This window comes from Aulonocara sp. 'chitande type north' Nkhata Bay, linkage group LG1, assembly GCF_057382095.1.
Source record: "Aulonocara sp. 'chitande type north' Nkhata Bay isolate Kocher_YH1m ecotype deep benthic linkage group LG1, A_spYH_male_GT1.1, whole genome shotgun sequence".
NCBI lineage: Eukaryota > Metazoa > Chordata > Actinopteri > Cichliformes > Cichlidae > Aulonocara > Aulonocara sp. 'chitande type north' Nkhata Bay.
In genome coordinates, this window is record NC_141344.1 from 21228932 (window position 1) to 21350827 (window position 121896).

General features: G+C 40.0%; 2 protein-coding genes and 2 long non-coding RNA genes across 5 annotated transcripts; 2 read left to right on the forward strand and 2 right to left on the reverse strand.

The window, feature by feature from the left end:
* Positions 1–19463: 19463 nt before the first annotated feature.
* On the reverse strand, positions 19464–20017 carry LOC147339041 (uncharacterized). The gene is made up of 3 exons (XR_015130225.1): positions 19814–20017; positions 19594–19739; positions 19464–19511 (listed from the first exon to the last, which is right to left on the reverse strand). It is a non-coding gene; the product is annotated as an uncharacterized LOC147339041 (long non-coding RNA).
* Positions 20018–57044: 37027 nt separating this feature from the next.
* On the reverse strand, positions 57045–83582 carry LOC147339042 (uncharacterized). 2 transcript variants are annotated; one of them, XR_015130227.1, is made up of 3 exons: positions 83449–83582; positions 57904–57993; positions 57045–57816 (listed from the first exon to the last, which is right to left on the reverse strand). It is a non-coding gene; the product is annotated as an uncharacterized LOC147339042 (long non-coding RNA). The 2 variants fall into 2 exon arrangements; XR_015130226.1 differs by lacking the exon at positions 83449–83582 and adding an exon at positions 62352–62444.
* LOC147339043 (uncharacterized) lies at positions 72707–74681 on the forward strand. Its single transcript, XM_086287963.1, has one exon. It carries the CDS (start codon positions 72811–72813, stop codon positions 73504–73506), a length of 696 nt encoding a protein of 231 aa, XP_086144089.1. The 5' UTR covers positions 72707–72810; the 3' UTR covers positions 73507–74681.
* A 6591-nt stretch (positions 83583–90173) lies between the features above and the next one.
* Positions 90174–115347, forward strand: lmo1 (LIM domain only 1). The gene is made up of 4 exons (XM_086287975.1): positions 90174–91010; positions 104553–104766; positions 113202–113327; positions 114829–115347. Exons 1-4 carry the CDS (start codon positions 90989–90991, stop codon positions 114932–114934), a joined length of 468 nt encoding a protein of 155 aa, XP_086144101.1. The 5' UTR covers positions 90174–90988; the 3' UTR covers positions 114935–115347.
* Positions 115348–121896: the final 6549 nt, after the last annotated feature.

The window sequence follows — 121896 nt, forward strand, 5'->3', positions numbered from 1 at the left end:
AAGTCGCCAGAAGAAGAGCACCTCAATCTAATACGATGCTGATCCTTCAGCACTGCAAAGTTGTTTACCTAATTACGGACTACTGCTTCAGAATTGCTGAAGGACGTCAGCTAAAATGTTAATATCGGCAGAATTTAATCGGAAACTCAAACAAAAGCAGTCTGAGACATCCAAAATCCCCTCATTCTTCATTTCTCGTCTCTTTGTGCCGTCTTCACGCACTAAAACACAGCACGGCGTTCCCTTTCTCTCAACCTCCATGATGCCCTGCTGAAAGTTTCATAGTCGCTGTCTTGGCGTCTGTTTCGCTTTCACTCGTAAAGAGATTTACTTATGAGCTGTTGACTGCTGGTCTCTCTTTATTTCTCCGCTTGCATTAAGGGGGCATACGCAGCCCAATCCAGCTCATCTCCCTCTCTGCCTGTCAGTAAGCCAGACGGCCAGCGTCCCTGGACTGCATGTGGAGGGAGGGGAGGGGAGAGGCGAGGCGACGCAGGCCCAAGGCGTGCCACTACACACCAAGAGGGGGAACAAGGCAGACATGACAGCCTGATGACACTCGCGTTTGTGTATCATATCATTTTTACCAATCATCTGAATTTCATTTATGTGAGACTTTGTACTCCAACGCAAAGTGTCACGCCTGTTGGCCTAGATAGGTTGAGAGTGAAGTTGGCTGGGTAAAAAGTGAGCTGATGAAACCCTCCTGTCCACGTCCCGCTGACAACCCTGGCACGCCAAATGAAAGTGGAAAGGCAGCCTTATTACAGTACGTTTCACACGGCAAATGGAGAAACAAATGTGACTTGATATCCCAGGATGCCCTTTGTTGTTGTTATTACTGCTGTTGCTATTGTCAATAACGGTGATGATAACGCGTGCGCTTTGTTTCTGTGCTCCCTTTTGTTGTCTTTTTGCTCTTCTGTTGTTCTACCCACACTGCGTTTGTTGGCAGAAGAAGTGCCGCATTAGAGAAGACACATTCTTTTTTTTTTTACACTGAAGGCTGCACTTTGTTATTGTGATCCTCTCTTTTGAATTTAAAATGTAACATGAAAACTCAAGAAGATCACAAGTTCATCTGTCTTCAGCAATGTGGTAAACAAGGAAGCTGTGGGCTGAGTGTTAATCTTGACCTACAGAGGAGAGATTGACTGTCTTTAGATTTGAAACTTGCAGCACAAACTAGCAAATAGTCTGGCCATCTCGTGCACTTCAGTTCTATCAAACAGGAGACAGTGGAAGCCTGAATAACTAGACTTTGCAGCATTTATGATGTTTCTAATCTCACAACCTCTTTCATGAGGTTTTGTGGAATATTTACCATCAGCCTGTCTGCATCAATCGCGTCAATAAGTAAACTCCATTCTGCAGCTCGCTCTGATTAAAGTTCGTCTCTGTATGCGTCCTTCAGCTCTTAAAAGATGTTTGGAGCCTTTGCATTTAAAATTTCTGCGGTTCGCTTTTAGTCTGGCACTCAAGCTGGTGAAAGTGCGATTCCCCTGAACTGTACAGAAATGTTATTGAAATAGCTTAAATGTTGCACAGCGTATGTTTAATGAATATATTTAAGTGCTGACACAAATCCACCTTATACTGTTGTGTCGATGCACTTAAGAAAAGCACAGATTAGCAATTAGGCCCTCTTCCACTCTTTGTTGGCATGGCTGTCGGTTTTCCATGGAGGCAAGAACACTCTGAGACAAACATTTAAAAGCTTTCCGTGTAGAAACAGTGGGAGAACTCTGTCTGAAAAAAAAAGCCTAAAAACAGAAATGAATAAATAAATACAATAAAATGTGGGCACTGTTCTCATTTTGCAGCTTGGATGCAGCCTTGTCAAACGGCACTTAAAAGCAAGGGAGCTGGTCTTGGGGGAGGTTGAGATGTTTATTCTAATGGATGCCATAATGAATGCTTACAGAGTCAGGCCTTGGCTTCGATAGGGGGCTCTGTGCCAGCATGGTTTTAAAGGAGAGCAGTCGCTGCAGCAGCCCTGGGCACTTGGCACGCCGAGTTCTCCACAATCTCCCGGCACACACAGAAATGGCAGCAAGGACCTGGAGATAACCACCCGTGAAATCTCTCATCACATGCCTTTGATTACTTGTCCACTATTTACTGTTTTTAAACCTTGAACTTCAAACGCTCAAGCAGTTCTCAAAGGCCAATGTTTATTGAAACATCGGACTACAAATTGTCCCAGTGTCGCCTGTACCAAGACTCTTTGGAGGCCGACACAAAAAAAAATGAAATCCTGCTTTGACATCAGCTATCTACTTCTCACCCTGTTTTCGCCGAATGATTTTGAACATTTAAACAAGTTTTGAAAACAAGACAGGCTTTGCTGCGCAGGAATTAAAAGTGTCCTTCATAAACATGTGTCTATTATTATTGTTATTATTGAGATTGCATAGAGCCTATTGTGCGCAAAATTTGTGTGTGCGTGTGTGCTTGAGAGCGCGCCTGCTGGGGGTGAAGACTGAAGCGCTTTATTAAAATGATGAGAGCAAGTTCAATTTGAATCATGCAGTGCCTGTCAGTGGCTTCTCGAATTGCAGGGCTGATGAAATTGCTCTTGCGGTTATTTAAAAGCAGTTGTAATCCATCTGAAAATACTGTGATATAATCCATTTAATTTCTTATTCCTTGCAGCAATAACATTGAGTAACAAAAATCTATCAAAGCAATGTAGCCTGCTGATTTAGTAATTATCTTTATTTTACATTACTGCAATTCAGCCTGGATTAATTGGAGTCTTATCTGAACAGAGCGGCAGGTCACTTACCTCAATACACCACAATGTGTTTTTATCTTAATCATCAACCCCCACAAACTCAATTGTGACCCACTGTGCCAAGAAATTATTCTTTTCTGATGCATTTAAATCTGCAGCATATAGGGACACGCATACTGAAACAAAGTCATAATAAAGAGTTTTAACTTTACAAACACACACACTTATATATATATATGTAAGTGCACAGCTCACTGCTGTAATAACACAAAAACAAAATAATGTCTGACCACATGAAAAAATCATAAACCAAATTGAAGGAAGCGTCGGGTGTATCATGCAATGTTATGTCCCGATTCCTACTCGAGAACTCACAGAATACTCCAGTATTGATCAGCTATTGGGTCAGCTGAGTTAATGTATGAGTGATGCTCAGTGTATTCCCTAATGGCTAAGCTGCCTGTAGGCTGTGCACTGGTAATAAGACCTCAGACGGCCACATAACTCAGCCTGTCTCGAAGACCACTCTCTTTTTTCTCCACCTTGGCTATCTGACATCTGATATTAGGCACTCTGGAAGGAGGAAGTAGGGGAACGAAGGGGAGAAAAAGCCTTACAAGGCCTATAAAGCTACATGTCTCTGAGGGAGACACAATTAGAGCCTTAGTCACCATAAAGGCATCCAACCAGTTTGAATCGTTATTATTTCCTCATTGCCATGCTTGTGCACACTACATGTAGATTATAAGATAAAAGGCATATTTTTGTTTTGGGTGTTTTTATCTTGTAGCTCATCTCACTCCAACTACTTTCCAGAGTGTACTGCAGAGTTTAGATCAGGCAGATGTGGTTTCCAGGCAGCTATTAGTATCTGTGCTTGTTATCATGGTGGGAAAACCAAGTTACTGCGACTTGAAACTTGTTTCATTACATATTTGTTTCATGTTTGTGTTTTTAGTTTTATAAAAAAACTTTTTAATTTAACATTAAACTGACCTACATTTATACAGCACTTTTCTTATCTTAGTGACCCTCAAAGGGATTTTACACTACAGGCCGCATTCAGCTATCCACACAGTGTTTCTGTTCTGTGCGCTTTTTAGCACTTTATCTAACACAAACACACTCACGCACTAGTGGATGCATTGGGGGCAATTTGGGGTTCTGAATCTTGCCCAAGGACACTTTGGCATGCAGACCATTGAAGCCAGGGAACAAACCACCAACCATTCGTCTGACCGGGCAATGCCTTATGAACCTTACGAGCTCTAGAGCCTCCCTTGGTTTTCCTTTTTCATCTGTTTCTTTCGCACTCAATCTCTTATTTGTTTCTCTGTGTAAAAGACTACATAATAATGCTATTTAAAATCTACTGTGTGGTGAAGGTAAAATCTGGAAGGACAGCCATAATGTATTATTTTAGGGTTTAACTTTCAGGGCTTCACTCTTAACAGGAAGCTCTGATGTCTCCCACCAGCACTTGACAGCACCAACTCACAGGAATTTGCTTGTAGCTGTATCACCACTGAATTACAATGTATAAGACTGCACATCCAAACACTTATGCTACAGTTAATGTCAAATAACTACCATTTATGATAAAGGGCTGCAAAGAACAAAGATGTGGCCTGTCAGTGTGTGCTTTGGTGATATCAGCTGTAGTTTGTTTGCTCCCTGCTGTTGGATAAAACACATAAAAGACCCACTAAGATTAATTGATCCCTTCACATTTGGATTCAGTTCAAAGAACCAGAGAAATTGGTTGTTTAGACAGTGACGTGGCGTCCACTGACTCAGCCACTCACTCATGGTCAAAATACACACAATACTTGTGTATCTAAAAAATAAATAAATAATAACCCGTATTGGTACATCGGAATTAGCAGAATTAATCACCAGAGACCTAACGATTACAAGGTCATCCATCTAAAACACACTTATTTTCAGGACCTTGCAGAAACAACTCTTAAAACATCACTTCAAATCACTTTTACTGTGCTAAGAGCTAGGGCTGAACGATTATGGAAAATAATCTAATTGCGATTTTTTGCCCCAATATTGCGATTGCGATGCGATATGCGATTATTTTTTAAGGTCTTTGTCTTCTGTATTATTAAACAAAGACAAGCAATACATCATATAGTATGGCCAATACTATATTACATTAATTTTAAACTGTTCTTTCCTGGAAGACAGACCTCTGTTATGATGACATGAGGTGATGCATGAATTGATGACTGACATTTTTATTTAACTTCTTCAATCACAACAGTATATTTGAACATACACAATAGTTTATTTTTAGCTTACAAACATCTGAGCATAAAGTGCTGACAAGGAACCCTGGTGTAAACATTAAAATGAAAGTCAGTACAATGTGCAGATTGCAGAAATATACATAAACAAAATCAGTGGCTTTACCACACTCAGTTTTTCGACATCTGTGAACTACTAGACAGTCATTCAATTAAAAAATAATATTAAATAAATAAAACTAATAAATAAAAAATACACACATCTTACTGATCTCTGCAGTCAGTAACATTACACATAAAGTGCAAACATAATAGCAATTGTATAAACACACACACAAACACGCCTTTAAAATTTAAAGGCGTGAAATTGGACGGTCTAGTTCTGATTAGCGTCACCGCTGTCTCGGTGGAGTTTAATAAACTCGGCCGTCTGCTTCTTGCTATCTAAAATATAACCAGACACTGGTGTAAATTCTCGACTGTCTCATACTTCTGTTTAATAAGTTTTCTGTTTGACGTTTAGTCAGCTGTGTGAAAACCAAGGAGGAACCCACCCGGGGGATTAATAAAGTTTTATTTTATCTAATCTAATAACTTTAATCTCAGCCAAACCGATTTACTCACGAACAAACAAAACACTGAAAAAAGCCCAACAATCACATTTTTAGGTTGTCTAAGTGACTTATATATTACGTTTAACCCGAGCAGCGAAACTCCGCGGTGATCTGAAAATGATGTGCCGGGAGTTGTGCCGTTCTCGGCCGCATCAGTAATCCTCGAGCTCCCGGCTAGCTGTTGAGCTGGTGGGTAGCAGACGCCTCTGAAAACGTCGAAGCACTTTTGCAAATATGGGATATCTTGATAAACCGAGCAGATATTTGATGTTTACACAACTACTTTCTCGCCTGAAAATATGTTAAAAGTTTATTTTGTGACCCAGAAAGATTAGTATAAGTAATTTTAAAACTTAGTAGCGGCCGCCATTGCTGGAAACTGGAGTTTGGCTGGGCCGCGCTATGAATTCTGGGATATGGTAGTAATTTGGACAGCCTTATAATCGCAGTATAATCGCAGCCTTTGCGGTTAGAAAATTGCACTTGATCATGTCGCGATATTATCGCAAATGCGATATATCGTTCAGCCCTACTAAGAGCAGCGCTGTCTACCTAGAAAACGATTTTCCCATTCCAAGAAATAAATACATCACAGGTTGAAGGTAAAAAAGAATCATTATTTTTGATTTGAATTTACCTTGCCGGTAGGTACGAGTGTATTGATGCCATAGCAGAACATGCACAACAGGCCAAAATAGAAACATGTAAACCCTTGACTGTGGTGGGACTTCTTGATGGCATTTTCATGTATTTTGATCATACCCTCTGCACTCCCAGAAAGCCTCTCACATGTTCTGCGGCATAAGTGCTCATGTCTAATACCCTCAGAGGACGTTTTGGCCTGTCTCTATGAGTCTAATTTACGGATATCTGCATGAATTGGGAAGGCCTGGGGCCAACCATCTCATGTCTTTTTAAGGGAGGGGGTGGGTTGTTGCGTTAGCGGGCTCTTTCGGGACGGGAGCAGCATTTCAGATAAGATCGGCGGTGGGAAGTGGTGAGCTGGGCCGTTTGTTCTCGTTGGCCATCTCTCATGTTGCACCACTGATTGGGAGGAAAGCTAAAATTGCTTTCACCGGGGCTCACTCCAGCAGTAGGCAATGATAACTAACAATGCCCCCGGGACCTAGTTAAAGCTGCATCACACGCGCTGGAAAACCACTTTAATGTGGCAGCATTAGGAAGCTGTCAGTTGGGTTGGTGGAGAAAACAGATCCCAATTCATCGTGGATTTTCAAAACATTTGTTATCCTCACTTCAAAAAATGCATATAATCAAGCAGGCGTGGTTTTTTTTAATTTCATCTTACACAGCGTGCCATGAAGCAGAAAAAAAAGGGTTTAAAGATCATAAAAGTGAGGAGAACAGCTCCTCTGTCAAATCCTCTGCTGCCTTGCTCGGTCATGGGGATTGTCAAACTCTTGTCAAACAGAAATGCAGCAGGTCGGGAGTCTCTCTTGTTTTACCAGGGTTATGATTCAGGTGCGGTTCAGAGCATGAATTTTGTAGTCCTACATTATTGACCCATCTATGCAATTTCTCTAAGTGCTCCTTAAAATTGGTGCTTCTTTCAGCTGCGGCTAGCTACACTAAGGCTTTCTTTGTCGACTGTAAAAGAGAAAACGAACCCTGATTTGATTGAGCTGTTTCTCCAACATCACTTTCATTAAGAGGATATACTACATATTTCCATTAAGCCATTAAAAGAGATTAATCTAACCTGCCTCACGTCATGAAAATAGTTTTTTAATGAACATTTTTGGGTTTTTTTAAATTTTTGTGATCGGAGTTAAAAAAAATAATAATCAGGATTTGCATTAATAAAATAAATCCCCGGTTAATTGAGGCATCCTAATAGTCAACCAGGAAAATGAGCATCCTCGCTGGTATGTACGGTTGAATAAGAAAACTGGGGAAATGTGCTTAAACCAATCATATTCTGAAATGATGTTGACCCACAGCAGCCACGCAGTCTCTTAATGAGTAATTGTGTTTCCTGTAGGCCACGTCATCCAGGCATGAAACTAACAATCGCACACCTCATCAACTCAAGTGTAATTACTGTACAATAAAACGTGCTGTAGGTGTTTGTTTACTTCATTATCTTCTTCACCAAAGCAGTTTGTGAACCCGCCACCATGTGTGCGTAGAAAAATCTACTGTTTGCGCAAATGTACTTTACACTGTGCACTTTAGTTGTTCAGCAAGGTCTCCATAGCTTGACCAATCAACCAATCAGCATTTGAGACGCACATTTGTTTAATTTGAATAACTTGAAACACGTAGCAAAAACTGTCAAAGGTTGCACCGAGCATGTTTACTCAATAATTTGTGTAAAATGGAATATAGAGCTCCCTCACAAGTTTCACACAGAGATCGTGTCATGAGAGAAATTAGCACCACATAAATGATATTAATGTTTCTGCTGTTGTTGCTCCTAAAGGTTTTAGAAATTCTCCAGTAGATTTGAACGGATTGATACTTGATAAAAGCTTTTTTAAATAATCTTTGATCATTTTTTTGGCCATGTGATCGAATTATTTGGACATTATTTTGCAAGGAAAAACAAAATGTAATTTACATTTGTGATAGCTTGATCAAAGATAGTTTTAACAGCTTACACGAAATAGACGACGAGTGTGAGATTGTGTCGTCTGACCTGATTCTTTTTTTAAATGAAATAAATAAAATAATGATCAAATTCAAACACATTGCTAATTAGTGAGCTACAGTTGATTCACTAATGGACACTCTATTTGTGTTTAATGGCAATGTTATTTTTGCATTAAAAAAAGCCCCTTTTAGATAACTGTCAGCCCTGAGTGCCACGTTTTGGTTGGTAGTTTATTGGTACTTAACAGAAAAGTTGTATTGAATATGCAGTGAAGCTCACATTCATTGGCAGGTGGCACATTTAGCTTCTCCCACAAAAATAATCTTTTAATCTCAAAAGTTGTAGTGATGATTTGCAGGTATTTTTCAAAGAAGTTATGAATCTAGAGTCACCTTAAAACTCATCGCTGTCTTTTAACATTGGGCTTAATTAAAACAAAATCCATCCAAAAGCATTTGAAGTATTTAGAGAGCAGATGAGATGCTTCACTGGTATTTATGATGCTTATTAGAGTCTTTTTCAAAAGCTGCATGTCCAAAACATAAAAGAGCTTCACGGATGCACATGCGCCACATCGGCATAACACTGAACACTCAACAAAAGACACCCTATCTTTGCTTAATGCTTTCTCTTCCATTTGGCAAGGCTCTCTGAGTGTCCAAGAAGTGTTCTTATCCATTTAATATATGCTCACGGTGTATCCTGTCAAATATAGATTTGAATCAATAGTACTCTGGAGTGGCTCGTTAAACTTAAATCAGCTTGGAAGTGGTGCATGCCTGCCTCACAGCTGCTGTCATTAACCACTGCCTTGCAGATTATTGGAGAAACGTCCTTGTGTGAGGCGATTCACCAGTTTACCTGAGGACTGTTAGTTCAAACTTCAATGTATGATGAAACAGCGCTGAGACACGCATCCCATATCCCCACCCTTTAGGTCTTAAAAGACATTTATTGGACCCGCTGTCTGTAAAATCTGCACACATTTGTCATTCAAGCAAATTTCCTACATAGAATCAGGGTTTTTTTTTTTTTTAATGCATCACCTGACAGCCGTGGATATGAAACCGCAGAGGGAACTGGATTGGACAGTAAACTGTGTTCACCTGCCAGCTCTCTTGTACGAAATCTGTGTAATGTTGGATTGCACATGTGTGTTAACAGCGGGGGTAATAGTGCAGCGAAAACCAGTAGAGTTGACACTTTTCTTACTCTGCATCATGTGAGGAATTAATGCATAGTTTAAAACGTAACCTACATTTATTCTTTTAAATCAAATTGCCTGTTACTACATTTGCAGTAGTAACATCTCCTACATTTGGATAAAAAAGAATAGACCTCAAAGATCAGGTTTATGGTAGACTCCATGACAGTGGGCATAACTAGCAAATGATCACAGTAATGATTGTTACTGTGATCATTACTCGCCTGTGGATCAGAATCAAACACAGGTATGTGGTCAGGCTCGCCCTAGAGGAGGACATAATAGTGATGTAAGGCCATCGCTGTCATGAAATATATGAAATAATATTTTATTCAATATTTTTATTAATCTGAAATCAGTTTATATTTTATGCTGTTACAATATACAACAATAACGATACAGCTATGAAATAATCAAACTATACAGACTACACAGCCGTGATGCATTCAGGGTTTTCTCATAACAAACTAGAGGACAGTTCAACTTGAGCTCATCTGAAGTGCCGCTAAATAATGTTTAATAGTCTTTCCTCTCAGTGATTAAGCTCTATATTTACATTCATCCAATTTACATTCAGCTATTAAACATTTCTCTTTCACCGTTTAGCTTACCTTACACCTGCCACACCATCTGCACCATCTAACTGACAAAAGGGAGGGTTATAGCTGCGAAGTCACATTTGAAGAAACCTATCAGCAGTTCAATGGGAGAGTAAAATATCCAATATTTGCAAGTTGCTACATTTAGATTTCACAGTAGCAGCAAAAACATATTTTAATCATTGAAGGAATTATTAAGGTTGACCATTTGTTCAAATATTTAAAAATCACTACACCAGTCACTGTTGAAGATTGATGTAGTGATGACTTTGAAGATCCCTGGCTAGCCCTGAGGCCCAGTTTAACCTCAGGAGATAATGACAGCCCTAAGTGGACTCCCGAATGAACACAGATTTGGATCCACAGCTCTCCAAGACAGTTTCAACCACAACTGAACCTCAGTTTGTTTTAGATGTTTGATCTTTACTCACATAACCGTTAGTAACATGCCCCCAATCTGTTATTAACTGGCTAAAACACACAGCACAAAACCAGCAATGTGGCTATTAAAACTGAGTTTTGTCCTGGTGTTTCTTTTCCTGTTTGTTCCTCTCTGTTTTCCAACTCCATGAATATGTAACAAATGTAAAAAAAAGTCATCTACTCTCCTGTAAAGAGTTTAGGCCTTCGCACAGCCACGCCTTGCAGGAAAGGGTTAACTGCAGCAGCAACAATAATGAGAGCGCAGTGAGACGTGTGAAGTAATTAGTCAGTCTGCTCTCCAATATTTACCCAGTTAATTATTTGTGAGTATTACTCTTGTCTTCCCTTCAGATGGCTGCCTGTGTTGTTTTTTCCACACCATTTGTCACTGTCCACCTCTTGTGGGTTCTCATCCCCGCTTCCTGTCGTTTTCCTCTTTCTTTTTTTTCCTCCGTCCCTTCATGTGCTGTGGCAGGAGAGTGGCATTTCGGTGAACCCTTGCCAGCGGAGGTGTTAGACTGCTGTCCCTAGTTGTGTGAGGTCAGCTATGATTATTTATTCATCTGTCTGTTTGTTTAACGTTAGTAGCATGATGTGAAAATGGTTGCTAACTTTCCAGAGTGGTGCACACCATAAAAAGGTCAGGGTGAGGATAGATGGGTTCAAAAGCGATTGTGAGTAAAGAGCCTTTGAGTCACGTCAGGGAGGAGAGGATTTTTCAAGTTTAAAGGTCAAACTTGGCTACAGCAAATTCTGTATATGCTTGGAGATGCATAATTGAGCTTGAAACGTCCTCTTAAAGTAGTTACCACAGGCTTGTGGCGAGTGGGTGCTTGCGCTACACCTTTAAATTTGTAGCTGTCCACCAGCTGTTATAAGCAACCTTAATGGAAACAGTACAGAGCTGACAGAAATCTATTACGACTGTCGTTGTTAAATGAATGTTTCACATGTGGAGGAAATATGTCTGTGGCTGATGCAGGCGGGGGAGGGGTCAAAGGAGAGGGGGAGCAGGGTGGGCTTTGGTTGGTTGAAAGAGAGACAAAACAGTAATTATTTCATTACGTTACGGCATTACAGAAATAATATTAGAGTTGTGCAGCACGCTTATCTGTGGAACAAATGAGCTTTCCCCTAGGAGAGCAGACTGCAACACTGAGCCTAAGGTAGGGTTGCATCGCTGTCCTTCTTCCTCTCCCTCTCGTACACATCTTCTTTCCCCTTTCTCAACAACCTTTTTAATATTCTCATTCACAGCACATGCAATTATTTTAAAAATAAATTTAGCACAGATAAAAAAAAAAATAAAAAAAAATCGAGCCTCATGGGTGACGCAAATGACTTCCTTGTTTTTATTAGAAGACAAGGTGTTTATTAGGAGCCTTGTTGGCTTATTGCAGGAGGTTTCTGAGTTTGAGTAATTGTCCAATTAGGTGTAATTTCAGTATTGGTGCTAACCCAGGCGATTGTGCTGTAAGAGGAAGACTACCACCGGGACACACATTAATGAATCCCACAGAGACCTGTCTACCTTTAAGAAAGAGAGACTGTGTCTGCTTCTGTTTCGCCTTCCCAAATCTTTTTAACGAGGCATTATAACTGGGATTTACAATTGAGACAAGGCACTGCTTCTCCCTCCCCCACTTCATTGTTCGTTATTCTTCACCGTCTGTGCACTGGGTTACAAAAATAATTTATCATTCATGTTATTTCAGTTCTCTGAGCAATTGCCTCTTATTCAAACAGAAAGGTTACCTTAATTGTTATGTAGCTCAGCTATTTATGCCCTGGCATAAAAATGCATGTTTGCTGCTTCATGGAAAGGTCACTCATTACAACCCAAATAACTTTTTTTCTGTCGGTGTTTGCCAGCTACTTTACAACGGGAGATAGAGGAAGGTTTTAGAGAAGACTCCAGAGGCTTCCAGATGTTGTCCCCCCCCCCCCCCCCCCTCCAACATGATGTGATGAACTTATTCTTTCTTTGTCTGTTGTGGGGGGGGGGGGGGGGGGGGTTAGAGCAAATAACTCTCTTCACTTTAGTTTCCAGTTTCAAACAACAGCTCTACCTTTTGGAAAGCACGCTTTTTCTTTTTTGCTGGGAGTTAAATGAGAAGGCGGTTAGCATTCTCAACCAACGCTATTAAGTATGAAGCTACAGCTAGGGCACAGAAATAACTACACTATAGACTGTGTATAAAAGATGCACGTAGCCCTCGGTGAATGGACTTGCATTTTTTATTCATTTATTTTTAAGGTAGAAATGTTTCTATTTGGCTGAAAGTTTGGAGTGCTAGTCAGCTTGATTAAAAAACAAAATAAAAACATTTTACTACCAGGCTCTCAAAATATAATTGTGCTTTAAAGTTTGACATTTTATTTTAATTTGTGGCGTAAGCCCCAAGTGGCCATTTGAGGAATTGCAGCTTAATCTTTTTTTCTTTTTTTTTCTGTCTGTTCAAAGGTTGAAAAAAGTACCTACTTCTATAGAAATGAATGGACTAGAGATAATTATACATGATTATTTTGCAACATACAGTAATTGGATCCGATACATTGTGGCGTAAAAGCAGAAACATGGAAATACCCAACGTCGGCAAAATACTTGAGTAAATGTACTCAGTTACTTTCCTGCTCCTACCCATGATCTCATCTAATGATGCTGGAGATTGTAAGATTAACAGTACTGTTTTTTAGATGTTGCTTCCTTTCACACTAGTGATTGTTTCCCCCTAATATTAACTAGAGATGGCACGATACCACTTTTTTATGTCCGATACCGATATCATAAATTTGGATATCTGCCGATACCGATATGAATCCGATATAGTGTTTTTTAATCAACAAAACTGTTTTTTAAATATCTTGCTGCATTTTGTATAAGTTCATACTCAAGTTTAAAACAACAACTACACTAAAGCTATTCTGTTATACCTGTATCCAAAAAAAATATTTCATAGTTCAGCAATACTGATCAAACTTAAACCTACACCATCCTCCCTATTCTGGTATTTTAAAGAGTACTTAGCATATATATTAAGCAACCTAACTAATAGGGTTCCAACTCCCAGCAACAACAAAAATAAATAAATAAAAAATAGGGAACCACCCCTCACGCTCCACCTCATGATGCTTAATCGACGTAATCAACCTTAATTTGATGCAGTGTGGGAAAAAAAATGCACAGAAATCAATTATTTTTCAAGAAATATTAAATAGATTCAACATCTTTCTTCAACAAAATTGCAGACTGCACAGATGGTACCTTCACAAAGGAAAAAGTACTATAGCTTACTAGGGTATATATATATATATATATATATATATATATATATTAGACTTAATAGTTACTATATACAGTAATGGACTTCTATTCATTTTGCATCAAATTAAAACTTTGGGTGTCAGATAATTATTTATTAAAAGCTAGACATTTTAAATGAGAATAAGAAAGAAAAGTATGTCTTTGTGCCCCCTTTTCCCTGTTAATGCCCTATCGGCCCCCCTGGCTAAACTTTGCTAGATCCGCCCCTGCACAGTTACCAGCCGTCAGCTAGAAAAAGATCCTCGAGTAGAAAGTAATATTAAATAAATTCTAACAACAGCTTATCAAGCTTAAACGTGCTGCTGTTGTTCAGCCGCTGGTTTCCTCTTTCTGGTGCAAAGTGGGCCAAAAGCAAACAAGAGAGACGTACTCCCGACAGAAAAGCCGATCAGCTGATCGTTAAGCAGTTTCATGATTGAAGTAGCAGCAAGAAGAGGCAGTTGCTCCATATATCGTTTGTTAAGCTTAACGCAGGAATGCTTTACAAACATTCAGAGATGGACTTACACACTTGCTTTACTTCTCTCGGGATAACTTTGTCGGAGATGAAATGCCAGGTTGCTAGCGAAGCTCCAAATGCTATCCAGACCACCCACAGGTCCCGCATGCCACAGCCGCTCTATCACGTGATGCATACTGCTCCGACATGCTAACGTTCTGAGGCGAGTTACGGCGTGTTGCAAGTTTTGTGAGGTGCTTTCGTGATATTTAATGGATCGGATTACATTTTTTATTTTTCTCCGATATCCGATCCAGTAATTTAGGTCAGTATCGGACCGATACCGATACGTAATGTCGGATCGGTCCATCTCTAATATTAACCTAAGCTTGCCTTAAAAAGCCAAACTACTACAAGAAAATTGCAGTTTTTTATTAACATTTGGAAATATTTGTAGATAAAATAATCTTCCCTACAAGATGAATTATATAGTGTGGTGTCCTCTGTATTTTTTTTTAATTATATATATATATATATATATATATATATATATATATATATATATATATATATATATATATATATATATACATATACATTTGGTTAATTTACCACTTAGCATAAAAACAGCATGTCCTTGGCAATGAATGCTGCTTTTCGTGAGGATGTGATAAACATGTATCTGAATGGACAAATGCACAGAAATAAGACTGAAAAGGATGAAAAAGGGAAGACAGTGTTAGTTTGAGAACTGGGAGAATCTGTAATGGACACAAAGAGACTGAAATATTAATAAGGGTGAGGGCTGTGATGTTTAAACTTCTGGACAACATCCTCCTGCATTTGTTTGCCGGCTTTCTTTTTGTGGGCAAATAGCTGTTGGGTTGGTCTAAAAAATTCAGCGCTCTGTATAATGCACAAAGGGCTGGCACACAAGCAAAATAAATAGGTGACTCTATCATCAAGGGCTTGGCCTTCACATATGTCCACACTTGCTTTTTTTGTTTTTTACCACTCTGCTGTCACATCTGTACGAGCCAAATGTTCCAGCAGGGTTTGAGATGAAAAAAGAACTACACACTACGACAGTCTTCATTAGCTCAGAGATCAGTGCAACAGACATGGCCTCACACCACCTGACCCACAGGCTTATAGTGCACACAGGCGCAGAGTGGACATCATGCAAGCCCACTTGCTTCCAGCCAGCGGGGAGATAAATCACTAAGCTGCTCATATGGATGCCAGCAGCATCAGGAGAAATGTGTCTGAAGCTCACATCTAGTTTGGGTTCATGTCAAGGTTGCATTACACCCACCCGCCCACCACCGACACCAACACCACCCTCTCTTTTTCTCTCTGCTTCATCCCTTCTCACATTAGAGCCTCTCACAGTCTCACCACAACTACTGACACCACCACCAACACATCACATCCTAGCAGCAGCTACCCTCTGCTCATCTTCACGCTAAACCTTGTCCTTCTTTCAGGCTTACGTCTCAACACTCCCTCAGAAATAAGCCATTTCAAAAAGATTCATGAGCAGCTGGAGCCGCCATGCTGTATAAGTGCAGCCATCACAGGCTTCTTCGCTGATACAGCCTGACGTCTCAAAAGGCTCCGGGATTCAAAACAAAATCAGGTTTCCTGATCCAGCGACAAACTGAGCTATTGGGAAGGCGCTTTTGCTAAGACTCTTTGTGACATGATGATTGGGAGACAGGCTCAAATTCCCTATGAATATGTATGCAACTGTTTATGCCTCTGGGAGGAAGAAAAAAAAATCAAGCACGTACTTGACTGGTAAATATTTGTAAAAAATCTTGAAATGCTTTTGGCAAGATAGGCTATATATCTGTTTTGTTAGGGGTAGATTATTTCTTTCCAGTGTGTGGGCTTGGACTGTCAGTTCATACTATCTTAAAAAGGATTATCTGATGCACCTAGGTCTGATTTCAATTTGAATAGGTGTGAATTTATTTTGCAGTGCTCAATATCACATACAAATAAGTCCCCCATAATCCAATTCCACCCTCATCCCCCCCCCCCCCAAACACCATAAAAAAAAGGATGAAATAAGAATCTCATTATACTGTCCTGCTTTATGTTGGCTTGTTCCCTCACAAACAATCTTCTGAATTCAATATCAGCGTGTTTGCTCGCAGCTCTTGAATGGACACCAATGTACGTGAACGACAGGTGATATTTTTCTAATTTCATAAGATTCAGGTACAGAAATTCATCTCCGAGCATTAATTCATTTTGAAATACCTGCACCCCATGCCTTATTTACTGCCCCTGTGAAACTGAATTCATAGTGATTGAATGTGGTGCTATGAAATTAGATTGCATTGTGTGTGTCTCTGGCTAATAATTCCAGATGGGATAGCGCCTCACTCTGCTTGACATGATGCACCCAGAAAGAAATATGGAAGCAGAGAGGGAAAGTTGAGGTTGCTTAGGTTCGTTCGGCCTTGGAAGCACAATGAATCAAGCTTTGCTAAACCTTGGGAGTGGTGAGGACCAGTGTAATTTGCTGTGAGAAGTGTTCTCAGAGGAGGTATGTGTGGTGCTCGTGGCCCCAGGAAGAGGCCTGGCCTCTTTCGTGAGTACGGTGTGATGTGGTGGTAAGATGAGGTGTCCTGTTTAAGAGCTTGATTAATGATGTGGCATGAGATGGCCTCTAAGCATCAGATACTGTTTGGCTTTTCTGAAGCACACTTGTGTTTAGGCAGGGGGAGAGCTCCCAGGGTGCTCCACTTCATCTTTGCCCAAACCTCAAATTACCAACAGTGCTGTCAACACAGCTCATCTTTACTCGAGGCGTAATGGCGAAGATCACAATCAATTTTCACAAGTCCATCGGAGCAGGCTCCTTCATTATGTTTAAAAACCATTCACACTGATTGATCCACGATGAGTGCATGGTATTGATAAATAATTAAAAAGCTCTCAGTTTAATTTGGGGGTAAGTAGCGGACGGAGAGCGTAGGATGGGGGTCGGGCTGGGGTTGTGTTAGGCACTGGACTCTCAGTTGGTGTAATGAAGCCTGTTCCCCTGCTGTGGCACGCCCAGCCGCAGCTCCCCGTCTACCTCCCCACTTTGTCACAGTAGGCGCACAACCAGATGGATTTGTCTGCCATATTCACAGCAATCAATGCAATTTGGCTTGAAAGAAAATCAATAAGATGTGTCCACTTATGCTCAGAGTGTTCGGAGAAGATCCTTAGTTGGGACAAAGCAGAAAAACCAACATTTGAGATTTCCAATGTTCTTTGAAATGTCCTTTTGATGATGGGGACACTCTGGATTTTCTTTTATTAGTATTTTTATTAAAGGCATACATCTCACAGTAACACAACTACAAGAAGAGACCGCTACCACTGTTATGCAAATTCACCAGACCTACCTTTAAGTACATTTCACACTGATTAAAACTGATTTGCTCACTTTTTGAACTATGTTTAAAGTCCATAAAACCAAACATGTTAAACTTTTTGTTTTTCAGGAAACCTTCCTAAAGCCCCCAACCAATACCACACCCCGACTTAAATCTATTGCTGTATGCTTAAGTGCAATCACAGACAGATTACTTTATAAAGTTATGATGAACCACAGTCAATTTTTGTTTTCCCACTTAAAAAATGTGTCATTAAGCAGACAAATTGAAAAAAGATCAGTTTAAAATTCACTTAAATTCAATTTTATTTATATAGTGCCAGATCGCCACAACAGTTGCCCAAAGGCTCTTTACACTGTAAGGTAAAGACCCTACAGTAATAGAGAGAACAGCCCAACAATGAAGTGACCCTCTCTCAGTAAGCACTTGGCGACAGTGGGAAGGAAAAACTCCCTTTTAACTGGAAGAAACCTCCAGCAGAACCAGGCTCAGGGAAGGGCGGCTGTCTGCTGCGACCGGCTGGTGGCGAGGAGAAGATGATTATGATGATAATGTATAAACACATGGTGATTAAAGAAAGCAGAGACGGTGTCTGTCTCCCAAATCCTAACTGGAAGCTGGTTCTGCAGAAGAGTGACCTGATCGAGGCTCTGCCTCCCGTTCTACTTTTAAATATCCAGGAACCACAAGTAAGCCTGCAGTCTGAAAGCAAAGTGCTCTACCGGGTTAATATGGTGCTATGGGGACTTTAGGATAAGATGGGGCCTGATTATTCCAATTGATCCTTCTAAGTTAACTTTAATAACCACTTCTTCCAAACCATCAACGGGCCTGTTAGATCTCATTCCTTCAAGACTGCTCAAAGAAGTCCTAACATTAATTCATACTTCAATCTTAAACATGATCAGTCTATCTCTGTTAATGGGCTATGTGCCACAGGTCTTTAAAGGTGGCAGTAATTCAACCATTACTTAAAAGCCATCACTTGATCCAGCTGTCTTAGCTAATTATAGGCCAACCTCCAACCTTCATCTCAGAAACTTCATCTTTTATCTCAGAAACTCTTGAAAGAGTAGTTACAAACAAAATAAATCTCTGTAGAAACTTTTTCAGCCTTTTCCTGTAACGGATTAGCAATGGGTCTTGCTGTCATCATTTACTGGTAAATATTACCTAAGACTGGTCTCCTGCTTTAACTCAAACTCATTGTCAATGTGGCTGATGACCTGCCTGACATGTTAATTGTTAACTTGTCAGGTCTACACTGTTATAAAACTCCTTTAAATGTTCATGTGGACTTCACATAGATGTTTGAGTCCTTGCTGCCTTCTTTACAGTACTTTACAGTAGTGCGGCACATGCATTTATGGCATGGCCTCACTTTGCCATGTAACATTTTACACTGTTTGTTCAGTTTACTGTTTTCTGAAAGCGTGATCTCTAGTCAGACAGTCCTTATGGCACAAAAAGGTTGGTGAAAGAGGAGATGCAAACGTAAATGTTTCCTGGCTCAAAATATGGCTTTGTTCCTCAGCTTTGAGGGCTTGTCCACTAACGCGCTGGAGATTTCTAAGCATGTCTACTTTTAGCAGTTATTTATCAGCAGGGTCTCTCTGTGGTCAGTTTTTGCACATGGATGAAGAATAATCAGGATCATATCAACTTTGTGTCAAAATTAAGCACCGAGAAAAACTGGAAGAGAGATGGAGATTTAAGATCTCCAACTTTTTGTCATGGGCCGTGGTGCGCGGGCACGAAAGGATCCAGGCGCAGACTCCGAGCTAACAGAAAGACACTTTATTGAAACAACGAAAGGCGATCCGGGGAAATTAGAGAGCAAAACAGAAACTAAAAACCCGGGGAAACAATGACACGAGGAAGCCGGGATCGGGACGGCGGGGGGCTGCAATAGAAAGGGGAGATGATTACTAGGGAGCCAGGAAGCGGGGAAAACATATCAGGACTGAGTTAGAGTAGGGGCTTACGATAGAACGGGACCGTGGGAGCTCGGGAGGGAAGTGTGGCAGTCCGTGGGGGCAGGAAGTCCGTGGGAATGGCGAGTGGGCCAGGTGAGCACCGCGAGATCCAGTTGAGCCGGAGGACAGGCAGGTAGCAGACGCCGAGTAGAAACCTGGACAGAAGTAGGCAGGTTAAACAAAGTTCCAAGCAGAAAAGAATGCACACTTTTCGTGGAAGTCTGGTTACCACTGTGGGGATGACTAACGGACTGGCGTGGAGCATCCGTCAGCGCCGGATTAAGTGGATCTCCGTGTAATCACCGTGATGGAGAGCAGGTGTGCTGGTGATGGCCCAGCCCGGGGGTGTGGCTACCCGAGCATCACGCATTCCACAGACACAGGACCACGGACCATGACACTTTTCCCCCCATAGAGATGACAGATGACTCCTCTGCACCTGTAATGACGAGTTTTGACATGTTAGTATATATCCGTAAAAAGCCCAGATCCTATTCTAATGGTTTAACGAACCCGAGAAAAGGATTTCAGCTTCTCCAAGGGTATCCCTGGTAGGCTGATAACCCTCACTAACGTCTGTTGCACACCCAGCAACTATGTTCTGGAAGCAGGCCGAAATATGACAGAAACCTCTAAACAAGGGTTATTCCTAGTAGGCCTTCAAAGGGGGAAGGAGTTAAACACGTGGTCTGCTTAGATATTAATCAGAAAAAAATGTCATCTACAATAATTTAAAAATAAATCTGGCTTCAACCAATGCACAGTACCCTACTACTGGGAGGGTTAAAATGAAAGAAAAGCCAATGTGGTGTTTGTGTGCTTGAGCATTTAAGAGGTGTCAGCTTCAATACATCCCGGCACTGATACTTAAAAACTTAAAAGACCATTACTGGACAGCTGAACACAATTCTTCCCAAAAAATAGTTGATGAAGGTGTTAAAGAGCACTTTCTAACACCTGACTCAGAAATAGATGTTCAATTAGATTGAGATTTGGCGACTGCAAAGATTATTTTCATGTGATTTATATCATTTTCATGCTCATGAAACTGTTCAGTGACCCCTCTTTCTATATGGATAGAAGCATCGTCGTCCAAGAAGAAACCACACACAAAAAAGTATAAAAATGATCATTCAGATTAACTTTGCATTGATTTTCAGTGATAAGTGGACCTAACTTGTGTCAGACAAATGTCTCCTGAAGGATAACAGACCAAGTGGATTCCCTTAATATCTGGGTGAAGTTTTGTTGCCCGTTTGTTATCCAATTTTAAAAAGCTTCCAGAAACTTGATGAAACGCGTACAAATTGTGTTAATTTTGATGGTATTGTGTCGATTGATATTTGTTAAGCATTTCTGGAGATGAGCGAGTGTGAAATCTTGGAAAGGAGAAAATGTTGCACTCTGGGGTTCTTCGGCTCATGGGGAGGGTTTTTAATGCTCAACCCAACAAATCCTCCATGCCCCCCCTTACTGCTATTGCCACCTGGCTAAACCAGTTAACACTGCAGGCTTGAGGTCATGGCTCAGTGACCCTGGTGCAGGCAGCTCCTAGAGGTGTGACATGAGGCCTCTTGTGGTGTCTGTCCCCCAGCCTCGTTAAATATCACTACAGGCCAGTCATGGACTCACACCTCAGCTGAAGAGTTTGATGACTGTAAATTCAGAAACAAAGCAAGGTCAACTCCAGATGGCAACACAATAACAGGGCTATACAGTCAAACTGGATAACTAAACGTGTTGTTAGCCTGCGTGTGCTGATGCACACGAGGTCTTACAGTTGCCATTCTGACAACTGAAAACACATGAAAAAAAAGATTATGCTGTGTCACACTTTTTAGTGCTGATATCTGTCTAATTGATGACTTTGTGCCACATCAATCCATTATGCATAATTTAACATGGATCAAGTCCCCCATTAACATAATCACCCATTGGATATTCTGCATAGTGTGACACACAGTAGTGAAGAGCAGAACACCAGCCTGAGAAGGAGTGACAGGGGAGATGCACCCCGCATGAGTTGGCAAACACAGCCTCACTTTCCTTCACTTTCACCCATTCTGAAACACACACACACACACACACACACACACACACACACACGCAGTACAGCCTGGGATGGGGCTGATGTTAAGATGTCAGATCCTTATTCGCTTTAAGCGAATAGTGGGAGTCCAGTCTGAGCATTCTGTGTTTATGCGGAGCTACATTTGAATAAACAGCCACACACACACACACACACACGCACACACACACACACACACACACACACACACACACACTGAACAGCTTGGAGAGTGAGGGGTGTAGAGCTGCCTGCTTAGACGTTGCCGTTTGCAATCACTAAGCAGCTTTAGTGTCTCCTACCACAGTCCTGATTTAAAATTCATAAATGCTAATCCTTCATAATTTACAGTTTAAAAAGCAGCCCTGCTCACAGGCCCTGTGGCCACAGCTCTGTCAGAGTAATTATACCAAGGAGCTGGGAATGGACTACTAGCAGAGACTTTCAACAGTCAAGGAAATCCCCCTCACTGGCACCAGACCCAATTACTCCAAATACCTAAACAGATTAGCAAGTCATTTTCCAGTTCAATCTGGACATAGGTGCCAAATCAGTGTTATACTTTAGTCAGGTGGGTAAATAGCATTAAAGTTGGGACATGCCTGTTTCTTATTACTGGGGACCATATGCCGAATAATTTTATTAGCCATTTCATTAAATTTGGCCTCAGCGATTGTCTTTTACAAGGTTACCAGCCTGCCTCTCTTCCTCTGGTGTCAGAGGGTGATTTGCTGCCCCCTTACTGCTCGCCGACATCGCAGCGTGCACTTGTATAAACTGTATATGTGAGTGTGTTTGTGTGCGAGCGTCACCGATGAATGGACGCCTCTATTTGGTGAGGTGCCAATTTCTAAACCAAATTCTTTGTCCTTGCAAGGACAAAATGCATTAGTTTAGATGTAGATTATCTGTGATTCTTTCATCCAAGGTCACTAATAGAAAGCCATTATCAAATTGGTCTGATTTCAGCGTAATGGTCCACAATGACACCACAAAACCATTAAAGGTCCTATGAAAGGGCCCTGCTTTACATGTAGAAGCTCTCAGTGCAAAATGGCTTACCATCCTTTTAAATGCATAATTTAGTAGCTATCTCAAATATTGATTCATCTCTCATCCTGGTATACTGTACAACGGTGAAAGAAGTACAGACATATATAAAACAAAGGGGTGTTTAGCCATTTGTGGCTACAGTGTTCAACAACCCAGCAGATTACATTTACTCCTACAACGAGGAGAGATACACAAAGCAGGATTTAATTTTACATGACATCAGCTGCCTAGATATTGAGTTGTGGGATAGATGCATTTTATTAGCTGTTATTATTATCTTATTCCTTACACAGTCAGCTTGTATAAGTGCATATTTTGATGGCAACTTATTTTCTCCGCTAATAAATTCAATGTTTTTTCTACGAAATGTCATAAAATGCAGACAAATGCCTTTTATCCTTTCTCAGAGCCTGAGGTGATGCATTCAAATTTGTCCAGTAAAAAAACCTGAAGATAATTTAATTACTGTCAACTCTGACCACAAAAGACATTAAACTGTCACATCTGAGAAGATGAAAAAGATTTTTTTTTTTTTTTACATTGACTGATCCTCAAAATTGTTGCTGGTTAATTTTCAGTTCATAAACCCATCGGGTAATTGATTAATAGCTGCGATACACAAAAACTGACATATAATGTGCTCACTATTTCATTTTCAGCTCTTAATTTCCGACTGCAATTTTTTCGTGACAATTTCTTCTTTAAACCTGTCAGATATTTCTTTGTCCTTTTATGATGGCCGTAACTGCAGATGGTGCCTGGGCACTATATCACAGTGACTCTCATCTCTAAGTCAAAGAAATCAGGATTCTATTACAGCAGATTAGGACAAGCAGACTGGACATCATGTCACAAAACCCAAGCTTTAAAATGTCTCTGTTTTTTTTCCATGTAACCGTCAGCCATCAACACTGACTCACCCAGCGCACATATGTCTCTTCCTTTTCTTTAGCACTCTATAACTCTAGATACAGGGCCACGAAAAACTTCTCAGTTGTTGTTTTTGCATTTTTGAAATACAAAAAAACTCAAATATTAATATTAGACCAATATAACCTGAGTAAATACAAAATGCAGATTTTAAATTATTTTATTGATCATGGGGGGGGAAAAGTAATCCAAACCTTTTGGTTTTCTCCATTTTTGGATAATGGCTCTCACTGTGGTTCACTGGGGTCCCAAAGTCTTTCCAGATGCATAGGTCTCAGCTGTTTCTTTAAATCATGTCATGATGTTTTGCCTTGTGAGATCTTTTAGCCTATTCCTTTTTCACTTTGTCAGACAGCTTCTGTGTAAGTGATTTCTTGATTCAACAGGTCTGGCAGGAATCAGGCTCCGGATTTCAAAAAGAGAAATGTGGTTATTCACAGTTAATTCATCAGTTAGGTCTGGAGAGCTTTTTTTCACCCTTAATAAATGAAATCATAATTTAAAAACAACATCTTGCATTTACTTGGGTTATCTTTGTCTTTTAGTGGTATAAAATTAGTTTGGTGATCTGAAACAAGTGTGACTAATATGCAAAAAATAAGCAAGGAATGTCTTTGCATCAGGTAGGGGGTGAAGTTTTTGTATGGTGATGGCATCATGCTTGAGATTACAGTATTACACTTTGGTTTACATGCTCTTCACAAGGCTTATGGACATACGCTAAAAGCATTTTTAAAATGCAACAATAACTTTATTAATCTCTTCTGGTGGATTAGGAGGAGCGATGTTTGAATGAGAGATGATGATATGAAGTAGCAGTGAAATAACAGGGTTTGTATTTCATCTTCATTGTTGATTATTTAAATTTGAAAATTATTTCAGAGATAGACAACAGAGCTAATATATGAAGAAGCTGCTCTTTCACCCTTTTCTTGCTTCGCAGCAAATTGCATATTACTGTTATAATGATTAGTTATTTGCTTTTGAGCACAGTGGATTTACTGCATCAATGATCAATGGGGTGTTTAGATATCACTTTACTCAGGCTGGCTCACCATGGTAACAGACGCTACATGTTTAACCTGCTTTCAGGCGGGTTAATTTTAGAGTGGTAGATTAAACTTGTTGGAAACAAGGGAGTCACCCTCTCAACAGATGGACGAATTCATGCAATGAGAATTTTAAGCCGCTGCACTAAAAATATTTGAAAAAATAAAATAAACCTGCAAAGACTTGCCAGGGAAGTTTTCATACACACATCCACAGCTCTTCTTGTATGCTTGTGCAAATGTGTAGTCGTAGCATTGCAGAAGAAATCCCTCCACTCTACACCACATACAGCCTAACTGTATGCTACCTGTGCAGCGCCAGAAAATAAAGTTAGTGATATACTTGCATTTATACCACACTTTCTACAGGGAGTGCAGAATTATTAGGCAAGTTGTATTTTTGAGGAATAATTTTATTATTGGACAACAACCATGTTCTCAATGAACCCAAAAAACTCATTAATATCAAAGCTGAATGTTTTTGGAAGTAGTTTTTAATTTGTTTTTAGTTTTAGCTATTTTAGGGGGATATCTGTGTGTGCAGGTGACTATTACTGTGCATAATTATTAGGCAACTTAACAAGAAACAAATATATACCCATTTCAATTATTTATTTTTACCAGTGAAACCAATATAACATCTCCACATTCACAAATATACATTTCTGACATTCAAAAACAAAACAAAAACAAATCAGCGACCAATATAGCCACCTTTCTTTGCAAGGACACTCAAAAGCCTGCCATCCATGGATTCTGTCAGTGTTTTGATCTGTTCACCATCAACATTGCGTGCAGCAGCAACCACAGCCTCCCAGACACTGTTCAGAGAGGTGTACTGTTTTCCCTCCTTGTAAATCTCACATTTGATGATGGACCACAGGTTCTCAATGGGGTTCGGATCAGGTGAACAAGGAGGCCATGTCATTAGTTTTTCTTCTTTTATACCCTTTCTTGCCAGCCACGCTGTGGAGTACTTGGACGCGTGTGATGGAGCATTGTCCTGCATGAAAATCATGTTTTTCTTGAAGGATGCAGACTTCTTCCTGTACCACTGCTTGAAGAAGGTGTCTTCCAGAAACTGGCAGTAGGACTGGGAGTTGAGCTTGACTCCATCCTCAACCCGAAAAGGCCCCACAAGCTCATCTTTGATGATACCAGCCCAAACCAGTACTCCACCTCCACCTTGCTGGCGTCTGAGTCGGACTGGAGCTCTCTGCCCTTTACCAATCCAGCCACGGGCCCATCCATCTGGCCCATCAAGACTCACTCTCATTTCATCAGTCCATAAAACCTTAGAAAAACCAGTCTTGAGACATTTCTTGGCCCAGTCTTGACGTTTCAGCTTGTGTGTCTTGTTCAGTGGTGGTCGTCTTTCAGCCTTTCTTACCTTGGCCATGTCTCTGAGTATTGCACACCTTGTGCTTTTGGGCACTCCAGTGATGTTGCAGCTCTGAAATATGGCCAAACTGGTGGCAAGTGGCATCTTGGCAGCTGCACGCTTGACTTTTCTCAGTTCATGGGCAGTTATTTTGCGCCTTGGTTTTTCCACACGCTTCTTGCGACCCTGTTGACTATTTTGAATGAAACGCTTGATTGTTTGATGATCACGCTTCAGAAGCTTTGCAATTTTGAGACTGCTGCATCCCTCTGCAAGATATCTCACTATTTTTGACTTTTCTGAGCCCGTCAAGTCCTTCTTTTGACCCATTTTGCCAAAGGAAAGGACGTTGCCTAATAATTATGCACACCTGATATAGGGTGTTGATGTCATTAGACCACACCCCTTCTCATTACAGAGATGCACATCACCTAATATACTTAATTGGTAGTAGGCTTTCGAGCCTATACAGCTTGCAGTAAGACAACATGCATGAAGAGAATGATGTGGACAAAATACTCATTTGCCTAATAATTCTGCACTCCCTGTAGTCTTACTGACCACTCAAAGCACTTTAAACTACAAGCTACATTTTAACCATACATTCATGCAGTCCTTTATTCTATGCACTAGCAGGCACTTTATCTGCTTTACATCCACAGCCTGTTTAGAATCACCAATTCACCTATCATCCATGACTTGGACTGTGGGAGGGAGCTGGAGTACCAGGAGGAAACCCACGCAAGCACAGGGAGAACATGCAAACTGCACACAAAAAGGTCAACCGGCAACATATCCTTCATAAAAAGGTGGAGTACCCACTATGATTTCATCCTCTGGGTTTTACCTCTTTCGAAGCCTCAGTTGTGAAACTAGAGAAACTGAGAACACCGCATGCTCGCGTGTTAGTGACTTTTGAATGACTCAAAGTAGCAGAACCGGAAGCATACTTTGTATTACAATCTATTTATTCTAAATTAGATCACATTCTACACAGTCCAATGCAGTCCTGTGAAAAACACCATTACTGCTTCCACAGAAATTAAGAGGATAACCAATAGCAGGCTGTCTGGAGCATTGAGATGTGTGTTAAATAATGCCAAAAATCTTCCATGAAGCGCACATCCCAACAACCCAAGAGCTACATCTCAGACTCTACAGGCCTCAGTTAGCGTGCTAAGTGATAAAGTTCATGACAGTACAATTAGAACAAGTACAGGTTGTTTGGACTTGCCAGGAAAAAGACTCTTCTCTCTAAAAAGAACATGATCGCACAGCTGTCAAAGGTTTACAAACTTGTAACCATAAGACTTCTGGAGTAGTGTCCTTTGGATAGATGAGGTCGATATAGAAATATCTGGCCACAAACACACCACACTAGCTGTTACGCACGGTGGTGATGGAGTGACGATTTTGGACCCTTTTTGGGCACTTGCATATATTGAGTCAACCGTGATCTCCTTTTTATAACAAAGTATTCCAGAGGTTATTATTCTATTTATTTATTATTCTAGAGCCTATTTTATTTCAGGCAGACCCTTGAATTTATGCATTTACAGTTACAACTCTTATTATACTTATTTTATAAAATAATAAAACAATTTCCAGTTATCAGCCTTTGAGAAAGAAACCTCCAAATTGAAGCCTTTTTGATCATGTAATAAAATTTCTATAACTTTATTGCATATTCTAGGTTTATATTTCAATTCAATAATGTTATTTCTGTACCGATGTCAGGTTATGTCAACAGTACCATCCCGTCTCACTTTATATATGGCTTTTCTCCTCTGCTGATGTGGCTCATGATTGGATAAGAAAGCTACTATTAATCCAGTTAATCAGTGCTCAAAAAAGCAATGTTAGAATGACAACACAGCTGCACATGCTACGGTATATCTCCTCCAAACCACATCATAGCTTCTAATGTGTCAGGTTTGTGGCGCAGCAATTTCACAACCAAATAGCTCGCAGGAGAGATAAGAGTTTCATTACTGCACGAACAAATCAAAGGAAACAAGCAGCCTCATTCATAAAACAGATTTCAATATTTCACCTGTTTTAATTTAGGTGTTCAACAAAGCAACAGAGAGATGGAAGACGGAGTAAGAAATAATGGAGAAGGTGGGTATAAGTACACAAAGACAGCAGCACTCCAAAGGATATTGCTTTTAGTTATTCTAGTTGTGTGCTAAAGCCTGCACTCTGTTTTGTGCAATTTTGAAAAATAAAATCTAATCAAAACAACAATGCAAGAATAAAAGAGCTGCCCTAAGGCTCAGTCTTACACTTCAGCCGAAAACAATATATTTCTAAGTAATTTTAGCTTTGAAGCCAACCACAGTGGCCTAAGCTAAATTCATATCTAAAGTTAACTCTTCGCACTTTTCAAGGCCACAGAAGAACGAAGAGAATAATGGAGCATTGCTTGTTTTTGTCAGGTTTTATGAGCTTATTCCTCTGTGTGCCAACTCACCAGGTGCTATTAAATTATTTCTGCTTAATTTAACAGCATGACAAAAATCAGCGTTGGAATATTTGTGCGGGGTGGACGTGAAAAAAAGAAACACCTGTAGTTTGGGGGGAATATAAACAGTTCCAGATAACATTTTAGGCTCATAATGTAATGTTTTGTTTAACGCTTTGTCAACAAGAGGCACCGATTCAACTGCATGCTTATTTTAAAATTTGTAGTGTTGTTGAGCCAAAGTGCACAATATTGCACAGGCGTGTTATTACTGTCAAACCCTTGCGCTGTATAATGGCCGTCCACAACAACAGCTGCCGTGTGTTTCAGTTACCTATTAAGCCATGGCCTCGAACACACATAATCATCTGATGTAACAAGGCCAAAACAACTAAATTTTATTTTCGAAGTGTGCCTGCTCTTTTTCCGCTCATCATTCAGCCTTGTATGGGACACAAAAGACACAAAGCGCCAAGAACTGCCAAGAGAGTCTGCACTGACAGGGTTTAATAGATGAAAATAAGGGACCGAGGAAAACTGCCTCCGGTATTATCGCAAAAAAAAGATCATTGTTTCATGTCAAGGGCCGCACAGAGTGGCTCACTACAAGAAGGCCCGGTTTCAGATGTTAAGTAAAGCAGATGCTCTACTCCAAGACGGTAGCTCGAGTGCGTGCGTGTATATATGCTCACTGGCTCCTTTTCGCAGAACTGTCTTAATTCTTTGTCGCAGGGATGCAACAAGGTGCCGGAAACATTCCTTTGAGATTCTGATCCATATTGACATGATAGCATCACACAGATGCTGCAGATTTGTCAGCTGCACGTCAATGGTGTAAACCTACCATTCCACCACACCCTCAAGGTGCTGTAATGGACTCATACCTGGTGATGATGGAGGGAATTTGAGTACAGTGAACTCACTCCCATGTTGAAGAAGCCAGTGTGATTTGATCTGAGCTTTGTGACAACGGTCGTTATATTGCTGGAAGCTGCCATCAGAAGATGTGTACAGCGTGGACATAAAAGTATGGACATGGTCAGCAACGATATTGACAAAGGTGTTGCTTAAATAATCCCCAGTTTACATCAAGGAGATATCACTCACACCATTACACCGCTACCATCTCAAGGAAGGAAGCATCCATGCTTTCATGCTGTTTATGCCAAGTTCTGACCCTACCATCCAAACATCACAGCAGAAATAAAGACTCATTTGAGCAGGCAACACTTTTCCGATCTTCTATTGTCCACATTTGGTCTGTATGAATTGTAGCCCCAGTTTCCTGTTCATTGACAACTGGAGTGGCACCCAGCAAGGTCTTCTGCTGCTGCAGCCCAACTACTTTAAGGTTGGATGTGTTGTGCATTAACAGATACTCTTCTGCGTACCTTGCGTGTAACAAGAAGTTATTTCAGTAACTGTCTGCTTCCTGCCATCTTGAAGCAGTCTGGTCATTTTTGTTCTGACCTCTGGTATTGTTATGCACACAGTGTGCTGGCACATCTATTATCCCCCTATTATCTTTTTGTCATCCTCATTAACCTCTCTCTCCTCCGATTTATTCCCAGCACTGATTGGCTGCAGAAGGGTTACTGGCATGTGCATGAAAAGAAGAGAAGTTGGAGCATGGAGGTTGATGGTTCGTGACTTGGTCCCTCTCTGATCCTTCCTCATCTCCATCAGCATCGGCATTATCCCTCTGTTACTTTTTCAGACCATTATCTGTAAACTCTAGAGATAATTGTGTAGGAAAATCTCAGTAGATCAGCAGTTTGTGAAACACTCAGATCAGCCTGTCTGGCAGCAACAATCATGTTTCACTCAAAGCCACTTAAAACACCTTTCTTCCTCATTCTGATGCTCAGTTTGAACTTCAGGAGGTCGTCTTGACCATGTGTAAATCCATGTGATTGGCTAATTAGATATCTGCATTAAGCAACAGTTAAACAGGTCTATCTAACACACTGGCACACGAATACTATTACAATTAAGTTACTAATGCTATTTTCTAATATTACTAAAGTTACTAATGTTACAGCTAAAGCATGATTTAACATACGGAATATAACATATTTGCCAATCAAAGTGCCATAACTGATATTTATGACAACATGTAAACACGGTGGCACTGTGCAGAGGCTTCCATGTAGTGATGAACCTAATATTTCAACCAGGAGGTAAACAGGACCAAGAGCTAAAAACCACAAAAAAATTATTCAGTTTGCTGAGAAATTAAAAATTATAAGGTGATCCGTCAGTGTACTGTATAAAGAGACGACAGTCTTGGTTTAATTAAAAAAAAAAAAAGATTAAGGGAAGGGGGAGCTTTGGCTGTCCAAACCCGACTCTTTAATTTAGTACAAACTGTACATGAAAAAAACACATTTGTAAACAGAGGTGTGTGAAAAGCAATTCACACTCCTGCTCTTTTTTTTTTTTTAGGTCTCTGGAGCACACTAATTGAACTAATGCTAACAGACATGAATGGTATATAACAATACACCGATTTGGTGTTTAGTGTTTGCTCTGAATATGCATTTACTGCTCTTTCATTTGTGGAAAATGGCATTTTGCGTCCTAAAGCATCAGATGACCAAGTTTAATCACTACATAAAAATCACCACACTGATCAGTCCTGTTGGTAGCGTCCTGAGGTAAAGTCTGTTGGCTGGCACGGCCTTTGTTTGCAAGGTTTGGATGTATGCATTTTGCTCACTGTACTGGCCAGTATGTTTATTTCTGATTCCATCCCTGGTTTGACGTTTTCTCGTTAGAATTTTCTATTTGAGATGACACCTGGAATTAGTTTACGGTGCATTACAGTGCAATGGCGCCATCAAAAGAGCACAAATACTACTAATGTGGCTTACGTCGACGTTCAGTGCAAAAGACAGTGCAGATGGAGCTCCGCTTTCTGCAGGGCTTTTCTTTGATCTAGTTAGTCTCTGAGCCATTAATAGACCCATCACTATGGAAAAAGAGGGAAATTATTACACATTTCAATAAAAGTAATTGGTCCTTATGCAGACAAAAACAGCCACACATTTGCTGTCACTATGTATACGAACGTGAATGTAATTACCTCACTCGTGCAGTCTCTCTCCCCCTCTCTCTCCTGCACTCTCGGATGATTACATTTTCTGCCTGTGTTATCTGCAGGGAAAGTGTGCCGCCGTGCTGATTAACAAATAGCTGTGATGAACCTCACAATGTCCAGTTAAGTCCAGTTTGATATGCTGTGTTTGTGCAGAGAGCTGAGGTGTTCTGGAAACAGAAAAACTAGTAATCAAGGGATATATTTTTTACAGCAAGAGGTCCAGGTTTTGCTATTATATTTTACGTTTTATGCCACGTTTCCTTTGCAGTATAGTTTAATGCTGAACATCCAACCTCACATCATTTCAACATTAGGATCAACCAGCACGGCTGCATGTGTAGCAGGCTGTCCAGAGCTGCACAGTGTGACTCTTATAACATAATTAGTCCATCTCTCTAGGAGGGTTTTGGAAGCTTTACCTATATGCCAAAGTAAAGTGCAGTCACTTTGATGATAAAAGGGATAAAAAGGCAGCGATAAGGTGGAATGTTGAGCAGAGTGAGGCTGGTGTGAGCCAGCCAGCGGAGGTCTAATTGGATGAAGGAACCCTGTTGCATGAGGCGTTCTTCCCCGAGAGTGCAAAGACATTATGAAAACCTCCCACACTGCTTTCAGCTGATTCAATTAATTTATTTTTCTGTTAAACTGATGGAAATATTGCCTCTTTTCCAATAAATGTCTGACAGCTTTAGCGCTGTGACATGGCTTGAAGTCCTTAGCTCTAAGGGATTAATTGTGAATGCGTTTTCCTTCCGTCACCAGTCCTGCCCTCAACCTGATCCCAAAAGGGCGTCCGGAAATCAGGCCAGTCTCCATGGCAGGCCAGTTCAGGCTCACCACATGGTCAAGATCTCATTCAGCGTTATAATTCCCTTCTTCCATGTTTGGTGCTGTGGCTTTTGTTTTGACTGGGCTGAGAGTGATCCTTAACTGATCGCCATGCCTCAGTGCGGCTGAGGAAAAACATTGGTTCAAACAATAGGCAGAGGATCAGAGAGGTGGGAGAGTGAATAATGTGTCAGGTGCTCTGAATGAATTAAAGTGCAGTGCAGGGCTGTGGAAATACCTCTGTGTGAGGCCCTAATCAGCTGCAAACAAGGGAGTGAGAGAAGAGGGGAAAAAAAGCTTTCATTCCTGTAACTAATCATTTGCGGTTTCCCAATGCAGTCAGCCAACGCCAAAGGCAGAGACTAATAAACTGGGAGGCTGTGTAGATTTATAAATGATTAATTAAGGGGCCTCTCATGGGAACTACAGCAGCTATAAGCAAAAATATTAATTAGTTGAGATGAGACTTAAACTAACAGGAAAACATTCCAGCCATGTTGGAAAGCGTAGGGTGGGGGCAGCTTGTTTGACTCTGGGCTGACAAAAAGGGCCCCTACTGCTGCGCCACTGTGAGGTGAGGGAGGGGGGCTGTTTTGAATTTGGCTGGAGGATAATGAAGAGTTACATAGAGTGTCAGACAGAGACACACAGGTCCTTAGTATTGAGTTGTAAGGAGAGATGACTGAGTGACTGAGAGGGTTAGGATTGGGTCTGAAATGAGTTCTCAACTGCCTCAAGTACCCCTACCCCTCACACACACACACACACACACACACACACACACACACACACACACACACACACACACACACACACACACACACACACACACACACACACATTACCATCTCTGGTTGCCTCTCTTCATGCCTGCCCTTCAGGGAGGTCTCTAAAGCCTCTCTTCTCTACTTCTTTTCATGAATGTCAAGATGCTGAGTTTAAAGTCTGGTAGATTAAATGGGACACGTTTAGTTTATTCTGCGTCTAATGGCCTAGGTAACTTAGTAATTTCATGCAAAGGATCTCAATGTCACAGTGCTTGCCAGCTTCCAGAAAAGAGTCCTGTTATTTCCTGTCCCTGGGAATGCATCCACTGGTTCACCATTTTCCATTACTGCACCATCATCCAGGTAATGGAGAGATAGTGAAGTTAGCAACAGGACTTCATGGCTATTCATAGTTTTCACGTGATGTTACATCATTATAGGAGCATCCCCTGGAGGGCAAAACAAATGCACTCTTCCACTGTTTAGCAAAAATGGCAAAAACAGTTGTTTAATCGGATTCATTAATGACTCGACTCTCAGTGTTCTTACAGCTGCTAGCAAACTGTAGCGAATGGCACAGCATGCAATTGCACTTTTGGGAGGCACAGTGATGGAGTGGTTAGAACTGTAAGCAAAGCAGGAAGAAGTTTCCTGGTTTGAGTCTCCTGGTTGGATGGGACCTCTGTGTGTGGGCTGCATGTCCTCATGGTGCCCCTCTGTGATTATGGTTGATTTATACTTCTGCTGTGAATCTTTGTGGAGCCTACGATGTAACCTATGCAAGCGGCCGACCCTGTTGCCACCCATCTTGTTTTTTGTTTGGTGAATTATTTGTTAATTACCTTGTCATGTATGGTGTTATTTTTGTGCCACTATTCTGAGTGCACGTAAAAAAAATTTGAGCGCACATAAAAAAATTTTGCAGGTGCAAGTGTTGTATTTTGAGGAGAAATTTATTTTGAGCGAAGAAAAGCTGAATTTGAGTGAACAAAATTCATTTCTGCGTGCAAAAAATGTATTTCAGTGTTTGCTATTATCCACATACACACACAATAGCAGCCCCTGTCGCTCAGTTTTTGCATTTGCGCTTCCTCGCAACGTGTTCCTCGCGCTCTCAACATTTCTGCCCGTGCGCGCTCAACTCTTTCTCTACACCGTTATATTTGTGACACAAAACCAGCCAATCACAGACTTGGATGCAAAAAAATCTGATTGACTGGTCTGGACTCCAGTCAGCTAGAAATGATGAAATGCAATATCCCAGAATCCATTTCGTCTAAAACTCAAACGAGGCAGTGGCAGAGGAACACAGAGTGGCGGAGTTTAAAATATTACTCTTTCTGGGTCACAAAATAAACTTTTAAGATATTTTCATGCGAGAATGTTGCTGTGTAAACTTCAAATACCTGCTCGATTCATCAAGACATCACATATTTGCATAACTGCTCTAACGTTTTCGGAGATGCCTGTTACCCACCAGCATAGCTGGACTGGCCATTGGGCATCCCGGACATTTGCCCAGTGGGCCGATGATGATTTTTCATTTTTATGTTTGTTTGTTTTTGTAATGGTATAAACAATGAAAGGTGGTGGATTAGCCAATTGGTCATGATCAACTCTGGGCTGGACCAATTACAATACATCCGTATTGAGAGGAAAAGGAACGCGATTCGTTCTGGACTTCAGGGAGAATGAAAAAAAAGACACAAAGCTGGAGTTATTCTGTCTTTACGTTGCACAGCTGCCTCTTCTCCCCTCATTCTCTCTCCCTCCCTCTCCTGTTGCTACGTCAATCATGAAACTGATCAATGATCAGCTGATCGTCTCTCTTGTTTGTTTATCTCCCACTTTGCGCCAGAAACAGGAAACCAGCGGATGTTGCGCTAAACAACAACAGCAGCACGTTCAAGCTTGATCAGCTGTTGTTAGAATTTATTTAAAATTAATTTCTAGTATCAGCTGATGTTTGCTGGAGCCACAGCTGTATAAGCTGCTGCTCATGATACCTCTCAAGTTTTTCTACTTCTTTCTCTCATGTCTAATAGTCTCATGATTTTTATTCATTATGTTGAAGCAAGTGATGACTGATGAGTATTATTCCTTATATTGCTGCCATGATTATTTTAACCCTTTAAAGCCAAATGTATATTTGATACATGTGTTTTACATAATCAGTAGGATTGTTTTTTCGCCCCCGCAGGAATGAAACAAACTGCACAGGACATTTTTAAGCAATAAATTACAAAAAATGCAGGATGTAGCAAATATGATACAAATTGGATATATACGAATTAATATTAACATTTTTTTCGGACCATAAGGCACACCGGGGCGCACCATCGATGAACGGGTGTGTTTTCATGCATAAGGTGCACCGGATTATAAGGCGTATTAAGCAGAACAAAACAGTCAGATAAATCAAACTTTACTCAACTCATTCTTCTTGCTTCCTCCACTTCAGTACCATTGATTTATTAATGTTAAATTCTCTCGCAGCTGCTCTATTCCCATGTTGTTGCAGTATATTAATCACTAACCTCGTATTGTGGGTGGATTATCTCAGTCGTTCTCCTGACTGAAGTTTGGTCCATTCACAGCATCCTGGCATGCGATTGCATTTGTCCCTGACCATTGGGAACCCTCACGTTAACTTTTATTATTGAATCCAAACTGATTCCAAAATGGAAGCTGGTTCCACAGAAGAGGGGCCTTCAAGCTGAAGGCTCTGCCTCCCATTTAAATACTCTAGGAACCACAAGTAAGCCCAAGTCTGAGAGCAAAGAGCTCTAATGCGGTGATACGGTACTATAAAGTCATTAAGATAAGATGGGGCTTGATTATTCAAGACCCTGTATCTGAGGAGCAGGATTTTTAATTTGAATCTGGATTTAACAAAGAGCCAGTGAAGAGAAGCCGATACAGGAGAAATATGCTCTCTCTGTCACTGTAAGTACTCTTTCTGCACCAGTTTGGATCAACTGAAGGCTTTTCAGGGAGTTTTTGGGACATCATGATGATAGTAGTAGAAGTAGTCCAGACTAGAAGTAATAAATGCATGAACTAGTTTTTCAGCATCAATCTGAGACAGGATGTTTCTAATTTTGGAGATATTGTGCAAATTGAAGAAAGCAGTCCAACAAATTAGTTTAATATGTGCATTGAAGTACATATTCTGGTCAAAAACGGCTCCAAGATTCCTCACAGCGTTACTGGAGGCTGAGGTAATGCCATCCAGAGTAGGAATCTGGTTAGAAACCGCATGACTAAGATTATTAGAGCCGAGTACAATAACGGCAGTTTTATCTACATTTAGAAGCAGAAAGTTTGAGGTCATCCAGGTCTTTATGTCTTTAAGACATTCCTGCAGTTTAACTAAGTGGTGTGTGTTATCAGGCTTCAGGGATAGATAAAGTTGGGTGCCATCTGCATAGCAGTGAAAATGTATGCTATGCCTTCTAATGATACTGCCTAAACAAAGCATGTATAATGTAAACAGAACTGGTCCTTGCACTGACCCCCGTGGAACTCCATAATTAACCTTAGTGTGTGAAGAAGACTCTGCATTTATATGAACAAATTGGAGTCTATTAGTTAGATATGATTCAAACCACTGCAGTGCAGCACCTTTAGTACCTACAGCATCCTCTAATCACTGTAATAAAATGTTATGGTCAACAGTATCAAACGCTGCACTGAGGTCTAGCAGGACAAGCACATAAGAAGACCTTCACTAAAACTGTTTCTGTACTGTGATGACCCTGAAACATAACTGAAAATTTAAATAAAACATGCAGATGATCAGTTAGCTGTTTTACAACTACTGTTTCAAGAATGTTTGAGATAAAATGAAAGTTATAGGCCTATACTATATATTAACTATCTAGTTACAGTATATTAACTAAATTAACTATATCACCTACGACGGCTGGGCCAAGTGAGGCAACGGTTTAAATGAGATGATTATGAGTAATTTTTTCTCTAATGGCTAAAATTTTATTTGTAAAGAAATTCATTAGGAAAGTCATTACTAATAAAGGTTAAAGAAATTGCTGGCTCAACAGAGCTCTGGCATTTTATCAGCCTGGCTACAGGGTTGTTCTTATTTCCTTCAATCAGTGATGAATAGTAAGATGCTCAAGCTTTACGGAAGGCTTTTTTTATAGAGCAGCAAACTGGCTTTCCAGGATAAATGATGATCTCCTACATTAGTGAGATGCCATTTCCACTCCAGCTTACGAGTTATCTGCTTTAAAGTACCTGTTTGAGAATTATACCAGGGAGTCAAGATGTGAGGCTTTCTTTTTCAGAGGGGCTACAGTGTCTAGAGTTGTACGCAGTGGAGTAAAAATATTAACAAAATAATCAACATTTGTGGTTTTTGCGTTCTGGGCTACCAACTTTAATGACCCCTTGACACCATACACATTTTTACAATGCAAAACAAATATTAACAAAGATCCACAGGCTTAGTTTTTAGATCGTCAAGTTCCATCTCATCTAAAGTTGTTGAAGCAAGTAGACTTCTCACATGTAATTATTCAGACAGTCACTAAAGGTCACTTAACTTAGAAATGCAACAGGTAGGTCATTAAAAAAATACTTGCACAGATGGTAACTGGTAATTTTCAGTGACAGGAAAAACAAAACAAACTCTGTAAGCTGCTACTCCACACACAATTCCAGTGTCAACCAAGATGCTAAAGTTTCATAGCAATCAAGCACTGGCTTCCATACTGCCTTTCTACTCAGATAAGCACTCAAAGCACTTTCAATAATGACACATATATGGATACAGAGCTTTTATCTATCCCACGTTTTCTAACATTTACACACACACACTGGATGCTGATACTGAACTTGGAGTTTAGTATCTTGCCCAAGGTTACTTCAGCTTGCAAACTGGAGGAGTCAGGGATCAATCCACCGGCCTTCAAATTGGTAGACGACCCGCTCAAATCCCTGAGGCAAAATCGCCCATGAGTCAATGAAAACTCCAAATGGTTAAATCTGAATTGATCCAGTTTCTCTGTTATTTATCAAGTCAGTCACCAAATGCAACAAACTCATTGACAATAACCACATCCAAACAGTTGGGCAAAATCGTTTATTATTGAATAAATTGAGCGATTACAAGTAGAAAAACACCCACACAAATTTTCAGGGATTTGACAAACCCGACATTATTTTCTGTCAGAAAACCAATATCTCAAAATTTGAAATCACATATAAAGTCTCTGACAAGTGCCCCCTCAAGTCTCCACTCTGCAAAACAACGTGGCCTGCCTCTGCATATTTACACTGACTGTGTACCACAAGACAAACCGATGAAAAATACGAGCAGCTTCCGATGGTAATCATGCTTCCACAAGTAACACTTTTTTTCTCCCCTTCTTCAAAAACTGCAAAGAAAAAAAAATGAGGCAGTAAAATGTAGGGCAACACAGCACTGGGCAGGCAGCATGAAACACAATTACAGAAGTATGAATTCATTTGTAAAGGTTGTGCATCCCTTTTGAAGGTCTTGGTGATGAGAGCAAAAACCAATGAAAGCACAAACCTCCTGTGCCAACTCAAATATTATCACAGTTAGTAAAAATTGGATCAGACCTGTGGGATAAAGAGTCCAAGCAATACTTTTTTGAAACCTGAAATAATCAGAACCTATAGAGAGAGCGCGGTAGACTTTGCATCTGGATGAGATTAAAATCACCTCACTATACCACAGATGACACAAACATAAGCCATTCTCGGAAAAGCTGAGGGGGAAATTGGCCCTGCAGTGAATATATGAAACATCCCAATATGTCAATCTTGACTTCAGTTTTATGTGCAGGTTAAAAAGAACTGGCCTTGACTGTTTTCATGTTTTCAGCACAAAATCAGATGAAAAGAGTCTGAGATGAAAAATTAGGGCCAAGTAGACACTTGAAGAGAGAGTCAGACATTCCTTTAAGCCATCATAATTGACTCACTGGAGGGCCAGGCTCTGGTGGCGGTGAGGTGCTTCAGAAGTCAATGTTCCCAGAATCTAGAGTCAAGGGTGAATACATGTTTTTAGATTTCATAAATAAATATTTCATTCAACTGTCAATGGTATGGATGTGGTGGAAGAGAACCCTTTCATGTCACTCTGGTTTTTGGATGGGTCGGTGGTATGTGTGAGGGAAAATTGAGGCTACTAAAGGCTACCAGCAGGAGTCCGCCAGAAAAGACTCCAATTTGAATGATAGGCAAAGAGTTGAACTGTGTGCTTTTTTTTTATCCCTCCTGATTCGACTGCAGAGGGTGTCCAGCAAAATTGGAGCGGTGTTTGACAACAATTAGTGGCACTGCTGTGAGCTGTGACAGGCAAGCGTATATACAACTCAAAGCAGACTCTGGCCCTCAACTTCACAGAGGATCAGACCTCCACATACAACAGGCCCATCACAACTCCAGACAGTAGCGACACTGAAAGGCAGTATTTATTTTATGAGTCAAAAACACACACACTCAGATCCAATAAGAAACATGAAAATGGTAAACTTCTATTATATCAGCTGAAATATCCTGCTAAAAAAACAACAGTCAGACCATAATGGCAAAATACGGCAGGACAACAATGCTAATCTTTGCTCATTACTGTTACACATTAGCAATTTGACAAGTTCCAAATATAAAAGCACTACAGTCTGACTTTGGCTAACTTTCTATAGGAAAACCAGGAATTTCCACAAAATCCACATATTTTTCAGGCTACCGCTACATCAGGGATGTAAAACATAAGTACTAAAGGTCAGAATCGGCCTGGCAAAATCTCCAATCCGACCCACTCGAGGACTTTTGAAAATGTGAAGGAAAGCATAAATTTGGGGCTTTTAAGTATACTTCCAAAGGTTTTACAACAAAGCCATTCATACTACATTCATATTACTGTGGACACAGGAACTAAAACTAAAATTGTTGTTGTAACAGGGCAGCCCTTAGCGGCTGGAAACACAGTGAGACAGACCAAGGCAAGTATAGTGGAACAAAGTATTTATTTGCTATATGGCTCTCCTTACAACAATTAACTTGTCGAGCTTCTTCACAGCACAAAAAATCCACCTCTAATGACAACTGGCAGCCTTAAATATGTTCAGCTGTCACAGACTTAACCATTATTCCACTCTCAGGTAAATTCTTAAATCCCAACCTTCCACCACAGTATACAATATATCAATAAGAATAAATAAATACATAAATACATTTTCACATTTACATATTAATAAATATTTCACACTTTAATGTTACACCAAACCCAATATTATAAAAACCCAGAAACCCAAGCACAAAAAGATTCACCACACTCTCTTTACCAATGGTCTCTCCCGGAACCTTTAAATGGTGTCTGGACCCCCGGGAAACATTTGCCCAAACACCTTGAAGAGGACACAGGCAAGAAAGGTGAGTAATCATTAACTTAAAAACACTTATTTTCAACACTTTTATCCCTAGATTTCACACACACATTTGCATTAGTTTTCCTTATTGGTAAACCTTAACAATCTCAATCATGATTCTTCTCTCCTGACAGACAACCACCACATTCCTTGACGAGGAGCAGCTGTGCAGGATCTGAAATAAGGCTACCAACTGATTTTAAAATTCCCAATAAATAGACAATAAATATTTAAACTGCTTGTGTGCAAATCCATGCTTAAAGTGCAATGCTACATAAAGTGCTTGATAAGGTGCTTTTAATAAAGTGAAAGGTGTGCTCTAAAGTGCTATACAGACAATACAATATAAATAAATGCAGTAAGGGAGTCCTCTTCCTTACAGTTGTAAAAAAAACATCAAACAACTAATTTTGAAGGAGGAAAAAGGCCCATTCCCAATTTGCTGCAAGCACAATGATGCCAAACTCAAGCTTAGTAGCAACACTTGCTAATTTAACAAACTGTCATTGCTCCATCATGGTGCTAAATCTCTCTGACTAGTCAGATTGCACATAGTTAACAGAGGTGTCAGATAACTATTGTTAAACTATTAACCACCAACTACCAACTATTAACTACCAACTCTTCCCTCTCGTGATATTACCGGTAAGACCAGAGTGGGCTTGCTAGCTAAGCTAATGACTGAGGAGATCCTAGTGGCTTTAGCTTTTGAGCTACCTGTACACAATAGTTAGCATTCAGTACACATGCTTCTTTTGATTTAAACAGCTTTATCTATTCCAGTGTCCCCTGCACTCACACAGACATGTTTTTCTTTCTCTCAGCAGATTCATTATATGACTTGTTGCTGTCAAGGGTTAGTGAAAAGGTGAGTGTTCACCATAAGCATTTTAAGGATGTTCAGAAATTACACTTGTCATGGCTGTTGTGTTTCAGTGAAAACCCTAAAATATACCTGAGGAAGCCTTCATTGTTGTATAGCAGGTTGCAAGTCTAACTTAAAAATTACATTGCTTTAAATCATCATCAGCTTTCATCTTCTGTGTCACAATGTGAAACTATAGATCCTTTATAGATACATATGAACAGCACTCCAGTAAATGTGTCAGTTAATTATTACATTATTATTATCATCTCTGCATATTACTGTTTCTCATTACATATTACATTCTCATTTGTTGTTGTTGTTTTTGTTGGGCAGTAGTTATTTGTCTCTTCTGATCTGTATTTAGTTTTGCCGTTACACAATATAATCTAAAATTAATTTTAATTATTAAATATGGAATAATTTTAAGCTACCACTTAACCTAACCTCTTTGGACATACACACAACTCTGACACAGGAAAAACATGCAGACTTCCACCACAAACATACTCTTTGCAAATTTTTCAGCTTCTATTGGTGATCTATCTATCTATCTATCTATCTATCTACGTATCTTAATGTAAATTACATGTTTAGTCACTAATTACTGTTGTATTTTATTCAACAATTCAACAGATGCCTCTTTATGATTAACACCTAGCAACAGATGATAAAGAGGAGCCGAACACTGAGCAGGTGGTTGGCAGTCATCTTCCCTGATATCATGTGAAACTGTTCTCATCTGTGAAGAGAACGGGATGCCCAAGGAGGACCAGCCAGTTCCAGTATTCTCTGGGGAATTTCATACAATTTGCATGGTGCTGGACTGTGAGCAAAAGTTCCACTAAAGGACTGGCTGTTTTTGTCCCATTCCTCCTTGCACAAAGACATTGGTCCTTAGGCTCAGTTTGTGCCTTTCCGTCCTGTCCTGCTTTCTTCATGTACTAGCCCATCCCTTGGTATCTCTACCACAAGCTTGAGACTGTGCTTGGAGACACAGAAAACCTTCTTGCAACTGCACCTATGGACATCTCCACAGTGGAATGATTGTAGAGCAAACATTTTTTTTAAATGACCCTTTTTTTTTGTATTTTCTCTGATCTACACAAGATAAAAAGTATGCACACATGGTGTCAGGCTGTTTTGTTGCAGTGACACTGGTATATTCCACAAAGTGGACGCAATAATGACGAAGGAGGGCTATTTCCAAATTCTTCAACTTCTTCAACAGCTATATTTTTGAAATTTGGAAAACTTGGTGTTTCAAAATGTCAATGATCCCTAATTTTGAAATGGATAAAGGCTAACATTTAGCATCTGAAAGACCTTCCCAAAGCCCTACACACAAAACCAACCAATATACATGAGCTCTACCAATCTACCAAGAGTGGTCAGGTATTCTACCAGAATTATGTCATACATTATGTATGCATCCACAGCCAGACAGCATTAAAAGGTAGAAAATATATAAGAATCAGAAAAAGAGTGTCATTTAAAACCCTTATATATAAGAAAATATGAACACAAAGTGTACAGCAGTGCAAGAGAGGGATGTTTTCTCCCTAACCTTATTTGTTCATGTCCACCATTCCCCTTGGTCTCAGCTGACTCCTGGTTTTATTTGAGGAGATAACACTTCCATTATTATAAGGGGGTGAAGTTTATGTAGGTCAGGGTGAATGAGTGGGCTGAAAACATGTTAGCACAGCAGGAAGCCAAAGTTGTCTTTTTATTAAGCGTGACCATTTTCAACAAAGTTATGAAACCCTAACTTTTCCTGAAATACACTTTGTTGTTTTTGTCTCTAAACACAGCCGGGTCTTAAGTTCTGAATGGCAAAACAATTTCTTGTGCTCGTTGGGTCAATCTAGACTCATTTTTACATTTAATTCTGGTTATTTTTTTCTTGAGCTACAGAAGCAGCTCTTGTATTGGTTACTGTATGTTTCATGTGTGGACCACAGTTTATAATTGTTGTTCAGAGCACTTAAGTGGGTGCTGATTAATGGTCAATGGGCAATAATTTCCTGCTAAAATGTCATTCCCCTGGGAAGCCTTGCCACAATATTTTGGATAGTTGCAGAAGGGATTTGCTGATTAACTGATTTACAAGTGCACCTATAAATATCACTGTATACTGTAGCATTAAGAGTTCCCTTAAAAGGAGCACAGAGGCTAGGAGGCTTATCCCTGGCCACAAAGTGCACATTAATATGCAAAAGCAGTTACTGTTTGAATTAATGTATCACAAAGCTTTAGAGTACCAAAAGGCAATTCAATCAAAAATGTCACATAATGGCCTGAATTCATTTCTCTTATTTGTACAGGTTGAAAGGGTTAGTGCAACCTCCTGTATTAAAAAAAAAACAGCACATACACACACAAAAACATGCTGATTTTGTTTCTGCAGAGTAAATATTTGTGTCTTGAATAAATTGCAGGTAGACGCAATGACTTCAGGAGCTAAAAACAAATTTAGGCAATAATTGAAATGTAGCATAAAATTGCCCCTGCAAATAACCATGAGCCATTACGCGAACACATTCTCTCCCTTTCACTAAGAAACCAACCTGGAGACACACAAAAACAGCACACAGGCTTGAACATACACACACACACGCACGCACATGGGAGAGCTCTTTGAGGGTTTCACAATAGCACATTTATCCGCAAAATTAAAAATAGTGATTGATCCGTGGAATATTAACGGTCAACAACGTTTTTCATTAAGTTGTGAAGGGGAGCGAGGGGAGGCATTCTGGTAGGAGAACGAGAGCAGGAGGAAAAAAGCAAAAGCTTTATTTAATACTGATCCTGTACAGTAAAAAGGCCCGAAGAGAAATGTAAATACTAGACTCCAATAACGCGACAGCACACTAATCATATTTACAAACTATATTAAATCTGCCCATTGTGTTTGCTTTGCTGAGGACTGGCTACCATGTAATTGTCATTGTAACCAGTGTTGGCTTGTGGGAAAATTTAACTGAAGTGATATAAGGTGACTGGTAGGATTATTATTACTTTATTATGACCCAGTATATGTTTATTAAAACAATTTGTCATGCAGAACAGGAGTGGGGAATGGAAACATTAAATCTTGCTCCACTCTGGCCACAGAAATGAGTTACAATAAAATTAATGGTGAGGAGGCCTGCGCTGACACCAGAGTGGTACGTAATAACCCGCTGCTTCGTTTCATTTGCCGATCATTTCCTGTTGGGCCCTCACCATTAAACATACATGCTGGGGATTATTGAAATAGCCCTGCGACAGCCATTGTAGTGTAGTGTGAGTGTGCCTATGTCATCGTGGCTGTGTGTGCGCTTGCATGCGTGTTTTGGCTGGCTATGCTTTTATGTGGCTGGTCATTTGATCTCAAAAACACAGGCGTCATGGCAATATGCCACGCCGTGCTTGTATTTCTGGTTGTGCCATTATGAGAGCAGAGATATTAGCACAGAGAGACAGCACGGGCCGGGATCTGAAGTCTTAGAGTGAGGCGTCATTTCGCTGAGTGCCTGGGAGGGGCAAGATTAGTCTGTCAGTTGTGTCTAAAATGACTTTGAGGCTGTAGCTACAGGGATGCAGCAGATGTTTAGCTAAGGAGTTAAGTGCATTTACACTGAACACTGACCCTCTGTCCCCTTGTGGTCCAGTGTTTGTGAGGACTGCCATAGTAAGATGTAGACTGATTTTATGACTCTAAAGCCTTTTTTCATCTCTTACTGCTGTGGGAGCAAACTTAAATGAAATATAGCAGCTCTGCCTTGGCAAGCCAACTTTAACAAGTGCAAGAAAAAAACCCACTGGTTTAAATTTAAAATGCTGTAAACAAACATACTACGTTTTAGTAAAATAAAATAAAAAAGAGAGAAAAGAGAAAAAAAGGCTGATCTCAAAAGAGGTGCTACACCAACTTCAATCACTGGAATGAAGAATTGATCTACAGCGATGTGAAAAAGCATTTGTATCTATCTAAAGAAACACAAAAACAGACGAGAAACAAAGTAAGTTACATCTATCTGAGCAGTCTTGAGACCGTTACAATGCAATTTCTAAGCCGACTCCAGCCAATCACAGTGAGAGCCACAAACTGAGAAAATTTGGAACCTTAGTGAACCTTCCCAGGAGTGACCAGCCTACTAAAGTTACCCCAAGACCACATTAACGACTCATCCAGGAGGTCACAAAAGACCCCAGAACAACATCTAAAGAACTGCAGGCCTCACTTCCTTCATTTAAGGTCAGAGTTCATGATTCAACAATATAAAAGATACTAGGCAAAAATGGCATCAATGGGGGTGTTACAAGGAGAAAACCATTGCTGACAAAAAAGAACACAAAGTTGTGTCTCACTTTTGCCAAAAAAACATTTTTGGGAAATATTCTGTGGACTGATGAGACGAAAGTTGAACTTTCTGGAAGGTTTGAGTCCCGTTACATCTGGTATAAAACAGCACTTCATGAAAAAGACATCATACTAACAGTCAAACATGGTGGTGGTAGTGTGATGATCTGGGGCTGTTTTGCTGCTTCAGGACTGACAGAACATGATTGGACTGTGAATTCTGCTCTCCAGCAACCATCAGCTGGTGCCCTGAAGCTCAGGCACACTCAGGTTATACAGCAGAACAATTAAGCAAAACACACAAACAAGTCCACATCTGAACAACAACAACAAAAAACAAAAAAGAATGTTTTGGAGTAGACTAGTCAAAGTCTGGACGTAAATCTGATGGAGATGCTTTTGGTATGACCTTAAAAAACTCTCTATCTTAAATTAAAACAATTATCTAAAGAAGAGACGGGCAAAATTCCTACCCAGCGATGTGAAAGACTCATTGCTTGTTATTGCAAATCCTTGAAAGCAGTTCTTGCTGCCAAAGGTGGCACAACCAGTTATTAGGTTTAGGCGGCAATTACCTTTTCACATTGGACCAGGGAGGTTTGGATAGCCTTTTTCCTTTGATAAATGGAATCATCATTTTAAAAAAGGCCTTTTGTATTTACTCGGGTTATATTTGTCTAATATTAACATTTGCTTTATAAACTGAAACATGTGAGACAAATATTCAAAAAACAAAGAAATCGGGAAGAAGTCAATTTTTTTTTATTGCACTGTAAATCAAAGAGCATGTGATAATCTGTTATTTAGGGCCTGAGCCAGGATTCAAACCCAGGACCTTCTTGCCATTAGACAGCAGTGATAATCACTGCACCACTTTGCTGCTCCTATAGACAAGTGCCTTTACATCTTACTGTATCATGCAAGGATTCAAATGCTATTAGAAAATAACCGGATCTGCTTGCAAAAACCACATCACTACACTGAGCACTCTCACAGTCCCATACCATATAATAACTGTACACAGTATGACTGTGATAATATTTATATGCTGCTGTTTTATGCTCTAGAAATGAGCATTGTTTCGTTCTAATAAGGCAAAACATGCATCTGTGCTCTTGTAAGTTAGTCATTAGCTTGTTTCCTTTGTGCGCCGTAGCTTGGAAGAATAACGTCTATCGGCAGCAGAAGCGTTCTTTTTAGCACAAACGCTGACTCTTTAAAATACAAAGAATTTGATCATTTTCCCAGTAAACACTACACACTTCTAAAAACTGGCTTACTGATTTGACAAACAGCGACAAATTAAACAAATAAATGTAAGGCAGAGGTAGAAAGTAAACAGAAACTGTAAAAGAATCAAAAGAAAAAAAACAAACTTTGACACTCTCATTGCCTTGCAAACATTTGGAGTTTACCTTAAAAATAACAGCAGCTGTCATTAGCTGTCCTGTGAGGTGGCATAAAGCAGCGCCTTAAACAAACAACAACCGTAGCACATATGTTTGTTCTACGTATCAGTCGAGGTGTTTTTATTTGTACTGTACAGCAGAGCGCTGAACAATCTGATTGCCACAACTGTGGCCTGAACCTGAATAGTAGTATATTTTTAGTCAGGCACATCCACAGTACTTTAAATATCTTACCTAACTGCCCGAAGGACACACATGCACAGCGTGCTTGTGATATTAACTGAGTGTATCTCTGTGTGTGTTCAGCCTTCTTTTAGGTCCTTTAGTAATGTTGCTATTACAGTGTTTATTGTTAGAGTAGCAAGGCCCGCTTTGTGCTCCTTCTTCCTCCCTGCGTCTGGAATTTTACAGTTATATGAAGAAAGGAACTGGTCACAGTAATAACATAATATGCACCCAATGCCATTCAAAACAGCCTAATCAAATCCTGGGTCTGTGAATCTCAGAGTATTGTGTTTTTGAATTTACTGAAAAGCAGTTATGCCAACAAAGCCTTGTTTCTAATAAATGCTTCCTTATTATGCAGGATACAAAAATAAACCAAGGCTACCCTCTAATTCCTCAATAATTAAAAAATAAGCCTGCGCTTGCTATTGCATCATTTGTTCAGCAGTGGGTTCTAGGATCTCCAACAGCTCGCATAGAAGAAAGAAAATGTGACATTTAGAGTAGGTGTAATGTTTTTTTTCACTCTTTCTTAGTTCTTTAACAAACAAAAATCATTTATGATGTCTAGATTTATCCTGACTTTTATCTACACACTAAATGTACCCAAACACGGAGTGTAGTGAGAAACTTTCAGAAACATAAAGTTGTATTTTTATGTTAGTTATGCTTATTGTCATGATATGGGATGTGCAGTAGCTAACTCAAAGATAATATGACATGTGGGACAATCTTTAAATGCAATCTCATGACAAACATCATATACTGTTATAATTAAAAGAAAATCTGCAGCTCCTCCTGTCTGTCCAGAGATTTACTGAAAACTCATTCTATTTTCTATTGTTTTTAATCGTTCATCCTTTTATTCTTACTATTGTAACAGTGATGTTTTTGAACAGTAAGTAATCAACAATTTGCTTCTATCCTATTGTAGATATGACCCACGTAAGCATTCCTGAAACAGCAAACTATATATGAGCTTTTCCACTGGATTGGTGAAAGACTGGATCAGCTGCCCAGCTGTGATTATGTTGCTAGCTGTATGTGACATTTACCTGAACATCAGCCAGCAGCAGAATAGGTAAACAGCCTAAAAAAAAAAAAAGAGTCTCATCACAAAGAGCTTTCAGGAAAATGTAGATAATGTGGAATCCTTCACCAAAGTTTATGAAGCAAATATCCTCAGAGCACAGACTCGCACTGTAAAATTATCGTTTTTTTCATGTTTGCATAGAAAAAGATATCAATTAATTCCATGGTTTGAAACAATCACAACGCAAAAACAAACAAAAAGTGCACATTAGGCGGTATGTGGGTGGAGACGGCACAAACACGCTTGACTGTGGACTGGGAGGCTGGAGTTCAGGTTTCCTTTGGGACCACTGGGAACACAAACTACTCATGGTTTGGTCAAATATTTGAAACCCTGAAAACAAAAGACTGTTTATACATTATAGCAAACATGTTCAACAAAGTGTGATCTCCTCAAGTAACCTGAACACCAAACCTACTGCAGTGTGACTTAGCAGTGCTATAACTATGGCAACAAATCACAGCCGAAACCAGTTTTTATATGGACTGCATTACTTAAACGAATTGTGCAATTAGTAAGTGGATAATCTGACTTTTTTTTTTACTCTGGCAATGACAATTTTTGACAAAATTACTGTCAAAAAAGTGGCGGTAATCAAAGGGACAATTACTTTTTAAGTGAGGTCGCAGTGCTCATTCCTCGTGTCCTAACATCAGTTCACTGCACCCCCTCACACTGTACAAAGCCTCTTATGACCACATTAATGCAACTAATTACCATGTCAATCACAAGTAATGCTTATTAATTGCCCCTCAGAAAGGGGCTATATCAAACAGTGAGAAGTGCCTTTAAAAGCCCACTGAAAGGCTGACTGTAGGGTAGGTTGTGAGAGAGAAAGAAAAAGAGAGCGAGAGAGAGCCATGTTTCAGCCCTACTGCTGGCATTAGTCAATCTGCTGTCCAGATGTCTTCCACAGGTGACAGCTGCAATAGCCTAACAAGCAAATTAATCACGGAGCTTTTGTGGTGCTTCATTTTAGGGAAACTCATTTCGTTTCATAAAAGGCTTCATCTCGTGTGAAAAATGACAAATTGCGGCCATGGAGTGATGTGGAGGACCAAGCAGCCGACTCTCATTTCTGTACCATGCCTGCAAGGTGCTGTAGAATAGAAAAGCAGAGAGGTAAAGCAAGGGGAGGACTGGGCCAGAACCAGCAGCACAGTAATGAAGCCCAGCTCTGCCCCCGTGGGCTCAAGTTCTGACAAGCCTCACAGGTGGCTCAGTCAGATTAAAACCTGCCTTGATTATAAGTGCTAGGCTTTGAATGAGGGGGATACGCTCTGCTGTATGTCACTTATTGTCCCCAAACTGCAACATGGAGGACGTTTTGAAAAGGCGGCCCTAACGAGTGTTTGGTGGTAGGGAGTTTTCTTTGATTTAAACCGAGATGGCTTGTTAGAAGTGGCTACAAACGTGAATTTTAGAATACGTTTTACTGCAGAGCAGGCAGCCCAGCTTGCACGTTGGGGTATTTTTTCATGCTAAGTGACAAAATCCTTCTGCCAGTAGGAATATTATTGTGCCCGTTTTCCTATGGGCACAAGAGGAGCAAAGAGAGGATGATATTGCAGGCAGAATTTGGAGTCCGCAAACTGTAGAATAAGCTTGAGTGGGCACAGATTTCGACATAAGAGAACGCTTTTTTCTTTCCTTTTCTTCAGCGTTAATACCTAAATCTTGCTAAGTCAAACCTTAACATTAATGGTGTCAGATCAGAAAATGGTTTTGGAAGGCATTGACAAATGATGGCCTTCTGCTGATAGGGGTGACCATTCAGAAAGCACTTTTATGTGTTTTGCTGGAAGGCAATTACAAACTATGTATTTTGGACTTGTTGAGTGTGAGCAGGTATTGAATCGAACCCATTTAGCTGCACAAACAGAGTGACCCCGGGACAAACTGAAAATGTGCTTCACATTTTGGATGAAAAATCGAGCACAGTGTCTATATATTTAGTGGAGCAGCTGAACTGTGGAAATATTTTTATGACAGAACATTAAGAAGAATGTCACATCACAACTTAAAGGTATTTCAAACAAAAGTATGGAAAATTGAAAACTCACAATGGCTACACAGAACCAACAAATTAAACTTTTGGGATTTAAAAGCTTCAGAAAGCCATTAATACAAAAAGGAGATAAATCCTTGAAAGCCGTCCAACAAAAACTGTAATTATCATTGTCAGTAGAAAAGAAAAGAGCACAGGGAGGCAAGAGGATTACATTCCTTCAGTACAGACGACTGTTCTGTGTTTATTTCTCTTCATTTGTTGAAAGAAATTCTGGGGTGCCAGATGTCAGCAACACTTTATAATTTAGCATAATTATCATGTTCTTTCTATTCTACCAGCACATATTGTATTCCACTTTCTATTCTTCAAATTCTCACTTCAACTCACTCTGATTGCATAGAAATTCATAGTCCCCCTCTTGAATGTTTGACCATGGCACACATAGGGAATCTTTCGCTTAATGGATTAACAAAAGAAGATTCCTTGACAATACCAAAAATGTCTTCCAGTATACCTGAAAAGTTTTCACTTCGTTTATCTTCGCTGAAGTCTTCAACAAACTTTCTCAGACAGTTTATACCTCACTATTCAGAAGCTGTTCAAAACATTTCTAGAGGATTCATCATTGTGCACGGTTATGTACTGTATGTAAAGGGCAACTCCGCTTTCAGCTTTCACTTAAAAGATCCACTCTGACTTTTGGTCCTTAAGCTGTTACAAAGTGTGTCAGCAAATGCGATACTTACTTACCTTTCATATTTCAATGAATTGTGCGCTTCTGAATAAAGTGAAGAAAACACTACAACATTTAACAATCCAACTTGTGTAGGAGGAAAGTTTAGAAAACAACTCTTCAGTAAGAAGTAATACTAATTTTCTGAAGGCATGACTTTTAGTGCACTCAAATTACTGCCATTCATTTTCAAGGTAACTACTGCATGGTGCATTTTATGTGCATTTAAAACCAACTCGCCAACCGCAAATACCATCATAAAGGTAATATGTACTGTAGTGGGAAAAAGGCGACTCTAAAGGAATTCAACGAGGCGATAGGCAGCTAGTGAGTGTTGGCTGATTCTTGCCTCAGAGACTCTGCATTTCATGGGGAACCCAGACCCTGACGCCCAGATGCACTCCCTGCCCAGAGGCTGAGATAGGGCCAACCTCTGACTCCTCAATGTGGTCCCACTGCAGATATGCTCTTATCAGGACGGGCTGTAGCATACATCTTCCAACAACCAAACACAGATATAGAATAGAAGTCCTTGATAGGTGAAATTCTCAGCAAAGGTGACTGATGTGTATGATCCACTGAAGTGGAGTCCCGATCAGAGCGCTGTGAACTAGCAAAAAAAGAAAAGAAAAGAAAAAGAAAAAAAAATACTAGCAGGCAGCTATTTGGGATTAAGTGACTGATTGACATTTATGTGACTTAGTGCTATTGCTTGCTGCCCATATTAATTCATTCTTTGCATGAAGTAGCTTTAAAGGACAATTTTTAAATGAGATGAACGATGCAGCTCTCGCTTTTTAATTTAAGGTTACAATCAGCGGTCATCTAGTTTAGTGTGTGACGGTACAGAGACTTTAGCCACAACCCCTCTTTATGATCAGAATGTCTTTATTCCACTTTAAAAGGAATATAGTGCGTTATTAGCGACAGCGATTACTGCTATTAGCGAAGACTTTCGACAGAACCAAACTAACTACAGAGGTTTTGCAGACACATGACCACTAAACATGTGACTAGGGTTGCCAACTGCCCCGATTTGGTGGGGACATCCTGTATAATGAGCAAAATTGGTTGCCACTTTCCAGAGGTGGGACCAAGTCATTGTTTTGCAAGTCTCAAGTAAGTCTCAAGTCTTTATCCTCAAGTCTCAAGTCAAGTCTCAAGTAATGTCAGGCAAGTCAGAGTCGAGTCTCAAGTCACTGGTGTAAAAGTCCGAGTCAAGTCACAAGTCTGAAACTTTGAATTTCAAGTCCCTTCGAGTCTTTAAAAAAAAAAACAACGAAAAAATAATGTTGCAGTTATGCTAAATGTAAATATTAGACCATGTAATTTTAAAATCTGTGTTTTTCTCAACACATGACAAAATAGTGAACTTAGAAAATATACACAAATTGTGAAATTGCACCTCTTTAAAATGCAGCTCAATTAAACCTAGCTCCAAGAATAATTTTCACCGACAGTTCTGAGATAAGCTGCATGTTATTCTTGGATGCGGTTGTAGGACCGGCTTTAAAATCGCATGACAAAAATATCATACACATTAAAAAAAAACTGTATCACCAACGTAGCCTGGACAACATTTGCTAGTTAGATGAAGTCAGCTATCTCATCGTAGCATATTTATATGCATATTAATAATCATACGGTTCTTGGAGTGAGTGCATACACTCATGAAGTTTAGTAACTTCCGGTCACTGCAACAAGCCCAGGTACAGTTTACCGACGGATGGGTGCAGGACCTTGAAATGCACCGTGTAGAACGAAAGACCATCGTACGTATCATAAGTTTACCAGTCTCACAAATCGTCGTCATAAATACACATTCATTAACCGTTTATTAATATAACCTTTGAGCTCAACGGTAATTAATTAGTAGTGGAAATAATTTCTGGTACCCATCACAGAAATGTAGCAGTGACAATAATATTGGATGCTGTAATCGTACTGGACAATTAGTGATACAAAACAACTGTTTTATCCTGTGAATAAAAGTATATGTTTTTGTCAGTGTACCATAATAACAGAAGCGAAACGCAATATTGTGTCAGGTCAATTCACTATTTATGCACAACAAACAAAGGAGCATAGCGCCACAATTTCTGTTCAGCACCAGACTTGCTTGTAACCTATATCACCAATTATGTTATGAAAATGACGTATTAACTACTAAAAAACACTGACCTTCGTGTAAATGCTTGGAGCAGACTAACCTGTGAGCTGGAGTGTTCTGGGACGTTATATTTGATCTTTGAATGGCTGCAATCCAGGCCATCCGTCGCGTCTTTGTTACTTCGGAAACATGGCTCGAACAATTTCTCTTCAACGACGTAATCCGATAACAACCGATCTCTTTACCCGTCGGCTTCCCGTGGCTGTCATGCGACCGGCTATTGCAGTTAATAATACAACGGCTTCTTGTGTTTCTTTTTATCGCTGTATAACTGATTTTAATTGAAAGCCTGCGTGCGCTAGTACCGCTTGCCACGAGTTCCCAGAATCCTTTGCGGTTCTACCCGTGAATGACGTCACATTTTCAATCTCCATATAATATGCATGTTAAATTTTATATTTGGGGTAAAATATCAAGTCTTTTCAAGTAAACCGGTTCAAGTCCAATTCAAGTCCCAAGTCATTGGTGTAAAAGTCCAAGTCAAGTCACAAGTCTTACAACATTTTTTCAAGTCAAGTCTAAAGTCATAAAATTAATGACTCGAGTCTGACTCGAGTCCAAGTCATGTGACTCGAGTCCACACCTCTGCCACTTTCTGACCAATAGACGGCAGTCTTACAATTATGAAATCTGATTTGACTGCAGCCGTTAGTCACACACACCAAATGTGAGGAGTAATATGTGATTCGTAAAAATAAGCTGCTGTGGTCTGCATAGCATAATCAGAAGACAAACAGGTATGGATAAACCTGCTAAAAAGAAAAGGCTGTGCAACTACAAAAAAACAATGGGAAGAAAAACATAGCTGGGTTAAATCTGTCAGCAATGATTGAACTAAGGCTGGGAGTTTTCGATGGCCATGGAGGTGAGATGCAGCACAGAACTGATCAAAAATGAACTAAAGACCTCGATCAACTCTCACCATTCGTGTAAAGACTTCTGTTTGGCTGTGCAAAAATGACAAAGGGCTGCTTGAATCAGTTAGGAGAGGCAAAACATTTTCTTGGAAAAAGTAAGCTGGGTAATTGAAGCCTCTATTTACCGTATTTTATTTGAATTTCTTTTGCCTTTTTTCAAAGGAAATGCCTATGGGATTTCTGTTATGATTTACTGTATTTTTCTTTTATTGATTAAATTGGATGTCAGCATTTTACTGCATTTTTTAAATAATAATAAAAACATACAGTACATATTTACACTATGCCCAGCTGTGCATTGTGCTTCTGGCATGCCAGAGTGTCCCTTATTTGATAGTTAAAAAGTTGGCAACCCGACATGTGACCTTAATGTTTCTGCCACCATTTTAGCCCTGTGATAGTCATGGTGCCAATGTAAAGTTAAGTGAATAACACTCCAGCTACTCATAGTGTGGGAAAAATGTGTCTTCTCTGATTGGTTAGCAAGTGGTTGCTGTATGTGGTAAATGGTTGATGGCCATCACTAGGAAATCAATTAGTAAAGTCAGAATCACACAAGTCCACAGACAGCTCTGTGATCCCCTGGCAACCCCCGGTTGTTCGGGAAAAACGTGTATTCCCCAACCGGTTGGCAACAACCTGCTTTGGTTAGTAGCAGAATGCTAGCGGAACATGCCAACCTGTTTACAAAGATGCGCCAGCTAAAGCTGCACATTGCAAGCGGTTGTACTGCTTCCAATATAGTAGAGAACTCTTTAGCATTGTGTGCATGAAATAATATCAGGAAGTCCTATAAGCTATGTTCTTTTTTGTTTGTGATAACCTAAGCTAATCAGTTAGCACAAAAGCTCCATTCTGATTGCTTTGTGTTCTCATTTAGAGTAGAACAGCTCTACACCAGACCGTTTACCATATTTATAGTTCAAACATGAGCGTGGTCTATATCCTGTTGTGTAACCCTCGACAATCCTTTTCCAAATGATCAAAATTTATTTTCCAACTGGAGCAAAAAGCTTCACTTTCTTGTAGTTGTATTGTAACATCATGAAAGAAGGATGACTGTGCATTATCTTACAAATTGAGTTCACTTAAAGAAAAGATTATCTGTTTTCTTTTTAATTAGTCAATTTAATTTTAGCTTCTTTAGTAGCTCTATGAGAGATGCTTTTATGTTTGGGAATGGTTTGGAGTGTGTGCATGTGTGTATGAGTGAGGGGGTGGCGTGAAAGGAAAAGGACTACTGTCGACTTGAAGATATGGAAATATAAAGAAACACACTCACGCACACGCACGGACACTCAACACCCCCCTCCCCTGAGGCCCTATAAGCTAATTAGCTCCTAAAGAATTTATTTATCACAGATAAACTGTCAAACAATCTCACTGGCACATCCCCAGTGGAAATAAGAACTACTCATTAGTTTGTTCAATTAAGCTTTCTTTTCCCACTTCAGCACGCCCTTCCCACATCACCACCGCGATGAGAATACACTTTTTGGTACTGCAAAAGTTTTCTTGAGTAGATTTCTTATGTATACACCACAGCAGAAGGTTGAAGCCTTTAGCAACTCTGTCAGTTTGTGTGTGACCCAAATTATGGCGTAATCATAATAAATCTGAGGGAGAGCCTATTTATTTTCAATTCTAGGGTTTAAAAAAAAGACTCAGAGAATCAACCATGTGCTGGTACTGTTGAATAAACTCATGAGGTGAACTCGTATCACGTTGCAAAGTTTTCCACACGAAGGCCTATTCGGGATTATTTTAAGCTGTATGAACTGAATTCATAGTGTTGTTTCTGCTGCATTTCGTTTATGCTGCATAACAACAAGGTAGGACCAAGTGGATCCAACTTGTGTGGTGTAACAACTTGGTGTCAACAGCCAATTATTCAGTGTGTGCTGAAATAGTACTTTTGTGCTTCCATCTGTTTGGCATTTGCAAAAACATGCTCTTTTTTCAGGTTGGATGGATTGTGTTTGATCTGGATACTGACATATGCAGCTTATACTTGAATTTAATGTTTAATATTATATTCAGTATGCTCCACTGTAGTTTTAATAGAGGAAAAAGTATTTTTATTTCTCTGTTGGCAATATTTAATCTTGGGTAAGTTAAAGTTTTTGTTTTATAAAATTTTTTGTATTATAATGAGGAAAAATGTGTCAAATTTATGAATGACTCTGCCTTTTTTTCAGACTTATATATTTAATAGTGCTGTCAGCGTTGATCTTGTTACAACGGTGTTAACGCCATAACTGCATTAATCCGGCAAATGTCCGTTAGCTAGTTAACGCGGATTGCCCCGTGCTAGGGGCTGCAGGGCACTAACGCATTAGCTAACTGTGCTAACACGTTGACACCGTGCAGCCCTCGCACGGGGCGATCCGCGTTAACTCGCTAACAGAGATTTGCCGCGTTAATGCAGTTATGGCATTAACGCTGTTTTAATGAGATTAACACTGACAGCACTATTCTTTAAATTAATACAAAATAATTTTTATCTGAGTGTTACTGATATTGAAATGCCACATAATACATTTGTTGACATAACATTGAAGTGAGTTTGCTCGTTAAGGCCCGACCCTCATTACAGGTAAAAGGGTAGGGATATTTTCACTGTTTCTGTTGTTATTCTCTTGCAACGAGACACTTTGAAGCACAACGGCCATCAACATTGCATGGAGGCAAACCTCTCTGGCCTGCTGATGAATTCACTGAACTTAGAGAGGGGTTTTACCTTCCTCAGGCCTGAGTATCTATCCCCTCAAGACAATATTGCACAGACACCACGAAGGCAATATTTGGCCCATTCCATCACTCTAATTCACTCCCTCCACATCCATATTTCATTCAGCCTCGGCTTTAATGAAAGTCATGGCAACTTCACCACCACTGGAGTCTCCCTGCACACACATTGAACAAAAAAAAGAAAAGAAAAAATCATAAATAAGGACACTGGCCTTCATACAAAACAATATAAGAGTGACTGGGGCCCGAAAGTTGGGTGGAGAAAGACGAAGATGAAGTGGGGAGGGGGATTCAGCTGCATTGTAGTTGCCTAGAAGAATCTGGCTATCTCCCATCCCCAGCCCTACTTTTCCTCCATCTGACAACCCCTCCTTCTACCACGTAGACAAGTGCCTGTTTATCCCAGTGCCCTTCAGAAGACATTAACACAGGTCTCATGTGCAGCCCTGTTATCTTCCACTGGCCTGAATATGCTTAGATTTTAAGTAGGGTTTGCTGTGTTGACTTGGGCATCTATATCCCAAGGAAGTGAAGATGACATCCTCACTAAAAGGCTGCGGGGATACTGGGCTGGGTGGCACAGCAGTTACATGCATATGCATTGCATTTACATAGCCCCGTCCAGCTGGATACGGCGCTGCATTACCTAGAAGAGCAAAGGAGAATGTTTTAGGTTGCTAATGCTATGAAAAGTAAAATTCAGCATTTTTTTTAAAATCCTCCTGCAACTTACTGCATTTACAAAATAGGTACTTTAAAAATACAGGTGCCTTTATCCATTGTTTGTCTCCATTTTTTCCTCAAATATCACTGTGGTTTACCACTAAAGAAAGAAAAAAAAACAGTCCAGTTAATTTCTGCTAATATGGCCACTTATCATCTTATGTTATGGTAATCCTATTTTGTAAGTAGGTCCAAACATGCAATACACAAGCACGGTATTGATCTTATTGTCTAGCTTTAACCAACAAAGTAAACGCCATGACAGCAAAATGTCAAACATCTACAAAACTGGCGTGTCTGAAATATTTATTTGCCAGTCTTTAGTTAGCAACAAGTTACACACATAAAGGCTTTATTTATTACAGTACATATTACAGTACCATACTATAGGAACTGATCATATTAAATTGTGAATGGCAGTAAATTACTTGCACAGGATGTCCATTTCATGCAGTCTAACCACTTGTTTCATGCATACAGTTGGCATCAGTTGCTCATTGGCTCTGCAACATCATAACTGCAGTGGCCAGATATATGAAAACTGTAAATTCATTACACTAAAACACACACAATAAGATGAACAAAGCTGTTCTTTATCTATTTTGATAGACTGATTGATTGTTTTTTTTCTTTTGGAAGAATACTATTTCTTATGTGGCAGTAGAACACATCCTTTACCTGCATTTGTTGAAATACATGTATCAACAAGGTTTCAAGTCAATGGTCTAAAAACAAATACAGATGAGTCTATTATGCTATTACAGCCACTCAGAGCAGTATGATGCAGAGGGAGATAAAGAACAGGCTGAGCCCATCAGAGGACATTAAATAGGACCAGCTCTCAATCTCTCAGTCTCTCCTCCCTGTGCTTTCACAGGGAACCAGCAGTGCAGAGGAGGTGGGGCTGCTATAGTGCGGCAGGCCAGAATCACACAAGTCCTGCAGAATTACACAAATAAATTGATACCAAACTCATATGCTGCTGTGTACATAATTCAGCTGAGCTCAAATCAAACATAAACAAATTCTGGGCAAAGATAAATCATTTTTGGGAAATTAAAACAAAACAATTACCCCATGAACAAAATGTGACATTTAAATTGTTATGCATCTCATAACATCTACGGGACCTTTTTCATTTCAAGCATCAGCTTTGAGTTTTTCTTTCAATAAAAACCAGAGGTAAAGATGTGTCAGTATAAAAGCAACTCCAACACAGTTTATTTAGTCTTTATCATAATGAGTATATCCATGCAGAGAAAGCGGAGATGCTGTTAGCTGCAGGTGAAGACTGACATGTAATGACAAAGTGTTTTGATTTGAATTGTGTATGTAAAGAGGATAGTCGCAAATGAAACGAGGGAGGGAAAACGCACACTGCAAATATCCCCCGGAGCAGCGCCTTTAAAGAAGCGGGCTAAGCATTAGGTATTCAGTTAGCAGATAAAGGCGTTCTTTCCACTCATAATCAAAATATACAGTAATGCATCATTTTCTACCAGATAGCTAGAAAAGAATTAGCTCAAATTATTTTAAGTTTTTGTTAATTACTTTTGGAGCCTGAAGCAGCTCATGCCTCTGAATTGCCAGAAAGTTTAGAATCACTCGGTCAAATTAGCTGACTTATAATTCAAGCACTTATCACCCAACTCTAAAGTAGTGCTTTATGAAGCATCCCGGTTTTTATCTGTATGTACACCTCCAATGTGATCACATGGCTAAATGATATTTCTGCTAACACTCATCCCTTAAATTAAAAAATGCAGTGGGCGTGCATTTCTGTGGGCATAATCTAATACTCTTGATCTCAATGGGGCATTTATGGAGAATTTTATAACTCTAATTATCTGAGCCCATTACAGTATATCAACTTTTAGTGGTCCATTGTATTCCCAGTATGCGCCAACTGGACAGATGCCTCTGTGGCATAGCACATTTATCTCAACTTAGAGTAAAAATACACCAGTTCAGATAATGTTCCTGCGGAGCAAACTCTCCTTTTTTTGACTCAGTCATTTAACAGGTGGGTCAGAGCAGCATGAGGATGGCCTTACTGTCAAAAAGTGACACCCAGGTTTTAGCCTCCATCTGTGACTCAAGGGTCACATTTGCATACAAAAACAAAGTTCAGCAGATTAATAACTCTAATAATATTAGCATAGTAATAGAAACTCCACATATAAGCAGGCATTTGATTGACAGGATTTGATTAAATTAAAACAACTTAGATAAAGGACACACTAAAGAATATGCAAATATGTAATGCAAAAGTTTGCCGTTTGTATCTGGAAGCCCCACAGGGTCTTGGCTCGGTCACTCTCAACCACCCTTGACAGTATATGCCATTTCGACTTGGAGACTTCTGGGGCATACTCAGCACACATTCCTTTATACTAAGGCAGCCACTTGGTTATGGTGTTCCATGTATGCTGTGTCGGTTAGCATCTTGCACCCTGCTGTTATGTCCTTGATTTGTCCAGCCGTTGGTGGGATTTCTCAGTATCAGCCACTTCTTCTGTCTGCTGGTGGTACATGCCATGCAGGAGCCTGTCCTTCCATGATGGTTTCTCTTCTCCCTCCTTTTCTTTCTTGAGCTTCTGCTGCTTGAGGCATTCGCTAAACACACGATTGGTTGTGACCATGTTCCTGATGTACTCTTTGATCTTAGTTGTTTCTTGATAGTGGTTCTGACACTCAGTGGTCTTCAGCCTCCTTCCGTCTGCTTACCGTACAGTCTCAGGGTGCTGGATTTGGGGTAAAAGCCTCCATGCATGGTAAGGAGTTTTCTTGTTTTGATGTCACCTTACATCAAGAAAGTCCTGGGTTCAAATTCACTTCCTCTCACAGTTAGATTAATTGGTGATTTTAAATTGGCTTTAGGCTTTCTTGCATTAGCTCTGCAACAGACTGGCAACAAGTCCAGAGTGTACTACGCTTCTCATCCCATTACAAATGGGATAGGCAACTGGGATAGGCTCAACAGTTAGCGTGGTTTAGGTAATGTAAATTTAATATAAATATGATGATATAAATTTGAGTCTGTTTCTGCTGGAGGTTTTGTCCTATTAAAGGGGAGTTTTTTCATTCCCACCATTGCAGTGTTTGCTCAGAGAGGGTCGTGTGATTGTTGGGGTTTTCTTCAGTACTGTAGGGTCTTCACATCATAGTGTGAAGCACCTTGACGCCACTGTTGTTGTGAATTGGTGATATGTAAATAAACCTGAATTGAATTTAGGATTAAGATAAACTATTGCTATAAAGCCTCTGCACACACTGCAGCTTTCTTGCACAGTGTTATCAGCCACAGATTACCCATTTGTTCAGTAGTTAAATATATCTCCTAAAGGAGAGACATATGATTTTAAATGCATTTTTAAACATCCTCATAGCTGCTTGTAACTACATTGCAGTCCAGTGCAATTTATTGCTGCTTATGGATGCTAAATAAGACAGACCTGCCTTGCATATTAAAGCTGTGGGATAGGATAGGAACAGATTTCTTCCTAATGTTTTGTAAAAATTCTTTGCCTCTGAAACATGGGCCCCCATGCCATAACAGCCGTTAGCTCAGCCCCTGACAAAGCTGTTAATGTTCTGCAAAGAATGTGCAAATTGCAGAAACGAGTCCAAGTGTGGGCAGAAAACACTTCTGGTACTTAGAACCAGTGATGGAACAAATTTGGTCAAATTGGTAAAGTGCCCAAAGGGAGGAGGGAGATGTTCCACGGAAAACCAATTCCAAGCTTGGGTGAGCTCAGGATTGTTTGGAAACTCTCCAATCTGGGGGCCTGCATTGAATTGCATGTCAGGCAGAGACTGTTAAATAAGATTAGAATAAGGACCAAGAGAGCAGCACAGGTACCCACAGGATGGCTGTGTAATGTTGAATCACAGGCACTCTTTAACAGCCATACATCAGCTGCAGCAGCGTTGGAAAAACGTTACATGAGGTGACACGTAAACTCAGTGGACAGTTGCAGGAAACACAAGAGGTTTTTTTTTAGTACATTATGAGCTCTGTTTGGAACAAGTCCTACTTCCTGCTTTGATTTATTCCTCGTAGCACCAATTAGGCTATGCCCACTCCTGGAGGAGCTGAATGCCGGCGATGGATATGTCATGGGATGGTATGATCAAAGCAGAAAGAGGAACACAGAGAGAAAGAAATGTCATTCATTTTCACATTTATTAGGCTTTCATGAGTCTTGTATTTCAGCTTGTAAAAGCAGCCACTTCTGCAAAAATGCAGCTTAAATCATAAAAGACCAGAATGAAGACCTTAGAATGAAATGAACAGAAACATTATCATCTTTTGATGAGCACTACAGCGAGCTAAAGTGACAGAGAGGTCTTGAAGCTTACAAACACAGAGCGATCCCTCTCTCCCTTCTCTTTGGTGCAGTTCATCAAGTGCAGTAAATCATTACGTGAGAAACATTTAAAAGGAGCTGTACTTACTGCTAGTGTCTCCGTTTTACACTGAATGGTTCTGGACATAGTAATCACTGGAATAATGGCAGAGAGGGGTGGAGTTGCTTTGTTCACATCCTGTAATTTAAACTGAATAAAAAGCAATGGGGTGATATCGTAGGATGAAATTGGACACATTTATTTTGATGTTTCAATAGCCACTCAACAACTAACACATATAACAGCTATAAAACACTTATGGTAAAAATGAATTTACCAGTGCTCCAACTCACAGGAGGAAACACGGTACTTGTAAGTACTCGTCCATCTCATTATTGAGGCTAATTACTGTACAGACAGCTGGACACTTATAAGCAAGGTTTTGCACGGTTTGGTAGGAGTACATGTGTATTCTTTGAACAAAATTCCAATAGAAGAAACTATACTTTATTAATTAAAGCATTCAGAAGCCAAATATTTTCAAGTTGGTGCTCTTTTTTTTTGTTGTTGTTCTTTTATGGCAACAAAAAAAATTAAAAAAGCACTTTAAATAATCACATAAGTTCCCAATGCTGTTTCCTCATGTTGCATTGCACTTTGGGTCACTTTACTTTCAATTACAGCTGAGCTACTGAAATAAATTTTCACCTAAAATTGTGTTGACATGTGGGTTTTTAGCCCATCTGGGGGCAGCACAGAGAAACGGTAAACACCAGAAAGCTATATAACATCTACCTTTGAAGCTGATCTAGAGAGCCTACCAACAAACAATTGCTAATTTATACATGCAGCTATTACACAGCAACATTAGGATGTGTTCCTAACCGCTAGGCGAATGGAGGTCCAACATTCACTTTGTTTTGCCTCCTGAGCAAAATATTTGGGTCTTAAGCTGGTAAACACTCCAGTGTGTTCACCAGCTGGGAACTTTGTCAGCCTGGTGCTTAGTGCTGAGCAGATAGCATACAGCAGGCTTTTAGAGCTTTTATCTAAAAATACTTGCTTGTGAAAGTTAATGTTGACGAGGGCTGTGAGAGTGAACCAAAACTGCAAAGATACGGGTCAGAAAATCAAAACAATACGCCGAAAGATGCTAAAGTGTGCCACAGATAGCTGCCGTAGAGTCGGGTGATAATTCCCTGTGCGTTCATCCCCACGAGTGACCCCCTTCACCCTCAATAATATTTATGCATAAATATTGATTAGCGCAGCTTTAAGTTCACAATTCAAAACCATCCTATCTGCTGTTAGGAGCTAAACTAATAAAATATTTACGATGCAAAACCCATCTATAATCAAAGCTACTGCTAAAGTGTTCCTGGAAGTATGTGAAGTGGAAGTCACAGATTAGTCTTTTCCTACATATTTAAACAGGAACAGGCCAAGGCTAGAAATCAAGCACACTATTTCACAAACAATGTAATTAGAATAAGTATTATATGAAGAAATACCATTTTTGTTCAGGTGAAGGGAGTTTCTTACTAAATTCAAGGGTGTGGAATTAACAGGCCACCTTCCTTCCAATCATTCTCAACTTAGTGCTGTTTGACTGAGACAGATGGGGAAGGTAAATCAAGGCAGCTGAGTGAAGAGGACTGCTGACAGCACATTAGAGCCTCTCTCAATGAACTGTCACAAGTGCACAGTGAAAGTAAAGTTTGATCATACGTGGCTGCTGTCCTGTCAGACATCCTTAAAAGCAAATGGGGCCTAAGTGCTGCGGAGCTCTGAATGAGCTTGAGATGACAGTTGTAGCTGGTGCAAAGAGAGGGCATCGGCACTCCATCCTCCATCCTGCAAAAGGACAATGAGGTGAGAGGGACTGTGGCTGCATCTCACACTCTGCACCCTCACCGTTGCGGTAAAACCATCTGACAAAGTGTCAGTCTTCCACATCATCATCATCGCATCATTAAGGAGTGGAGCTAAAGTTTTATGCTGCTTGTGCAGAAAGGTTATGAATATGTGCCTACACTCTGAAGCATACTTACCAAAATGGAGAGCTAGATTAAAACTCAATTTTTACCATAATAACTGAGAATGCCAGCCATTGCTGTTAGAGGACAAACAAATCTCTAAACAAATATATTTTATTAAGAGGTTACGACAGTTTCAGTGGCTATAAATAATTCCCTGTTTAGATTAAAATAACAGAAGTGACTTATAATGTGGAACTTCAGATTTAAATTTGTCTTCAGTGCACTGGTCAACATTATAGCATTGTTCCACTGTTTCTCTTTGTGTTGTGGTTTGTTTTGTTTTACTCTGTTGCCATTGGATCTCCTTTCAGCTCATTGAGACATCATATTGATATTGACATGATACTATATTGAACTTTACAAATATACGCTAATGACTTACAGTATGCATGAATTTTGTTAATGGCCAGTCTTAAAAAGTCTTTCATTGCTTCCAAGGAGACATCATTTCTTTTCATTTCTTTTTAAAGTAGTCTTGAGCAACAGTTCTCCAAGCTTTCTAAAGGTCTTCCAAAAGCTTCCTCTAGACATTTGCTGCTGTTTCACTCATTTTCCGTCCAGTCGTTGTACCCTTGTTCTCTTTGTCTATTTTGTCTATTTGTTTGCTAAGTCATGAATCATTCAAGCATAAAAAAGGAACCCAAGAAGTGCCTAACTCCAGGGTTGATAAACTGTATCTTTAGGTACTTTTTTACTAGCAGCCTGTCACAAAAACACATTATTTTCTTTGTTGAATCTACAAAACATCTCCAAGATAACACAGTTTGACAGGCATAAAATAGTACTTTTGCACCAGCAAGGTGATTTCCAGAGATCTATTAGCTGAAAACTTGCCATATATAGGAATAGTGTGCAGTTTGTCCTTAAAGTTCAGTCATTTTCTTAGATTATTTAACAAAAAAAGAATTCTGTACCCGTAGATATACACTGATCAGTGTCTAATTGTATTTTTTCAACGAATGCAACAGATGCGTTCGTATAAACTTACTGAAGAATGATTCATGGAGAATGCTGACATGGAATGATTCCATTCCATGTCAACTGACATCAGGGTTCAAAAACACAAGGATGTGCATAAACATACTTATTTTTTTCCTGATATTGTTGCAGTTACTTATTTTCAGCAGATTAGATATGTGACCCACACATCTCCCGACAGCTGACAATGATGACAACTAAGCTATGATTATGCCATGTGAGTTAATGTTAGGCTCAAGTGTCCTAAAAATGACATTTTACCTCAGATGAACATTGTCACAACATGTCTGTAAGCGTCCAAGTCCAACAATGTTAGATTCACTTTAAAGAAAGTTTCACAAACATTGAAAAACAGGAGCTAGCAGAGGCTAACAGCAGCTAACAGAGGCTAACAGTAGCTAACAGAGGCTAACAGCAGCTAATAGCGACAAAACCAGCAAAGTTCAGGATATCCTCAACCACTGACCACCAGTGTTGGGAAGGTTACTTTTAAAATGTATTCCATTACAGAATACAGAATACATGCCCCAAAATGTATTCTGTAACGTATTCCGTTACGTTACTCAATGACAGTAACGTATTCTGAATACTTTGGATTACTTAATATATTATCATGCTTTTTACAACAACGTGAATGTACTACTGCTGTGTGATTTATTACTGTTACTGAAAGGTCCGCGACTCCGAACTGTAGTAAAGGGACCTCTGACTAATACAGCGGGGTCCCTGTCGGCTCGTAGCCGAAAACTAGCTTTACTTTGTTGTGTGGGTCAACTTTTCTTGCGAGAGACAGAGAGAGGCGTTGAAAGGCTGCTCCAACAGAACTTATTGTTTTCGGAGGAAAACACGAACACGGTCTACAGTCCAGTCTTAATAGCTTACTTACATCTGGGCTCAGGCACTCTTCTTGGCTGCAGTGGTTATTATTATATTTACATGCTTCCAGCTCCCGTTTTTCCTCGATGACAACTCGTACCTTTCCACTCCCCCTTTTCTCCCTCCTCGCGCTCACAGACCCATAACGTGTATGGCAGTCCATTCTCCCTGCAACACGGACTACACTGCCCATGATGCTACATTCTTTAGAGCTATGCTTGTAACATTCTGCCTGTTAGCTTAGCACAACAACAACAACAACGAAAAGGCGCTCTCTCACCCAGGAAACACACAGTCGCAGAGAAAGAGAGAGAGCGTCGCCCTGTAACCATGGCAACCATAACGCTGCCGCCTGGAACAACAGAACATAGCTGTCAAACAAAACCCAAACAGTCCTGACCCGCGACAAAATGAAACAGGAAAGTACCGCAGTGTAATCCATTTATTTCAACAAAGTAACTGTATTCTGAATACCACCTTTTTAAACGGTAACTGTAACGGAATACAGTTACTCATATTTTGTATTTTAAATACGTAACGGCGGTACATGTATTCCGTTACTCCCCAACACTGCTGACCACAGTATCAATGTCATGGTTTTTGGGTTTTTTTTGCCAACAACTGACAATGATCCCAAACAAACTGCCACCTCAATAAAAGCATTACCTGGATGGTAAAACACACAATGAACGCTATCAGTCATGGGTTTTCTTCCCCAGGGCCTGGAGCTCAACATTACTGAAGCAGTGTGGGATCATCTTGACAGAGAACAGAACAAAAGGCAGCCAACATCTAAAGAAGAGCTTTGAATGTCCTTCAAGGAGCCTGGTGAACCATTCCTGAATACTACTTAAAGAAATTACATGAAAGTTTCCCTAACAGTGTTCAGGCTGTGTTAGAATAAAGGAGATCATACTAAATATTGTCCTTTAAGGTTGTTAGAATTGTAAAAACGTTATTTTTGCTTTATATACTATATTTCTATGTACATTTCAATAAATTGCTGCTCCTATTTCCCCCCCTTTTTTTTTTTTAGCAATAAAAGAACAAAATGAGGACAGCAGTATATAATGATCCACTACAATAAAACAAAGACTTTTTTGCAAGTTATATGAGACACAGGTAAGGAATTTAGACTTTTAAAAAAAGCAGTAAAAATTGAGTAATCTGTTACAGAAACTGAATAGAAATAAATAATTATTCACACATTACTCTGAGCAATTTCCTCAACATAACTATTTACATTTCTTCTTCTAACCTGATTTATAACAACACAACAAGAGCTACGGACTTGTCTTGCACGCGGAGACTTAAAGTAAATTGGATTTCTTTCCTCCATCGCAGAGCTCCCTACCTAATGTAAAACTTGCAGTTCCACTTTAGAGGATGTGAAAGAGTGGGACATCTCAAAAATAGGTCTACTTTCAAAACTCAAACATCATATTTATGTTTAATTTGCCTTCAAGTTATAAATAACTATTTTGCACATAAGGTATTGAGATACTTTTGCTGAATGCAGGAATATGAGCACCTTTGGGTGTCAAAGTAAAGCTATTTCAAACGCAACTGCCCTTCAGTTGTGCACCAGACGGAAAAAGTCGAGCTTAATTAATGTCTCTCATAGCTTCTTATTAGACTCAACTTAGAAAACTTGGAAAACTTGTAAAAACTATAACTTTTGTTTTATATGTTATAGTTCAATGTTTTGTTTTAATATTATCCCATGAGGTGAAAGCTTTTTAGGCAAATCTTTATTGCAGCTTTAAAAAACTTAATCAATCATAACCAATCTTTAATGTGTGTAATTGGAAAGCAGGCCACCTTAAATTAAAAAGAAAGAAAACACAATATGGCTGTTACCGTGGGAATTAGTAGAAAGCACTGACATATATTTAATGAATAACTTACAGGCCTTTAGACCAACAGTGGGTAGAGCCTTGTTTACCTGGGCCCAAATCTGCACTCCTACACCGTATGCTACTTCACTCTTCCATTAGTGTGTGTGTTGAGGCCTGTGCCCACTGTTTAGCCTGGCGCAGAGGTACTTCTAGCTGTAGGAATATGGTCTCCCACATATTTTAAAACCCACTTTCAGTTGCTTCCCAGTGGGCCAGCAAACCTTATCTCTGATGCAAAAGAACACTTTCATAAGTGCCCTGCTGGAGAGGGAAAACACACAAACAAAGAGATATTCAGACATAGATTGGACTTTGTTGTTCTCAGCCAATTTGTTTGGTAGGTGGTATGTGGGCAAATGGGCTGTTTTTTGTTGGGGGGTTTTCAACCCAAATGTACTGTTTACACACTTAAAAAATTTACAGGATGAGTGAGTAGATGTACATGTACATTCGATGCAGTATCATCATTATGCTATTAAAAATGTAAACATTTCCAGAGGCCTTTTTAGGGTCCCAGTGTGAGACCATTTCTTCTACACTGGTGCTTTCAGTGTTGACCATTTAACACTCAAGTCATAGCTGTCCTCAAGGGAGTTTTCCCTTAACAAACATGATAAGCTAGCTCAAAAACGTGGAACAAAGGACAATAGCAAAAAAACAACAACAAAAAAAAAAAACGCCCAAAAGATGGTCCGTCTCATTCTAGCTGAATGCTTTTAACGTGCCTGTTCCTTAGACAGACATAAACTCTGCATCTAAAAGTGGGTCTGAACCAGGAGAAACAGCCATTAGGGGCAATTCAGCTGCATGAAAGTAGTGTCTGACAGGTCCACTCTTTGTGACAGATGCCATTAAAACCTGTAAAATGCGATACTGGCACTTTAAGGTTATATCATTTTACCCTTCAACTCTGGCAGCCCATCTGCTCAAAAATAAGAGCACGCCACTTTGTTTTAGGTCAGGCAACATCAGTTTCTTCACTACACCAAGTGCATTTCTTTTAAAGTCAAATGGTAGGGAATGTTGCAAAAAGTCTGTAAATGAATAATATTTGTTTTACCTACAGTTTGATGTCAATATCCTCTCATGACAAAATGAAAGCAATATGACCCTGATTTAAGCGCTATACTTTATTAAGCTTTGAATCAAAGCTCCATTTTTTGAGCCGCTACATATACAAACAAGAAGCTACAGAGAGAAAAAATACTCAAATGTTCATTGTCGCCAAGGTTCAGATGACAATTATGACAGCCCAGGTTTAATCATAGAATCGGGTAGTTCATTTTCTCAATGTCAACATGAAACCTTGTCAAAAAATGAATTCTGTCTTTCTCTCGGGAGATAAGCAGGCTCCAGTGCACCGGGCTCATTCAGAGGAAAAAAACTCGCAGGTCACAAGGCAGCGACTTGCATGTTTTCTTATTTTTTTTTCACCCTCTCTCTCTATCCTCCCCCTCTCCTTTTTTTCTGAAAACCACCCAAGAAGAGATTAATCATGAAGGGAAAACTCAACTTCACCCTCTAGCTGCAGGTCACAGTTCTTATTTCGTGTGGAATTGGCTTTCGGAAAGCAGAAGGCCTGCCCGGGGGCCGGGACCTGATATGAGAGGAATTTGAGAATGAAGCAGAGGGGATTGATTAGCCCACTTCATATCCCACACTCCGTAAGCACAGTCCAGCTGCAATCTAACACACCGCTGAGCTGAATAGACAAGAGAAATTGGATTCCTTCCTAATATTTAACCTTCAAGTCAGCTCTAACAGCTGTTGATGGGTTGCTCTCCCAGGTAGTTACAAGAGGACTTTTTACATGTTACATAGAGAGGGAATAGCAAAGTGGGAATGTGATGACTTTTCTGTAGGTTATTCAATTACACTGGTGCAAAGAGCAGCTAGGCCATTGAAGCACATCATCTGCATGCCACTGCACTGAGGGATTTAATTTTACACCTCTACTTGTCTGAACAGCCTGTGTGAATATGTGTGGGCACACACACCACTCACATACACACACACACCACTCACACGCAGCACTCACATACATGTGCACAAGCAGGTGTATGAACATAAAGAGCAATTAATGCCACAAAAGTTGAGGGTGCAGCTAATGGATGGATCATATACTGACATAATGACGTTGGCTGTCAAAGTAGACCTATTTCAAACTCAGAGCAAAAGGCCCTCTGCTGCTGCTGTGTTTTTTTTATTTTATTTCCTTTCACCAGCAGATGTTAGAACAAAAAGCAATGGCTTCAATTCCTTACACTTAAACTTCGCGTAACATACCATTTAGATGTCTGTCTTTCCTCATCTGTACACAAACCCAGATCAATGTATAAAAATATAAAGCACGCACGGATAAATGGCGCATCTCAGTAACTCTTAAGACACCCGTGATTGCAGTGGCTTCATTTACAGGCCAGTTTGATCGTATCCACCCATCATCTCTCGTGCCAGTCTCGGGGAAGTGTTGATAAGAGAGCAGGATGTCATCAGGCTCTTTTTCTCAAGTCATTAAGCCATACAGTTTATTCCAAGCAAAGTGTTGCCCATTTGAATGAGCACATTAGTGAATGTCTTATGATAATTAAGTGCTTGAGTTGCAGAATTGCAGAATCGGATTCATTAGTAGAGTCACACATTTTTTATTAGCACCTCATTCTGTTCCCGGGCTGCTGCAATGCCTGTTGACATGCAGCCTACCCCCCTTTCCAAACAATGAAGAGAAATTCAAGCACTGAACTTCCATGATTAGAGGGATTGTAAAACTCATGGACTTGAAAGTAAATTTAGCTGATTTTTATATTCCCCATAAGAATTTAGGTCAATTTGCTAAAGCATACTTCAGGCGCAGGAAAGCAATCCAATAAAGCAGTCTGGTACAAATCTATAGATAAATGATGCTTCACATTCAATTACAGTGAGGATTTTATCTTTACTTTTCAATGATTTTGTCAATTAGTCAACACAGTGTTTCTTAATTCATCAAGGACTCTGGCCTAGTATTAGTCAGTGTGTGAGCATTTATTAGATTAGCAAAAGCAAGGGGAGAGAAGAGAAACAAATTGGGAGACATTCTTTTTTTTTTCCTTGCTAAAATAAATCCACTGGTAAAAAGAGCAGTCCACATTCTCATAAAGATGCTTGTCTGTTATTAGATAATGATCTTCCTGGACTGGTTTCATATCAGCAAACATAAAAAGAAGATAAACAATTCCTTATTCTATGAATTCTGACACACTGACTATTGTGCAAATAACACCCCAGCAGACCAAACCAATCCACCGGGGAACCCATGCATGGACCATGAAACTATACTCTCAACACAGATTAATTGGGGGAAAAATAACTAATTCTGACATTCCCCGAAGAGGTTCTTTCATCTTATAAATACTTGCTGCAAACTTGAGTATTTTTGCTTAAGTAACACAACACTGTAGATGATAGGATTCGTTTGGCTCAGCCTCAGGGGCCCGCCATGACAAAGAACACTTGTTTAGCAACTGCATAACCAGGTCCCAACACGGGCCTGTGACTGTGCCCAACTTCACCTAGAAACCGGCTCCATTTGCATTCTGCCTCTCCAGACACCGGGCGACACAATCTGAGGGGATACAACATCCCAGAGATACCAATGGAAGCTCACACATAAATTAGTCTTTGTTCCCCCATCTCTCCTCCTTTGCTTCTCCCGCTACTGCTCCTCCCCTCTCCTCCTATTTGTCCCATGGCTTCTTCACATCACAGTTCATGCAAAGGAGAAAGTGAAATCCAACTTTAGAGTTTTTCCACCTAATTACAATCTGTATTTACTTTCCCGGGGCTGCTGGGCGACCCAGCATATCTGCTTTTTTCGAAGTCTTGAACCCAATGTTTAATTCAGTGTTGAATGTGTCCTTTGGAATAATGAAACAGCACTGCAAATTAAAGTTCACACTAAATTCAAACCCAGAAAAACTGAATCATGTGCTCATATTGAAAACATGTATCATTTGTCTACAAAGTAAATTAGCCATGTTTTGGAATCACACATCTAATGGAACATGTTCCTTTTTAATCAGTGCAGCTGTTTAGACGTTTAGCATGGATTTGCATGTGCTTTTACAGCTAATTCATTTGGTCCAAACCAAAAACCAGTAGTGTGAAACCTCTCACTGACCACATGTATGGACCAAATACTTGATCCAGCCAAATCGGGTGGTCTTGGTTTGGATCAAACTAAACTATAAATAAAGGCCTTTATTCATTGAGCGCATTGCAAAAAAACAACGTGATATTTAGAATTTTTCAGATCCAAACTTGTCATGTAATATATTTACACACCCAGCTCGTTTAGTTTTTGTGGAAAGTTTGTCCTCAAAAAATGCACTGTGAAAAAAGATGAAGTCAACATCAAGCAATAATGAGCTGGTTCTGATGTTTCTAAACAAGAAAACTGAGATTCTGGGTTTGTCCAATTCTCACGAGAAAGCAGCAGCAGAGAGAACTTAACAGTTTGGGCCATTTGTTTCACTTCCTGTTTGCCATTTGTTTGGAAGTTGTGTTTTGATCGTGTCCTGTGGATTTTTGAAATTTGGCCATCAATTTCTGGAGCAAAGACTACTCACATTGTTGGAACTTTTGGTACAACCCTGTCTGGATTACGACTTTGATACAGGATATTGGACTGGACTAACGGAGTTAACGAGGTAATTGCAGGCTAGCCAACGCGTTACCAGGCTAACAGCTGACTGAGGAATCAGCTGACCGAACCTGCTACCAGGGTAACCAGATAAAATGGGGCCGAAGAGGACACCGACAGCTGAGGAAGTCGAGGACATTAAAAAGTCCCTTGACTTCATAATGGAGGAAATTTCTACTATCAGGTTGCAGCAGAAAAATATCATTGAAATTGTGGAGGAGGTAAAGCTCCTCCGCATCCAAAATGCCGAAAAAGATAAAAAGATTGCATACCTGGAAAGTAAGGTCGCTGACCTGGAACAATACTCCAGGATAAACGACGTCATCATCACTGGGCTCCATATTAAACCCCGGTCATACGCTCAGGCGGTGACCGCTGACAGCAACGAGGAACCTGGAGAGCTTGACATTAGCTCCACGGAACAACAGGTGGCTGCTTTCCTGCGGTCCAAAGGGATTGCCCTGGACTGTAACTCTGTCGAAGCATGCCACCCTCTTCCCAGGAGGAACGGCAACATACCGGCTATTATATTAAGGTTTGTAAATCGAAAGCACAAGATTACGCTGCTGAAACAAGGAAGAAAATTAAAAGGATCTAATGTCTTTATCAATGAACATCTAACCAAACACAACGCTGAAATAGCCAAAAAAGCGCGACACCTTAAGAAGCTGGGAAAAATCCAAGGCACTTGGACGACGAACTGCAAAATATTCATTAAACTAAACGGATCACCAGAGGAAGCCAAAGTTCTGACCATTAAAAATATGGCGGATCTCGAAAAATATCAGTGAGCAACACGATCTGGACGGCAAACAAGGTAACAGACAACCACACACTCACTTATGACACACACTGGAAGGAAGAACTCAGATACATCTGGAAGAATCAGCTGCATCAGTCAGACAGTTGCAGAATATGATCAATTGGAACTGAAAACATTTAACTATATGGATCACAATACACACGACTTGGAATATGAAATAGATCCAGACAACAACTTTTTCTCATCTAACAATAACAATTGCTGCTACTATACAAATAAAGACTACAATCAGAGGATTAAAACTGAGAATAAATTATCAATTATCCACTTTAACTGTAGAAGTCTCTATGCTAATTTTAGTCATATCAAAGAATATCTTAACCAGTTTTCACATCCATTTAGTGTCATTGCCTTATCAGAAACTTGGATCAATATGGAAAAAGGAACAGACTTTGAACTGGAGGGTTATGAATTCACATTTATAACTAGGCGAAACAAAGGAGGAGGAGGAGTGGCCTTGTATGTGGACAAATCCTTGAAATTTAATGTGGTGGAAAAGATGACGATGGTGATTGATAATGTACTAGAATGTATTACAGTTGAAATTTGTAAAGAAAAAAGTAAAAATGTAATCATTAGCTGTATATACAGAGCTCCAGGTAGTAGTATTGAGACATTTAAAGACTGGATAGAAGAAACATTTATTGAAATAGCTCGCAAAAAAGTTTTCATTTGTGGAGACTTCAATATTGATTTGCTAAACCCAAATAAACATAAAACCACTGAGGAATTTATAAACACAATGCACTGTATGAATCTATTCCCTAAAATTACTAGACCTACCAGGATTACATCACATTGTGCAACTCTCATAGACAACATTTTTGCAAATGACATTGAAAATAAGACTGTAAGTGGACTCCTGATTAACGACATAAGTGACCATCTTCCAATTTTTACAATCTATGATAGGAATTACAAGATCAATAAAATGGACAGTAAAAAAGAGTACAGACGAGTAAGAACAGAAGAAAGAATGAATGCATTTAAAAAAGATTTATTGAAGGAAAACTGGGGTGAAGTATATCAGGAACAGGACGTTAATAGTGCTTATAATAAATTCCTTAGAATATTTACATTACTGTACAATACCAACTGTCCAATAAAGCAATATAGTAGGAAACAGAAATATATGGACTGTCCATGGATAAAAAAAGGTCTGCAAAATGCATGTATAAAGAAAAATGCTCTATACAGAGAGTTCTTAAGAACGAGAACTAAAGATGCTGAAATCAGATACAAAAGATATAAAAATAGGTTAACTAATATACTTAGATTTAGTAAAAAGGAATACTATAAGAAGCAATTAGATATAAATAGAAATAATAATAAAAGATTATGGGAAATCCTGAACAGTGTTATAAAATGTGGGACTGGACAAAAGAACTATCCCAAGTATTTCATTTGTAATGACCATGAAGAATACAATATGGATGTTGTGGCAAATAGTCTCAATGAATTCTTTGTAACTGCTGGACCAAATTTAGCAAGAACAATCACTCATCCTGGGAAAGCACAGGAAAAACCCGATACACTGATTGACAGAAATCCATATTCTATGTTTCTCACAGCCGTTGATGAAAATGAAGTTCTTGAAATTGTCAAAAAATGTAAAAATCACAAATCTTTGGATTGTAATGATATTGATATGATAGTGGTTAAAAGAGTCATTGAGGCTATTATAAAACCATTTACATACATCTGTAATTTATCATTTCAAACTGGTCGATTTCCAGACAGAATGAAAATAGCAAAAGTTATACCTCTATACAAATCTGGAAACGAACACCATTTCACAAACTACAGGCCTGTCTCTTTACTACCTCAATTCTCAAAAGTTCTTGAAAAACTGTTTAAAAACAGACTGGAAAAATTTATAGATAAACATAAACTACTCACTGAGAGTCAGTACGGATTCAGATCAAGCAGATCAACATCATCGGCACTATTAGATTCAATAGAATACATCACAAATTCCATAGACAAAAAGCAATATGTGGCTGGGTTATTCATAGACTTGACAAAGGCATTTGACACTATAGATCATGATATATTAATAAGAAAACTGGAACGTTATGGTGTCAGAGGGGTAGTTTTAGATTGGGTCTGGAGTTATTTAAGTGACAGAAAGCAGTTTGTGAAAATAAATGGTGGTTGCTCCTTATGTATGGACATTGCTTGTGGTGTACCCCAAGGGTCAGTTTTGGGTCCAAAATTCTTCAACTTGTACATTAACGACATCTGTAAAGTGTCCAAAGTATTAAAAATGGTTCTCTTTGCTGACGATACAAACATTTTTTGCTCTGGTGATGATCTGCAGAATTTATTGGAGGATATGACTAATGAAATAAGTAAAGTAAAGTTCTGGCTTGATAAAAACAAATTATCATTAAATTTGAATAAATCTAAACTTATGTTATTTGGAAATAGTAGTTTAAATACTAATGCAAAGATTCAAATAAATGGTGTTGATATTGAAAGAGTCAGTGAAAATAAATTTCTGGGGGTAATAATAGATGAAAAACTTAACTGGAGAGCTCACGTAAGATATATTCATTCCAAAGTATCACGAAGCATTGCAGTACTAAACAAGGCAAAACAGGTATTCGACAGAACATCACTTCATATTCTCTACTGTTCACTGGTTTCACCATACTTAAGCTATTGTGCAGAGGTCTGGGGCAATAACTATAAAACCACATTACATTCACTTTTTACTCTTCAAAAGAAAGCAATTCGAATCATCCACAATGCAGGTTATAGGGAACATACAAACTCACTATTTTTGCAGTCTGAAATATTGAAAATTGACGATATAGTGAAATTCCAAACAGCACAAATTCTATTCAAAGCAAAAAATAAAGAACTGCCAGGTAATATTCAGAGTATGTTTTTTTTGAAAGAAGGAAGTTATAATTTAAGGGGTTTTTGTAACTTCAAAACAATGAAGGTACGTACTACAAGAAAAGGCTTTTGTGTTTCTGTTCAAGGAGTGAAACTATGGAACAAACTGAATATGGAATTAAAGCAATGTCCAAACATAAAACTGTTCAAAAAGAGTTATAAAAATATGATCTTCTCGATCTATAAAGAAAAGGAAAATATTTAAATTAAGTGAATGTCTCTATTTAAAAACAAACAAACAAAAAATTCATGATGTGATATTATAGTATATAGTATATCAGAAATCTGTTCACTATTTTTATTACAAATTATATCAGTAAGGAAGCTGACTAAATATTCACTGATAATTTATGGGACAGGGGTGGGATTAAATAAGTGTATACTTCTTCCCACTCCCTTTCAACATGTAAATTAATCAGAATGTTTTTTTGTATGTAATTTGTATAGTATATTTTTTTTCTCTCATTTCTTTTCTAAATGTACTTGTATATTGTTCACATGTTGAAATAAATTACCAATCAATCAATCAATCAATCAAAGAGTAGAAGCTGGATTGCGACCACTTTTGTACATATTTCAGGATGTCAGTGGGGCAATTTGAACTCTTGCTGGCAGAGTTGGGACCACATCTGAGGAGGCAGAGAAATAATTTCAGAGAGCTGATTGACCAGGAGCAGTATGTATCTGAGGTAAAATAGTATTATTGTGCTCTTTGTATATTCAGTACCTGTGCGTGTTTTGAGCTTCAGCGCACCTGTTGCAGAACGCAGTGGTCTGATTGGTCAGATCTGTTTATTCCGATGCAACAGCTTCAGTAAGAATAAGTGAGTCTGAAAAATATTTTTAATGCAGGAAGTATTTGCACAGATTTTTAAATAGCTGGTGTTTAAAAGAATTGTGTGCTAGTTGAGGCAGGTTTGGACTTTCAGACTAACCACGCAAGGTGCACAGGCCATCAGAACCACAAAAAATGAAAACATAGAGGAGATGCAGTTTTAATGAAAATAACAGACATTACAGGTGTTTTCTCCTATGATGAGAGTAAGGGGATGAGAGGATAGGAGAGCAATATTACCTGAAGATAGAAAAGCTGCAGTAAAAATGACAAAGTTGAGACAGACTGTCATTTAAACAGTTACAAGGACCACCTGCCGAAGTGACAACACTCTGTTGTCAGATGCAAAAGCTGTGCTTTTGTTTTAGCACCTAGTGAGCTCTTAACGGCAAAAAGCCTACAGAGCAGAGAAGCACTTCCTCCAAATCGGTCCATTTGACTCAAGAAAAGGAAGACAGAAGACCACTGTGGTGTGGACTCTTTCAAACCCCCACCCCCACCCAATCCTTGACTATCCAGACAGCCCCACTCTTAGTTGGCACATCATTTGCTTTTGCTGCAAATGTGATCATTAATTGACCCTTCCCAGTGAAACTTCATATACCCATGACACTTTTTTTTCATAGTCTAATTAAATATAATTTTGAAGCTCTCTAAATCCAACTTCATCCAAATGCACAATCTAATTTTTCATTTGCTTTTGTACATGATATAAGACATCAAGTCAATAATTTATTAAATTACTTTTCCCATTCATTTTCTTCTATCTATAATTGATCTCTCCAGCTGAAATTCTGTTGTTCCTCTTACTCAGCCAGTCTACAGAGAGTCTGCGTGACATCACTGTGAACAGGGCTTGTACCTCACCGTGCCCTCACTGGAAAACACACTCACACAACCAAAATCACGCGCACACACACACAGCTGTTTCAAATAGCCTTACAATGAGCATATAATGCCTGTATGTTCACCGCCAATTCATTGATTCTTTCTCTCAAACCAAGAACATTATTTAAGAATGCACAAATGCATTAACCAGTCCTCCGTAGAGGAGCAGTAGGCTCGATGCTCAGTAGCATCGTACTCTACTAGATCAAATAATTTCTTATTTCTAAACCGTCCGGGAAGCTTTTATGCAGAGACCCTGGCACCACTGTCACAACTCAATGCCACAAACAAATAAATTGGACAATAATATGAATAATTTGTCTATTTGCAAGTAATTACTGGTAACCAAAGATCACAGTTTGCTCGTAGCTGACCTTACCTAGGTATTATTTTGAATGATGATCCGGTTATGTGTCGGTTACACCACAGTGAGAGTTTTGCCGGGAGTTGTTGAATACTAATGATGAACTTCTAACAACAGGGCACCAGACCCTTTCTGGATCTGCTTACAGAGCTCTTTTCTCCATATTCACATTAAAATGCTACTAGTTGGCTTAGCCAGGTGCTTCACCACTGCAAGAACTTCAAAGATGTTTACTTTTATGTTACAGCGGGGCCCTGCCAGGAGAAGTTTCTCTGTGTACTTTTCTAGAGTGGCTTACAAATACTGCACACCATGCTGCCTTTGAGCTTTTTTTCTGGGCGCAAAGAGCCTTCTTCTACCTAAATGACCTTCAAATTGTTTCGGCCTTGGTCTCCAGAGCGATCCCTGCAGTGCAGTGCATCTCACCAGGTAAGAGCGAGAGTTCAAAATCATGCATCATCATCATGCAGGGAATGGGAAGTGAACTAACTTTTGCCTCACTAAATAACAGAAGTCCAGGTGCAACCTTGACTTTAATGCATCTTTAAGGTTTATGGCCAACAGCTGACTTAGTGTGCTTTTACTTGGGGGTTTTTTGGCCTCGTATGCAGGAGCAGGTGTGTTTGGTGCCTCTTGGGTAATATCCTACGTCACATGCATCACATAGTAACCATTTCAGTCTGCAACATTCATAGTTTAGACAAGGTTCGATGAAGGATCTGAGCTGCAACAGCAACAAATCAATGTCTCTGTGAAAGACCACGGGACAGCCATGTGGTGTGCTGCCTGTGATAGTGAGCTAAATGATGCAGCATGTGTACTGGCACATTAAAATTTGTTGTATTTCCACTAAAAGAGAAAAATCACATGTAAAATGGTTTTCAGTGACCTTTTTGACTGCTTTTTTTCGACCTAAACTGTTGATGAGTCGAACAGAGAACAAGGATCAGGAGAAGAGACAAACAGCATAAGGTCTATAATTAAATGTTCACATTTAAAAAGCTATTTATTTTGTTTAATTTTAAAATTACAGTGCATCAACGAAACTATTTCCATTCCTTAATTATAATTTCCTTCTTGAGTGGGATTTAAAATCTTCAAATCTTTGAAAATGTGTTGACTTATTATTTCTTCATAAGAAATAACAAATTCATTTATAAAATAAAAGATCAAATTTAAAGGGCCTTTGACCTGGATAGCCGGCTCATTATCGCATGTCAAAGAAAAGCTGAACACTTTTGACAACCATGTACAGCAGAAGAAGATCAGAGGAAGAAATGGGTTGTTTCAATTTTCTCAAAATGCCTTTCTGCGATTGAAATGAACTGAAGGGACATCAAACATTCTCAGCTGCGTAGCTCTCAGAGGGAAGACAGACAAAATTATTTGATGCCATCTGAGGCTCACCAGTGCTAAGGATCACAATACAGCTAGCTGACACGCTGGTGATTATTCATGGCACTCACGCTTATTATTGTGGAGAGATTGAACAATGGTTTTCTGTTGCGGGAAGTGAACAGTTAGAAGTTCTACCCTCTGTCCTAAGCTTTTCTCTCCGCAGTGAAGCAACACAGCGAGGAGGGATGCAGAAATCTTTCTTGGGCGTAATCACAGTTCAAATAAATATTTACCGTGCAGTCCGAACGTCATGCAAAATCCTTGTGATGCTTTTTTGAAGGTAGGCGTGATTGTTTTATTTCATAGCAAAGACAGATTTTAGAGTCTCACTCATAACCACAGTGATGGCAAACACTAGTTATTAAGGCCCCATCTCGAAGCCTCAAACTGATCACTGCTATCTTGGTGTTTTCAAACCAGACATGACGAGCAAGGGGTGGAACTGACCGAACACCATGAAACAGTGCATGCTTATACTGCGGCCATTATTATCGCTGTTTGTGACTCCAACTGGGACCACAATTTCCAAAATGAACATCCTTTGTATTAAATAACACTGAAAACTAGTAATTAAGAGCATAAAAACATAAAATTAACTGAAGTGTACAATCTGATTTCTTTTTGCAACCAAACGAGCTGCCCCCTGTTGGTTACTAGAATAAAACGCAGGTTAACGCGTAACATACCAACGATTTGTCACGGCCCGAGGCGTCTCAAAGTAACATTAAAGGTACCCTTTCAGGTCCCTATGAGATGCTCCGGATTCTCAATTGAATCCAATAGAACGCCGCTCACGGTGGTAACACACACTTAGAGCAGAGGCTCCAGCGGTCCATTCGAGCCCTAACCCTAACCTTAACCATAACCCTGTCAAACAATGTTTTCCAAAGTGAATCATGATCAGAGCGTAAAACACATTTACATGTATAGATTCATTCCAAACGGCTTTCATGCTCCCAAACATGTAACATACCGACGATTTGTCACATAGTGTTGGTATGTTACGTGTCGGGATGAGTTGTTAAGGCACGTTCACATTGGTTTTGTCTTTCAGAGAAAGAATTGGCTTTTAATGACAGTTTGGGCTCTTTGCTTTATCTGTAGGCTACACATATAAAGAGGAATGAAAATTAACTAAAGAAAAACCATTTGGGGTCTATATATATATAGATATATAATATATAGATAGTTATTGATCCAACATATTCAAAGCAATGTAAAGAGATTTTTATTTTGAATATTAATGCTTTAAAAGTTTCAAAGAGGTTAGCTGAGTGTCTGGCATCGACACAAATTATATTGCTTTTCTCTTTGAAGAGCACCAGTAAGACTTTTCGCTGAATTTCCGCTTACTCTACAGCAACCAGACGCGTGTAGCTCGTGTTTTACCATCTCCCACATCCATCATTAAGTCAAGAATCATATCAATACTCGCCCATTTCCCCATTTGGGGTGAGCTGAGTAGATCAATTCATTTAAAAGGAACCACAGCCAGACATCCGTTTTAGAGATTAGTGCATATATTGGCTAGTCAACTGATGGAAGGTTGAAGGTTCATTAAGTCAATGGAATCCTTAATCAATAAGCAAACTTTAAGTCCAGGCTTTTATGGAAGACTTTCAGCTGCACATGTAGTTACACTGGTAAAGCACTAAGCTATCGTTATCATGATGTTAATATTCTTGTATTTTACTCCCCAACTTTTGTGTATTTTGTCCTTGGTAAACAGCTAGCCTCGTAAAAGGTTCAAGCTATTTGTAACAGGATACTTCAGTGAAGTATTTGGAAAAGTATGAAATGCAGCCTTAGAGGAAAGATTTTTACAAATATGTTTCATAACCTTGGTACTGAGATGTGGTTTTGGGATAATCATAACAGCGATTTATTGTTCCATTCTCAAAGTCAAAAAACTGGTAATCTTGGATAGTCAAACACACATGATAACCATCAAACTCATGCTGTCAGTACAGTCCAAGTGACAATGGGTAAAAAGTCAGCAGTATCCTCAATCACTGGGTTTATGTAAATCTTTCAACTCAAGTTTGTGTCGATGGTCCGATGTATCCCTCTCCAGCTAAATCATGGGGCATGCTCAGGCTGTGATTCTTAAGAGTCACTCGTGTCCACCTGAATTATTGTTTGTCTGTAATGCGGGGGAAGAACTGGAATGCAATGAGAAGTGGTTGTGCCCTCTGATTGATTGTTAAGTGTTGTCCAAGAGCCCATTGCCAGACTCCACTTAACGGCCTGCACAGCAGAAAGCAATCAGTGGCTGTTACTAAGGGTCTCGTGGGGATGGGCCCAGTCATGATTGATCTTCAGTGGATCTCTGAAGATGTCTAAGAGGACAGGGTTTCAACACAGTTGTGTTCAGGTCAGAGTGAATGCCCTCAAACTTGAGTGTGTGGCATCATGTCAAGTGAAAACTTTGGTTAGATCAACACAAATAACCTGAAACTCTTTTCTTTCATGGATTTAACTTTCCTTGTGAGGAGAAAATAAGACATATTGATATGTGTCATTGCAAGCGTACTGTCACTTAATTGGCAAGACAAATTTGGGCATTTGCATATATTATTCATGCAGTATGTTAACTTCAAATTGCTGCATGAGAAAGTGTACTCTGTCAAATAGTAAATCCCCGCAGATATACTACATGTCCCCAGGCCCTATTGTATCTGAGGACGCACGCATAAACACACACAGCAACCTTTAGTACCAGGCAGCAGAGCTGTCGGCTCTCCAGTGGTGTGTCAATGTGTTCAGTGACCACAACGCCTGGTGTTAGTCTCATTACAGACGGATCAAAGGGACATGAGCTTCATAGCAGCGGGGACTCTCTTCAGCCCCCCCGAGAAGCAATTCCTCCTCTAATCTCAAAGGTCACATTTAGTCATTCAAATATAAAACAGCGTCACATCATTCACACCCAAGCGACCCGCTAGTCTTCTCCAGAGCAGAGGTTCAAAGGAAAAAACACAAAGCCTATTCCATATAGAATTTAAATCTTAGTGCATGCAGGCAGTTTGTAAAAATGCAGTTCATCTCTTTGTAACAATTAGCTTCTTAATTTCCCATATGGTATATTTTATATAGATATAGTAGTGATTAGAAATATAAATTGTGATTCCAGTTATAGCAATTCATAGATGAAGTGCTGTCCCTGGATGGGGGACCTGAACTGAACTTGATGATAACTTTGTATTCTGTGAAATTACAGCCTAATAGTAATGACCTAACCTGGGCTAACTATAGACTGTATACAAAATATGGCAGAAGCTACGGCAACATTGCCCATAGGTTCATGAACTTCTGTTCTGAAGTCTTAATTTTAGCATTTTGGTCACAGACATCTCTCCTGGGAGTCAAAAGTGACTGTATTTGAACAAGGAGGTGAAATGCTAATGCTAGCAAGCTTGGCTAGCATAGCCATCAATAGATTAGATATTTGCTTCATATAGACAGTTAACCTGCTGATTAGTGCGAAGTAACATATAAATGAATATGTGAATTTGACTCACCAAAGAGTTAACTGAATCGATAGCTGCATTAGAAATGTTTTACGAGGCACTATTAGCATGTCGACACCAACCAGTCAATCAAAGTGGCCATACGTCTAATAAAATATTTATAAAACAAAGGTGGGCTATCAAAATAATATCCTGATCAACGATAGATCAAAGGACAAAAGGCTAAAAACATTTTAAATTTAGCTTTAAAATTCAGCCTTTTAAAGTCTTTGGGAACTGACATGTCAGCCTCTAGTGGTCATAATGGGAACTGCAATTTTTGGCATGGCTCTTTTTAGCCCCTCATGTTGCTACTATATGTTATGCAAGTAAATTTAAGATAAAATCTTGGAACTATACACTGATAGATATTCTTCTATGTTCCTTTTATTAATATTTGTCTTTAACCCGCTTACTTGCACGGTTATTTTCTGGGCACTGCCATATAACGGTTTCTGTGCACATATTAAATTCCTGCGCACATACATGCCGGAATATTGCTTTTGCACAAAGACACAAACACCGCTGTAGTCAGTGCAGTTCTAACAATTAAAATCACACCAATGATTTTTGTCAGTGAATTTAGTTTTCCTTAAATGACTCTGTGAATGGACAATCATGGTGGCAGCTAATAACACTGCAGTGCCAACAGCAGTTCCCCGGGATCTGAGCAGCTGTTCTGCAGTCTATATTGGCCTGTTCCTCAAGTGGAGAAAAAAAGAGCAACCTAGATGAGAATTTTGTGCTTCAGTGGCTATTGAAAGATGAGGCAATAAACTGCTAAACTTGAGTAATCACACACTCCCTGAGGAATTTCTCAAATGGGGATGGTCAAAAACCTTGAAATTTGAGCCCCTTGCACACGACCCAAGCTTTAACATTTGATGAGATTCATTATTATAGAGAGCTGAATACAAGTGTCTGCTGATTACAGGCCCCGCCATTAAAAGTTGCTACCAGCATGCATTTCCATAGCAGATCGTCAATGGGATTAAAATCTCAATTCATTGCAGTCAATTCTCCAGTAACAAGATTTCATTAAAAGCAGGCAAGGAGGAAAATGGACTCGAAAGCACTGAAACAGCTGGACTATAAATTATAAAGATGTGCTTTCTGCTAACTGAACACACCTTCAGCTTGCATATGCATTATTATTTAATGTTCAGAGTAGCTGGCTTTATGTAAATTGGAGTCTTCTATTCTCTTCAGTCCCCTTCTCAATGCCAGGTACTTCCAAACCAAGCAAAGGGAGAGATTATGCAAACCAATTAACATATGAAAATAACGTATTAATATACTGTCTCTGAACTGTATCCAATCAGTTCCTTTTCACTGGCGTGTGTACAAAACAATTAAAATTAAATTTATACTGCTCTTCCTTAACATATTCTGCAGAAAATGGAATCAGTGAGCAAATGCTGACAAAAGTTTTACAGGCCTGTGTTCTTCCTTAAAGGCACACTGACTTTAAGAATATTTATAAGAAGCCATGCTAATAAATTCCAGTCTTTGTTTCTCCCTAATGATGTGTGCATCTGAGACAAAGCAGTGAAATCCATAGCGGTAGCCAGGTGCTAATGAATGGCTTACATTATGCTGTCCACTAATTACTACTGCACCATAAATAAAACACAAGACAATCAATTAGTGCTAGACGTGTGTTTGTTAGTCATGGGAAGCAAGTTCCTCCAGGCCAAGGCTCTCCAACAGACCCGCATCTTCATTGTTTAATATTGAAACAGAAAGATGGACGGGTTTAGCTAAATCACCTTTTTTGAATGTTAGCGAATTCACTTTAGGCAAGCTCCTCACAGAGATTACAAACAAATTAAAATCTGCAGTTTCGACTGAGTGGGGAGTAAAATGTTAGAACGCATGTGGAACAGAAAGTCCTTTCCACCGAATGAGACAAAAGAAACCCAAAGGGCAGCTGTCATCTCTCTGCTTTTTTATTGGAGTTCTGCAAAGAAGAGCTCCACTTAATACAAAGACCCTTCCAGTTTCCCAGACACCAACTGGCTGACGTAGCACACTTGATTTGAACCAGAGCAGGGAAATCAGAGTGCATTAACACTGCATGTAGAAGGCACTAACTGAATGATCCCAGCATTATGTGGCCTCTGGTCTGGCCTATCTGCGTAGTTTGATGCATAATTTGAGCATTAATGTAATTTACATTTTCACACAGTCCCAAAAGTAAACCGATTAGTCGATAGTTATCTACTAATGTGCCAAGAGGACCCACGCGTCACTTGCATCCAGACAGGGACAGGATTACACATGACAAGGTTGGCCTTGCAGGAACACAAAGAGACAAAGCCTGCCAGAAGGACAGACAACAGAGAGTGGTACCACACACATACACACACAAAGTCTAGCACAAAATCTCGTGAGGTAAATGGCTGTCGTTCAGGTTTGCCAGTGTAGCATTTCTTAGTAACTGGATCCATCTTTCTTCTTTGTTTTCAAGGACCTTCAAACAGACCACACCAATAAAGAAGGAGAACCAGAAAGATAAATCGAGAGGATAAAGCAAAAAAGTTCACAGTTATGTTAACGCCAACAAATATGGCTATGCAGACGTTCGAAGGAAGCATTAGTCAATCTAAAATTCAAATCGAGAAACTTATTTAAAGTAGTGCCAGGCTGTCAAATGCATATTATCACAGCAGAGTTTCTTCTTTTTCATTGGACAAATTAGTGCCCTCCTAGATGATAGAAGTGCTTTAGAAAAAAGTGCAACAGAGTTGCAGTCCCATGATGCAACGCTCCCAGTGGTTACATCTGCTCCATTCTTTCATCTTTCTCCATTGTTAGGTGGGAGCTGTCACATTAGGAGGAGAATCGTGGCTCCTTCCCACCCCCAAGTATCCCTTTTTTCCCATTCCAGCAGTTGGCAGGGTGGCAGGCCCATACAAAGGAGCATGCACCAGGAGCACAGAGGGGAGCACCGTTAGAGGAAAAACAGTTTGGGAATTAAGGTCATTAATTTTCCACTTTCAAGGGCTGCCACACAGACGGAGATAAAGTCAGCATAAATATTCTGCCGAAGTTTCTCCTGTTTTTCTCCTCTCCCCATTTTCATCGGCAGCCCATTTATCTCCATGCTGTCAATTAGAGGCAAAAGCAAAGAACTAATTAGGAACTGTGCAATTTTAATTAGCTGTTTTGATAATTAAACTAATTGGTTCCCTTGTGTTTCTGCAATGTGTGCTGAGAACTTTTTTGATATCTGGGCAGCAGATTTCCTATCCGCTGGTTAATTAGTCACTTTTGCATTAAAAAGGAGCCTTCCTTAATAGCCTTAATTTGCAGTTGAAAAGAGAATCTACCATCAATAATTTGTGTAATTGGTAACCGTTTGATTGTAATTTAGAGGCACGGCCGGACAGCTCGGCATGTCTAATTCCTAATGACTAGGATTAAAGTTGGATTAACTGTTTGGGAAAGGGATTCACTCTCCCCTCTTCCCTACCCACCAACTGACACCTTGTCTACATGTGATTGGTCATGAAATTCAAATTGACTAGGTGAACAGCAGGGTTTATACTGTTTCTATATGATGAACATGCCAGGTTACATCAAAAAGATTCCAATAATTATTATTTTCCACACGGCATTTGAGTAAAAGAAGAGAAGAAAAAGTGTTAGCAATGTATTACGAGATGTGTTAAAAATCAGCTATCAAAGCCATTTGTGAGCAAGTCTGAGGGGAAACATAGCCGGGATCAGCCACTAGGAGGAGCAGAACCTTAACTCTCAGGGTAACAAAGTAACCAGGCCTCACTCTTGAATGTAACCTTATTTGTGTCGTTTTTACAGATTTTCTCTGACTATAATAAGCACGGCACATTTACAAAACAAATGCCTACATTTAAGTTACAGACCTAAAAACCTCAAGTCGCGTAGTGACTACACTCTATTTTTATTTTTCCCTTTTGCAATGACCTACCAACCCATTTTTTCCTACAGTACAGAAACAGAAACACGAGGTAAATCACGCAGATGTTTACAGGTGTCACCAGAATGCCAAAATGCATTCAAATATCGGTGGAAGCTGGAAAAGCCTGGACTAAAAGCATATCGTTCAGCATCTTAACTATCAGGCACTATCTCTATACTTTTACAACACAGAGCCCCGTCAGTGGTCTGATTAAAAAGCACCATTCATCCCACTTAGCCAGAATACAATTAAGGGACATGGCTTTAAAAGCCCAGCCCTGAAGCCTCTCCCCATCCCACATAAAAGGAGCACTCTCCACTGAGCCTTGCCTGTAAATATCATGTTTGATATGAGGTTTTAATCTGCTTAGCCATTCTGAACTATAGAATGGGCTCATCCTCTCTCTGAAACCCCTGTCCAATGGCTGTGTGCCTGAGGACGAATAGGAACACAACACTAGTGTGCTATCTGATTAGGTGGGGTTAATTACAGAGCACTGTTTTGTAGTGGTTGCATTTGAAAGCCGCCCATAAATAGATGGGCATGGCTAATGCATGCTCAGAAATGAATTTTAATTAACTGTGTATCAGAGAGGCCCACTCAGGGGCCTGTTTCTAGTATTTACTGACCTAGCTGCTGGATGTGAAGTAGGAAAGGGTCTGCACCCAAGACAGAGGGCTGAGATGATGAGCAATACGCCGTGGCCTACCTGGAGCATGTATCACAGGTATTATAATTTATAATTGATCATTTTAGATTTATATTAATGAGAACTACCTTTAGTGAGAACCACTGCTCAACTTGTCTGTGACTTCACATATGTTAAAACAGGACTTTATATATGATCCTGTCAACACCATATAACTCCAAAATCATCACAGACTGATGGTTGGCAAGGAAGCGAAGGCTTTATAGTGTAATGCACTGAAAACCCTTTTAGCGTCACTTTTCACTGTGCAGGGCAGTCTGCAAGACAACATGAGCTAAAATGCTCTTCTGGTTGTGCAACCCTGGTATCCAAGGACATGTAGCAGTCACATACATAGTCATAAACATAAAAGATGTCAGAAAACCTCGTTGGAGATGGCATACGTTTGTCTTTTAACATGTGTGAATAAATGTGTGGTAGTGCATCTTTTAATACAAACCATGCCTTTCTCCTCAAACTCTAACAATGTTGTTATGTTACTTAAACATAATGACGTAATTTTATTGTCAAGCCCAAACCAAGCCGCAACAGAAAACTCAAATATGGCAATAACATGGACTCAAAAGGGTCCCGGTGTGTTCAAATACGAAACTAAAATATGATGACCAAGCTGGTGACTTTAAGATACACGGCACCTCTCATCTACAAGATATTTTTCATAGCAAGCAGGCTCTAGTGAAACAACTGTGTCAGATCCACAGAAATCCACATAATGGTGTTCACATTCAAAACTCCACTTCCTGAAGTGGAGCCCTGATGATACTGAACCATTCTTCCCCTTTCCTTCCCAGTTTTCCGTGTGATTGGATTAATTATGTGTCACTCACTTTGCTAGAGGTCAGCAAACATACATTCTCGGTCATAAGTCATCAATCTATGTGACCGTGGAGATGAAAAGTCAAGCGTGTCAGCCAGAACGCTATACAGAGAAGGATCAGCCCATTGATTTGAGGGCCAACCCAATCTCACCACAGCCTGCTGCGCTGAAAACTGAAATTACCCCTACGGGCCATGTACAGTCAGCTTTATACCTTAGATTTGTAGTGCATGATCACATTAGAACGGCCTATAAAATGTTTATTTCAATTGCAGAGCAGGATAATTACAGCATAATAAAACATGCATAGTTCATCCACTGTAAACTAGTGTTAAAACGGAACCTATAATCAACTCAAAACCGGTGCAGTTTAGCTCGCGCTTCATCATCAAAGTTTTATCTCACAGATAAGCTTTCGCCACGGCAAAGTTACTAAAATGTGCTCCGAAACAGTTCTGAATAGAAATTGCATTATTATCGCTATTGTTTATTACAATAATTTGCTTATATGGGAGCTAATGATGATGTGCCTGGAGGAGGTCTGTAATATGTGTGCAAAATGTAACAGAAGGCAAGGACAGACTGAGCAAGCTCACACCACAGACAGCCTGCTGGCTGCTGACGAACCTACATTATTGTAGCTATACTCCACTCTACTCTCCTAAATGGCTAATCTTTGTTGGATCTCACCCTTAATTGGTTAACAGTCTCCGCAGGGCAAGTGAAAGTGGTGCTATTTAAGGCTCCACCATGAAACAGCAACACTTTCATCTTGGCAATAACAGGCAACAATTATATTACCAGATTCGAAACTGAACCTTCTATCTACCCACTAATCAAAAACGCAGCCCATCTGTTGTGCTGTCTTTTGAAACGACTGTTTATCTGCAGCCTGTATGATAACTGTGTCTGGACACTAATTAACTGCTAAACAGACCACAATTAGATGCTATTTCTATTAAATTCTGCAGAAGAAAAAAAAAAGTAGGGAGAAGGGGGAAAAAACAAAAAACAATGAGCGCGTTTTATGTTTACTCAAACTGTACCAGTGAAGCACTATTGCTCTCCTTCAACGTCTCTCTTCCTCTCTCTCATTCTCCCTGAAACATGCACCCGCGTGCGTGCGCACGTGCATCAATACCAACTTAGGTGCATGCGCGCTCTCCTTCTTTCTCCCTCTCGATCGCGCACATTCAGACTGGCAGGCGGACCAGTAACATACACGCACACACACACACATACACACACTTTCCCTTAGCTGTGCTTTTGTGTTTTGTCAGAATTAATGAGAAAAGTTCCCTTGCCCTAGGGGTAATTAGTGTCCTTGGAGTTAAATAAGCTAATACTTAGACACCTCTGGCACAAGCAATTATGTTTGTGTATTGAATAATTGATTCAAAGAGGGGGGAAGGGCTGCTAATCAGATCTGAGCATAATGAATTGATTTAATTAACAGGGGAATCCGAGGGTCTCTGGAAACTGCGCGCATTTATTCAGTAGCAGCAGAGGCGAGCGCGGCACATAAACTGGGAGAGAGGCGGCGCGAGTTTGCTTTTAGCAGTTGTCAGATTTGCAATTGGATTTGTTTGAATATAGTTGCCGTTTCGGAGCAAATGAGAACGGGAAAGAGAGAATATTAAGAAGCGAGGAGAGCTCAGCCGTTCAGTCTGAGCGTCTGATCCGACCGTGTGTGCACAGTTACAGATAGGCGACACTAGATTTGTATCGCTTTTCATTGTTTTTGCCCCCCTCCTCTTTTTTCTTTTTTTATTCTATTCGCATGGAATTTATCAAGAGCAACCGACGCTGTTTGATCGCTATTTGTTTGCGCTGCACTTCAGTCCGGATAGGGGTTTCTCGTCGTGTTTATCGCCGTATTCCGTGTGTGAATTATTATTGATAGGAGGGAGAAAACGCGCAGACGGCAATTCATCTTTCCAGGGTTTCGGTTTATCGAGGCGTAGTCTAGTCAACCGCGCGTTTCAAAGCCATTTCCAGGAGAAGCTGTGAGCACACCGAGCGGTGCAGCCTGCTGGAGCCGAGGACGGATCGCCCGAGGAAGGACTCCTCGTTCCTCAGGACGATGGTGTTGGACAAGGAAGAGGGTGAGTAACGTCTACCACCGTAGGATGCTATAACCTAGGGAGTAACGCGGCAAACTAGTGACATTTTACACACTGAGTGTTTTTTCCCCGGACCTTGTGCACCGGCAGCCTCCGCTTAACGCTGGCTTTCTCAACCCCATTCAGTCACGATGGGGTCCGGGCGATTTTTTCTCTTCCCCTCCCCTCCTTTTTTGTTAACTAACAATATCGTATGTGCTTTCTGTACCACGAAGTTGATGCGCTCTTCCACAAAAAACCCTACAAATGCCAAACTGCAGTTCAGTTAGGGAGAGTTTATTATAAACGGGATTTGTTTGTAGCTTTTTTTTGCCTTTCTTTTTTGTTTTCTTTTTTGTCTTTCTTCGTGTGAGCCACAGTTTGATGATACTCCACACAGACTGCAGTGCATGTGGCTCCTCTTTTCTTTCCTCCTCCTAAGTGCTTTTTGCGTCTGTGAAGTTGGCGAGGCAGCCTTTGACATCACCACGGGATGGGAGATGACAGCAGAGTGCTTTTAACTTGATTGCAAATTATGGATAGCGCCTGTGCAGCGTTCGCTCACTTTCCATCCAAATAGGCCTACTTGCATTACTTATCTATTTCAATGTATTTAGGTTAATGGGCGAGGCAATCTAATTAATTTTAATTTAAATCAAATTCGCCTCTAATGACGTCCCATTTTGGATTAAGCCGATGTTGAGATGTGTGCAGTGCATCCGTCACATTCGGCTCTGTTTAGTGCATATGCTCTGAACACATTTGCACAACCTGATTGAGATGAACTAAAAACCAAGTAGGTGTGTGTTGCATGTCTTTATTCTGTCACTTCTTTAAGAGTATTTTGAGGTCGATTTGCTGACAATACAGACCACCTGCTGGCATGCACGCTGACAGCCACCACGACCATAAAACACTTCTTTTTTTTCCCCGTGTGTGCGTGTGTGTGCATGTTATTTCTCAAAGTACGGGATATTTCTCTTGTACACTCCAGTTTATGCAGGACTCCTCCTCCTCCAAAAGTAATGGATGCATCTGTAACCCATTATTTATGTTTGAAAATGGATCTTTCATTCATCTTAGAGGAGCATCCTTTCACTTACACATCCAAAAACCAATAAAAGGACTGCGGTAGAGACATAAATTGGTCTGTCTGGCTGAATCTATGTTGTGCTGCTAATGTACTCAAATTAACTCAACTGTAAATTGTCTCCTTTGGATGTCTGTCTTGCTAAAAGTTCCCTATATGATTCATGATTCAGATTGCTTTTAACAGTTATTGGCTAAGCAATATGGTAAATGTACAAGGTGATGCAAATGGCATTAGTGGGAAAGGATGCACAGGAGCATGTAATGCAGTCAATACTACATTAACTACTGATGCCCAATTACAGAACCAGGGAGAGAGGCTTTTAGGAGCATTAGGACTTGCAGAAAAGCTGAGATCACCTGCTGCTCATTGCCTAAAAGCTTCACCCTTTATTTGCTGGGTCCAACCAGCAGCTCCAGCATTTTGGCCAGGTTGTCAGCAGAGCGGCTCGGATCTGGTCTCTTTCTCTATGATGCCTCTTAGCGTTTATTGGCTCCAAAGTTATAGGCTTGTCAATTCAACCTTCACGTCTAATGTATCCACTTAGTGCCTGCGCAAACAGATGCACGCGTATGTGGCAGTGGAGGTGTCGGTCTGGGTGGCCACACATGTGTTTATGTGTGCTTACTCTGCGTTGCTGTTTTTTTTTTTTTTGTTAGTTTATTTGTTTTTTGTTTCCTTGATTGATGTACTACTATGCCCGTGTGCGAGTCGCCTAAGTGTTCATATTTCAGTCCTTGCGCGGGCTATAAAACAGATCATCAGTGTGTCTGTTCTCGTGTTCAAAGCCAGCGATCCAAGTTGGCAACAAAGTAATGATGCTGCTTGTTTGGCAGACCGTTTTTGAACTCTGACTCCTCTTAGAAAAGTCTGCAACAATTTGTGCTGCAAAAGCAATTACCAGAAAGGAGCCTTTGTGACTGATACCAGTTCTCTTCCCACTGCGCAAGTTTGTCTCGAGTCGAAAATGTAAAATAAAAATTTGTGACGCACCCCTGTCAGCTGTCATTGAAATCCTCGTCCTGAATGGTTTCATGTTGGATGCAGATACCTGTGGATACTGTGTGTAAACTTAGCTTCTTACTCTCAGATGATTAGGTCATTATCCTTGTATGTATATTATCTGGCAGAGCCCTGAGTCTGGGAGCACAGAGGACGACTGCAGTAGGAACACAGGCACTGCTCTGTGAAGTGACCTAATATGCAGGTTATAGTGGGCAATGAATAGCAACATGTACCAAAATATTCACTGTCAACATTTTATTTTACTCTGCGATATGAGGTTCCAATTTGCGTATAATTTGAGAGGGGTGGAAAAAGCAACTCAGCCGTTTTCTCTCTTTCTTCGTACACTGCAGGAGAAGAAAGTGGGTCCACGCTGAAGGCATCTTCCTGCTGAACATTACCATAACTACAGTATACTCTTTACAGACCTGAACCAAAGGGCGGGGGGGAGAAAACAGGAGAAAAAAAAAACCTCCAGCTACTTACAAGTTTCCAGTTACCTGTGCTTGTTAATTTAAGATCCTGTTATCAACCTGTCCACTAAAAATGTGTACATTCATAAAGCATGTGATTGAAAAGCAGTGCTCCAGATGAATACAGACTGGCGATCTTTCTGTCAGCTGCTGTAATAAAACTTGGGCTTCGGGCTCCGATTTTTATTTTGAAATAATAAGAATTGCTTCATTCTTTACCAGTGTTACCATGGTAATACTGTCTTGTAGCGATGTTATATTGATTTAGAAAGTGGACAGTAATATTTCTTTTCTGTTATTTGCTTTCTGAGGGTTGATTTCTAATTTCCAGTTGGAGATTACTTTTATATGTTCCTTAAGTCTTTTCACGTTTACAAAGGAATGCAATTTGCTCTCTCGTATTTGCTATTTTCTCAGCTTATTGGTTTGGTCTTACTTCAAAATTAAACTTGCCCATTTCAAATATTGAAATTACATCTGGTTTTGGTGCTCTAGGGCTTGAACAATATTACAAACACATTGCTGCGTTTGATATTTCTTAAGTCAGTACGGTTTTTTTTATTAAGCTTTATTATAGGCACCTGCGTTGCCTGTATTGAACTTTTTCTCCTCTTACACACAGTTTGTCAGGAGGCAGTTGAGTATTTGAAACATTTACAAAGTGTAACCTAGTGCTTTTTTAAATGTATTTTTTTATAAATATGTAACAAAATGGTACCAAAAAAAAATACATGTGCGTAAATAGCACAATATACCCTGCACTGACAAGCAACAGTCTTACACCCTCACTGTTTTGGCTGTCCATGTAAATCATTTCACTTTATTCATTTTAGCTGAGCTCAGAAGAAAAAAAAATGCACACAAAATCGCATTAATACAATTTTCATCTGCGAGTGTTTAATTCCATCTAATCTGAGCCTGATCTTACAAATGCAGAAGCCTCACAAGAGACAATTTCGTCTGTCACCACTAAAACCTCTAGATCCCTATCAGTCCTGATCGTTTCATATTTTACGAGTGCGGGAGATTTGTATCACTTTCCATGATCTAAGTGGAATTCAAAGAGACTGAACTGAGACTTAAGAGACGCGTGTTAGCGAGCACGCCCACCTGCCTCCGATGTAAATTGCTGCACTCATCAGTGTGGCACACAAACTCAATTATGCACTCTTGAGCTGTAAGAGCATCCCTTTTATTATTGCCAGAGGCCACATGCTAGCTATGTTATCATACAAATTCTCACAACAAGATCTGCTGCCACCACATGCATCACAGAGAACAGACCATCCCTGTTGTGTTGTCCCAAGTCTGACCCCCTTTTTTGTTTTTGGCTTGTTTTTATTCACTTCAAAAACGATGTTTTCAGCATCAGCAGGAATATTGCGAGACTGGTGAGATTCAGCCAGTATAAAATGAGCAGGACCAATGCAGCATTTTCCCAAATCTGCATATATTCTAACAAGCTGAGATGAGTCACAGACACTGGGGGAAACCTTGTGTCTTAGTGCAAGTTCAGAGGCAAATGCAGAAGAATACATCTAAAAATATTAGATGAGCCGCTTTACTGGTGTCAGCACTGATTGAATAACTAACACAATACATGCGTATACACTGTATATACGATACTGCTTCATCTGTTTGAACCTGTTGAAAGCAAGTCTCACTGCTACCTGTCACCGTGAAGCCGACTCCCTCCAGCAGTTATTGACTGCGCTCATGTTTACGTGGCAAGGGGGGTGGGGGGGGAGGAGAAAACCGATACACTGATGCCTCTGCAAACATACATGTACACACTTCCTGCAACATCTCATCAGTTATTTTTTTCCTGCTGTTGTTTTGTTTTTTAACATGAAGTTATTTATTCACCTGTTTACCGGTTGCATGCTCACGGCTGCTGCTTGTGTGTCGTTCCGCACTCACTAAAGCTCACTCTTTGCTCGCTGAGAGAAAAAAAATCATTTCTCCTCTATTCTGTCATCATAGGCTTAGAAAAGGAAGACAAGAAACATGGGAGAGACGAATGACATGCAACAAAGTTCTTGAGATGAGCAGATGTCAAAACTACAAAGCCACCAACTATCGTTCTTCAGCAGCTTTGCTACAATGGGGGGGGGGGGGTTAAATGACATTTGGAAAGATTTTAAACCTGAAATACCTGAAATATAAATGGATGTTTATGTTTGTTTGATTACGATGGTGCGTCCTGAATCATGTTTGACCCGACTCTCGAATCCTATCAGCCTCTTAACGCCTTCTTGTGTCACAAATCAAACTAACCTACATTTTATTTAAACCCTCCTGATTTAATCCCTTGATGCACATTTTTTAAAAGTATGCATACATGTGTTTTTTTTTAATCGCAAAACCCTATTCGGAGATTTTAAAGAATCTACTGACTATATCAGTATGACATATTGATTACTACTTACTCCTCCTTTTTACTTTCATAGCTATTAATGCTTTGTGCAAAGCTAACAAAGAAATCCTAATTGCGTATATGTTTTTTTTGTGTAAGATAAGATAAGATAAGATAACCTTTATTAGTCCCACACGTGGGAAATTTGTTTTGTCACAGCAGGAAGTGGACAGTGCAAAAGTTATGAGGCAAAAATTAGAATACAATAAGAATAAATACAGTACACAACTGTACAGAATAGAATAAAATAAAATACTATATACAGTAGAATAAAATAAAATAAATATACAATAAGATAAAAATAGAATACAAATACAAATACTATATACAACTGAGTAAAAATACAACGATGACAGAAAGGATTATTGCACTTAGTATTATTGCATATGTATGGATGTGTGTGCTTGATCAGTTAAAGTCTTTATTATGGAGTCTGACAGCAGTGGGGAGGAAAGACCTGCGAAATCTCTCCGTTTGTTTTGATCTTTCAATCCTTCATCGCAGTATCTATGAGCACAAATCCAGTCATACAAATTCAGGAAACCGGATCTCAGATGAGATAAACCTTTGCCACTGCCCTCACTAAAAGTCATCAAAATTGGCCAATAGGTGCTTGGAAATCAACAATGCGTTATTAGCCTATGCTGCCTTTCATCGCATGCTCGCTCTATAGTTTTTGCCGTTGTCATATTTCCGTTTGCAGAAACCCTGATTGTTGTACATTTTCATCTGTCTCTGGCCCTGCCTGTGCGGATTTGTTTCTTAGGGTGTAAGTGTTCACTGGTCAGTGAAAGAGACTTTGTTCCTGTAAGTGTAAGGAGCAGCGCAGCCTCTAGGGGCTGCTAGCGGGGCTTTTAAACTTTCAGACTAACTTCACTCCACTCTCAACTTCTGAAAACAGATTTAAGCAGATTCAATGTTTCTGAAAAATTAGTTTGATTCTTTTAGGGCAACTTAATTTTGTCATAAATTTGCCATAAACCTTTTTGTTCTAATGTTTTACACAGCTTAAAATGACACGTATTGAAATACTTAAACTGATGCTTGCGTTTCTTTTTTATTTATGCCCAAAACATCAAAATTAAAAGCTGATTTATAGCATGAAATAGAGGAATCCAAAAGAAAGGAGGGTGGAGCCGTCACACTTTATTAAGATCTTGCAATTATCTTGTTGGTAAATAGAAGAGCCTGGGTGCCTTCACTTAAATAAGAGCCAACTTGCTGAGAGCTAACCCCTCATTGGTTGACCTTTAGGTAATAAAATCTTAAATAGCTAATTAAAGCCCGTGATTAAGACAGCCTTTTTGTTGCCCCTTAGAGTTAGATTAGGCTTTTGATATTGACTATCTGAGTATTTGCAAATACAGCTTCTGATCAAATAATGCCATGTGTGTGTGTGTGTGTGTGTGTGTGTGTGTGTGTGTGTGTGTGTGTGTGTGTTTTCCCAATGAAGTTAAAGTTAAACCTGTTCCTCAGACACTTTTGGCCCCCGTTTCAATCACATTACCTTTCATTTCATTTTATTACATTTCATTTGACCAGCCATTTGATTTTAGCCAGCAACAGGAATTACTCCTAGAGGGAATGGCATAGCTCTTTTATATTACGGGGTAATAAAATAGTATTCAAACGTATTCATTAAGACCATTTTCATAATGAAACATCAAATATCCTCTATGGCGTTTCCCTTTTGAGAGTTTTGGGACAGGCCTGACTTTGCGAGACAGCTTCTTCATGAAGACCTCTTTCTCTAATTGTGCACCCAACCTCCCTCATTATTTACCCCATCAGGTGTGGGAGTAGGTGCTTGAATGACATTAGAGGCCTGTGCTGCCAAATAACTGCCCCCTGTGGGGAATTTGCATTATTCAAGATTAAAGAACCTCACATAGTGCACCACAGTATGGTGTTCCGTCTTCCCTTCCATTTTCAACACACCGAGGACCCTGAATGGCACACCTGTCTCCTGGCATATCCTTTGAAATAATAAGTGTGCAGTAATTGCTGGGGAGTGGGAAGGATTTCGTACATCACTTCCTGACCTCATGAGTGACACAAACTTTAGAGGGCTCCATTTTTCCATCTCCAAATGCATTTTTAATGTGGACTGAAAAGTGTTTGTGCATTCTGTTCCGGATGGCGGAAAGTGGCTGTGACGGGTCTAATGGTTTGATTTCTTTCTTTCTTTTTTTCTTGACAGGAATCAGAAAGTGGCAGATAAGATTGCCTCTTCTATAAAGGTTTAAAAGTATCTAGTTTGACAATATATAGATTTTTTTTAAAAAACTTTATTCAATCTCAAATGGAGACTCTGGGGGAAATGTCAGTTGATCTTGTGCCTACTGTACTCAACTGAGATGAAGATGCATTCACCTTCTCGATTATTGACAGCTTGCACTTAAATGAAAAGCTGCAAAATGGCAGGTTTCAAGAACTAAACACCTTAGACCAACGGCAGACAAAGCTCAATAGTGAGCCCACATGTGATTGGCTGGATGAAATATCAAATGGTCTCCTTGATCTGTCAACACTGACAGTCTTCCTTCTTTAAGACCTCTCTTGGGGTTTATTTGGAGTAAAACTGCACGATCAAACCATGGCTGTTTTTTGCGTCTCTTCTCCTCCTCCTCATTCATCTTAATCCCCCACTCTCATTTTCTTTTTCCTCATTCTTTCCCCCTCACTCTCTTTCTGCTGTTGACAGCTTACCTTGCAGAGCTCTAATCTCAACCTACTACTGAGCAACCAAGTGTTGGAACAAGTCGCCTTCTGTAATAATTTGGAAACTCTGCCAGTTTCATGTCTTGAAAAAAAAAAAAAGCAGCAATGAATTTAATTAGAAAGCTGTTGCATATCTCTGTGATACATTTCTTTTAATTAACCCCATGTGAATAAATTAAAAATAATAGGAGGCTGAAAAGTGTGGAAAAAAAGCACCCTAATGAAGTTTTCCGTTAATTGGGATGGAGTGTGCAGCCAAACCACAGTGAGTAGTGAGCACCAGGAGCTAACAATACCTTCTGTAAGCCTTTAGAAAAAGGGCCTAGGGCCTTCGTGCTGACTTCAAGTGTAAGAAATGCACCTCTGACGTGATGGAAATGACCGTAGGCTGGGAGAAAAGGCAGCCCTGTTCCAGGCTGCTCTGCTGAGACTCCCCATGCCGCGCTTGAAGCTGGGCCAGTGTTATTGCAGCCCTAATGTGCCTGACTCATTTGGAGCGGATCAGGAGTAATTATGGTAGGGAAAGTGGCTGCCGACCGTGGGGGTCAGGACACTTGTAACATGTGAAAAGAGCAATTATTCCAGGAGACAAAACCCTCCCTTATCCTGGGCAGTGCCAGGGTCAATGCAAGGGACGGCTGGGCTCCGTTTCAGCGGGGCTTATTAGCCACAGCAAGCTGCAAAGTTTGAGAGAGTGCATCTTGTTAATGAACAGTCCCCTCCTCAACTGCACCAGCCCTGTCTGCTCTCTCCCACTTACTGTGGGTGTTAATTATGTCATAATCATAGCATGCATACAGTCCCAGAAATCACCTCACAGACCCTAGCATTCATACACAACCATCTGGAAAAGTAGCATGCCGCACGGTAACATAGTAAGCTCTTAGAGCAAATTATGAGAGGGGGGAAAAACAAAAAAACACAGCCAGTATGAAATGTAATATTGACTTGGGCCTAATTCGAGAGAGCATATGCACGTGTTCATGCATATCTCTTCTTTTGCTCCTTGCATATGTGCCAGCTAACGATAGGCACATGATTCAGGGTTCTTTATTTTGTTTATCATTCAGAATGCGCTCATCACTCTGCTTTCGACTGACATGTCTATTCCAGCTGATATTATTACCAGATGTCTTGTATTTTGTCTCGGAGATATAAAAACACGTCTACGGACTCAATTACAGCAATGATGGAAGCTGAATGAAAAGGGGCTGATTTATGCGCACAATAGCAAGACATCTGCATGAGATGCCTATTAACCTCAGTGGCAGACACCTTGGCCCAGGGACAAATTTTATTTTCCAATGCCAAGGCCACAACATGGCTGAAGCACAAAACACTTGGATAAAGAACTAGACCAAAATCAGCACAGTAAGTTTGGATTTTTTTCTACTATTCTTCACTTTTTCGAGTTATTTGAGCTCAGCATCGTTTGTAACTTCATGCAGCAGTTTAAAGACTCTGTTAATATCCGGCCCGATGTCTTGTGCAGGAGTGGTTTGAATAAAGGAGAGGGTGGTGGTGGTGGGGATAATGACACATGCGCTTGTTCCAGATAAATGCAATCATTTGCTAATACAGTATCTAATTTCCCCGAGCATCGCGCTCTGTGTATTCACCACGCCGGTGGCTAACGCGTTCTTATTTAGTGCAGCTGGGAGTTGGAATTATAGGGGCCCCCAAGAAGAGGCCCACCCAGGGCCAGCTTCCACTTCCTTGAAAGACCACCTCCCTCCCCATGTGTCAGGAAGGCTGAGCGAGTCTCATCAAGATCCTTTACCTCCCCGTGAACCAGCAAAGTCTGCATCGCACCATGGCGTCAGAGCTTTTAATTGATCAAAAGACATTTAACAAACAGAGAAGCAGATGTAACTGTCCTTTCTGCCATTAAAGGTTGAGTGCCTGTGAGAGCAGCTGTTCCACTGGGAGTGTGTGGGTGTGGGTGTGTGTGCATGTACAGCAGTTGACTAGTGAAGGGGTGAATTTGTGAGTTCGTTTCCCTATCAAATGAGACAACTGGCTAATCAACATTAAAATTATATTGTTTTAAAGCTATTTCTGATATGAAATCAGTTTAGTTCTTTAGTGAATAAACATTTACTGTCAAGTTTTCTTTTTCTTTCATTGTAAATTTAATATAAGAAGAAACAGTGCTGATTTTAGCAGGTGATTATTCAGACTAATATTATCATTCCCACACCTTTACGCCCACAGAAGCTGATACAAGACTAACCAGTCTTCCTTTTAGTCTGCATGAAATGACACAGCAGAGCTGATGGTGGCTCCGGGATTCGTATAAATTAGTGTATGCGGAATACCATTCAAGCACCTGCTCACTTGTTTTAAAATAGCAACCAACACTTTAATGGTAATGATGGGGAGGGGAAAGGGAGTTTGGGGCAAATTGTAGGGTTTTCCCATGTCTGTGTGATAATTGTATTTTTCCATTTTCCTCCCCTGTATTTCCTTGAGTGCTCCATCCAGCGTGTTTTCTTTTAAAACCTTAAATATATCAGAAAGGTTAGTGGACTGATGTGATTTTGTTGATAGCTCTACAGATGGAAGTGTAAATGGGGTAACAGAAATCGGATGCTATCTATAATGGGAAATACATGCTTTGACAGACTGCTTGGCTTGAGTAAAACTAACTGTACATATTCCTGAAAGATACAATCTTTAAAGGGGAGGAAAAAGAGGGAGATGACAGGCATTTTCACACAGTGCTAATGGCAAATTAAATTTCTCCTCAGGAAGGATATTTGGCAGGCCAAGTGCTGTCTCTCCACTTTGAGGGGTAAAATGCATCCCTTGTTGGAGAATGAATCGTGATGTGGAGAGGCATGCTTTTGGTAACATCAAATGACACTGGAAGGTCAGTGGCACTTGTATCTGTTAAATGGATTGGATTAAGTGGAGGCTGCCTCCTAGTCTGCTGCTTCCTTTCATAATGCAGCTTTTCTTTCTGGGAGGTGGCAAGCTTTGGAGGGTCTGTTCTACTCCACCGTTTCACAGAGCGCCGGGAGTGGTGACAGGTGCAAGAAAATGTCTCATGGCATTAGGGGAATTGAAAAGACATTTACTTTACACAATCATTTTTTTTCTGTCACCGCTCTTTGTTTAGTAGGTTTTAGCTACTGCTTGCTACACTACTATTAAAGCAGTTTTCCAGAGGCTGCTTTGGTAGAAGACATCAAACTTGTGTTTTTGGGGGTTTTTTTTCTTTCCCCCTCCCCAGTGTTGCTGCAAGGAAGAGGCATATTGGTTTCTTGGCAGACATTTGGTGCTCCTCTGCTGAGGTGTCTTTCTTAGTTAGGCCTAAGGACCGGGACATCTGCATAAAGAAACAGAGAAACCTCAGTGACATGAAGAAACAGTCTGTGTTGTCACCTTAATGATGCCGAGAAGCGTTTTATTTAAAAAAAGAAAAAAAAAGAAAAAAGTGTTGAGCAGCACACAGTAACTCCATGATGGGTTAAGCTTTGGCCTTTTCAAATGTGATGTAAAACACACGCGATATGTTTAAGGGAAGTGTTGCGAGTGGTGGTGGTCTCGACCAATTACGAGTAGCCCTCCGGAGGTGGAGGAACGACCTTTTTGTATAATTAGTTCTCTTATTTAAAGCAAAGATTTTGAGTAGAATAACTAATTAGGTGTCATAAAAGGCAAATTAAAGATTTTTGAAATCCCTGAGGGAAATGCAGCAACTTCTATATTTTTCTTTGCACAACCTCTGAAACACACACACACACACACACAGGCATTTTCTCTCTCCTCATTAAGACTGTTTTTAGTTCTGTAGAAGCCTGTCAGGCGAGCACTGTTGGCATACCTGCAGAGAGCTCCCCTAACAAGCCATGAAATACAGGTAGAAGAGTCCGCCCTTATCCAGTGTGGCTTGAATTTGAAGCTTTTTAGCTTCATTTACACTGAACATTGGTATTTATAGCAGGGTTTGTGATCCTAATGCGGCAGCTTCAAGGGGTCTGTTTTGGGAAGGAGGGAGACGAGGGAGCTGGAGGGCAGGCAGAACACTAATTGATGGCTCACATCACCAGCACTGGACCAATTAGCCTCTCCTTTCTACTTTTGATAAAGAAATAAGACGGCTCAACACCACCACAGCACTTACTGACATATAAACCAAAGTCATAAATTTGACTAACAAGCCCTGCAATTCCCTTCACCTCCTTAAAAAAAAGAAAGGGGGGGGGGGGGTGCTATTTGTATTACAGTCATAGCATTATTGATGTGCGGATGGCCCTTAAAAAATTGCAGCGCAAATCTGGATCCAATGAGGTACTTTGTGGGTCCACTTGCTTGCGTGTGAGAGCATGTGAAAGAAGGAGAAAAAAGGCAGGGAGAATGATAATGATTTTCTGTTCCAAAGAAGTTCTGCTGAAAAGCGGTGTAAGATTTCTGTGAAGGAGAGCGAACTTGACAGATTGAGCTGAGAAAAACAGCGCGGAGCGAAGCAGTCCCTTGTTACCAGCTGAAGTTGTGTGTATCGCTCAGTAAACTGCAGAAGTTAAAACGGATCCAACTACAGGATGACCTTATTCACACGTAACATAACACAACTACACAATATGTCACATGTTTGCATACTTTCATTCCTGAGAAACGCCTGCGTGTGTGTGTGTTTGGACCGCATGCACAACTTTAAAGTGCAACAGTGACATTTCATATAAAACTGTATAACCCGTCTTTAAAATGGGGCCCTTTACAGATGCCCACACATACAAAATGTTGGCCTGACCCCCCATGTTGCAGACTGTCCAGTCTTTTTTTTTTTTTTTTTCGAGAGAGAGAGGGAGAGAAATGTGTTTTGAAAGTAGAGTGGCAAGTGGCGTCCACTGTGTGTTCTTTTAGATGGATCAATAGCTCAGTGTGTGAGAGAGTGTCTTAAGAGCTGTTGTCTTGTGCTTTCAGCTGTGGCAGACCTGTTAGTGCTACAGAGGGGAGCTGCACACCCCTGCCTCTGTACCAGCAGTGGCCTGAGGGGGGCTTTTAGTCCAAACACAAATGTCAACCACACATAGACTATTAGTGTTTAGTGCAGTTATTAAATGGACTTTATTTGTCCTTTAGGAGGCTAAAAGGCGCACTTAAAGGGGACCTGCGTGACAGCAGGGCAATTTGCGAGTTTGGTAACTTAGGCTCGCTCATTGCAGACACATGAGTACAGATAAGTGTAAAAGGAGGAAAGGCTGTAATGCTCTGAGCAGGGAGCACTGTGTGTGTTGGCAATTTGTGTGCGCACACACGTGTGTATATGAGTCCGTGTCTGTGTGTGTGTCCCCGCGTGTGCTAAAAGGCACTTAGGCCATAACATATCTCACTGGGGTCTGGTAGCAACGTTTTTGTGGTCAGAGGCTTTTTAAAAGGTTAATGTTAATCTATACCAAACAAAGCCCACAAGGAGCTTTTACAGCTGTGGACAGTTGAGTGAAATGGGCTTTGATGAAATGATAGGTCACTAACATACTACGCAGCTTGTTGTAAATACCTCGGTAAGCAAAATAACTCTGAGAACTACCTGAGACGTGCTCCGTCCTCTGAAGCCTGCTGCCAGTGATCATGTAACTTTTGTATTACAGCATGTTCTTAGTGGAACAAGTAAGTCGAGGCTTTGTTGTCCAATGTGACCTGTGTGCCTATCTACATGGAAGAATGTTTTCTTTAATGCATATGAAGCAGGTAGGCAGTGTGCTGTGGCCGTGTGCGAGGCCAGGCTTAGACGCCTCGAGAAGCAGCCAGCTTATCAAAAAGAGAACATGAAAAGTCACTCGTGTTCCCCGGCCGTAAATCACGCGTGGCTGTTTGTCTCCTTATCACTACAGGTGTGCCGATGCTCTCCGTCCAGCCCAAAGGGAAACAGAAGGGGTGTGCTGGCTGCAATCGCAAGATTAAAGACCGCTACCTGCTCAAGGCCCTGGACAAATACTGGCATGAGGACTGTCTCAAATGTGCCTGCTGCGACTGCCGCCTGGGGGAGGTGGGCTCCACCCTCTATACGAAAGCCAACCTCATCCTCTGTCGCAGGGACTACCTGAGGCAAGAAAGACACACAATCACCTTTCTCCCCTCACAACAAGCACAAAAGCGATGTCGTTCCAAAAATTGTGTTACTTAAAAGGATCGCAGAGTTGTTGTTTTTTTGTTCCCTCCTCTCTTTTCAGTTTCGCATATAACCCTCCCGGTAGGGTTTGTTGTGCTTTGTCAGTATGAGTCGCGAACACTTTTAAAATCAATTTCCATCAGATAAGGTTAACGCCTTATTCTTTTACAGAATGTATATAGGTGAAGGCTAATTTGTTTTGCATAAGGAGAAAAATACGGGCAATTTTTGGAACACCATTTTTCCTTCTTCCTCTTTTTTATTTAAAAAAAATTTGTCCACAAACACAAATCACAGTTCCAACATCTACGATAAACCACGTGGACACACAACCATATATATATTTCTTCTTTACATGAACAATGAACTAGAGTTCTGTCATGACGACATGTTTTTGGTTGTATCAGCACTGTAGGCTGTGAGAAACCTCCAGGCAGGCTTGTTGCTTCACTAGTGCTGCCCCCCCCACCCCTTCTTTCTGATACCCCTGCCATCTGCTTGTTAAATTAAACATGACCATTTCCTGGGCGTTAGGTCACATTCCCTACCATTTATTTGAGGGGGAATCCCCCTGGGGCCGACTTAAAGATGCCGGTGCCTTAGGCCCCTCCTCCCGAAACACCCTGCCCTGCACCGTCCTCCCCCCTTCCCCTTTCTCCATTTTCCTTCTGCCTCCTTGTCTCACAGCGTGTTCACTTTTATCTCTTACTGCTACCCATTTAAGTTTTGATTAGTTTATTCCAATTTAAGATGGTAAATTAAAAAAGAGCAGCATCACTTAAATAGCCACTAAAATTCAGCACAGAGAGCTTTAACCCTTTAAGACCTACCATAGAACCAAGTCCGCCAGAGCTTATATTATATTTTTACATGCTGTGGAGCCATTTTTGGGAGCATTTCAAGTTGCTATACATCAATACAACCATTATAGCCCAGATTTTAATAATATGTATTCATTAAGTGCATAGTAATTACATAAATTGCAAAAAAGTGCAATAAACTACAAAAAAATTGAAAATCGTTTTTGATTTTTTAACATATATTTGTAGTTAGAGAAATTTAAGAGGCTTATCCCTCAAAACTGTAAATACAAAAAAGTTGCACAAAATAGTTTCCCACCACAGGAAATTTATTTTGAGTGTCTTCATAGTTTTATTTTTGAAATACACCAATTTTTATACACTGCAGGAAAAACGAAAATAAATATTATACTGCAAATTTGCAAAAAAGCAGCATATGCATCAAAATAAACTATTTCCAGCAGTGCAATATGAGTCCTAAGCATCCCAGAAACGACACAGAAAGTCATAAAGTCAAAGATAACTTTTAAAAAGAGCAGTATAGGCCCTGAGGCCCTGATCGCAAAAAAGACTACATTTCCGCGAAAATGACGTCACTTCCGGTTTCGGCCAGGTAATGGCGGAAATGCAAAAGTTCGCGCTGACGTCTATTCCAACGTAGGAAGTGTTTTGAACAGCTGATCGGACCGGCAAAGCGTGTTTCTGGAATATTATGTTTTTGTTCCTGCAAGCGCTTTTTATGCAGTTTTTGCAAAGCTTTATGTGGAAGGAAACCGTGACCTAGGACAAGCTGATGGCACAATATGTAAGTACAACTCCTCCGGTTTCATATGCAAAAAAAATTTTTGCGCTAGCTTACGTGGTTGCAGTGCTACCGGGATTTAAAAATAGTTACGCATAACAGAGCGTTCCCGCTCCGATCGGCTCTAAAGGGTTAATCAACCTGGCTTTCCTCTACCTCACTGATGCCTTTTAATGACATTTCACTTTTATTTCAGCTCTTCCTTCGACCTGGAAGAAGCCTACAGCCCACTTGCGAGGTGCTTAGGGATGTTACGTTGAGATAGGCCATTACCATCCATCAGTCCCCACCCACAGTTAATGCTTTTAAGATGCAGTGAGAGGTTGACTAAGACCTGATGTTTCCCCCAAAAGGGGCAGATGGTGCAGATGAGGTAATAATAAATGGGCAAATGACCGAGAGAAGGCAAAAATGATGAAGCTCAGAGTTTCACTTGGTAAAATACATCAGCTGAAAGGACAGCAACCTCAACCCTGAAGCCATAAGTGCCTACTGGCACTGTAAAGGGAGAAGGAAAAGCTTTCTCGCACATTAGGCCACTAAGATGTAGAGTTCACAGAAGGGATGAAATGAAGAGAATGACATATGGAATCAAGAGTTAGGAATACTAAAATAAGAATAAAAAGGACGGAGCTGTAGAGAGCTTCCTGTGCTCCTCTGCTGCCCCAGATTGTCTAATGAAATCCATCCCACTCGCCTGCTCTTCAGCCTGCGACAAATGCAGAACACTTAATGGCTGAGATGCTCGAGATGAATTCTATTATGGAACAAATTAAAACCCTTGCCTTGCGTATATAGGAAAGAGGCAGTTTGAGAGACCAGAGTATTTGAAAGTAGGTGATGCAGTCTCCATGCAGCGCCGGTTTCCTTTTCATTCCTTCTTTTCTCTGTAGTAAGACTCTGCTCACCTGCAGTAATGAAGTTAAATCTGTACACTGAATTAGCCTCCCGCACTTCATTAAATACAAGCAGTGGATCAAACACACTTTGGTTATTTCCCAGGGTTTGGAACCCTGCCATGCTCACATTAATTATTATAGGAGCTCCATCTGTGATTGTCCTTCAGTGGCATTAGCAACTTATTGAATGCACCCACACTTTACTGAATATTACACTCCAGCGCGCGCGCGCACACACACACACACAAACACACAAAATGCACACCTCAGCCAGTGTCCTCCCGTGCCCTTCAAAACCATGCACCATCAAAAAGTTTAGTTTTAATCCACCTGATGTCAGTTCCCTGCATCTTTCTTTTTGTAAGCGACTTCCTTGTAAGAATAGCAGCTTTATTAAGCATTTTCTTTATTGTCAGTCTTTTGGTGAAGTCGTAAAACCTTTAACCCCTCGTATATATAGTGATGATACGATCATCAGGACATGAAGCTAGAAATAATTCAATATTCTGTTTCATATATTAGAGTGGACATAATAGTAAGCCACTTATCAAAATGTGGTGTAATTAACTGTAAGAGGAAAACGTTTTCAAGATAATGGACATTATAAGTTATCCTAAAACCAGCTGAATAGCAATGTGATAGAGGATGGCTCCACATGGATGTGACTGTTTTTCAGATCAGTCTTCTTCTTACTCCTTGAGGAAGTGAAACAGTCGCTCTTCTTTTTCAGGCGAGATAGATCTGTACAGAGGTTTACACTTTCAAAAAAGACACAACTGTTGAGGAAGGTCAGAACACGCGACGCATGCATTAACAGTTTTCCCTTTTATGAAATCTGACAAACCCTATGCAGGCAGGGAAGTCTCAAAGAGCTCAGAGAACAGGTAGAAAACTTCAAGAGCCACAGCCCAATCTGAGAGAAGCAATTCAGAGAGGCAGATGATGCACTGTAGGAGCTTTAAGGGTTTGAAGTTAGCAAAGCAGCGAGTTGAAAGAACTAAAGAAGGCCCTCTTTTCTCTAAAGACCCATTGTAATAACTCAATAACAGAGGAAGGAGAGCTCCTTTATGTTCCTGCCGTCCAACTTTGCTCGCAACATCCCACACCAGCACACAAAGTTACATTTTTAGCTACTAAATAGGAGCTCTTTTAAGGAGTCGAGAATAGGCTTCATTCCCCTGCACTGAAGATGGTAGAAAGCAGGGATAAGGCAAGTATACAAATTCTATAAAGTTAAGAACCTAAAATGCAACTAAATTGTTTAAAAACCCAAAGTCAGCATGCATATAATTAGACCTAAGCCATAATAATGACGGCAAGTGATCCAAACAAAGCCTATAATCTTGAGATGGTGAGATAAGAGTAATTTCAGCATTGTTAAGCAGAGACACACATATCTATTCATCTACAGATGCAATTTAAGGTGTCACTCATCACTGTGTATCTGAAAGGTGTCAATTATGGTCATTAGATGAACCACAAAATTACTTTATTGATAATACAGTTTGCTGCATATTATACTGCAGATATATTAAGGTTTTTTAAGCTGTCTTGATCCTAATACTTACCAAGACTGGTGATCAGTGTCTAAAGTAAAAATGTACGTTTGGCATAGAGAGTCTTTCTTTCATGGCCATTATAGTAACATTCTCACACCCCCGGCATTGCCACCCTTAGATTTAGCAGTCTGAAATATTTAATTATAAAATGTTTAATCTCAGTCTGCAAAAAACACATTAAAAACATCACAGTGTGCGTTGAAGACATGTCGTAGAATATGGAACGACAACAGTGGTACAACAATGTCGTTAACATTTTCTTACCTTGCCACCCCATATTGCAAAACTATGGGGTGGCAAGGCCATTATACGAATTTGCATTGATCACCAACTTCTCCAATGACCTGTGAACTCCAGCTGTGTTAGAGTAGCACACACAAGCCACCACTTGATGCAAGTGTGACAAGCACAACAACAGTCTCCTCAAGGCACTTTTTGTTGTAAGGTAAAGACCCTACAATAATACAAAGAAAACCTCATCAGTCAAACAACCCCCGAAAGTGGAAAGGAAAAGCTCCTTTTTAACAGGAAGAAACGTCCAGCAGAACCAGGCTCAGGGAGGGGCGACCATCTGCTGCGACCGGTTGGGACAAAAGACGGGGCAAAAAACACACTGTGTGTACAAGTGCACAGTGAGTGAAGAAGAAACTCAGTGCATTATGGGAAGCCCATATCAGCCTCGGCCTATTGCAGCATAATTAAGGGAGGATTTAGGGTCACCTGACCCAGACCTAACTGTAAGCTGAAGGCTCTGCCTCCTATTCTACTTAAGAAACAAAAGCAAGCCATCAGTCTGAAAGCAAAGTGCTCTACTTGGTTGATGCGGTACTACGAGGTGGTTACGATAAGATTCGGCCAGTTTATTTAAGAGCTAAGGTTAATGTTCATTGTTGATCTTTTCCACAAAGATTAAGACTTAACAGTAATAACTGCAAAACATCGACAATAGCAAATTTAGCAGGATGCTAGCACATCTTTATCAAAACGTAACTTGTATTTATACCTAAAAGCATTACCACTTCAGTTTGAGTTCTGCCGCTACTGCCAGTAAAAACATTTTTAAGTTTGCAAAAACACAACACTCATCTAATAAGCACATCCAGCTTGCTTTTACTTATACTGCATTATGCCATTTAGAAATCCATATGAGAATGCGTCACAGGCTGTGGTGAGCAATCCAAATCAGCACTTCTAACCCTTTAATCCATTTATATGAACCACAGAATTGTTCAATTTTAAAAGAGGGCTTCTTGCTACAAACCCTGCTACAATACCGATGATTGATCAGCAAAGCACACAGGCCTTGGTGCATTATAAGCTGGAGAAATTTGCCAGTCATAAATGCTGAAAAAATGGTGTTGATGTTGATTTTTTTTTCTTTCTTTCTTTCTTTTTTTTTTTTTACACTTTTCTTCAGAGAATATTGATTTATTTAATCCAAATGGCCAGGGAAATTGAAGTGCATGAGCCACTGCACTCCTACAATACGGGACATGTGTCAGAACAATGCATTCGAATTCCTCCAAAAATAGTCTATTCAAACAAAAAGAAAATCTACTTTAAATGAAATGAATTAATGAACAAAACCCATTTACAGCTTATGTTCGTGGAATGCACTGTTTGGGTGCGGTGAAGCATGTCAAGTTTATAAAAAATGACGGTTAAAATTAATGCAGTTTTATATATGTTGTAGTACACATGTTGTGTATAATTGCAGAGTCCTTGATCACACACAATCTATACTTAAGTACAAGTTAAAGGTGACTCTGAATAGCTTGCGTCTTCATTTTTGTGCTAATATGTTGGGATCTGTTGGCTAACATTGCATTTTAGTATGAAACTCATTACTTAGGATGCTCTGCTACAATGGTGTTTCTCTCTGACTGCCTTTTAGTTTCATAGGAGCAGGAAGAAAAGAGTATAATGTGTGCTGAACAGTTCACTCAGCCTGTAATCTCCTTTTAGCACAAGGGGCTCAATTAAGCCATATGTTGATGCCACATTATAACCCAGACACGTCAGCTGTTGGCTGAAGAACAGTATGAGTGGGACACAGCGATTACCGAGAGCACTTTTTTGCACTCCAACTTCTCTGTGCCAAATATCTGCCTGCGATTTCAAATCACAAAGCTGATAAGGAAATCAGGTTAGCACGAAAGACTATTAAGACGCTTAAGACAGACCGGTTATGAGAGCCGTTACCGTCCTCCCATACTGAAGGCCTCTAACCCCTTTTTGGTGCCATTAGCAGAATACTTTCTCACTGTGGAGTTTGAAAGACGTGGGTGTTTACCAGGTTCTGCAGGCTTTATGTTGTAAATGTTTCGTATCCAACGACGAGCTCAAATAACCCTCATAATAGAGTGGAAAAGAGGTTATACCCACACTATTTGAATTACTGGTTTGTGGAGAGTATAGATGTAGCCGCAAAGTAAAAAGTAGCCACAGATGTGACACGCTGCTCTGACTGAAGGCGGAACTTGGTGTCAGGAGCAAGCTGGGCTTCCCCACCAGGCGTTTTCACAACCTGTATGTATCAACTGAGCACCATGTCTGCAGCCCAGCAGGGTGTAATGGAGATGGGTTAGAATAATCCTTCTGGCTGCTATAGGTGTGTGCATGTCAATTGCTGTACATGACCAAGGGTTCTCTAGGCTCTTTTATAGCTTAGGTTCCCTGAGGGAGAGAAAGGACATCACTATGACCTGCTCACTACATGGAAGAGTCTCTGAATGTCATGATGACTCTGGGTGCTCTGGAGTTTTCTCTTTTTTTCCATCCAGGTTAAAAAAAAAAAAAGAGAGAGAGAAAAGGGGTTCATTTATAAGCTGGAAACTCAACAGTTCACGGTTGCCAATACTTGTGCTTTGTCCACACAAACTCACTCATGTCTTGTAATATGAATGCTGGAATAGTGTGATAACAAGGTCAGGTTCTGTAGCACTGGTATTTGCTCTGTTTTCAGATCAATACTGAATGTGTGAGATTGCAATTTTTTAAAGCTGTTTGGATAAGTCTTTGTGTCTCTCTAAAGAGGGGGGGGGGAAAAACATTCTTTGAGTTACAGAGCACCCCGTGGGTGGCAGATGTCTACTGTATGAGAACATTCAGTATTTTTTTTTCCTTTTTGTTACTGAAACAGTAACCAGTTGTAACAATGTTTCAGTTTAACACCCTGTGAATCCCTCTCATGGAACATAACAACCTTTCTCCCTCTGTTTCTGTCTTTCCTGCTCCTCTGGGGCAGTGGCCCCTAATTAGAAGCAGAGCTGCTGGATAGACATTTTCTTTAACAAGGTGAAAGCAACTGAATGGGACTCGCATAAACGAGGCAGAATATCAACATGGGGACTCCTCTGTCTGAGCTCTACAAGTTTGGGGGGGAAAAGTGTTTAACATACTGTTGGAATGACAATCTGCTGTTGCCTTATCCCCTCTTGCAAAGCTGTGAAGCGGTCCTTTTCCTGCTGCAGAATATATAAATCTATCTGTGCTTCAGAATCTCCAAATTAAACATAGGGGCAGGCGCTTGGAAAATGAAAATGTAAATCTGACTGGGGAAAGCATTTGAGGTTCCTTTTTTTTTTTTTTTTTGGCTTTGAGGAGATCTACACCAGTGCCTCCTTGCTGTGTTTGTGACCTTTATCATTTGGCTCCTATCTAATAAGCCCAAACAAGCCGCAGTGAGGTTTGAGCAGTGAGTCTGTTCACTGTAAAACATTTAGTTAACTCCTCAAGGTTGCATCTACCATCACTGTCTCAGGTTCTTCTCTGAATGAAAGAGGAAGACAGAGAAAAGCGAGAGAGCGAGGGTTTGAGCCTGAATCCTTGTAACAGAAATCTTTTTGAACTTATGACTACATTATAGAGTGTAGCCTCATGTGCAAAAAAAATCCAGCTGGATTTGGTTGAAGACAGACTCATTAGGTAGTTTTGTTTTGAAAGAAGAAAACTTTCAGCAGTTCAAATGGTTTGCCTCAGACCTGTTTTCGTTGCTTTTGCAGTGTGCGAGAGGGAAATTCTTTGAAGAAGGAGATTAAAACCATGTGATCATTATAATTAGATCATTAGCCAAGAATTAAGATCTATGTTTGTAACTCTCATTAACAAATATACCAACTGGATGCCAAGAAAGATTTTTGCCTTCAATTCGATTTTCACTCCCTTTTTCCTGTGAAAGCCCCTGTTTTTATTGAACTTCTTTCTTTTACATTTCTTGCTGTCATTTTGCTACGTGTTTGTTTGCTCTCTTTACTGCATCTAGGTAAAGAGAAGGTGGGTTAATCTCTGTCTGTGCGCTCTGTCTTTCAGGCTCTTTGGTACAACGGGGAACTGTGCAGCCTGCAGTAAACTGATCCCAGCCTTTGAAATGGTGATGAGAGCCAGAGATAATGTTTACCATTTGGACTGTTTTGCCTGTCAGCTTTGTAACCAGAGGTAAGAATGGGGGTCATAACTGCACAACAACATTGCATATTTAAGAAAAACACACACACACACACACACACACACAAAAAAATAGGGCGTTAAAATGGCCAGTGGCTTAAATATTCGAGGCTCTTAAAAAATAATCTCAGGTGGAAAAGAAATTTTATATTTCATTCCATTATTGCAGACCACAGTTTATAATTGGTGGTGGGGGGAGTAAATTGTGGTTGGCTTGTGTTGCAAGAATCAAGGTTGCATTGCATTTGTAATGCCCTGCTAATTATTTTCTATTATGTCACGCTGCCAGCACTTTGTCCTTGTTTGTGGCTAGATCTGTAAATCTTTTAAGCCAATGGGATGTAAAATTAGCTTTTGTTCTCATTTGTCCGAGGAGGCAAAGGAGCCACAAAAAAAAAAAAAAAAAAAGACGTCCTCCAGATTTGTGCTGTTGCACAAAAGAGAATAGACACAGGTGTGAAATGGCGTTTTCCTAAGGGATAGGAACTATTATAGAATTGGAGCAAGCACAAAGCCTACTGTATGGTATGATGTACACAGAATATGACATAGCCAAATATTGCTTTTTCCCATTAATATACTGTCAGTAATGGCACCTCTCTGAAAGCAGAACGTCCTTTGCATGCTTGTCAGGGGTGCTGTGACCCTGTTCCTCCACACAGCACAAGCCCATTAACCTTCTGCAGACCAGATTCAGTTACCATAGTGAACACCTGCTGTAAGGGAATTATGACTGCAGTCTCTTTTCTCAGCTGGCAGACACAAAGCCAGGTCTCATCTGGCACAGTATTGCCACGGCTGTGACCGTTACCAGCTTTATTTACTGTGTTACCAGCCTGGCACATTACTAAAGCCAAGCCATTTTCAGCTGTATTCTTATCTTCACTCCCCTTCAGTCACATTATGGAGCTGTGTCCACTGTGTCACACAAACAAACAGCAGCACACAGAAGAACATCAGTGGGGCAGGCTGCTATGAGTTATTTTTCCCTCTCCAACTGACTGTGAGACTTTGGAGGAAAAATGTTTTCGAGCACCGGAACTAAACTGGTGTGTGAAAAGCTAACCCCGTGGCAGAGTTTCCTTGGAAACTCTTGCGGCGCCACCGCCGCTTTTGCCAGGCCAAGGAGAGCTGACCTGCTTTTCATTGGGTGCCAGCGCCTGTGTCTGTTTGATTCGAAACTGTTTAGGGTTTTAATCTACTTTTATTTGAAACCACACATTTTACGATGGCCATCAAAACAGACTCTGAATCTGGCGAGCCGCGGTCTCGGCGCATGAGGTAAAATGTCTCGAGCCAAATGGGTGCGATCAAACAGAATCATCAGTACCTGCTGATCCTAAACGCAGCGTTTTCACTGCCAGAGCAGAGTCAACCAGTCAACAAACACACACCACTTTGTCGTGATGCCAGCATTAATCATCTTTTTGTTTTCGTTTTGTTTTTGACAATGTTTTTTTTTTTTTCGCCTTTTGTTTTTGTGTGCCAACAGGTTTTGCGTCGGGGACAAGTTTTTCCTAAAAAACAACATGATTTTGTGTCAAATGGACTATGAGGAAGGTCAGCTGAATGGGAGCTTTGAGACACAGGTCCAATAGTTGGACCCCGACGGCAGCAACAGCCGGCTCCACACGTTACACACGAGATGGATGTTCCGCTGCACTTGGAAAAAAGACAAGCGTCTGTCTGCTTGCCTGCAATACTTTTTAAGACCCCTTTATCAGTCCCTAAGGACTCTATTGTAAATGTTAAACTTTTTGCCCCTCCCACATCCCCCCCTCAACACTGAGCAGTTACAAATTTTGATGTACAGTTGTGCCTGCTTAGCTGAGCACTGTATTGCTTGTATGTTTTGTGAAATTTGTTTCAGGTTTGTTTTCTTTTTCTTTAAGAAATGGTTCACTAGAGGGTATGTACAGTCTGTTTTCTCTGTATATATAAACTGGAACATTTATTTTATGAAATGTAATGCAATTTTATTACTAGTGTGAATTAAAGATTCTTAAATGTTCATAGTGAGATTTTTTTTTTCTCTTACCAAAAACCAAAGTTGTTGTTGGAAGGAGTTGGCCCACGTGTTGATATGTAATCATGTATCAGAAAACTGCAATGCTGTAAAGAGCCCTGCAGGCGAGAAAAAAAAAATATTTGAAGTCCTCTTTAAAACATGATGCAACGAAACAAGTTTTATTACATTTTGCAGAGTTCTGATGGAATTAGAAATGCTGTTTAAAATGAACTAAATAAGATTTTATTTGGAATAAAAGAATGCTTCTCCAAAACCGTGTTGTTGTGAGCGTGCAGGTGTCATGAAAGGGGGCTGAGATAAGCTGAGCTGCTCTGTGTGATTCATGCTTCACTAATTGCCATCTGATTATGAGGGTGAATTGGCCTGGAAATGAAATGCAACAGCAAATAAATTAGAGAGAAAATAAATGCTCATTGAGTTTGAGCTCATTCAAACTCATCAGCTACACAAGTGCAGAGCTGTATTAAAGGGTACTTTCCCCAGAAGACTGTTAATGGAGATGTGTGACACTGTCTGTTTATCTGATGAGGTTATATCAGATATACCAACTCTGGTCGAGCTGTCAAGATTTGCAGCCACTCCATCAAGTGATAATCCACTTCAGTGGCTTTGCTTATTACATGTATTTGTACACATTAATCTTTAAATTAAAGGAGGGGGAAAGGCGTTAAGCATATATTAACTGCAGTGTTCCTGCACACAGCAAAAGACTATGTGCAGGAACACTGATTACCATGGATTTGTTTTTAATACATTAAGGCTGAAAGTTAAATAGTAGTCATAGTTTCTTGTTGTTACTACACAGTTACTAGCAGTAACAAGCTATAATTACAAAATAAATCTCAACATTTATGTGATGTTACACCCAGCGAAACTGAAACAGCCACATTTTTACACACTGCAAAGCAGTTTTTAAAAATTCATGGCTCATCATCCATTTCATTTCCATCCAAGGTCAGTAAGAAGTATTGTTGCACATCGGTTTGGACGGGCCTCATTGGCCTTAATTTCACTCACATTACCAGACTTCACGTGTGTCGTGGAAGACCCTGAGAATTAAAACCACCTAATGCTGCCTTCGATTTAGTGGGAGAGTTTCTGTCACCAGTTTATCTCTGTGTGAGAGAAACATAAATAGCTGCATTTACGTTCATGTATGTTTGGCCTTTTGAGAACCGCGCAATTCCAAAGAAACAGGCCACGACGTATATATGTCGCTAAATGTGTCTCAGATGACGAATACATGAATGCTCTTGGGGTTAATACGACTAATCTCCATGTGTGTATTAACTCTTATTCATTCAACAGTGTGTCCAACAAACTTCAGATTTCCACCGAGGCTCGCCAATCTGCGAAGAACTCTCCTACCAGCAGGACACAGAACATCATTATAATTTGCTAACACATAAATCAAGTGTGCAAAGAGCATTAATTAGAAATTCATTAAAAATTTAGACTCACCGGCAGGTGTGCAAATAAAGGATTAGGTAGGCATCAATTATACCACATAAGAGAACATTTTAATTGCAATTCTTGGATTGATTTACAGGGGGAAACAATCAGGCTCTTTGCAATGTGGCTGATTGCTCATTTTGCTGAAAAATAATGAGGAAAAAAAAAACCTCACCAAGTAACACTGTCCCCGACTGAAAGGTAATAGGAACGTGCCGATTCAGCTATGTGTGCACTGGCATGCATGCACGTACACAGTCTATCTATCTATGTAATAAAAACACATGCACACAGATATTATTACGAAACATACACATCGATAATTGCAAAACACGGTGCACAAACAGGCATAGTCACACACATAAATACACACGCACTGCAGCTTGGCATTCCCATCTGCTTGTGTTGGTGGAGAAGTTCTTAAGCACCAAATGTTGCTCTGTTATGACTCAACTTTGTGAATTCTCAAACCTCCTCTGTGTTCCTGATTACTGCATTATGGCATCTGCTTAATTAGCTTGGCTGGTGTCATATGTTGCACACGAGGGGGTGTTAAAAAGTGCCCTTCCCTCTTGCTCATTATCTGCCTCGACTCATGTGATGTATAATCTCTCTTGACAGGCATTCATATTGACATAGGGACAGCTGTCAGCAGAGCGTGGTCATAAAGGGTGCACGTAGAATAGAAAAACCACACGGAGAGCAGATAAGTGGAAAGGCTGCCAAAAAAATCTAAGTGAAACTAGTAACTCTGTGTTTTATTTTGGATCCATCAGCAACAATTCTAATTACACTGAATTTAATTTTATGGTTGAGAGTTTTCTTGAAGGAAGTGATAATAGGCTATGCATTTTGATTATTTCAGGTATATTAAAAGTAACCTCTTGCCAGTGTATTATATAAATTAGTGTGTTGCCCAACTCTTGGCGAGGAATCAACCTCATTACGGCCATATGGGGAATTATAATCATTATCTGAACAGTTCTGTTCATTTCCATCTAACAAAATACTCCTTTCTCAGTGGAAGACCAAGTTTGTGGATCTTACATGGGGCTTCTTCACAGATCAAGGGAACATGCTCATAACACAAAAGGCATTGTATGTAGTGACACCAACAGGACAGCTAATTAGAGGAGGGTTTTTTTTTATTGTTATGACTCAACTATACAGCTATACAATGTTACAAGTTTTGTAACATCCAGGACCAAACCTTTTCATCTTAGCACAGTGTTCAGGCTTAGAGAAAGATCGGTGTTATAAAGCAGTGAAATTACAGGATGCACTGGACATGAATCACAACCTTAGCATCTATGCACTAACAGACCTTGTTCCTTTCTTTCTTTTTCATTCTTTCTTTTACCAAAATGTTCACATTTATCTCCCAAAATATTTAATAAACATGCACGACAATGCCATCATTTTTAATTATTCTGGACCACGTGGGGGCAGGTCGGACTTATTTCAATAAGTTGCAGATCTTTTTAAATCCCCTGCCAGATTTGTGGGCATCCACAGCCTTTTTTATTCTGAAGGCCTCAAAGACCGGCTTGGCTTGATGACACTGCATACTTCAATATTACAGAGAACACAATATCTCAGATATGAGAATTTTCAAATGATATGGGTTACACCTGTCACTTATTTAGACCTCAGTTGCACAGGCCTTGAGACTGTTCAGCCACTCCCTGGCATCCTCCAGCCACTGGGAGAAAAAGGTAGATTTCCCAACTGGTTAGAAAGTGGAGATTGAGTTTGCTGGAGGTTGGCGGTGCTGCAGTAAAAACCTTAAAGTGTTATTGCTTTGGTGACAGTGGATGCCTTTAATTTCAAAAGGTGCAGCATTTCCATTTTGCATTGCACTTTTTACAGATTCACCACCGCGAGGTGAGAAGCTGCAGGTGTCTGCAGAGAAGTCAACGTCTTTCATGCAAACTATGGGGGACTGCAGTGAATCTGACACAGGCAGGTTTTTGAAACCCATTGTACCTAGCAACCGACTGTAGTCGATAGCCAACCGGTTAAAAGAAGAATCCACATTTTTCTATGGTGGTTGTCTTGTGCGGCTTGTGTGACTGGGGCATGTTGTAGTTATCAGCATCTCATTTGGAGCCCCGTGATCTAATCGTATTGATGTGAAGATGTGATAAATGTAGAGGTGTACATAGTTTTCCCTGTGACTGATGTCTTTTATTAACTCGAATTATGGAGATGACAGAAAAATGTAAATTGTTATGTTTCTGAAGCTCACCTTTATGTGCATGCACTTTTAAATGGATTAAATCTGTCCTTGTCCAAATTTATAGGTCTGTGTGTGTATTTGTGTATAATTTCTACAGGGTACACTTAATCTTTTACATGAAAGGATATGTACAGAGAAGCTAATTGTGGTCAAGTGACTGTTATTCCCCTTGCAAATAAACAGATTTTCAAAGCTACTCTAAAATTTCAGCATATGTTCCATTGCTGCCTAATAGGCCTGCTTTTTGCTATATGCAAGAGACTGAAGAGGGCAATTAGTTACAAGTGGCTTTGATTAGCACTGATTCCACAGCAGTGCTGGAAGGAATATAGAAAACAAAATGCTAAATTACTGCTGAAGCTCTTTGTGACAGAATGCAATAAAAATGGAAGAAACTATTTAAATTCATGGTAATAACAGGTAAATGTGCACATGTTAACTATAGCATGGTGCCCATGGCTAAGATTATGCATATTCTACCTACAAACAGCCTGTGCCAAGCAATGCATATAAAACTGAAATAAATGGCTACAGATGCATGAACTTGCCCTGAAAGAGGTTTGCTTACTCTGATCTCATTCTTAAATGAAACCAATTTGCCTAGAAATTGGTTCTAAGGCCTAATGTTGAACTCTGCACATCAGCTCTGCCACACACACACACACTCAAACGCACACACACTGAGTTAGCTTTTTACAAACACACTTTCACAGTCACACTGCTTCCACCCCTTCCCTCGCTGCAAATCATGTTTGACTTTGAAGTGCTAATTTTGGAAGTTTAGCCAATTTTTATTTGCTGCTTTGAAATGTATCCCCTAAGCTGCTGCACCAGCAATGAAATATACAGACCTTTACAATGAGGGATAAGTGACCAAAATGAGAAGCGCCTGGTTTTCTTCCTAACATTATATAACTGTGAATAATCCCCACATAGCATTTTCTCCTGCCATCACAGCCTCAATTTATATTCAAAAATATTATGCAGACTTTTTACTTTTTGCTCATTCCTCAATCATCCCCACCTAAAGTTAGAGCTAATTTCAGATATCTGCAATACAATACAGCCGACAAAATCCCTGAAGCATTTTTCACATTAACACTATGTTTTATCAGTGACTCAGAACAAAAAGTGTAACTAACATGGGAAGGGTAAAATGGTCATTTGAGTCGACAGTTTCATAACATGCCTGACATGACACCTTATATTGTACACTGTAGTAAAATCTATTTCGTGACAAAAAAACCAAAATTCAGCTCGAGAACATGCGGTCCACGAATAAACACTTTATAGATTGATCTGCTCTTCGAAAACATAAAAATGTTGTTACACTTCTTGCCACTAAGCTCCGTCTCTTTGTTGCAGAAAAGCTAACTCTTAGACTGGAAATGTCCTCAGTCAAAGACATAGTGTTTACCACTGTAATGGATGCAAAGATGACCTCAATCACAAGCAATTTTTAACTGCTTTCAGCGGGAGCTGGGACATTGTATAGTAAAATAAGTTGATCAGATTGGCTCCTCAGCAAGCAGCCCAGCTAATAACGTGGCAAGCAAAGAGCTTGAGGGAGAGAAGATTTGGAATGTGGGTCCCTCCACTTTCCAGTGCTGCTTTGCTTTAACACAGTCCTGGACTTGGCAATAAATTGCTTTGGTAATCAGCTTTTTGAAAAGCTTATTTACTGCTTGTTTTGTGTTTATTGTAGTTCTCAGAATAAAATATAAAATTGGATTTTATTACATGTGCAATTTTCTTCTCTCATAAAGAATAGCGAGCGTGCGCATCACCTTGTTGAGTATGGATGATCCAGAGAAGACATATACAGTATATTATTTTTATTATCTCTGATGTGATGCTGTCTCTTTACACCCCCAAGGATAGTGCACTTGGGATTGGATGGAAACACTTCATGTATAAAACGTCCAAAAAAAAAAGCTGAGAGATCACTGCATTGCTATGTGTATTTACATAGTGAGTGAGCAAATAAAATCACGGGGAGTAGTTTGTACTGTGTTTAAGCTCCGAATGCATCAGTTCGATGGTGTAACGCTACTTCACAAATGCACAAACCATATGCTCGGTGGTCCTTTTCATGGTTTCATTATTATGTACAATGCAGTTCAATACTGACACATCCAGAGTTAACTTAATACTAGCACAGGCTCGTATAAGGCTGCCTTCACCCCAGTGGTTTTTTCAATCTTTGCTGTCAGCCCTCAGAGTCCTTTCAGTTTTCACTTCATCATATTTGGCTTTTTGAATTTATATAACTCCATGCTACGACAGAAAACACTCCAAAATTCAACCAAGTCCTAACACAGATCTTTAATACTTCCAATATTTTTCAGTCCTCACTGTAATGTTACAAAATAATGTTCAATTTTGTTGGATTACTGCACGTTTCCCCAACAGCACATTTTAATTATAAAATGCTAAATCAGAACAAGTGCAACAAAGTGACTTCTTACCAGCTCTTTCAGAATCTCTAACAGTGTCTTTAAGCAGAAAGCATTTCAGAAGCATTTTTCAGTCATCTGCTTTCCTCTATTTTCTCCTGTTTTAAACACAACATGCCTCCTGGACATCCAAAATGTGGGCAATCCTACAATGACGGGTTAAAGTGAGCCTGAGTGATCCAGAACAGCATTCCAGCACCTTCAGGTGATGAGTAATTAAATCTGATAGGCAGGTTACTATTAAATGAGCTAATTTTTCGGGTGCTGCAGCCTGGCGCTACATCCAGTGACAGCGTGGAGATACTTGCTCAGTAATAAGAAAATAATGACATCCCAAGGCCCGCTTACACCCTCAATACATCTTTTTTCTTCTCATCCCTGCGA

Bases quoted from the DNA above. Each gene is read 5' to 3' on its own strand.
- LOC147339043 (XM_086287963.1), top strand. From the start codon at position 72,811: ATGGGGCCGAAGAGGACACCGACAGCTGAGGAAGTCGAGGACATTAAA.
- lmo1 (XM_086287975.1), top strand. From the start codon at position 90,989: ATGGTGTTGGACAAGGAAGAGG. The intron at 91,011-104,552 runs GTGAGTAACGTC...TTATCACTACAG, and splicing joins GGTGTTGGACAAGGAAGAGG to GTGTGCCGATGCTCTCCGTC. The intron at 104,767-113,201 runs GCAAGAAAGACA...TCTGTCTTTCAG, and splicing joins TGTCGCAGGGACTACCTGAG to GCTCTTTGGTACAACGGGGA.